Source organism: Canis lupus, chromosome 7 (genome assembly GCF_011100685.1).
Source record: "Canis lupus familiaris isolate Mischka breed German Shepherd chromosome 7, alternate assembly UU_Cfam_GSD_1.0, whole genome shotgun sequence".
Taxonomy (NCBI): domain Eukaryota; kingdom Metazoa; phylum Chordata; class Mammalia; order Carnivora; family Canidae; genus Canis; species Canis lupus.
The window spans coordinates 19,990,479-20,126,573 of record NC_049228.1 but is presented as its reverse complement, the minus strand read 5'-3'; the positions used below and the strand labels follow the sequence as shown (position 1 = coordinate 20,126,573).

General features: G+C 46.1%; 1 protein-coding gene across 10 annotated transcripts; it reads left to right on the top strand.

Annotated features, from left to right (window-relative positions):
• Positions 1 to 15,301: 15,301 nt before the first annotated feature.
• FAM163A (family with sequence similarity 163 member A) lies at positions 15,302 to 93,666 on the top strand. 10 transcript variants are annotated; one of them, XM_038542345.1, is made up of 6 exons: positions 15,302 to 15,550; positions 85,558 to 85,640; positions 87,957 to 87,990; positions 88,816 to 88,837; positions 89,774 to 89,888; positions 90,460 to 93,666. In XM_038542345.1, exons 5-6 carry the CDS (start codon positions 89,796 to 89,798, stop codon positions 90,856 to 90,858), a joined length of 492 nt encoding a protein of 163 aa, XP_038398273.1. In that variant the 5' UTR covers positions 15,302 to 15,550; positions 85,558 to 85,640; positions 87,957 to 87,990; positions 88,816 to 88,837; positions 89,774 to 89,795; the 3' UTR covers positions 90,859 to 93,666. The 10 variants fall into 10 exon arrangements, 8 of the variants coding, with proteins under 8 accessions (XP_038398273.1, XP_038398274.1, XP_038398269.1 ...); XM_038542346.1 differs by having other exon boundaries at positions 15,302 to 15,557; XR_005362028.1 differs by lacking the exon at positions 87,957 to 87,990 and having other exon boundaries at positions 15,303 to 15,550; positions 90,460 to 91,299; positions 93,511 to 93,666.
• The last annotated feature ends 42,429 nt before the right edge of the window (positions 93,667 to 136,095 follow it).

Sequence of the window (136,095 nt, the reverse complement as noted above, 5' to 3'; positions counted from 1 at the left end):
AAAAGAAGAATGACTTGTGACATGAACCCTGTGGAGTACCTCAACTGTTTCCATAATTTACAATTCCTTTATTTCAGTGCTGACTCCCACCATTTGGTCCAAACCTACAGAGTCCATATCTGACAATTTGGCGAAGAGAGGGGCATATACCATCTTGAAGCTATCTTGGGCTCACGAATCACCTTTCTTCCCTGCAAAGTTATCAGCTGCTTAATTATGGATGAGAAGTTGGCATCTGTGGCCAGAAACCCGGGCCAGGTTTAATAAAACCTGAGCTTGGTCCCAGTTTCCAAGGACAGTTGACATCAAGGAATCCCACTGCATGCTTTCCCAGGACTATAGGGTTGATGAAAATTTCAGTCGTCCCAAAGAGAACATTTTCTCAGATACATAAGTGACTACTGACAGTGTCAGTATAACAACTGCTAATACATCTGGATTTGAGTGAGACGGCAAGAAAACAAAATTGACTATCAGGGTGACCATAAAAATTGCGTCCCATATGTCTTTACTTCTCTTCCTCTAAGACAATATATAGGGCAGTTGGGTGGGGCCCTGTAAAAGGCAAGGGAGAGGAATGAAATGAATTACTTCTCCAGATCTTTTAACTTCCCCTACCATAAAATCCAGTGTTTGGGAATTTTGTGCAATTATTTTTATAGTCAATAACATACAGATTGTACAAAACTTAAAAGAACGAATAGGTTCTATGGAAAAATTCCCCCCTCCCCCCGCCCATTCATTTCCCTTAATTTTTTTTTTTTTTTTTAATCCCAGGGGCATGGGACCAGGCATTATTATAGGTCCTGGGGATAGAGCAGTGAATGAAACAGTCTCTGTCCTTATTAAGCTACATTTTAGTGTGGAGAGAGACAAAACAGCTTTGATTACTGATAAATCCTAGAAGAAAAATAAAAATAATCTAAGAAAATCAGCCTTTGAGGCTCTCAATGACAGTATGGTCAGCTCTGTCAAATGTTGCTGAAGTGTAAAGTATGGAGTAGGATGTAGTGATATTTTTTTACTAGACTTTCCAATGTGAAGATGGTTGGTGACCTTGACAGTGGGTGAAAGAATGAATGGGAAATGAGACAGTGGCGACAATGTTAGCTCACTCTGGAGGCTTGCTGGGAGCAGAGAAAATGGCACAGTAGCTGGAACATTGTTGCACCAGTTAAATGAAGCAGTGCCTATGCAGTGCTGAGCCCAGTGCCTGGCACAGATTGGGCACATAGGTATTCTTAGTATATTTCCTATCCCTCATCTTTCCTATGTCTGTTCAAAGTTCATTTTCTCCTAAAAATGTTTTCAATATGTAATTGTCTTATTTGAGTCCTGGGAATATATAGTCACTCAGAGAATTATGAATGATTGTTATCTCTGGCCTCTCTGGATAAAATACATTTCCAGGAATTGTAAATGGAAAGGCTTTGTGTTTTTAATGGCCTGTCAGGGTGCTGGCAGGATGGGGTTCATGACTGCTCATTTCATCCTGAAAGCTTGCAGTCAGTGAGTGATCTTTCTCCTTCTCTCTGTGCCTCTGTCCCACCTTCAACTTGATTGTAGCACAGATGCCAGAGCACCCAGGAATTCATTGTCTCCAGACAGGTTTTCTGATATTTCCATATTTTCTTGTGACAATTTGGGAGAGGTGGTGCTGGCTTGTTTGTGGTTGGTTCGCTTTTGGTCTTTTGTTTGCTAAATGTCTGCCAAACAGACACGTGCCTCCCAGTTGTCACTATTTAGGAGCACTTAAAAGGCCAAAGATTAGCCTAAGGGATCAAAAGACAATGCAATCTGGATAGCCTCCACTCAACACAAACTACCTCAGCAGAAGGAAAAGAGGACTGATGGTGTTCGTCCCTAAATCCCTGGGACCTGGTGCCTTGAGGGACTGAAGCACTAGATCCAAATTGGTTCCCAAACATGGGCCTATGTGTAGCATGTCGGTCCTGCTAAAGAATCAGTTAATTCCATATTTTCAGTAAACGCATCTGTTTTGTACCTAGCTGGGTAGTTGTTGTTCTGGGAGGAGGAGAACATTCCTTCTCCTGTTCAAGATGACGAGAGTCAGACTGGACCCTTCTCCTCCTGCCAGGAAAGACAGCATCCTGAAGCTGCTACTCCTCTTGGCGTTGTAGCTTCTTCATGCCTTCCCCTGTCATCTCTCTAGCATGATCTCCTTGCCCAAGGAAGTCTGATGTATACTAATTGTATAACACCACGTGTTTGTGACGTCACTCAATCATCGCCTTGCATTGACATGGAGTTGCTTTGCATGTGTCTTATTTTTTGGTGAGCTCCTTAAATATTTTTGAATTCCTTGTAGCTGAGTATATAGTATAGACAGTCTGTAAATGCATTTGAATTAGTTTTCATGCATTGCTGCACTCTCAAGGATCTTAGGGTTTCACTGGGAAGGCAAGGGATCTCAGGGTGAAGTAGTTCACCAACCGGGCAAGGCATTGATTCAGTGCCCAAGTGGAAATGTAGCCCCAGGAGGCCGTGCACAGAGGAAGTCAGGGGACAGAAGTCTTGTGGCTGGGCCAGTCTGAAGGCTCCTGCTTGCTTATAGCAGTTGCCATCTCTACTCAGAAAGTAAGTCAGTAGTTGCTTTCCAAGTTGGCCTGGTTTTACAAATGAACCAAGCTAGCCTCATAGCATCGCTGCCACTGTCATTATGTCCTTTGCGCACTGATCCCTCTGCTTCCTCAAAGGAATTCGTTCTGCAGACAAGCCAGCTCCTGGCCTCCAGAAATCTCACAACAAGGTTTACCTCTGTCCTCTTTTCCCACTCACCAAAGTCCTTTTATCAGTGTGCTTTTTTTAAAGCCTCTGTTTCTCTGAAAAGATTTATCTTATGGTTCAGCGCTCTAAAAAAAAAAAAAAAAAAAAAAAAAAAAAAAAAAAAAAAAAAAAAAAAAAAAAAGAGCTGATAGCAGTAGAACCGGCAGAGAGAGGATGCATATGCTTTCCTGCACTGGGTGCTGCACTTGTGCTTTTAATCTGGCTGCTGTCAAGCTCCATTAGGAGATTCGAACATCAGCCTCCTACCTTTGGGGCCTGGCCTCCCATCAGCCCTGGCTGGAATAAGGACGATGGTGTTTGAGGTCGGTAGACAAGGCGAAAAACAGGTTGGATATTGCAAAGAGCCCTCACTCACCATCCTTACAGCCCAGTCACCTTTCGTTCCACACAAGGGGCATTTATTCTCCCATGTGCAAGCCCTGACTGCCATCAGGGAAGCCCTCAGATTGCCATGTGCTGGCATCCTTAAGGCAACTTGAAAACAGTAGAATAGGAAACAAGACTAAGCTTCTATAACCTTCCTGTCTTTGAAAAGAAATGGACTTCCTCTCTCTGGGAACGTAGGACAGTGCTGGAGGAGGATTAGAGCCTCCACTCCCACCAAAATAGTAGAAGTCATTCCAAACGGTCCTGGGGTCACAGGGTGACAGGTATTACAGCCAGACAGCCTTCACAATCTGGCCTCTGATGTGGCTTTAGTGGGTCAGAGCAACTTTTGGACTCTTGCCTCAGGGATCTTGGCAGCAAGTTTCTGGGGAGGAAAAGGCCTCTGGTGACAATATCTTTGCGTTTGATATAAAGTAGAAACCAATACCACAGGAAGAATCTATGGAGGTGTTTGTTTCTCAACCTGAAATGAACACTTTTGTTGTCATTAGCAGAAAATATGAAGTGCCCAACTCTGCAAGTTATTATGCTGGATCTAAAGCCAGAGTCGTGTGTGTGTGTGTGTGTGTGTGTGTGTGTGTAGCTTTAGTGTAAAAAAGCACTAATTTGCATTCAGCAAATCTTAAAAATTGCGTGAAAAAATAGACAGAATATAAAACTCAAATAGTTGTTGGTATGGAAAGATTATGTGTTTATCCTTGTGTTGTTCCCACAGTTAATTATTCAAGTAAATGCTTCTTTGAGGAAAGCTCAAAGTTTACAAAGAAGTTTATTTGCTGAATCAGGTATTTAATTTAGAATTTTAATTTATTTTTTATTTAATTAGAAATTTTCATTTATTTTTTATGCCATTTGGCATTAAAATGAATTTGCAAAAGAAGTTGTATCTTGGAGATCCCTGGGTGGCTCAGCGGTTTGGCGCCTGCCTTTGGCCCGGGGCGCGATCCTGGAGTCCCGGGATCGAGTCCCACGTCGGGCTCCTGGCATGGGGCCCGCTTCTCCCTCTGCCTGTGTCTCTGCCTCTCTCTCCTCTCTCTATGACTATCATGAATAAATAATAAAAAATTTTTTTTAAAAAAAGAAGTTGTATCTTAATGCCTATGATTAGTTTTAGTACTACAAATCCAACACGCTCATTTTTTGAAATGGGTAGTTGTGCTTCCTTCATTTAAGTTGAAGTAAAACTTCTCCCAGTATTGTATGGGCAGTCAGTGGACAGATCCACGTGGCATTGGAGGGTTGAAACAAGTTCAGACAGAATGGCCTGGGAAGAGAGAGGGGATACAGACTTAGGTGGTAAATACACCAGCCAGGAAAAGCTACACATGTAAGTAAGCTTGGATGTGAAGTAGCAAAGGAGGGGCTGAAGTCGCAGTAAATGTCCAGATGACAACGAGCAAATCACATCTGATGTGAAAGCCTCAGAGAGCAATACTGAGCTAAGTACAGAGGTTTAGGGCTCTTCCTGGGACAGCAATGATAACAGCAGGAGAGCAGTCTCAAATTTCCAGAGGAACTAGGGCAGTTTGCTCATAAGGCAAGATATATGAGACAACAGTAGATTTATATGGTAGATTTTAAACTATAACTTCTGGTAAATGAAGAAAACATTGACTAGTGGTGCCCACCTTGGGCCAAATAAACAATGCTCTGGACTTGGGCCACCACAGCAAGAGTAAGCATTGCCCCCACTGCGGTATTTAGAAGGGCCATCATGATTCCCTTTGTCCTCATGCAGTTCCCTCATTCCCTTTGTCCTCATGTTCTAGCTGATTGCTAGAACACCATCTCCTCCCTTCTGCCCATCCACCTGCTTACAAATATGCTATAAAAAGTCTCTTCAGAGGGCAAATACTGTATCCTTTTTTTTGTTGTTGTTGCTCTGAAGTTGCTGTCCTTTATTTTTTTTCCAGCTTCATGGAGGTATAAATGACAAATACACATGTATATATTTTTAAATGTACCAGATGATGGTTTGATGTACTTTGTGAAATGATTACCACAATCAGGTTAATGAACATATCCATCACTTCACAGAGTTATCTGTGTGTGTGTGTGTGTTAGAGAGAGAATGTTTCAGATCTACTTTCTTAGTCAATTTAAGTATACAATACAGTACTATTCATTAGAGTGACCATGCTATCTATACCTTAGATCCCTCAACTTAGTTTTCTTATAACTGAAGACTTGTACTCCTTTGACTAGCATCTCCTCATTTCCACTACCCCTCAGCCATGGTAACCACCATTCTACTCTGAGTTCAGCATTTTTAGATTTCACTATAAGTGATATCATGCAGTATTTGTCTTTCTTTGGCTTATTAGCAGAATATCTTCCAAGGCCCACCTATGTTTTTATTTTTTATTTTTTTTAAGATTATTTATTTATTTATTTATTTATTTATTTATTTATTTATTTATTTATTTATTTATTTATGAGAGACACACAGAGAGAGAGGCAGAGACACAGGCAGAGGGAGAAGCAGGCTCCATGCAGGGAGCCTGACATGAGACTAAATCCTGGGTCCCCAGGATCACACCCTGGGCTGAAGGTGGTGCTAAACCACTGAACCACCCGAGCTGCCCCCATCTATGTTTTAACAAATGGCAGGATTTCCTTCTTTCTCATGGCTGAATAATATTCATATATTATATATGAATATATACGAACATATGAATTATATATGAATATAATATATAATATATGAATATGAATATATAATTATAATATATCACATCTCCTTTATCCACTCATCTGTTGAGAGATACTTAGTTGTTTCCATAACTTGGATATTGTGAATAATGCTGCTGTGAACATGGGAGTATAGAAACTTTTGAAAGAATTATTTTGTTTCCTTTGAATATATACTCAGAAGTGGAATTGCTGATTGTATGGTAGTTCTATCTTTAATTTTTTGAGGAAACTCCATACTATTTTCCAGAGTGCTGCACCAATTTACATTCCCACCAATACTGCACAAGGGCTCCCTTTTTTTCCACATCTTCACCAGCACTTATTATTTCCTGTCTTTTTGATAAAAGCTATCCTAACAGATATGAGATGATACCCCAGTGTAGTTTTGATTTATACTTCCCTGATGACTAGTGATGTTTAGCACATTTTCATGTACCTGCTGTCCATTTCTATGTCTTCTTTGGAAAAGTGTCTGTTCAAGTTTTTTGCCCATATTTAATGGGATTTTGTTTTGTTTTATTTGTTTTTTTGTGATTGAGTTATATAAGTTCCTTTTATATTTTGGTTATTAACCCCTTCTCAGATACATGGTTTGTAAATTTAGTTTGCTGTTTTGCAGGCTGCCTTCTCATTTTGTTGATGGTTTCCATTGCAGTTCAGAGACTTTAATTTCATGCAGTTCCACTTATTTTTTGCTTTTGCTGCTCATGCTTTTGGTGACATATCCAATAAATTACTGCCAAGACCAATGTCAGGAAGCTTTTTTCCTATTTTCTTCTAGAAGTTTCACAATTTCAAGTCTTACCTTTTAGACTTTAATCCATTTCTGGTTAATTTTTGTGAGTAGTATAAGACAGGGCCTGGATATCATTCTTTTGCGTGTGGATTTACAGTTTTACCAACACCATATATTAATTTTTAAATATTTTATTTATTTATTCATGAGAGACACAGAGAGAGGCAGAGACACAGGCAGAGGGAGAAGCCAGCTCCTCTCAGGGAGCCCGATGTGGGACTCCATCCCAGACCCCAGGATCATGCCCTGAACCCAAGGCAGATGCTCAACCATTGAGCCAACCAGGCATCCTCCCAACATCATTTATTAAAGAGACTGTCCTTTCCCCCTATAGCATATTCTTGGAGCTGTTGTCAAAGATTATATATGCATGGATTTATTTCTGGGCTCTAAAATTTGTTCTTTTAGTCTAGGTCTTTGTTTTTATGCCAGTACCATGTTGTTTTGATTACTATAGTTTGTATGATACTTCCAGGTTTGTTCTTTTTCCAGATTTCTTGAGCTATTGTTTTTTTTTTTTTTTTTTTGTGGTTCCATATGAATTTTGGAATTTAGTATTTTTTTCTATTTCTGAGGAAAATGCTATTCAAATTTTTATAGATCTTGCATTGAATCTGTAGATCACTTTGGGTAGTATAGACATCTTAATAATATTAATCCTTCCAATTGGTAAACATGGGATATCTTTCCATTTATTTGCATCTTCTTCAATTTCTTTCTTCAGTATCTTGTGGATTCCATTGTGTGAACCTTTTGCCTCCTTGTTAAATTTAATTCTAAATATTTTTTTTTTGTTTTTGATGATGTTGCTGTTGTAACTGGGACTGTATTCTTCACTTCTCTTTCTGATGGTTTGTTGTTGTATACAGAAATGCTACTGATTTTTGCATGTTGATTTTGTGTCTTGCAACTTCACTAAATTTATTAGTTCTATCAATTTTCTGATGTAGTCTTTAGGTTTTTCTATATAATATCATGTCATCGCAAATGGAGACAGTTTTACTTCTTCCTTTCCAATTTGGATGTCTTTATCTCTTTTTGTAGTCTACTTGTTCTGGCTAGAACTTCCAGGACTGTGTTGAATAGAAGAGGGGAGAATGGACATCCTTGTCTTGTTCCTGAGGCTGGCATTATTCTGATAGCAAAGCCAGACGAGGACACTACAAGAAAAGAAAACTATAGGCCATTATGCCTGATGAATATACTTGCAGAAATCTTCAACAAAATACTAGAAGCAGAATTCAACAGCATGTTAAAAGCATCATACACCATGATTTTATTTATTTTTTCATGAGAGACACAGAGAGAGAGAGGCAGAGACACAGGCAGAGGCAGAAGCAGGCCCCATGCAGGGAGCCTGATGTGGGACTTGATCCCGGGACTCCAGGATCACACCCTGGGCTAAAGGTGGCGCTAAACCTCTGAGCAACCAGGGCTGCCCATCATACACCATGATTAAGTTGTATTGGTCCATGGGATGTAAGGATGGCTCAACATACATAAGGCAATAAATGCGAACATCACGTTAACAAAATGAAAGACAAAAATCATGTGATCATTTTAATAGAAATCATTTGACAAAATCAGCATCCTTTCATGATAGAAACTCTCAACAAATAAGTTATAGAAGGAATGTACCTCAAATAAAGGACGTATATGACAAGCTCACAGCTAACTTCATACTCGAAGGTGAAAAGCTCTAAGTTACTCTAAGATCAGGAACAAGACCAGTAACTATCACATATTTGATGGCAAAGAGAGACTTTAGTGCCAACAGTGAGTTCCTAGGTCTATTGAGATCTTTTGTATAATTTGAGTAAGTGACTTACATACTCTATTCCCATGTGTTTAAATGGCTAACAATCCCAGTTCTCATGGGCCATAGAGAAGCTCCCAAAGATGTGAATAATTGCTAAACGTATAATTGTGTTGGGAAAGATAAATAAGTTAGTATCTTGCCAATGTTTTAGGTGACTAAAAACAGACCAAAAGCCAATGAATTCCATTTCTTTAAATGAGTCTCCTATAGTTTAATATTTTACAGAAGTTGCAGGAACCACTTACAGAGGTTATAAATCTGAATAAGAAATTGCTCCTTGCTCATTTACTGAATTTTCTCATAGCTCTTTTGTGAATTTCTAGTCAAAAACTGATTCACCCATATCTACTGGTGGCCCATGCCAGAATGGAAATTCAATGTCAAGTTTGCTTTATATGGAAACAGGTGCCCTACAACTCGGTGGTGCTGATGGAAATTTAGGGTGTGGGCATTGGTACTGTCTTCATACAGCCACATGTACTTTAATTCTCATTTTGCTGTTCCAATTATTTAATTCAATCATGAGAAAGTACTTCACTATGCTTATAGTGCTTTTCAGCACATTGTTTTAATGAGTAATATTTGTATCCTCCTAAGAGAAGAGGCTGACCACGGCCAATCTTGAAAACAGCTGCACTAGCTGTAAAGTGGTTGTGTGATCTCATGCATCAGCCAGGCCACTGGGGCAGGTGAGAGGAATTCAATAATTTCTGATTCCCATGAAATGACTATAAAAGACTTTGTCTCGGGATCCCTGGGTGGTGCAGCGGTTTGGGCACCTGCCTTTGGCCCAGGGCGCGATCCTGGAGACCCGGGATCGAATCCCACGTCGGGCTCCCGGTGCATGGAGCCTGCTTCTCCCTCTGCCTCTCTTTCTCTCTCTCTCTCTCTCTCTATGTGACTATCAAAAAAAAAAAAAAAATAAAAAAAAAAAAATAAAAGACTTTGTCTCAAAAGAGGATAGATGTTTCACTTGTATAAGGGAGACCAGGAAACAGATACAGGAGAAAATGCAAAGCTGAGTAAATGTAAATGCAAGATAAAATTCAGATCTTCACAGAAGTAGCATGTCCTCTTTCCTTAGGTAATTAATTATACCTTACTACAATCCCAATTCCAAGGCCTTGTGAAAGGAGACCCCTCCTTCTATCCCCCATAACTTCTGAGAGTGCTCAGAATTGTCCACATTTCTCTGAGCTCATATATCCACATGTGCTGCCTCTTTTCTGACCTACATTGAAACAGGCACAAAGCCAACCATCTTCACCTGTTTCCATACACTTGTAAATTCACTCACAAAAACATATATTGTCAGTTTAGAAACTTTGCTGAAGATTTTGGGGGAGAAGGTCACAGAAAGGAATGATGTGGGAAAGTGCAAAGTCTTTGCCACAAGTGTGTGTCTATTTTCCTCCTTGTTCCTTACATCCTAGGAGCAATGAAGTCTTCCCCTTTCCTTATAGAGAACAGTTTTTGAAAATCAACCCCCCTCCCAATTTATTTTATTTTATTTTTTTCCCCCTCCCAATTTAGAAAGGTAATTTGGTGCATTTCCTGTCTATTAGCATCACATACCCCTAATAGGGAGTGGAGCAGCAAACACCAATGTTTTTACAGCAAAATGAATAAATATTGGCACCAATGAGCTAATGACTTTAAATAACCTCACTAGAGCTTAAGTTTTGCCCCCATATCAGATCAGGTCAGATCTGGTTTTGTTCTCAAATGAGATCTTTTCTAAACTGACTTTCAGAAATTTGTGAATTTCAAATTGTAGGTTAGGGATTGTAGATCTATGTAAGAGAAAAGCACTGAGCTGGGCTTTATAATGCAGCCCTCTCTAGAGAAGGCTGTGATCTTAATTACTGATTAAATAGTCCTTGACATCTCTAAAAAGAAAAACTTGAACCCTAGCTCTGATTTACTATGTGGTTTGAATGTCAGTCAGATGGTGGAGTTGGTCATATAGAAGAAATTAAGCTAATAATCCTTTTTGATATCTCAGGAAGCTTCCACCAGAAGAATCTGGTTTAGATAAAAAGTAGTTTTTTCCCAATTATACTGACAACGCTAAAACTCCTTTGGAAAGACAGGAATAGCTGCTTCAGATAAGGAGGACATGCTTCCAGTGGCCTGGGAGACTAGGGAGAGGACTGGATTTTATCTTATTCCTATTAAATGATGTGGTCCCTGTCTGAATGGTCCTTTGATTTTATAGTGAAAGTCAATAGAAAAATATTACTTTACTAGAATGCATCTAAGAGTGCAAAAGTATGGGTATTTACTTTTTTCTTATTGATAGTCTTATTGATGTTTAGCAAAAAGGCAGCATTTTCACCCAAAACAAATCCTTCCAGGTTAAAACAACAAATGCACACTGGAGAATTTCTGCTTCTGACAAGGGCAGGGTAAGCTGAAGTAATTAAAAGATTTGAGAAAATGTTTAAAACCGTCTTAAAAGCATCAAAGAGCCAATAAGTTCGTAAGGAACTACTAGCTTTAAGCCTCAAGAGAAGATAGAAATTCAAACTGATGACCCTTACATATGGGGCCATTGGGGGGCATTTGGTAATTCTGATTAGAGGTCAAAAGTTGGAGCCCATGGTTCACCCAAGGTATGGATGCTGGGAAACCAACTCTTGCCTTGAGAGACTGATACTCCAGGGTAGAGTGAATGGGAGGTGGAGGAGCACTTGTACTTGACTGTAGGCTGGATTTGGTAATTCACTTCCAATGCCTAGTGTGTGGCCAAAGTGATGCTCTTTTGCCACGTGAATTTTCATCCAGGGTTTTTTTACACCATGGTGGTCTCAGGACTCTATATCATACTTAGTGATGAAAATCCAAAAGCTTTGCCTACACTTTCATATGTGAAAAATGTCATAGCTCAAATATACGTGAAGCAAAAAGTGATAGAATCAAAGGAAAAAATAGTCTACAACAAAAGTTGGAGACTTTAATTTCTTTTTATTTTTTTAAAGATTTTATTTATTTATTCATGAGAGACACAGAGACACAGGCAGAAGGAGAAGCAGGCTCCATGCAGGCAGCCCGAAATGGGACTCAATCCAGGGTCTTCAGCCCTGGGCTGAAGGCAGCGCTAAACTGCTGAGCCACCTGGGCTGCCCTAATTTCTTTTTAAATTACTTTTAAGTAAGCTCTACACTCACCATGGGACTTGAACTCAGGACCTGAGATCAAGAGTCACATGCTTTACTGATTAAGCCAGCCAGGCACCCCAAAAGTTGGAAACTTTAATATCCTACTTTTGATAATGAATAGGACTACTAGATGGAAGATCTCCAAGGATATAGCAGACTTGAATAGCTATAAAGCAAGTAGATAAAAAACACATCTATAGAGACTCCACCACCAACAGCCCTTTTCTCTAGTGCATATGCAACATTCTCTAAGATAGACTATATATTAGGCCATAAAATAAGCCTCAAAAAAATAAAGGTTTGATATCATAGAGAACATGTTCTCTTATCAGAATGGAATAAAATTAGATAATAAAAGAAAGACATTTGAGAAATTTATTCACAAATATGAAGAAATTAGACAGCAAAGCCATTCCCACATAACCATTGGTTCCAGGAAGAAATCACATGGAAAATTAGAAAATATGAGACAGATGAAAATGAGAACAGAAAGTACCTAAATTCATGGAATGCAGTGAAAGAGTGAAAGCAGTGTTTTGGGAGAAATTGATACCTGGAAACATTTATATGAAAAAGCAAACAGGATCTCAAATCAATTGCCTAAACTCCCGCCTTTGGAAGGATGTAGAGAAACTGGATAACTCCTACACTGCAGGTATGAATGCAAAAAGGCACAGCAACTCTGGAAAACAGGTTGTCAATCTCTTTTAAAAATGAAGTGTGCAACTATCGCACAACCAACAATTGTACTTCTGAGCATTTATCCCAGAGATATATGAAAACTTACATTCACATAAAAACCCTCACACGAACGTTTATAGCAGCTTTATTCATAATAGCTCAAAACTGGAAAAAAAAAAAAACCCAGATGTCTTTCAGTGAGTGAATGAATGGTTAAACAAGTCATGGTACATCCATACCATCCAATGAATAAACCTGGATAAATCCCCCACCCAAATTACACTGAGCGGGGAAAAAAATCCAAAAGATTACATACTGTATTATTTCATTTATATAATAATCTTGAAATCACACAGTTTTAGAAATGACAGACAAGTGGTTTCTAGTGTTTAGGGATCGGGAGGAAAGTAGATGTAGCTATTAAAAGGAAATCTAAGAGATTCTTGTGCTAATAGAAATGTTCTGTATTTTGACTGTGGCAATGTCAATCTTCTGGTTGTGATACAGTTTTGCATTGGGGAGACCTGGGTGAAGGGTCCCTGGGGTCCCTGCATTATGTCTTAAAATTGCATTTGAATCTACAATTATCTCAAAATGAAAATTCTGTTTTAAAAAATAATTTCTGATCAAAAGATGAAGATTAGTGAGGAGGAGAAGATACCGGCAGTATATAATTGACAAAGGCAGACAGCTAAAATATACAAAGAACCTTTATGGATCAACAAGAAAAAAACCCTGATAACTCTGTAGAAAAATGGGTAAAGATTTGCATAGGCACTTCACAAAACAGAAAATTCAAATAGGCTCTAAACACATGTAAGGTGCACCATCTTATTGCTAATTGGGGATATGAAATGAAGATCACAATTTTGATATAATTACGCATCCACCAGATTGAGAAGAATTAGTAAGTCTAACAATATGGAATGCCTGAATGGCTCTGTGATTGTCTGCCTTCGGTTCAGGGTGTGATCCCAGGGTCCTGGGATCAAGTCCCACATGGGGGTCCCCACAAGGAGCCTGCTTCTCCCTCTGCCTAGGTTTCTGCCTCTCTGTGTCTCTCATGAATAAATAAAATCTTAAAAAAAAAGTCTAACAATACTATGCCTTGGCAAGGATGTGGAGCAATGGGGAGGAGTGTAAATTTTACGATCACTTTGGTAAACAAATTGGTATTATCTAATAAAGTTAAATATAGGCATGCCCTATGGCCCAGCAATTCTCCTGCAAGGTACATACTCTAAAGAAAAGTTTTCGTTTGGACACTGGGAGATATATACAAGAATGTGGTTAGAGTATGATTTGTAATAGCCCCAACTACAACTATATGCAACAAAAATAGATGACCTCACAAACACGACCAAGTGAAAGAGGCCAGATACATGCAAAAAAAATCCATGCCATTTAGAGAAAGTACATAACAAGCAAACTAAACAACAGTGTTTAGGCATGCATACATAAGGAAGCGATTACTGTGAAGCCAGGATGGCTGTTGCTTTAGGGCAGAAGGGAAGGGCTCAGGAAAAGGAATGGGGGCAAGTTATGGGGTGATGTCAATGACCTGGCTGAGTACACAGGTTTGGTTTATGATGATCGGTCAGGCTGTACCTGCCTTCACTTCTCTGTGTAATTGTGTATAACAAAATAACACATCTCTCCCCATTTCAGTTTTGCCTTTGAGAAGAAGTAATAGGAGGAAGGAATGTAGGTGTGAGGTTTGTGTGAGAAAAGGCAGCACATGAAGATCTGAGGTCAAAATTTAAAATCCACAGAGGGAAAACGTGAAGTATGGGAAGCAACAGTAAACCTGCTGGACGGATCAGGTGGGTACCTTGCCTTTGGATACATTCCTATTTTTTAAATAGTGCTTTAGGATTAATAAAGGTTGCTCCATCCAGGTGCTAAGTCTCTTACTCCTCTCCTTTACAAGCGGGACCTGGGCTGAGGGACCAATGTTTTGCTTTCTCTCATCTTGAAACACTGATACAGTGTTCACATTTGCTTTGAGTCCTCCAGACTGTCCAGAGTATGAGGAGGAAAACATATCTGATGTGGAGAACAACCTCCCCACCTCCCCGTGAGCATTCATTTGGGTGACCCTATTATCCCCCCCACCCCACGTCCCCTGTCTTCAGCCCAAGCCTGGAGGGCAGGGTCGGGGAAAAAAATGAACAGACCTGGAACAGGCAAAAGTTCCATACAGAGATGCTTTGGAGATGCCAAAAAGTGAGTTTCCTTCCATCTCGCCCTACCTTGTTCTCCAAGCAGATTCATGTCAGGACTTATCGGCGTTTGGGAGTACAGCACAGAAGCAACTTGTCGTTTGAAAACATCAAAGGGCGGTCATTTCAGAGAAGAAATAGCACGGTTAACGGGTTCTCCTCGCGTTGGGGGAGGAGACATTGCGTCTCCTTTCCTGCTAGATCTCGCCGTCACAATTCTAATTACTCATTTACTCCCTCCCTGCCCCGCTGCAGGACGGTGGCCCTCGACGGCGGGGCCATGCAGGTGTGCCGGGACTGCCAGGGACCGGGACCGGCCGGAAACAGGGAGCCCGCTGGGCCTTGCAGGAGGCTCTCCAGGCCAAGTCAGGGGCAGCGACACACCCTGGTCCTTCAAACTATCATTCTCGCAGGGTTTTCCGTGCTGGCCTTGGGGCTCTCGAAGTTCCCTGTGTGAGGCATTCCTAGGACTCGACTCCTGGGTTTACCTTTTTTTCTTTTTAGATTTTATTTATTTATTCATTCATGAGAACAGAGAGAGAGAGAGAGGCAGAGGGAGAAGCAGGCTCCACGCAGGGAGCCCGACGTGGGACTCGATCCCGGGTCCCCAGGATCACGCCCTGGGCTGCAGGCGGCGCTAAACCGCTGCGCCACCCGGGCTGCCCTGAGCTCACATTTCTAAGGCGAAAAGGCAGCGGAGCCAGGTCTGCGCCAGGCAGCGGCGCGCGCTGTGTGCCTTGGCTTCGCCCTCGGTCGAGCAGCCTGTCTGGCGGGGATTCTCCCGGACTGGGGCGGCGCCAATCAGGTGGCTCGGTACCTGCCCCCGCCCGGGCCACCTGGCGGGGCCATGAGGCTCTCGGCTCGGTGCGGGGCCAGTGCTCGGAGCGCCGGGGGACGCCGAGGAGCCTCGCGCGGGCAGCCCCGGGCCGGGGCGCTCGGAAGGACGCGGGAGTAGCCGCCGGCGCGGAGCTGCTCGGCCGCGGTAACGGGTCAGGGCGCTCCCCGAGCCCCGGTTCCGGGAAGGAGGACACGGAGGGGGGCGGGGGGCGGAGGGGGCGGGCCGAGGTCCCGGGGCGCCGGGCTCCGCGCGGCGAGTGCCGGCCCGGGGCGCACTTCCGAGGGCGCCTTAGCCCGGGGGCCGTGCGGGGCTGCGCGTGGCTCGGCGCTCGGCCCTCCCGCTCCGCGCCGGGAGCCGCGCGCCCCGAGGGGGTGGGGGGCGTCCCCGCCTCGGGGCCGGACTTGCCGGGTCCCTGTCTCCGCCCGCGGCTGCTGGGCGAGCGCCTTCCCCTGGCCGGAGCGCACACGGCTGCTGCGCCCCGGCGCCCGCGCCCGCCCCCGCCCGGAGCATGAGGCGGCCCGGGCCCGCGACGCTGCCCCCTCGGCCGGACCGCCCGGCGCGCGTGAGTGAGCGGGGCCGGGCTGAGCTCCGCGGGGGGGCGGGGGCGCGGGCGCGGGGCGCGGGCGGGGGCGCGGGGGGGCGGTGCGTCCGGGTTCCCCCGAGCGCCCCTGCACCTGCCGTGCAGCCTGGGCGCGGTGTGGCGCGGTTGGGCCGAAGTTTGACCGCGGGGGGGGGTGGGGGGCGAGGTGCGCTCGCGGCGCGGGGCGTCCGGGTCCCCGGCAGCCGGGGCCGCCCGTCACGCGGAAGCTCCGCTCGGCGGCGGGAGGAGGGCAGAGCGGGGCCTCGGGGGGCGCGAGCGGGGCGGGGGCGGGGGCGCGGGCGCGGGCGCGGATCTGGCTTCTCCGCCGGTGCCCTTGGGCTACAGTCACCTCCCGCGCGTTCCCATCACACCTGGGCGTTCCTTTTCTCTGGGTGAATTGTGGGGCCCGGGAAGTTTGCTCTTTCTAGCAAGTTGGGCCGGGCGGGAGGGCGTGGGGGCAGGCATCCAACCGCCGGCGGCCCCCGCCCCGCCCCGCCCCGCCCTCGCGCCCTGCCCGGGCCGCAGACCCCGGACCCTCCCCCAGCCCGGCCGCCTGGGTGGTCCCGGGTTGGAGCTGGGGATTCTCACCCGCAGGGCTGGGGGGGGCGGGGGCGGGCTGTCCAGTGTCACTGGCAGGAGTTGGCGTCTACGCAGTCGGATCTGTGCCCTGTCCTGTCCTCCAGTGGCCGAGCCAGGCCCACGTTTTATACAGTGTGAGGGACAAGTCATGATGGGGGCGGCGGGCTTCAGGTCTCACAAGTGCACTCCGCCTGAGATTCGCTGGGATTTGGAGTCTTCCCGGGGGTGGGGTGGGGGGAGGGTGGGCAGCAGCTTCCTTTCGGTTCTAATGAAGTACTTGGAATTACATTCAGCTCCTGCGCCTCTCCGGTTAAGCTGACAGAGGTGGATCAAGGGGAAGAAAGAGCAAAGGTGTATTCTCTGAGAGCAATGATAAGTTCTCAGACCTCTCTCCAGAGGTCCCAGCTCCAGTGCCTGCGAGGATCTAGACCAGCATATAGATCGGGGGGCGTGTTGGCACCCAGGGTGGATCAGGTGTGATGTTGGGCAAATCAGCTGCACCCTCCTCAGAGTAACACCCCCCCCCCCCGCCCACCCCCTACAGAGGAGCATGGCCATAATTTTTGCCACCTGGGGGATGAAATGAGAGAGGACCATGTGTGAATGAGAAAAGCATCTGAAATCCTTTGGGGGTGGGGGCAGGGCCTCTGTGTCACATGCATAGATGTGTGCATCTGTAGTTGTGGGCATCACGGGCATTCTTGCCAGAACTTGAAATTTGCATTGACTGACCTTATCCAAAATTGCTCTGGAAAAGCAGAATGGGCTCCAGTACTGGTGAGAGCAAGTCTCTCATACTTTGCTTGAGGATCTCTGTTTTGTCTCCAGTGGGCCCATCTGTAATTGGAAATGAGCTCTAGTTAGTCCAGAGAAGCTTCAGGCTGAGTGCAAACATCATCTGGCAATAGAGGAGCCCACCCTCACCCAGAGGCCCAGGCTGGGATTTTAGTGATGTCTCCCGATAACTTTGGAAGGAGGCTGGGGGTGGATCAGAGCAGAACCTGGGAATCCCCTAGCTGGCCTCTTAACAGACTGGCCCTGGCTGGGCCATTCCAGGTTTCATCAATTGTGAAAAGTGCCCTGAGGTTTAGAATCTGACCTGATGATCATTAACACTAATGAAAACTGCTACCACTTATTAAGTCCCTTCTCTGTGCCAGACACAAGGCCTTGCAAAATCAATATTATTATCCCCATATTTCATGTGAGGAGACTTGAGTTTGGGAGACGTTAAATAATTTGCTAAGAGCATAAAGCTAGTGAGTGACAGAGCCGTTCTGTGAAGCCAGGACGCCCAGTTCCAAAGTCCCTGCTCCTTCCACAGTGCCACTCTCCTCCTGTTAAGAACAGACACACATGTGGTAGCAGAAAATCCAGAGCCGTTGTGAATAAACATGTTATTTGTAGGTCCAAGAGATGATGTGGCCCTGTTAGGCCTTAGGGAAAGTGCTGGCCTGGTAAAACTGCATGCGCTCCATTCCTGTTCCCTTGAGGACTCGGGTTTAATCACAAAGGATTGATTCTTTAATATGTAAAGTGCAAACTGCAATGGCATTCTTATTTACCTTTCAGTTAGCAAACATCAAAAAAATTGGCAAGCTGCTGATGAAGTCCTGGAGAAACAGTCCCTTTCATATGTTGCTGTTGGAAGAGTAAAAGGGTACAACTTCTTTGCAGGGTGTTTTAGAAACATCTACCCAAATTAGAAGTGCCCATAGCATCCGGCTCAGTGGTTCCATCTTTAGGAATTGAGCTTGCCCTTATACTCACCCATGGGCACAAAGGCAGATGTACAGTATAGCATCATTTGAGCTACGAAAGAACAGTTTATGTGCTCATCCAAGAGGGACTTGTTAAATATCTTGTGGTACCTCCAGGTAGTTGAATATTGTCCTATTCATTCATTAAAAAAAAAAAAAAAAAAAAAAAGACTTAGGAAATTTTTCTATAACTGATAGGGAATGGTTTCCAAGATACATGGCTAAGTGGAAAATGTTCACAGAGGGTTTATATTATACTACTGTTTATGTTATGAAGGAGGAGGCAGAGAATTCCAAGATATTTGCTCCTATGTACATAACTAGATACAAAAAAATCTAGTGAGATCTGTTGCCTTCAGAGAGAGTAGACCTGTAAACCCTTCTGTACCCTTTTGGTTTTGAAATGTGTGAAAACGTTAACTATTTTAAAAAATCCTTTTTTCTTGCCCTGTGCCTGATAGGTTCCCTCAAACTCTTCTCCAGCTGAAGAGTGTGGGGTGATGCCCCCACCCTCAGGTTGCTTGAGAGGTTCCATTAGGTGGTGTAAAAGCCAAAGGGCCCTGAGAACACACAGGGCCCATAGGCTCTGGGCCATCCACAATTCCTTACCCAGATCGTGCTTGGAAAGCTGGAGGGAGAGGTGCCTTTAGACAGCTGGGAAGGCAAGATATGACCCTTGAGGCTTGAAAACAATATGAAGAAATAGAAACTATCCTTTTTATTGCCCTGATACTCCCCTACACAGGAGACACTGTCAGTGCCTGGACAGCCTTAAGAAAGGGAGCGGGAGGAGAGGTGTGGCTGCACATCAGTGAGGGCAGTAGGTCTGTTTCTGGTGTTACATTTGGACTTCAGAAAGGAGAGGAAGAGAGATACACTTGAAAGAAAAGTTTTGAAAATTGTGCTGGGGTCTAGGGCTGTATTGTCCCAGAGGAGGAAGGAAGGTTATTGATGCGGCTGTGGTGGCATCAATCAACGTGTCCCAGAACGTCCCTTTAGGTGCCTCCCGTCAGCACAGATGGCCTGGCTCAGCAACCCCCCCCCCCCCCCCACAGCCCCACCAGAAATCCCTTCTGCCCGTGATCAGATGATCACCCACCCTGGAAGCTGCCGGGGGTGCATGAAGGGCGTGGGGGCAAGTGTCAGGTCCTGCCTTCCCTCCTCCAGGTAAGACAGGCTGTTGAATGGCAGAGCAGGAGAAGAAAGACTTCGTGCCAGCCCCATGGCAAGGGGTCTTCCAGCACTGTTAGGTGGGAAGCCTTCAGAGGAGCACGAGGTACTCTGCTAAGCACTCTGCCTATATCATCTCACTTAATCTCCTGATCAGGTATGTGTGAGAGCCCAGGCTCTTTGCCATCAAGCAGCACCTTTCTGCTCGTCCTCCAGTGATTCTCCTTCTGGGCATAGCGGCCCTGCAGCGGGGGCACCTGAGCATTCCAGGTGCTCAGAGACTCAGTTTGGGTTATAACAGCATGTGGCTGAGGGTTACACACTTTGATGGATGAGCTGGAATATTTGCAGTCTGGATGGGTTTGTACAAGGCACAGTTCAGGGACAAAGCAGTCAGCATTCTTTGTTTGATTTCCATCTTTCCTGCTTCTGTCTCTGCGTGCACGTTAGGGCTGGACTCCGTGGACTGTGAGTGTGATCTTCCACGGAGACAGAGCGGGGGGAAAGGGAGGGGTTGTCTCTGCTTTGGCCCAGATACTAGTGGCAAGGAGACGCTTGGGAGGCGCTGTGTCTGTACCCAAGGAAGAAGGTGGGCAGGGTGGCTCCCCAAGCCCCAGGTCTGTGCAGGGAGTCTCTCTGCTGTTTGGCAAAAAGCAGTCTGAGAGCCAAGGGCCTGGCTCACTGTGAACCTTTCTCCTCCCACACAGCTCACTGGCTAGGGCTCACCTCTGACTCCCATTCCACTTCAAAAAGTAACCGCTTGAATTTTTCCCCAAATGAATTCTCGAGCAAGGGCAGCTGCTGCTTCTCTGTTCAGCTCTTGCCCACGGGGGTGAGAGCAAGAAGCTGGACTGGCCTTTCTGCTAAGGCTGCTAGAACCTAGTAGCCATGAGAGGGAAAGCCAGGTACCCCCCGCCCCCGAACTATTAAAAAAAAAAGTCACCTTATGACACAAAAATGTGGTGTTTATTAGCATAGCAAAATATTAGTGCAAGTGAGTATTGTTGAAGGTCCTGGGAAGACAGGAAGATGAGCAAGGCATGGTCACCGGCCTTGAGTTGTGCACAAGGCAGTGTGGGAGAGGACCACTCACTTCAGCAGCAGGACCCTGCAGGCCAAAGTAGTAACTGCTAAGTAGAGCTACAGATGACATTGCGTCACGTGGAGGGGGGCTAAAGTGAACCCCGGGCTGGCCCCTGTAATTCCAGGAGACTGTTAAGGACTTTTGAGGGGGAAGTGAGTTTTGAGCTGGGCTTTGAAGGTTAAGTACAATTTTGATGGACAAGCTCCGGAGAAAGGGCAGAAGAGGCCAAGAGAATGGGTTTTGGTAGGATATGGGGTGTTTAAAGATACATTAATATCATATTATTTACTCAGGTTCTGCCGCAGACACAATACATGGCATTTTCAGGTGTTTACAGAGTAGAACTGTTTATATCCCCATAAAATAGGTAATCACTATGGTTTTTTTTTTTTTTTGGTGGTAAAATCGACAGGGCCTGATGATGGATAGATATTAGAAGTGATTCCCACAAGTGCAAGAATATAAAGCTATATTGTGTTTATATCAGGTTCATTTCACTTGCTAAAATAACAATGGATGGTAGCTTCCGTATATGCAGTTGACATTTCTGTTGCATCAGAGCACCGCAGGACCATGAGCTTCCCAGCGGAGAGGCAGCAGAGCACTAGGAAGGGGATTCAAGTTGTGTCCCAGCATTTTGTTCTTTTGTTTATTCACTCATGTATTCACTCGTTCATTTATTCCTACATGCAACAAAGATGATCCACGTGCCTGGGCCAAGTGCTGGGCTGGCTAGGGAGAGAGAGAGAGAGAGAGAGAGAGAGAAAAGAGAAAGCCATGGTCCCTGTAGTCCCTAGGAGCTTGCAGTACGTGGAGAGATCACAGGAGAAGGTGACAAATGCCATCATAAAAATAGCAATGAAGGGCTGTGGGAAGACATAATATGTGCTCAATAAATGCTGGTTGCCAAAACGAATAAACAACTTGATAACCACTACCAGATACCACCAAGAGAACAAATTAGACGGCTAAAAATATTTCTTTGGCTTTGGCCAGTGGGTCTCAAACACTTGTTCATGTTGTGAAGCCTATGGCAACCACGGTGCTTTCTGGAGAATACCACACAATTTTAAAATGGCTGAATACGTAGTTTTGAACTAAGTCAGAGAGCTGCTTCTGCTAGAATCTACCACAGGCATAGAGTAGCAGAAACCAAGTTTTGAGAAAGAAAACTTTACAAAAGACAAGCTTTAAATTGAGGATATCCTGTCAGCGAACTTTTTTTCTCTATGAATCAAGGAACGACTGCCAAGATTCTCCCAGTCCAGGAACCCCTCAGTCCAGCTGGTAGACACCAGGGATCCATGGGCACACAGTTTTGGCAGTGTGAAGGTTGTTGATGACTCTAGCAAGGGCAATTTCAGAAGAGTAATGAGGGCAGGAGCTAGATAGGATTACGTTGCATTTTCATGATGTCAGCCAAGTATTTACTGAATATCACAGGGGATACAGTGTGGAGGGGGAAAAACCCAGAACAGTCAAAGCCCAGCTCATGGAGCTTGAAGTCATTTGGGGAAACAAATCTGTCACAAAGTAAATGTAAAGTGACACTTATAAAAGCAATAAAGTAGAGGTCCATGGCATAATAAGGGTGCTTAATAGGAGGTCCGGGCTGCTCAGGAAGGACCTGGGAAGTCATCCTGGGGAAAATGATGGTTCAGCTGGAACCTGAAGAATGAGTAGGAGCACAGGAGGTGAGGGCAGTTTGGGAGCTGAGAAAGGGTATTCCAGGAATGGGGGAGGGGCATGGCTACAGCAGGCGTGGCATTTTGAGGTGTCCAAGGCCAGTGGACTGGGATGCAGAGAAAGAGAGGGAGAAATATATGAGGCGAGCAAGAGAGGCAGGAGGTAGCAAAAAAAAAAAAAAAAGAGAGAGAGAGAGAGAGAGAGAGAGGCAAGAGGGAGTCTTATCAGCCACAGTAGGGACTCTGGTGTTGATTCTAAAGCAACAGGTAATCACTGAAGTCCTTAAGCAGGATAGTGACACAGCCAGATTTCCCATTTCAGAAAGATCTCCATGACTGTAGAGTATGGATGGTATTTTGAGGTGGCCAAGGGAAGATCTAGGGAGACCAATCAGGAGATATTTGTTTGTACTGGGACATTAGTTGTGGGGATAGATAGAAGTAGATAGATTTGAGAACTTTAGAAGGTAGAATGGACAAGAAGTGATGGTTTGGATGTGAGAGGTGAGAGGGAAATATTGGGGATGAGCCCTAGGCTGCCAGCTTTGTCAGAGTGGATGGAGGCACCATTCCCTGAGACAGGAAACATGAGTTCAATCTCAGCACGTTGTACTTGAGGAGCCTTTGAACCATCTAAGTGGAGAGGTCAAGAAGCCAGGGGGAAATAGAGGCAGGAGTTTGGAGGAGAAGTCTGGGCAGGAGATGTACCTCCATAAGTTATCAACTTCCAGGGGTAAATGAAACCATGGTGTAGATGGGGCTGCCTAGGGAGGAAGGATAGGCATGGAAGAGAAAGGCCTGGGGATAGCTTTGAGTTAGGATGAGCCTAGAAAGTAAGCAGAGAAGGTGATCTAGAGAGACAGGAGAAGAGCCAGGAGGGAGAAATGTCATGAAACCCAAGGGCAGAGTGTTTCCTGCATAAGAGAAGAGGAAGCATAGGGGCTGCTGAGAAGTCCATTACAGTGAGGACCAGTAAAAGTCCATTGGCTTCAGAAACATAGAGATCACGGGTGATTTAAACAAGAGCTTCAGGGATGTGACGGGTAAGAGTCAGACTAGTTGGTGGAGGAGGAAGTGGACACTGAATGTATAAGTAAGTCTTTCCGAAGGTTTGGCTGTGATAGTTGGAGAGATGGGGTGATTTCGTTCTGTTTTAATGGGAGATGGTTGAGCACCTTTAAACATCAATGGGAAGGTTCCATTTGAATGGAGAAATAATTGGTTCAAGGAAGGGTAATTCATAATGGGAAGTTCCTAGGAGAATGGGTGGACAGCCTCAAACATGCAGGTGGAGGGAAGAAGAGGGGCCATTCTTTGGGATAACTGGACAGAAGAAGGGTAGGATGAGGGCAGATGAGGGTAGGTGGTGGAAGATGAGGATGTTGCTGTCTGATGGAGAGAAAGAAGGGCAGCTAGAGGAGAGGCAGGGTGGAGGAAGAAGTTTATTTCAGAATGGGGGTACTGAGGACGGTGAAGAGATAGGGTGAAGAAACTAGTGAGAGATGATACTATTGGAGCATTTATTAGCTGTAGGACATTGAACTCATTTTCTTATCTGTAAAACGGAAATAATCACCATGATGCTGACTCCATGGAGTTGTGCCTGGCACATAGAAAGTCATCAACAAATGTATGCTGCTGTTTTAACTTTTATTCTCACCATCAGTGGCTAGCACAGTGCTGAACACATAACTGGTTTTGGTATGGAATAGTCATCAATGCTCCCAGGTATTTGGTACATAAAAATTAGATGGACATCTCTCTATATACCACTTGTCTCTCTTCCCATCTGTGAAGCACCAGTTTCTTTAGTCTCTAGACAGTTGGAAGCTCTTTTGCTTCTTAATGCTGAGGGATTTATTTGTATGTGGTGCTGAGCCAGGGCAGATTCTATTAGGGGAGTTAAGCATATGGACAGGGCACTGGGCCAGGGTGAAAAGAGAAGAGGTTCAATTAATTCAGGAGCCCAGTCTCCTCTGACCTCATTGATATACAGAGGACAGGACTTCTGTGGACCTCACTCTTTCATTTCTTTTATAACATCCAGTAAAGCCAACTTTGAGCCAGACCTGCACCTGGGGCTGAGATACAAAGATGAATAAGAATCGTTCCTGTCCTTGTGATACTAATTTGATCAGATAAATGTTGTAATGACTATATCACATGCTGGGGAGCACAGGAGAAAGAGCCCCTAGCAGTGCCCAGACTAGGCAGGGAAGGCTTCCTGGTGAGGTAGTGTTTGAGCTGGAATGTCAAGATTAACATCTTTGTAGACCAGAATGGAAATAGATAAGGAACATCTTTGCAGACAAGAAGGGAAATCTTCTGGGCCTTCAAGGCACAGTTAGGCCCAAGAAGCTCAGGAAATGGTTTGGAGCAGGCAGGGGGCGGGTAGTGGAATGGAAACTGCATTTGGTCCCAGTAATGTCAGAACAGAAAATGCCAGGTGATGATGACAAGGTGAGACACTGGGCAGCAGGCTGGCTGTGGGATCTGGACTTGAACCTATAGGAGATATAGAGCCACTGTAGATTTTTGGACAGTGGCAGAGGGATTGGTCAGGAGACAGTGGTGATGGTCTAGATGAAACTGACCTGAGGACAATATCAGTGATATGATTCCAAGGTAGGGTCATGCTAGTGGGTGAGTGAAATGAAACTAAAAGCTGCTGACATTATGGAAGTCATGGAAATAAGAGGCGAAGGTGTTAGAGAGGCCATCCTTTTGCATATGGAGACTTTTAGGATGATAGAAGAACCTCAAATGAAAGGGAGACAGTTCCTAAAGTCCTCAGTGAGTGAAGGAGAGACAGTGATGGGGTTAAGGATAGACCAGAAGAATAATCAAATATCATGGACCTCAAAGGAATAAGGATTCTTGCAAAATAACAGAAATGAAACACTCTAGACTCTAATTCTAGAAGATGGAATAAACTCATGAAAAGATTGAACTGTTGCTTATTTCCAAGGTGAGATGGCCACCACAAAACAGGTGGAATCTATTTCCAAGCTGTTGGGCCACTGAGTACCACTTGAGGACACCATACAACATTACAAATGAGTGCCCACAGGTTTAAGACCTCAGAAATTGGCTGAGTCCTCATGATGACTCCACAATCCATGGTGGTGGTGTCTTTGGTGGAATCTCTTTCCCAGGCCTCCCAGAGAATCATTTCCAACCTCTTTCCTGAGGTTTGCTGATACCAAGAATGTCTTTCACTGTGTGGCAAAGGAGTTAGACACACATAACACCATTCACCTCAGGGGGCTGACGGTTTAGCACCAGGCTTCTCTTGGCAGATGGGTTTCATTTTTGACTTTTCTCTGCTGGCCATACTCTAGCCAGTGCTGTGCTGGGCACATTGGAGGAATCAGAAATATACCACACATGGTTCATGCCTTCAAAGATCTCATAGTCTAAATAGAAACGCCAGACTGATACACTGGGAACAGTAAGAGGCAATAAATACTATGTCTGGCTCAAGGGGTAGGTGGTTGGGCACACACGGGGGAATGCAACTGTCTAGTCAAGAGTTGGGAGGGATGGAAGAGAGAGTAAGGAATCTAAAATGACCTTCAGAGTTTGGAATGGGGGGTGGGTAGGCCTGGGGAGTGGTGGCGCCATTCTGAGAGACTGGGAAGTACAATGAAGGAGAGGCTCAGAGGGGCAGTAAAGAGCTCTGACTTGAAAATGGAGAGTTTGCAGGCTTATTTAGGTGGAGGCAGATGTGGAACTCAGTTGCCTTTGTTGATTTGAGTGTACGAAGTGTCAATGTTTAACAAACAGTTGATGAGGCAAATGAAGTCAATGGTAATAGAAAGATAGAGAAGGGATATACCCTAGAAACATTAAAGGGATGAGGTGGATAAGATTTGGTGGTTGAATGGATTTGAGGGGAGAGATGGAGGGAGGAGACTGGAGTGACTCACAAGTTACTGGGCTTAGGGACTGGGTGGATGATGGTACCACTGATTAGGAGGAGGAAAAGCACTTTTCCCCACCACAGTGCTGGGGAAAGAGCAGGTAAAATGATGAAGTCTGTTTGAGACCATTCGAATTAAGGATTCCTGTGGGATAGCCAAGTATGCAATGTCTAGGAGCCACTTAGTGGTACAAGTCTGAAACCTAGATTTCAGTCTAGTGACATAGCTGTGGGCATCGTCCACGGACAGGTGAGGGCCTAAGGCAGGCATGGGGTGGGGAGACAGCGAAGGAATCTCGGCAAAGGCTCATGTTTATGAGGGGAGTGGTCTGGAGGGGACAGTCTCTGAGGGAATGGTCCGGCTGAGTTGAACCAGATGAGGTAGTACTACAAGTGGTTAAGATGGAAAGTTAAGGGATAAAGAGTTTCAAGTAGGTGTCGGTAGCCCTTGGTAGATTCTTCGGGAGGGGCAACACGGAGGTCATTGAAGACCTTTGTCAGAAGTGATTTCAGAGTAGTGGTTGGGAGTTTCAGTCAATTCACAATGAATGAGTTACGAGAAAATAGAGACGCAAGTATACACAGACATTCGAGGAGTTTTGCTGTGAAGGGCAGAGAAATGCAGCAATATTTGGGTGATTATTGTGAGGATGTGGAGACATCAAGTGTAGATTTATATTCCTAGCTTTGTTGGGAAAGAGAAAAGAGACAGTTGGGACAACAGGTGGAGGGGGATGTGAGGAGAAGCAATGGGTTGTTTTTTGGAGTGGAAGAAACTCGACCATGTTCATGGGCTGAGGGGATAGAGCCAAAAGGCGAAGTGAGAAAGTACACTCAGGGAGAATATTCAATGGAGCCTAGACTGGAAAGAGAGGGAAGAGGTAGGATATGGACCACAGGTAGGAGGATGGACTGACCAGGACGGAAGAAGTTTTCAGCATTTAGATACAGAGGAAAGAGGATGAGCATTGGTGTAATCCTGGATAAGACTTTGGGTTGGGCTAGGGATGGGGCCAAGAAGACCAAGGTTCACCCTTGGTGGGTGTCAGTACCCTCCATGATGTCGACAAGGTTGTATGAAGAGGATGGGGGTCCGATGGGGAGCATGAGAAGAAGGGCGAAGGTATGGAACAGTCTCTGGGGGGACCGGAAATGTTGTATATTAAAGGCTTAATGTTTTTGAGCCAAGACAACTGAACAGTGGTGATTGTGTGGACAGTGGTTTGGGGGAGAATTTGGAGGAGCACCCTCAGGGTGTTTCTGAGCATGTTAAATTTGAGACAGTGGCATGAAATCCATACCAAGTCCTACGGGTGATGAGTGTATCTCAGGGGTATGTGGGTGTTTAAAGCCAGCGTCCTCTCGAGCCTCCAGACTGTGAACAGAGCTGTTTCACCCAGCTGCTGGGCAGCATCTCTCCTCAGACCGGGTGGTAGAACCAACGAGAAGTGCTGGAACATGCTGTAGGCATCTCTGAACCCCGGCCGATATGGGCTCCTAGGTGTTGCTACTGTTACTGGATTCTTGATACCTTGGTAACTGGAAGGGCATGGGGAAAGGTAGGCTAGCTGAGGACTCTTCTTGTAGCTGCCCCCCGCACTCCCCCCCCCCCCCCCCCCCGCCATGTCTCTATTAACAAAGCAGTGCTCAGAGAACATGCTGATCTGCTCCGGGCAGAATTCTTATTTGGATTTCAGAGCTTTCCTCAATCAGATTGTCTCTCCCAATGTTTCCCTACTGGCAGGCACATGCTAACTCCATCTTCTGGATCCTTTAGAATCTAGATGAAGGTATTTTACTACAATGTTTGGGGAGAACAAGCTGCAGTTTCTTGGAAACAGGCTTTTAGTGGGTTAGGAGAAGACCAACAGAAGGAAGAAGCAAGCTAACGCTCCACTCCCACCCCGTCAGCCTTTCCCTCCACGCTATCTGCGTGTGTGCTCAGGCTTCCACCCTACCTCTCACCTCCCCTTACTCAGCAAGTTTGAGCGCATGTGAGGGGCACAGAGATTCTCTGTCTCCAGAGACACCGCAAATATTTCCTTCTCCCTTTCCTCTCCTTACCTCATTCGCCACCTCATCGGAGTTCCTGGCCTTATGTACATCCATCCATCTGTCTGGGACCAATTTTAAAGAGGTATGAGTTGGTAGGGCCATGGAGGTGGCCTCAGTTATGTGCTTTCTTCTCAGATGGCGAATGGCCACTTGTTGGAGTTCCTTGAGTTCCCCACCTCTGGGGCTGCTCCAGCCCCTCCCTTAAGACATCCAGACTGCCCCACAGTCTAATGACTAAAGGGGAGGATGCCTGGCACAGCAGGGACCCCTTCCTGCCAGCTCCACTGCTAGGGTGGGCATCAGTTCTGATTGGTCGCAATGTGCTCCACTGGTTGTTAAACAGTTTTCATGACACTCCTCATCGCCTCTGTTTTTTTCCACCCAGCTCTATCTGGAGGCTCACTGTGTGTCAGACACTGAGCTGGGTGCTGGAGATTAAATGGTGAACAAAGCAGGTGAGGTCCCTGGCTTTGTGGGACCCACAGTCTTGAGCAGTATTTCTCAGTCTAATCACTGTCGACAGTTCTTTGCTGTGGGGGGCTGTCCTGTGTGTTGTGGGGCCCTGAGAAGCATCCCTGGCTTCTACACACTAGATGCCAGCAGCACCCTCCCCTGTTGCGACCGCAGGAAAAATATATCTAGACATTGCTGAATGTCCCTTTGGGGGACAAAATGCCCCCTCCCCCACTGAGAGGATAAAAAGTATTCTCAAACAATGGATCACTAAGTATAAAGATGCTCTGGAAAAAAAAAAAATGAGCAAGTACCATCATAGAGAATGAAAGGAGACTTATTTTAGGTTCATTTATGAAGCCAGGCCTCCTGAGTGAAGTAGGCCTGAAGCCGAAGCCTTTGGGATAAAGAGGAGCCTGTCATGTGAGGTGTGACAGACTGAACAGGCCTGACAAGAGAAGATTCCCAACACCAGAAAGGGCTTTGGCCATTTGAAGAACAGAAGGAAGGCTCGTTGGCCGAGGCCTGCAGATCAAAGGGAAGAGCGGTGCAAGGGGAACCTGGACAGGTAGGGAGGGGCTAGGTTATGTAGGGCCTCGTCAACAGTGCTGGTTTCAGAGTATCCAGATATCTGTGCCGTGTTGTAAGTAGGAAAGAGATAGGCACAGATTGATGTTTGAAGCAGATCACCCATCTGCTGAGTGGCAGCCAGGCAGGAGACGGAGGGTAGCCTGGAGCCCATTAGTAGGGACAGAGGGCCCTAGATCAATTTGAGATTTGCCCCCCTGGCTTGAGATGTCTCACAGATTTTGGTCATATCCACAGGTTGGCAGTACTAGTACCCGGACCACCTTGACTTTCTTCGGTAGCATTTATTGATTGCCTGCCTCCCACCCACCTTGTAAGACACTGACCGGGGCAGCTCCAAGTCAAGTAGGGACAGCAGACACAGTGCAGAGTGCAGAGGTGCATGACCCTCTAGGCCTGAGGAGCTGTGGCAGCTGTGGAGGGAGAGCTAATCCGGCCTGGGAGAGGGCGAAGGGCAGGGAGACCTGGACGAGGTGACACCTAAAGCAATTAAAAAAAAAAAAGATTTTCTTTATTTATTCATGAGAGACACAGAGGTAGAGGCAGAGACATAGGTAGAGGGAGAAGCAGGCTCCCTGGAGGGAGCCTGATGTGGGACTTGATCCCAGGATCATGGACCTGAGCCAAAGGCAGATGCTCAATCACTGTGCCACCCAGGCACCCTAAACTGATTGATAAAAAAAATCAAGTAATCAAGTGAAGTGGAGGAGAAGGAACATGCCAGGCCTACCACCACCCAGCAGAGGCCCAAAGAGTGCGAACAGCACGACAGGGCAGAAGCAGAAGACCCAGGGCAGAGACAGGTGGGAGAAGAGGCTGGAGGGGCTCGCAGGGGCCAGACCGTGACAGCAAGAGCAACCTTTGGGTCTCCGGGGGCAACTGACCATATGGTGACCACAGGAGCGAATGGAGGTGTGGGCTCTCTGGTCTCCTCTCCTGCAGGGCAGCCCCCACTCCACGGGCTACCAGAGGGTCCTTGCAAAGTCGAGAAGCACTGAAGGCCTCTGCGTGTTCCCTTTGTCTCGTGTCACCCCCCCTACCCCCCGCCCCCAGTTTTCCCACAGCAGCTCCCAGGTGTTCTCCTCCCACTCCACCTCCGGCGCATCAAGCGGCGGGTACTTTTACAGACGGCCACACTCTACCTGCCTTGCTCACGCTGCTCCCTAAGTCCTGAAAGAAAATCCGAAAGAGAGGAAACAGTTAAAGTAATGAATATCAACTGAACCGTATAAAAGAAGAAGGAATTTCTCCAGCAAACCAGCAGCCGCATCAAACGATGGAGAAACATTGTACATGAGAAAATATTCATCAACTGTTTTTAAATTATACAACGGCATGTGCACGAGATCCAGGGAGTACAGGTGTGTGCGGCCGTGCGTAGGGGAGGATGACGGAGTGTTAGCACACTTACCTCCAAGTAGGCAGAGTCACAGGGGATTTTAATCGCTTGTGTTTGATGTACCTATTCTTAAAATTTCCTAATACGCAATCATGACTTTTATGATAAGAAGCAAACTGTGTACAAAGCTGCTCCCAAGGTCTGGTCGGCCGTGTTCCCAAGAGTCCCCGACCTCTGGCTGGTTCCCCTGACTGCTCTTCGTAGATGCAGCAGGATCTTTCTCCAGGAGGACTGCAAGCAGGACAAATTCATTAAGTGCATTCAGTTCTGAAGATGACAGGAGCCAGGAAGGCATAAAGTCTTGTTACTACGACAGCCAGCAGACAGCCTTGATGTCTGTGTGTTTATTTATTAACAGGACTTTCTGTATCCGTCCTCCGCGGGCTCCAGGAGCTTCCCAGCTGACTTTGATACAGATCATGTTCTCAAAGTGGTGCGGCCCATCCGTCAGAATAAAGACAGGGCTGGCTCACCGGAGGATTAAAGCCCAAACCACACTGTCCCAGGAAGCAAAATAAACATGAAAGAATATTGACTGGGGTCGGTGAGGTGTTCAGAGAATAGAGTGTGGAGGAGCATGCTCGGGTCTTGGGTCACTTTCTTTAACCTAGCAATTGTCAAATACTCTTTCCATGCCAAGCATGGAGTCTGTTACTGTATATTGCTTCTCCCCTTTAAACTTCAGGACAGTTCTTCCAACAGTCCCCTGTTTGGAACTGTTGAAACAGGCCCAGAGGAGATAAATCACTAGTTAACAACAGCTTAGGTGTTAACATAGCTGTTTTTTCACTGAATACCACCCCTGCCTGCACCTCCCTGCTTGACAGATACTGCTTAAAGGCAGGGAATTTTAAAGCTCTGAAAATGTCCCATTGGTTTTGGCTTAGAAGTTCCTCAGCATGGAGTAGATGCCAAAGGCTCTTGTTGGATGGATGGATGGATGGATGGATGGACGAACAAGAGAGAATGATTTCTGAAAGGCCATATAATCACATACAAGCAAAGAGAGATAATCACATTAGAAACCCATCACATAGACAGTTGCTACAAATGAATGTGGCCAGTATTTAGTAGTACTTTCTGTTGCTTACCCAAGAGTTATGAGCAATGGCTGTAATGGGAGTAAACCTCAGGAGAGTCATTTTTGGAGTGCTGGAGAGAACTGGGATCATGCTGGGTATGTGGGTCAGGCAGTGCTGTCACAGGGGAGGAGAGGGGCTAGCCTGGTGGAGTTCCATGCACAGAGCCAGATGTCTGCCCTGCTCATTTGCACATTGGTTACCAAGGCCCTACTGTGTCCTAGCAGTTTGCCTGCACTTGCTCTATTCTCGTGGACAGAGGAGCAAGGGGGCCAGACAGCGAGCCTTCCCGGGCCGCTTGTGAGAGAGTTGCTTTATTTATTTATTTTTTCAAGGTGGTCAAATGAAGAGCTGTTTTCCTCCACGTGTGCTGCTCAGGGATTGGTTATTGGCTCAGCAAGTAGAGACTGAGGAGGAAAGCTTTGGGTCACCTCTCTTATCTCCTTATTCATCTTCCTTGCTGTGCAGAGAAAAACCTCACAGATTCCACGCTCCATCTCTGTTGCATTAGGCATCTGGCAGCAGGAATGAAGGCCACTGTGTCCAGGCTACTGTGGGGGCCAAGAAGAGAAATGCTTCGGGCAATATGTTGGGCTCCTGGGCTTCCAGGAGTTCCGTTTCCTTGGAAAGAGAATGCACAGCGCCTGTGGGATTACAGAGCAATGCCACTGAGTTAGGAAAGTCCTGGGAGCCAAGGGGCTCCAGAACACATGACTGGCTAGTTTCTTCTTCTGAGAAATGAGGCAATTGGACGGATTCTGCTTTTTCCTCTCCTCCCCCTGCTCTATGAACATGTGATTCTCCAGTCCAAGACTAACAAGGTTAATCAGTAAAGATCTGTAGGAGAAGATGTCTTAGAAAGGGCAGAGCACTTGGGAGACCTGCATCTCGGCCCCAGATGGAGGCCGAGAGGAGGCTCGTGATCTCTGGTGGGAGGCTGTGGCCGGTTCCATTTTACAGCTGTGGAAACTGAGAGCCAGACCAATCCCTCCCCACCACCCCTTCCCCAAAAGGCAGGGAAATCCCAATGTGTGGACTTCTGCAAAGGCCTCAAGACAGCTGCCGTCCTTGTCTGAGAAGAGATGCTTTCCCAGAGGCCTCAGGCAGGTGTGCGGAGGAGTCCGCCTTCCTCTCTCGAGCCTCCCTCAGACTTTGCCCCTGGTGCTTCCTCACCAGCCCCATCCAGTTTGGATTGGGGAACCACTTTGAAAAATTATTTCTAAAAGATCTCTCTCTCTCTCACACACACACAAACACCCACACATACTGAGCGAGCGCTTTGTATTCTATAATGGAAATCATAAATGGCTCTCAGGCTAAATGAAACCTGAACCAATCAAACAACTTTCCCAGGGGCTCAAAAGAAACAAGATTCACAGAACTGGCTGGCAGTACTGCAGAAAATAGAGCTGATGGAGAGACACCCATGCGGGTGTGGGGTGACCTTGACAAGGGAAACACAAGGCAGTATTTTTATCTGCCTTTCTTTTCCCAGGACATTGATGCTGTCCCACGCACCCGCAACAGGCTGCTGTTTCATCTCCTGACACCTGGGCCGCAGGGATGGGGGAGTGAGCAAAGCAGATAGGAGTATACCCACTGGAGGAGTAGGGAGACCAAGCCATAGATGCAGATCGTGCCTTGTTTAGAGTCCTGTGGACAGGCTGTGGGGTTCCCCACATAGAAACAGCCTGCCCAGACTTGGATTCACAGCTCCAGTGCTTGAATTCTCCAATCTCGAGGATTTCCTATTACATTTCCTTTCCTTTCCTTTTCTCTCCCTTCTGTCGTTCCTCTCTGGGAGGTGAGGTATTGGTCTTGGGGACTTGAAGATAACCAACTCACCCAAGACTGTCCTAGTTTTAGTGCTGAAGGTCTCATGTCCAAGAAACCCTCTCAGTCCTGGGCAAACCAAGACAGGGAATTACCCTGAAAGCATGTCACTGCTTCAAAGGAAGCTCCTAGGGCTGAGGAGAGTGTTTCCCCAAGCTCCATTCTGGAGGTGGTCTCACATGGCAATCGTCCGTGTCTATTCCATGTGTGAAGCAAATCAGTCGGTGCCTCAGTGGCCTTACCTGGGAAATGGGCATAATCATAGTGTATGCCTCAAGAGGTTGCTGTGTGAAATTATAGAAATCAGCACATGTAGAATGCCTTGATTTTTAAAGCAGTGCCTGTCTCCTAATAAGGGCTCAGTAAATGTTAGCTGTTGTCATCGCTGTGTCAGGGTCTGCCTGTTAACAAACCGGAGATCACAGGACCTCAGAATTGAGGACCACAGTGCCTCAAGGCACCACAGGTGCCTTGTTAGAGTTCATCTCAGTGTCCCCAATTTAAATGTAGCAACTCCTCCTCACTCCACTTCCCCTCTCCCCCAACCCCCACCCCACAACGGGAATGGGTGCAGCTGGTGGAGGTTGTTTTGATCGGATATCTGCTGCCAGAGGTATGGGCTGTGATATCTAAGTGCAGTACCTCTCAGAGTTGAACATGCATGTGAATCACCTGGGGATCTTGTTTAGTCTCCTTCAGGGTGGATTCTGATTCATCAGGCCCAAGATCCTGCATTTACAACTTTATAAGCTCCCTGGTGAAGCTGTTGGCTCCCGGGACCACGCTGGGAGAGCATGGTCACACTGTGTGTCAGCCTGTGTGAGTGTGAGCAAAAGCCTGTGAAGTTCATGGCCATGTGAAGTTCCTAAGATGAGAGCATTAGTCCAGGGTGGGCGTAGGGAGAGATGGTTGCCTAGATATGCTCAAAGCGTTTGAGGAGAGCAGCTCAGTGAGTGGGGAAGCCAACAGGGCATCAAAACCCTAAGCGGGTGTGGATAGCTGTAGTGAGCAATGGTTGCAGGTAGTTAATAAGAATGATTAAGGAAATGAGGATTGGGAATCTCTTTTTGCTTGTTTTAAATATCAGAGCTGCTTCAAGATTTCCAGCTTCAATCGTTATCTTTCTCACTTGTGTCCACGGATCTGCTCTCTTGACTGGTAGACGAAGGGGTGTAATGCCCCACCAGTGCCCAGTCACACGTGGAGAGGGTGATGGGCCCTGAGTGTGACTGTAGAAAGGTTCAGAACAGCTGCCTGAAGAGACCCAAGCCCCCCGCACCTGCCCAGGGTGGCTGGGCCTCCAGCCCCCACCAACACTACCCCAGAGTGACAATGCCTGAGAGGGAGGGATCCAGTACTTCCTCAGCCACCCAGAGCCTGACCTCTACGAGCCACCTGGCACTTACACCTCCAGTTGTGATGGAGGGACCCAACTCTCCCAAATAATCTGAGGACCCCAGTGAGCATAACCAGTGACCCTTCACATTTGAGGCACCTTTATTCCTTTTCCAAGGCCTTGCATGGCAGCTCTTGCTGCCAGCCCTCTCTCTCCCAGCTCTCTTGCTGCAGACACCATGTTAGGCACCAAGATGGTATTAGCATCCGGTGGGGTGAATCTGTCCTCTGCTCTCTGGCCTAGTCCAGAGGAGCCTTCCCGGCGAGGGAGGAGAGACGGAGCTGGACACCAGTTCAGCCTGCTGCCTGCTGCCTGGATTCCCTTAGGCCCGGCTTGTGCTAATCTGAAAAATAGCTTTATGATAATGTGCACTAAAAGCACTCTGCAGACCCCGGTGCCCTGGGAAGAGTCGGGACTCGGTAGTGCCAGCTCCCCCCGCCACCCCCACGCCCGCTGTCAGCCTCTGCGCACTTTTAATCTCCCCCATGTCTGCCCAGTGTACTACACATTTGTACCTGTCACTTCGGATCCCCCCGCATGGCTGCTCCCGGCCAACTGGGCTTTCTCCTTTCTTCCCAGAATGTTCCCCGGGGACGGCCCAGCCCTGGGTAAAGGCTTCCGTTTTCCTTTGTTTCCCCAACTTGGAGAAACCCCACCCCTTGTCCCCCAACAAGTGCCTTACAGAGCCTGCCAAGCCCTCCTGTGCCCCTCCCTGCAGCTGCTGGGGAGCAGCCTTCTGTTTGGGGGGGGATTAGGCAAAAGTAGAGGATGTTCCAGACACGGCTTCTCTCCCACCCCCCTCTCTGAGGAAGCGTAAAGGTGTTCTGAGGCACCTCCAATACGGATCAGAGTGGGGTCTCATAATTTATGATGTCCCCCCAATTCCTACAGATTTTTTTTTGTGTTTTTTTTTTTATTGTGGTGAAAAGCATAAAGTGAACTTTATTCTCCTAACCATTGTTGCATGTAACAGTTCAGTGGGGTTCAATATCTTTACACCAGTGTGCAACACACCTCTAGACCTTTCTCACCCAGCAGCACTTGAATTCTATACCCGCCAAACACTAATTCACCTCCTCCCTTCCCCCAGCCCTTGGCAACCACCTTTCTACTTTCTGTGATTTTGGACTTCTTTAGATACTTGACGTGAATGAGTCATGCGGCATCCGCCCTTTTGCAGCTGGCTGATTTTGCTTTGCATCATGCCCCTGAGGTCCATCCACGTTGTGGCAGGTGAAGGATTTCCCTTCATAAGGCTGCATGAGATTCCAGTGTGTGTGTACATTTTCTTTATTCACTCATCTGTCCATGGACATTTGGGCTGCTTCCTCAGTTTTTTAAATCCCTTTCTATGCAGCTAGTCGCTCACAGAAAGCGACTTGCCCAAGACCACACAGCCAATCAGATGGGTGTTTGCTCAGGATTTTATGTTGTTTTTTGGATTCTGGCATCAGCACGTGGGGGGCTCTGTTCCAACCTGCGTGTACCAGGGAAGGCCCTCCCTGAGTTCTACTGGCTGCAGAGGCACACGATGACATCCATCCAGGTCCTCGTGCCTGCGTGCCTAGGAGAACGTCTAGTGTCGGCTTTGGTGTGGTCAAATGCTCTATGTGTATGGACACTGGATTTTTTAAAAATCAAATTACACGACTGTATTAATTTGTCTAGGTATGCTAATGATATTGTTTTAAAAAGAACTACTTTTAAAAATGTGTACTACAGTGTTTATGAAATTAAACGTATGGTATCTAGGATATACTTCAAAATAACCAGTAGAAGGTTTGGGTGAAACAAGCCTGGGGCTCATTATACCATTCTCTCTACTTTTGTATATGTTTTCAGTTTTCTTTCTTTTTTTTTTTTTTAAAGATTTTATTTATTTATTCATGAGAGACACACACAGAGAGGGGGGGGAGAGGGGTGGGGGAGGCAAAGACACAGAGGGAGGGGATCCCTGGGTGGCGCAGCGGTTTGGCGCCTGCCTTTGGCCCAGGGCGCGATCCTGGAGACCCGGGATCGAATCCCACATCGGGCTCCCGGTGCATGGAGCCTGCTTCTCCCTCTGCCTATGTCTCTGCCTCTCTCTCTTTCTCTCTCTGTGACTATCATAAATAAAAAAAAAAAAAAAAAAAAAAAAAAAAAGAGTCTCTCGTGATTTAAAAAAAAAAAAAAAAAAAAGACACAGAGGGAGAAGCAGGCTCCATGTAGGGAGCCCGATGTGGGACTCGATCTCCAGGATGATGTCCTGGGCCAAAGGCAGGCGCTAAACTGCTGAGCCACCCAGGGATCCCCTGTTTTCAGTTTTCTATAATAAAAAGTCTGTAATCATAAACATTAAAAGAAAATCTTACATGTGGAGAGGGCCACACTTGTCCACTTCCCAGGAACTTAGCAGATTATTGCTGAAATAGGCACAGTTTGGGCCATGATCAAATTGTATGTTATAGAGAATAAAATCCCACCACCACTGGGCAACATAAAAATGAGCACACGAAAAGCCCTGCAGGCTGTGGGGGTGGCATCTGTGTGCAGCCCTCTGGTAAGGCTGTGGGGCCTTCCTGCTTGGACCTAGGGAGCTTCTCCATCAGCCCGTCCTGTTCCCAGTCCCCAGCATCATAAGTTGCATATGTTTGGCCACCGTGGGAAGTCAAATGTCCGTTCATTTACGTCCATTTGCCCATCCCCAATTGCTTCGCCTAGATGGTATCACTGAGCCCTGCTCCAGAAAAACCCAAAAGCCCTCCCTCTGGACTCAGAGGTAGTCCTAACGTCAGTGGTGCCTCCCTGAGACATTGGGGACCTGACTCTAGCTGCCCTTCCGGTCTGTCCCCCCGTAGCCCTGTCTCTCGGTGCCCCGCCACCCTGCAGTTCTTTCAGGTCCTCACGACACCACGCTGTCTCCAGGCCTTTGCACGTGCTGTTCCCGATGCCCTGGTGCTCTCCCTCCTGCCTGCAGCCTCCTTCGGGGAACTCACCGAGGGCACGTCTCAGCTCATCCCCTAACTACCCCCCTCTCCGTGCACTTACCCCCACGGACCATAGCTGCTCTGCAAATATATTTTTTTGAATTTACAGAATACATTTGATTTGAAAACTAGGAGAAACAAAGCAGTGTAGCCTGCACCAAGCAGGCCGGGCCCCCGGGTGCTCTGGCGGGCATCCCACCGACACCCCGGGCTGATTACCAGCCGCTGATCCGGGGCTGCTGGCTCTCCATGTGATCTCAGCCCCCTCTGCACTCACGCGGCATCCCCTCGGCCCGGCTCCTGCCCTGCCCTTCCATGGGGCTGGTCACCCACCTCCCCCCGCCCTGCGGGGGCTCCAGTCCCAGTAGAGGTTCCTGCCCAGGGGCGCGTCCCCTGATTGCAGCCCCCTCACTTCTGTCCACCACCCCCAGCCTCGCCCGACACCGGGGTCCCCGCCTGCCCCTTAAGCTGCTCAAAATCCAGCGGCCTTCATTCCTGCTGTCTGGGCCTGGCGGTGGTACTTCTGCGAGGGCGCTGTCCCTGTCATCAGAGCCTCTGCGAGGGCGCTGTCCCTGTCATCAGAGCCTCCTGTCTTCTCTCATCCTCTTGTCTCGTCTCTGAAGCGTCCCTCTGGACGGCGAGGCCACCTCATCCTCTCCTACCTCCCTGGGGACCCTGTGCCGTCACTGCCCCCATCGTTCTAGGATCTTTGCTCAGCCCCCTCTTCCCTCCGGTGCTTGGGTGTCACGTCTGGTAAAGCCGCCCGGCCCTGTGACCCTCTCAGCTCACATCCTGGCTCTCCCTGCCTTTCCTTGCCCGTATCATCAGCTCTCCATCCACCCAGCCCCCACAGTCTCCCACTGCCCCCCCGCCCACCCCCGTGCATGCCACTGAGTCCTAGATCCTCGGGGGCGTCCTTGGCCTCCGTGCCGCCTGGATGCCGATCACGTCCTCTCCCCTGGATGCTCTCTTCAGGCTCCCTGGCTCCGCGTCAACCTGCCTTCCGTCCCGGTCCACAGGACTTTCTGACTCCTGTCCTGGCACGTCCCCGCCTTCCCAGCCTTGGAAAGTAAGTTGTGCTGAGACTCTGTTCTCCACCATCTCTGCAGCTGCTCCGGAAGACCCCTCTTGGCTCCCGGGTCACGGTCTCCAGGCCAACCCCTCTCCTACTCTTATGCAGTATTTCAGCTCTGCCAAAGAAGGCCGAGCCCCACCTCTCCCCTCTGGATGGCGACCCTCCAGAGCTGCTCTTTCTGATAGCAATACCGCCCTTCTCCGGTCCCTCCCACCGGTGGCACCTTCCTTGGCTCACAGCTGTCAGCCTGTCCCTCCCGTCACTTCCGCTGTCCCTGAGGTTCCCCCATCCCTCTTCTCTGGGCTCCTCTTCTCCATCCTTGGCGTAGGAGAAGCCCTTTGTTCCCCTCTCTCCTGCCCTTGATCCTATTTCCAGTCTTTATGCTTCCAGCCCACTGTTCACCCTCGAGGTTCTCACGGCGTGGTCCCCGGACCAGCAGCTTCAGCATCACCTGGGAATGTGTACTCTCGGGCCTCATTCCAGACGTGCTGGGTAGATCTGTGTGGGGAGATTCTGTTGTATACTAAAACTGGAAGACTGCTGCCCTAAAACACACCACTTAACAAGTTTCTCCTCTGCTTAAAAGCCTAAAACACTTAGTTTACTTGGGATTGGTTTTGGCTGGGTGTAACAACTGAGAAAGTGGCTTAACAAGATAGAAATCTATTTCTCACCTAAAAGAAGTTTGTCCATGGGCAGTGCAGGGCTGCTGTAGCAGCTCCGTGGTGTCCTCAGGCACCTAGGGTCCTCGCTGTCTGTTTCAGCTCCCCTAACATGACCCTCTCGTCATCAGGTTTCCTCATGAATCAAGATGGCTGCTAGTGCTCCAGCCATCACATCTTCCCACAGATGGTATCAGATCCTGCAGGTTAAGGGCTTAATCCTGCAAGACTGTCTTCCCTGCAACTTCAGATGCCAGTTGCAAGTCCACGTTATCACCTATGCTTTTGTAGATTGGAGGTTGTGTCAACCCCCTCCTTGGGTTCAATCAATTTTTTAGAGCAGCTCACAGAATTCAGAAAAATGTTTTACTCACCAGCCTACTGATTTATTACAAAGGATATTAAAGGATATGAATCGCCAGCCAGATGAAGAGATATATAGGGCAAGGTGTGGGGGGAAGTGCACAGAGCTTCCAGGGCTCCTCTGAACCCATCCCTCTCCCCAACCCCCACAGGCTCCTCTGAACCCACCACTCTCCCCAACCCCCACATGTTCGTCTGTCTGGAACCCCTCTCCCAGGAAGTTGGACAGAAAGTTCAAGTCCTCTAATCCCAGGGTTAGTTCTCCTGGCAGTCAGCCTCCATCCTTTGGCTACCTAGAGGCTTTCCAGAAGTTGCCCTATTAACATAACAAAAGTCACCTTTACTGCTTTCAGGAATTAGGAAATCCTAAAGGTTTAGGAGCTCAGTGCCAGGAACTGGATGAAGACCAAATTTACATTTCTTGTAAATCACAATATCACACATCCTAACACAGACCAGGAGGAACAGCAGAGGAGCCAGAAAGGAGGACTCTTCCAGTCGAGTGGCTTCCAAGCTTTAAGGCAACCTTCCCAAGAGACCCAAGTAACACTTGCACTGAAGTCTGGCTGGTCAGACTGTGGTCACAGAGCCACATGAGACTGGAGGGAAGCTGGGAAGTGCAGGTTTGGTTCTGGGTGCCAGAATGCCCAGCTGCACGTTGAGGTCCCTCAAAAGGTTACATCCCGTATGACTCCGTTTCTATGACATCCTCGAGGTGGCAGGCTTGCAGAAATGAGTAACAGATGCACAGTCACCAGGAGTTGGAGCATGGGGAGACCAGGAGGTGATGAGAGTGCCAAAGGGTAGCTCCAGGGGATCCCTGGTGGCTCAGCGGTTTAGCGCCTGCCTTCCACCCAGGGCCTGATCCTGGAGACCTGAGATCGAGTCCCACGTTGGGCTCCCTGCATGGAGCCTGCTTCTCCCTCTGCCTGTCTGTGTCTGTGCCTCTCTCTCTCTCTCTCTCTCTGTCTCTCATGAATAAATAAATAAAATCTTAAAAACAGCAACAACAACAACAACAAAAAACCCCAAAGGGTAGCTCCAGGGATGCTGGTCATGGAACTGTTCTGTATCCTGACTGTGGTGGTGGTCACGCGTATCTGTGCATGTGCTAACGTTGCAGAGAACTAACCACACGGAGGCAAACACACATGTATTCAGATAAAACTGGTGAGCTCTGCATGTCCCCAGATTGTGTCAATGTCGGTTTCCTGGTGTGATGGTGCGCTGTAGTTTTGCCAGATGTTACCATTAGGGAGAACTGGGTAAAGCGTATATGTGATCTCTATTATTTCCTTGCAAACTAACTGCATGAAAATCTACATTAAAAAAAAAAAAAGTTGAAGGAACAAAGACAAAATTGAGGTTCTGCTACTAATAAGGAAGGGGGATGTTATAAACAGCTAGTGGTCTCCACCATAAACCTAATCCAGTGTCCTACTGTAAACAGTACCAGTTTATTAGCAAATTAAGACTTTAAGATCCTGCAGTAAGGTACCTCCTGAGCAGCCCACACCTTGCCAGTGAAGGGGAGGAAAGACTTTTTTTTTTTTTTATTCCAGTCTTTTTGTTGTTGTTGTTCATTTTTTTGTTAGGTCTTTTATTTATTTCTCCAAGTTTTTTTTTTTTCCTTTAATTTTATTTATTTATTCATGAGAGACACAGAGAGGGGCAGAGACACAGGCAGAGGGAGAAGCAGGCTCCCTGCGGGGAGCCTGATGCGGGACTTGATCCCAGGACCCTGGCATCCCATCCTCAGCCAAAGGCAGATGTTCAACCACTGAGCCACTCAGGCGTCCCTCTCCAAGTGCTTATTTAAATTCTAGTTAGTTGACATAAAGTGTAATACTGGTTTCAGGAGTAGAATTTAGTGATTCATCACTTATATACAATACCCAGAGGTCATCATAACAAGTGTCCTACTTTTTTTTTTTTTAAGATTTTATTTAGTTATTTGAGAGAAAGAAAGCACGAGTGTGATGGGGGTGAGGGGACACAGAGAGAAGCAGACTCCCTGCTGAGCAGGGAGCCTGATGCAAGATTCAATCCCAGGACCCTGGGATCATGATCTGAGCCAAAGGCAGACTCTTGACTGAGCCACCCAGGTGCCCCAACAAGTACCCTCCTTAATACCTATCTGTTTAGCCCATTCCCCACCCACCTCCCTTCATCGACCCTCAGTTTGTTCTGTATCATTAGAGTCTCTTGTGGTTTGCTTCCCTCTTTCTTTTTCTTTTCTTTTTTCCCCTCATATGCTCCTCTGTCTTGTTTCCTAAATTCCACATGAGTGAAATCATAAGGTATTTGTCTTTCTCTGATTTGTTTCATTTAGCATAATACAGTCTAGCTCCATCCATGTCATTGCAAATGGCAAGATCTCATTCTTTTTGGTGGCTGAGTAATATTCCATTGTATATATACCACATCTTCTTCATCCATTCATCAGTCAATGGACACTCAGGCTGTTTCCGTAGCTTGGCTATTGTTGATCATGCTGCTATAAACATCAGGGTGTATATACTCCTTCCAATCAGTATTTTTGTATCCTTTGGATAAATACCTAGTAGTGCAATTGCTAGGTCATAGGGTAGCTCTGTTTTTAACTTTTTAAGGAACCTCCATACCTCCATACTGTTTTCCAGAGTGGCTGCACGAGTTTGCATTCCCACCAGTAGTGTAAGAGGGTTCCCCTTTCTCCGCATCCTTGCCAACATCTGTTGTTCCCTGACTTGTTAATTTTAGCAATTCTGACAGGTGGTATCTCATCGTGGTTTTGATTTGTGTTTCCCTGATGGTGAGTGATGTTGAGCATTGGAAAGACTCTCCTTCTGTAGTCCTTGGTTCAATAACTGGGTTTATGAAATAAATTGACAAGGGGCAGAATTATAAGAGAAAAGTCATACAAATTTATTAATTTTTAATATTCTGTGTATGGGGGCATCACAAAGGGAAAAAGTGAATACCCCAGAAGGCAGTGAGATTATACGGTCTTAATAGTGAAGCAGAAGGAGAATGGGGAACCTAAGGGAGAGGAAATGATTTTTAGGAAAGATGAACGGACCCTTAGAAGAATAGATGGAAGATATGAGAGTTTGTGACAGAGTTCATCTGCATGTGGTATGGACTTCTAATTTCCTCTCCTGTGATAAGTCCATCCTTTCTGGTTGAGGAAACTCTCTGGAAGAGGATTTAGATAGTTGAGGTCCTGTGGAATGATCTGTCTTGAGGCAGTTAAGAGGAGTTCAGAGAAAGCCCCTCCATGCACTTGCTGATTTCCAAGTGCCTTTGGCTCAAAGTAATCAATATACCAGAGTGGCCTATTTTGGGCTGGCTTACCCTGAACGCCTTCAGCAGGTCAGTGTTTGTTGTTAAAACAGTAGCCTCCGGAGGGCAGGCCCTGAAGGTGTAAACAGTGTTTATGGAGCATTTACTTCTTCACCTACAGGGTCCTGAATAGAGCCAATCAAACAGATTTTTCTACCCTCCAGAAGTTTCCATACTGAGAAAGCACCAAGATTCCTGGGTGTGGCGCCCCATGAAAATGCAATGAGTGTGATAGAAGAGAATGAGAATGGCCCTTTCTCAAAGGAAAGGCACCTTGAGCAGACAGGGGCTGTTTCTGTCCATATGTTGCTGTAGTGACTGCGGTGAGGGGAAGATGCACTGAAGCACATTTTAAAATAACTTTAAAGATTTTTGTCCTGTCATCTTCCTCCGTGTTCCAGTGCTCCTTCCTTAAGGCATCGCCCAGCACCAGCTGCTTCCTCACCCCGGGCAGCTCTGCTGAACTTGACCGTGGCCCCATGGGAAGGAATTCAGCTGCCTGTCAAGAGCTTCTGCTCAACCAGAATCCTGCCCAGAGGCATCTCCTAGCAGCTTTCTGAGCTGTCCTACCAGGGGCTCAGGGAGGCACTGAGGGGGGCGGGTGAAGGAGGCCCTGGGGCCCCAAGGGCCACCCCCCTACCAGGGAGGGGTGCTTAGTGGCAGAAAGATGTACGCACGGACCTGGAGGGCGGGTGGAGAGTCAGGTAGGGGCAGCCTCACAGAGCCAGCGTGGAAGGAGGGCAGGGAAGCTTGCCTGGCACCCTGGCACAGAGGTCAGCCCCAGGGATAAGCACGTTGTGGGGCCCGGGGGGTCAGCCCCAGGGATAAGCACGTTGTGGGGCCTGGGGCTGCCAGGCCTCCTGGGCCTGTTGAACCCATGAACTCACAGAGGGGTTCAGCTGTGGCCTTGGGGGCTCCATGAATTCTCTGAACTTGTAGGTACCATTCTGTATGTGCTTTTCTCTTCAGGAAGAGTGTCCATGGCTTACGTCAGAGTCTCAAAGGGATCCATAAACCCCTAAAAGCTGAGAATGGTACCCAATGACATAAAGGGAGGTTTGGAAGAGTGATAGGGAGGTGTAGGCAAGGACCAGGTGGAGCAGAGAAGTTGCCAGAGTGGAAAAGCCTGTGAGAAAGCACTTAGCTGTGACTTGTAGGCTGAGCCCGTAGAGGCATTACTGATTTCCCGCCCCCTCAGGAACTCTGTGGGGTTAGATGGCCTGACCTGTACTCAGTCTGGGCCGAAGTCGTGGTCAGGGCGGCTAGGGCAGCCTGTTTCCACTCCCAGGTCCTGGAGGAGCCCTTCTGCTCACTGACTCCTACCCTCAAGTTTGGGGATACCTTCCCTGAACCCCTAGACCTGTCTGTTCCCGTAACACCCTGCATTTCCCCGTCAGAGCCCCAGCACCCTGTAATTGTGGCTGGTGTCTAGTTCCCTGTCAGCGGAGTCCTGCCTGTCCGTCCTCACTGTGGCCCCACTGCTTCCCTGGCCGAGTGCCGGGCATGTGACAGACGCTCACTATTCAATCAATACTATTTCAGTGGATGGATGGATAAAAATATAAAAGAATGTGTTGTCTTCTGGGTGAGGACATGACACCCAGGGAATAGTTTGAGGGCCCTGAGAAAAATAGCTGAAGCTGACCTATAAATCCAGCGGGAAAGAATAGCCTGACTTTGTGAAGTAACCCTCTGGAGGTTAATCCTAATTCTACCAGTATATATATATACACCCCATGGGGTCCTGGAGAGGAAAGATTTATTCTCATAATTCTTTGCTATAAATTCAGAAGTGGATGAGGCTGAATGACTTGATGGGGTTGGGGGGCAGGGGCATTAGGGAAATAGTCACGTACGAGGTTATGTGAGTCATGGATTCAAAGTCCAGAGGCCGACACTTACTTGTGGTCTAGTCAACCAGTCCACATTTTAGAAACACTCACTGTGGGCTGAAGAGATCAAGGCAGTATAAACCTGAGGCAGGAATCACGGGGAAAAGAAGCGACCTGTAATGACCCCATCGTTCGCTTATGGCCCTGGGCCCCTCAGCTCTGCTCTGGGAGGGAGTATATGTGTGTGGCCCCCACGAAGCTCTTCTACTGCCATGAGAACGTCAGCTCCACCCTCTGCTCCCTCCACTGCCGGATGGCAAGATGACCCTTCATGGACAACATTGGTGAGCTCACTTCTCCAAGGGTTTCTGTTTTATTTATTGAAATGAAATTCACGTAACATAAAATAACCACTTTGAAGTGTGAGATTCAATGGGATTTTGTAAATTTACAGTGCTGTGCCATCACTCCTGTTTAGTTTTCATAACTCTATACCCGTTATGCAGGTTGTCCCCCAGTCGGCGTCCTGTATCTCTGGATTTGCCTGTTCTGGAAATTTCATATAGGTGGAATCATGCGGTTTGTGAACTTTTGTGTCTGGCTATTTTTCACTTGTCATAATGTTTTTGAGGTTTATCCATGTTGTAGCATGTGTGTAATTCCTTTTTATGGCAGAATGGTATTCCACTACACTTATACGCACCATAATTTTTTTATCCGTTCGTCCACTGATGAACATTTGGGCTGCCTTCACCTTTTGGCTACTGTGAACAGTGATTCTGAGGACATGTGTGCACATGTATTTGTGTACCTACTTTTCATTCTGCTGAGTGTATACCTAGTAACGGAAACCCTTTTAACTTTTTGCCCCAAAATTTAACTGTGAATTTAGATTCTGCTGGCAAATGCTCATCAGAAGCTCAGTGAGGAGAAATATTACTCATGACAGGTTTTTAAATGTCAGTTTTTTGATGCAAAGCCCTTTTGTCAAACAGCTGACCCCAAACTCTAAGATAGAACACAGAGAAGCAGAAGTGCTCTGGGTGAGGCAGATGAGAAGGCCAGAAATGCCATGAGATCAGCCTCCACCCCCACCCCATCCATGCCCCCCCCCAAAGATCTGAGGCGGCTCCCCAAACCCCCTGGGCTTGGAGCAGCAGCCATCAGAACCCCTGCTCCACGTGCCCTAAGCTCCAGGCCAGGCTCACCTGTCAGGCTGAAGATTTGAATGCTGCCACTTTTGGGTATACTTTCTTTCAGAGATTTTTCTTGGGTCTTAGGTCCTCAGACGGCCCGGGGAGATCAATGAGAAGCTGTTTTTTAAAATATATGTGATGGTGTAGTGACAACTTTCTCCTGTAGATCTTGGCCTCCCCCTTTAAGGATATTCCTCTCAAGACTTAGTGGAGCAAAAAACTGAGCTCCTCTTACACTGGGATTCGTTTTAACTGATCCTATTTCCCTTTTTGCTTTGGTTGCTAAGAAGCTCAGAGTTAAAGTTGCAGCCCACATCCAGCAATTCTGAATACCACCTATGGCTGGCCACATGTTGCTATGTGATACCCCTTGCTGTCTTTATCTACTTAATTTTTATTCTACTGAATGATACGTATTTCTGAAGCACCTAAAATTCTCTTTGGGTGGAGGTAAAATATAAACAATCATTTTCTCTTCTTGGCAGTCTTGAATATACATGCCCTCCCACCGTTAACTTTGAGTACAGAATCCCAATTGGCCCACATAAGACCACAAGTTGGCCAGAGCAACCTCCTCACACACTGATGGCCCTGGTCTCAGAAAGGAGATACTGCCCAGGACAGATCAGGTGAAGGTGTGTGGTCCCAAGGCCTTATACATTCATTTTCAGTTTTGGTTCAACCTACCCTCCACACTTACTGTGAACAGCATTTTCAGAATAAAAGACAACCTAAGGAAGATCTTAGGCCACTTGGAATTCCAGAGGGTGAGGAAGACAGCATGCACATAAAAAATGGTGGTTGGGACTATAAGTGGAGTGGAATATCACATGCCTTAGGAGCAAATGGGAGGAAGAGATTTTTCTGACCATGAGATCTGAAAAAAATGAAGATATGATCTGGGTTTTCAGACAAGGTGGTAGGAAGGATAATACCATTCCAGGCACAGGAAACCTCTTGGGCAAAGGCTTATAGGCCAATGTAGGGGAAGGTACATAGATCAGTGTACCCACAAGCTGTAAACTCAAAGGTTTGCAGGCGTATGCGGTTAACATATGTATATAAGGCTGTATACATGTGTAAGTGTATGTGTTAGGTTCTCGGTGTCAAGCAGTTTGTGGTGGGGCCAGGTACCACCAGCCCTACCTAGTGACACTGTCCTTTCAAATGCTGTGGGGCATAACAGACCAGCCAGCCACGCACATGCTTGATGGCTGTGCATCTCAGGCTCAGAGCTAGAGTCCCAGGGCTTGGGAAAGAGGCTCAAAAGGAGATATAAGCCTGACCCAGGAGGGCAGCAAATGTTTACCAGAGGTGGAAAGAGCCTTTACAAGGTTTAGGCAGAAGAGCAACATAGTCATATTTTAAAAAGTAGCTTTCAAAACTGAATGCTGTCAATATACACTCACATATTGAAAAATGATATAAAAAATTAACAGTGATTATCCTAGGTATTAGGAATCCTGGTGATTTTTATTTTCCTTGTATTTTTTAATCTTTACTAATGTTTGTATTAGGAAAGGAGTCAATAAAGGTTATATCCAAATAAGCAATTAAAAGTATTTTTTAAAGATTTTATTTTTTTATTCATGAGAGAGAGAGAGAGAGAGAGAGGGAGGGAGGGAGGCAGAGACACAGGCAGAGGGAGAAGCAGGCTCCATGCAGGGAGCCTGACATGGGACTCGATCCCGGGTCTCCAGGATCACACCCTGGGCTGAAGGTGGTGCTAAACTGCTGAGCTACCCGGGCTGCCTGGCATTTAAAATATTTTACATTGGCAGTAGTCTTTAAGGGGTTACAAGAGTTCTGAACCAGGGTATTGGTAGCAGGAATAGAAAGAAGGGCTTGGATTTGGACATTTTGAAGAGAGAGTTGGCCTAGGGGCAGAGGGAGAGAGAAAGAGAGAGAGCAAGAGGGAATGAGGAAGGGAGAGAGAGAGAGGATGGGTGGATGGATGGATGGATGGATGGGTGGATGGATGGATAGGCTGGATGGCTGGCTGACTGGCTGAGTGAGTAGGTGGATGGATGGATGGATGGGCTTGAGTGGTCAGGGTCAGGGTCACACCTTTACTTTGTAGCAAAGCAGCCCCTGAAGAGCCCAAGTGCCTCTCTGGTCCATCAGTGTTCCTGAGTCTCTGGTACTTTAATGAGAACTAATGAGATTGGGGACTGTAAGTGGCTCTTAGCTAAGACAGAGGTTGCTTCCTCCCAAAGGCCTTAAAAGCCCCAATGGGACTTGGTTAGTGGGTCTCAGAGACGGAACCCAGGCGGTGACGAGATGATATTTCAGCTAAATGAATAGACTGAGATGTTCCAGGGAACACGGTCTTGCATTCGTTGCATTTGAGACTAAAAACTGAATACTAATATTCATTCACATTTTCTACTTATTTGCACCCATTAGTTTTTACTATTCTATTATAAATAGATTTATGTTGTTTTTGAGTGGAGGTCCCAAGACCTCCATATTGACAGATGGGGTTTTAACTCTGGGAATCCATGTGAATGATAAAGTGCTGATATGTGGCCATGGCCTTGGTTAGAGGCCTGGCTTTACCAGTGGCTGGGGGATCTTGAGAAAATCACCCCAGTAGACTGAGTCTCAGTTTATTTATGGGTTAAATAGAATAATAATGCCATCCCATCTTATGTCATAGGATCTCTTTGAGCTTTATATTAGGTGATGTAAAAATGCTATATAAACTGTATAGAGCCATATGTGTGTGTGTGTGTGTGTGTGTGTGTGTGTGTGTGTTCTGATGAGCATTACTATTATGGAAGAGGTATAGTTGTTTTTGCAAAGACTACATGCCCTGAAGGATGCCTGGGCATAACTCAAAGTCTGGTCTTGGCCCCATCCCTGGAGCAAAGCACATGGTGAGCTAGCTCCAAGCAGGTTTGTGTGAATATTGTGATACAGGCCATGACACACATGTTCAAAGGAGAACCCTATAGATGATAAACCTAAAAGGCCCAGGACTATGTGAATATGTGTTGATGCTATGGGTAAATTATTTACTATTTGATGATGCCCTTTGCAAGCACATTAAGCACATTAAGGACTTCTGATCTGGGCTCCCTAGTGTGAAATGGAAAATTCTGAACATAAAAGATACTTAAGAAAGTACAAGCAGTGTTATTTACCAATGACTATGATCAAGACAAGACTTCAATTTAATCAGCTTGAAGAAGTGATGTATAAACAAAGCCGAATGTGTGGGACTGGTGATCAGTCTTCCTTGCTGTGGCCATTAGTCAACACAGGGGTGGTAACCATGCATGTACTCTGTCAGTGGTTCTTCAGGTGTGGTCTTGGACCAGCAGCTTCAGCATCACCTGGGAACTTGTTAGAAATGCACATTCTCAATCCCCACCCAGACCTGCTGAATCAGAAACTCTGGGGCAGGGGCCAGCAATACATTTTAAGAAGCCCTCCATGGGATTCTGATGCACGCTAAAGGTTGTGTGACTCCTACAGAGGCACCTGTGCCCCACACGGCTGGCATTCACTGGCTTTGTTTGGTTTCTGGTGTTTGCTTAAAATGCTTTATTCTTCATGCCAATGTAAGCTATCAACATCAACACTAGTTAAGTGTTTAACACTACCTGATTATATAGGTTAAACCAAAGCTGTATTCCAGACTTAACCCAAAGAACCAGGAGTGTTCTCAGCATCTGGATGATACAGGGACAGAGAGCACTCGACAGTCACAGCGCATGGCAGATACAGGGACAGAGGGCACTCGACAGTCACAGCGCATGGCAAGAACCCAGGAACCTGTAGCATTTAAGTCCTGTGAGATCTCAGAAGTAAAAGCCCCCTATGTGCTCCATGCCAAGGCCCCTTGGTACCTAGCCACGACAAAATGCAGAGATGGGAAGCGGGGAAAGCAGGTATGCATGATGAGTCTTAGACCCAGTGAGTTAATTGGGATAGAAAGTAGATTAGTGGTTGTCCAGGGCCTTGGGGAGAGGGAGGGTGGGCAGTGACTGTCTGATGGGTATAGGGTTTCTTTTGGGGATGATGAAAGTGTTCTGGAGTCAGTAGTGATGGTTGCACAACACCGTGGGTATTCTAAAACACCGATGAACCGCGCACTTGAAAATGGTTAAAATTTGAATCTTATGTGATGTGAATTTTATCTCAAAAAACATTTTTCAAGGCCAATGATTTAATGGGGAGACGCAGTTACACCTCTCTTCATTTTCCCTCCTCCCACGTGGAGCTGCAGCACAGCATGGGCACCTAACAGATGCTCCAAATGCTCTCAGTTCTGACCCCTGAGGAGGGGGTTCCCTGGAGCAGGGCCCCTGGGAATCCAGGAGGCTGGGCTGTGGGCCCTCGGGATGGCTCCCTGAGGCAAGTGTACCCTTTCCCTGGAGTAAATCCTCACCTGCCATCTGATCCTAAGGTTCCTCTGGGATGGGGGAGGGGAAAAGTGAATGCGGGGTAGAGAAAAATGACTTTTTGCTCGGAGAGCGAGTCGTTTCCAGTTCACTGTGATGACACACATTTGTTTATGCCGGCAGAGCAGAGCTGGGGAGGCCAGCTGCTCTCCTGGCAGTGGAGGAGGCGCCTCTCCCGGGCTGACTCCTGCCAGACAGCCCCAGGGACCCGCGGGATGAGCTCACGGGCCTGGGTGGGGCGCGCAGCCCCGACAGCGACCAGGCCCCTCTGCTCCCAGATGTAATCAGCTTTGATGCGCAGAGGCCGGGGCTGTTTTTCCAATTAGGGTTGTTAGAAGATCTGGCGAGGGCAGCAGTGGGCTTAATTCGACAGACCCGGACTCATTGAATTAGCAACCATGCAGGGGAGAAGGAGGGCCCTCTTGCGGGGGCTGGGGGGACAGAGGTGAGAAGGGGGCAAAGGGGTCCAGGAGGCTGCGTCCTGGGTCAGCAGGGACACAGTGAGACCTGTCTCCTCCCCTTTCTAGAACTGGCAGTTCTAGGCCTAGCCCGTGAGGCAGGGGAGTGAAGAACACTCTCACGGAACCATCCTGAAGGGTCCCGAACCCACACCTTCCTTTTGCAGAGGAGCAAACTGTTCTCTAGAGAAGTTGAGAAACTTGTTTGAAACCACCAGGCTGTTTAGAGGCAGTGACAGGGTTGTGATCCACGCCTCCTTCTATCTTTCCCATCCCCAAACATTCCACTGAAATAATAGAAGATGTAGGAAAAGATAATCCAATTTTATATATGAGGAAACAGGGCATGGAAAGGTTTCAAAATTTGCGGAAGGTCCCGTAGATATTAAGTAGCAAATCTAGAATCTGATCCTCAGTCTCAACCAGTATGTGGGATGGTGCTTTGCAGTTTTTTGTACTTTCCATTTATTTTTTTCCCTACAGTTGAGCACAACATAAACCGAATTGTACTTTCTGATGGGCAAGTCTGGGTGGCTGTAAGGAACGTTTTCCTGATTATACCTCCTGGCTCTGGAGTTTGCTCAAACAGTAGCTGTCTTCACTCTTGGAGAGGTATTTGGTTGGAATAGAAGTCCCTAAGGAGAAATGTGCAAGTGAGCTTCCTGCCTCCTCTGGCCCGTCTGCGTAGGAGCTAGAGGCTGGCTCTGCTCTGCACTGACCTGGCTGGAGGGTTGCTGGAAGGTCAGTTCAGTGTTGGTGCTGTTTGCAGACAAGCCTGTCCTATACCAGAACCCCAGGCCTTCTAGAGCCTCCGGTGCTCTCCAAGAATGTCCTGGCCACACATAGCTACACTTGTCCCTGTCCTCGCCTTGGGCCAGGAAAGCCATCCTCCTTACTCATGTCTCAGCTGTCTGTTGCTTCCTAGTGGGGTGACTTAACTGTAATCTCTCAGAAACTTTTGTCTCCTCTGAGAATAAAGACAATTCTACATTATAGAATTTGTTGTGAGGATGAGCTAAACTTGCAGTTCACCCAGTGCCTGACACATCAAAGATGTCCCTGTGGTGTAACCATTGGCAGTTCCCTTCCTGCTCTGTGTCTGGCATTGCCAAAATCCCTGTATCCTCAGACCCAAAGAAAACATGACCTGGGGTCATCCTTTGAGAGGCTTATCATCTTGTAAAGGCAAAAAAACCCTGCATATATGAAACACAAAATTAGAAAAAATAGACTAACATTTGCTGAATTCCTGTTCTGTGCCAGAGAAAGAAAAAAGATCCTGCATCTCATTTCTTGCACGTAGAAGATAGCCCAGAATTGAGACTCATCGCAGTGCATACAAGCTAGATGCTGGGGCTTCAGGGCCTTCCTTCCAGGCCCTTCCTTGTGATTATTTCATTTACTGACTTGACAAGTGATTTGAACCCTCCCCATTCCTGTCCCTTCAGTTCTGTGAGGTAAGCTGGACTCTTCTGTTGCCTGGCTACCAGGCAGGTGGTCCCAAATGTGGAAAAAAAAAAAAAAAAGCTGCCCATCCTTAGAAATTGGCCACAGACGTCACTGCGGGAGGACAAATAAATATAGAACATCAAGAGATTATTCACTTAGAGTCCAGCTTCTCCAACATCTCCTCGCTGTGATGCACCAGATCAATTAAAGGCACCGTAATTCAGTGTGTCAGGCAGGCTGTGGAAAACAACAGGTCCAGCCTCTCCCACTGCCCCTCATCCACATCCCCTCCTCCTCCTCCTCCTCCCCCCACCCATCCCCCCCATCTTCCCCATCCCCCCACCCCCCTCCACACGCTCCCCTCACCCTGGCCTCTGATGGGATTTGTTCCTCCCTTGCCAGGGATATAACTTACCCCTGCTTGTTTCAAGAAAACCAATTAAGGAACCATAAATTGTGGTCGGCTAGAAAGGTCACTGCACAGGCTATAAATACAGGCGTTTCTAAACTGTGAGTGGAAGTCTGAGGCACATTCTCTCCGCCACACCCACGTCTTCCAGCAGAGGTTTTCCTGTGAGAAAATGAGAGGACATCCAGCCAGGGCTCGAAAAGGCATTCCCTGGGTTTTCATCCTGCAGCCTGCCATATGGAATGTACTAGGGAATTCTAAGCTTTGGGTGGGACTGTATGCCTTACGGCCCCCAAGGCAGACTCCAGGTTTGGTTTTGGTTTTCCTCATGACAATGATTTCTTCCGGATGTCTAAAAGGTATATGTATGAGTTCAGGGTATAAACCTTGGAAGACACTGAAAAGCACATGGGGGAAATAATAACCTCAAATCCCATTCTTTAAAAAAAAAAAAATCTATCATTTTCGTATAGATTATTTCAGGCGTTTCCCACCCAGGCTGTATGGATACATATTTGTTTGTCTTTACAAAAACATATTTAAGAGGTGTCCTTCAGCAATCCTGGTGTGTAGCCTCCTAGCTCAGCAGTATTTATGTAATTTTTTTATGGTATTCTGTATGTACCATGATGTATGTAACTTTCCCCTGCTGTTGAGCGTTTCAGTTGCTTCCACATTGTCTAGGAGACTTCTAGACTCCTATAGGATGTTGCAGTGAACATTATTGACTTGAAGTTTCCATATAGCCATAGCCACTTCTTTGGGGTAAATATGTGAAGTGGAATCGCTGGACTTTTGATTTTTAAGACTGGTACGTGTTGCCAAATTATCTTCTGAAAAGGTTAAAACCTACTTACACATCCCTAGTATATACTTGTGGACATTCCCCTACACACTTGGCAGAAATGGACTCATTAATACATGTGTTTCAATATTGACTGGTTTGTTGGATTAAAAAGAAAAAGACATCATGTTGTTTTAGTGTGCATGGCCACTTCGTGCCTCCTCCTGTGTCACAGAAGGCTCCCGGAACCACCAGGAGCTTACCCTGAAGTAGGCTCACCCCTGCCCCCACTATGGATAGGCCCCTCTGATCTCCTTACCCTCAGGAGGGTGGCAGTGACAGCACTGGGGTCCCAGTTTCCCTTGGGGGGGGGGTTGTCCAGAGCCAGGCACAAGGTGGTTGAAGGGTCCCTGTCCTGATTAGCCTGAAAGAGGAGGGAGCCTCCAGGGCTCACCACTATGCTCAGCCACAGGCCCGAGAAGTCATGGGCAGAGGGCAGTGCATATCTGAACAGGAGCCTGAGCTAGAATGTGGGCTCGGGTGCAGGGCTAGGTTCTTGTGCTCCCCACCGAAGCCTTTGGCTGAATGAGGGAGCCCAGTCTCACCAGCCACATGCATGTAGCACCTCACTGCTGATTAAGCCCTTTGACATAATTGGGTCTCTTAATCCTCAAGACAATCCAGTAAGAGAGATACAAGTATTACCCCTATTTACAAAGGAAAATATCCAGGTTCAGAGACTGAGCAGCTTTCTCAAAGCCACAAGGAGAACCAGGATTTACGTTCAGACTTCAGACCCCAAATACTGAGCATTTCCAAGTGTGACCTATGACCTATCTGGCTCCTGGCATTTCTGAGCCTGGCATCTCTGTCCTTGTTCGTGTCCTTATGCATCTGTGTGAGTTTCAGGACTCAGGTTCAGGGTGCTTTCTCAAGGGTCCCGGGGTGGAATGGGCTGGCTGGCTGGGGCCACAGGGCGCCTGGGCTCTACGCCAGCCCAGCCGCCAGCTCTGCCCGCATCTTGGCCATGCCAGGCATGCTGCCAGGCAAAGGGGGCAAGACCTCCCCAACCCTTGGGGATGCAGGAGCACGAATTAGATAAAGTCCATTAGGCGAACCGTGACATCCTTTGACTTACAAAGCAGTATTATTAATAATGTTTGAAATGAGATTATTTAAAAAACATTAAGTGGTCATGGAGCAAGTGATGTCAAGTCCAAAGCTGCCTTCCAGTTCCTAAACAATCTCTTTAGGCCAAGGCTCCTCTTCATTTATAGTAAATACATTCAGCTATTTGGCTGCGCTATTAGCCCTTTGAGCAAGGAGAGCTCACCCTAAACACATCTATTCTTGAAACTTGCTTGATGTAAAGTGAACAATGGACAGCCGAGGTACCTGCCTGTGTGCGTGCGTTCACTCACTCACTCACTCGTTCAGTTGCTGTGTGTATAGCCCGTACCTTGTGCTGGTCCCTGACCAGGCAGGCGGGGTACAGCAATGGACGAGACACAGACCCTGCCCTGAAGTTCCCTCCCTCACATTCTTGTGTGGTTAAATGGGTCTGTAACCAAAAACCAGATAACCCCGGGAGTGGTGCTAATAGAAGATACTTGGCACCTGCCACAGGCCTGGGGTGAAATCAGGAAAGCCTCCTCCACAGAGGAGGTTTTTTTTTAAAGATTCATTCATTCATTCATTTATAATAGACATAGAGAGAGAGAGAGAGGCAGAGACACAGGAGGAGGGAGAAGCAGGCTCCATGCGGGGAGCCCGATGCAGGACTCGATCCCGGGACTCCAGGATCGTGCCCTGGGCCAAAGCAGGCGCCAAACCGCTGAGCCACCAAGGGATCTCCACACACACAGGAGTTTTGCATGAGGAGTTGGGTGGGGGATGAGGGCAAGACCTAGACATGCCACTCAACAGTTAGCCCCAAAGTGCCAGGCGGCAGCCCGAGTGAGTTAGGGAGCAACCTGATCAGGTGTGTTTCAGGGAACTCAGTCTGGTGGCAGAGTGGAGAAGGGACTGAGAGGGAAGGGACCCAGGGCCATGACGGGGCCGAGTTGACAGGCCATGGGAGGTGGTGGCAGGTGGCCAGGCTGAGAGCAGTGGTCCCCAAATCCAGCTCCCCATGGGAAGCCTCGTGGGGACATCTAAGCAGACAGCTTCCCACCTGCAGGGATTCTGATTTGAAGGTCTGGGTGGAATCTGGGGCCCCTGCATGGTAGCGAAACTCCCCGAAACTCTCCAGAGGGGCTGCTGCCAGCTTGGGAACTGCGGTTGGTGTGTCCTCCAGAGAGTCTGGGAGACAGTGAGTTAATACGTAGGCTTTGTAAGCTGTAAGACGCTACACAAATATGAGTGATATGTTCCTCAGGATTTTCTCTGCAAAGGTAATTTTGCCAAACACCACCTGACTACTTCTCTCAGCGTGTAATCAGCAGCAGCTTTGACCTTCAGGCTCTGACACTTCTGTGTCTGTTTCCTTGGTCCTCCAGCAGCCAACCAGTCAAGGCAAAAAAGGATTCTCCTCCAGTCAAGAGAAACAGAAAGGAAACCATTTTGAAAGTTAATAATCCTCCTCCTTTCCCACTCACCGGTTTCTGTACTTGGTAAATGCAAATGATATTCCTCTGGTTTTCAGTAAGACTGTTATTGCCAGACTGCACTTGTTAATCATTCAGAGCCCATTTGCCTTCTCTGGGGGTGGGGGTGGGGGCTTCTTTGATATGAGGCCCATGAAGAAAGCCTATTCTTGCCCAGACCCGCTCTTCCACTGACCCTACTGCCTTCTTGGATATGCCAAAGCCTGTGATGATCAGTACAGAACTCTAATGGGCTGAATCCAGAGAAATTTAATGTGGTGTGGGGACTTTGGTGCACACACACTTGGGTGGAGATGCTGGCCCTGCCTGCTACTGGTTGTATGGGTTTGGGCAAGTAAGTTAAATTTCTGAGCCTCAGTTTCACCATCTCTAGAAAGGGAAAAATAAGACCAACATTCTATTGATCTTGTGAGATTGGAAGGAACTGCTGCATACTATGCATTGGGTATGACACTGTGCAAGAATACTGAATTGCAGAGTTGCAGCTTTTGGGAGGAACATGTCACCCAAAGTGAAGAGGCTCAAGAAGTCTGCAAACAAGCACCTTCTGGCTCTGTGATTGTTCTCCAAATAAGGTTTGAGCCTCTAGCTCCCTTCACTCATCAGGTGGTGTACACACCTGGCCCAAGGAACCGCCCCTCTCTCAGCATAGTAAGCAGGGCACGGCCCTTCCTATCTTCCCCTGTTCCCTAAAATAGCCTCCTCACTTAGCACACATCAGCCTCCATCTGCTAGCCCCTTGCTGACACAGAGGGCATGGTCTCCTGGAGGACATAACTGTCCCAGCCCCCTTCTACAAGCCCTTCTTGGCTCTAGTTGGTCATCAAATCCATTTGAAATAATTAAAAATTTCTGAGTACTTCATCCCAAAATCTTCAAATGCGTCCACAGGAGAGGAGATCAGGTTTTTCCCTCTTTTCTTCTGTAGTCCTCTTTTGTTTTTCTTTTCCTTTTTCTCATTTTAGCACATTGGTAAGTCCTGAATCTGATCATCCAACCAGGAGTAAGTTTGCCTTGATGTGTCTCTTAAAAGAGAATGACAAACAGCATCCTGGATGAGGCCTTCAGCACAGAAAATTTAATGTTGGCAGAGTGACTTAAGGTTACAAAGTGCTGTCACATTATTTTAGTTGGTCCACACAACCACCCTAGGAGAGAGGTAAAGTCCCTCAGTAGTAAAGTCATATCATAATGCCCATTTTGCAAGGTGTAAACACAGGCTCAGAAGTGGTGAAGGGTCCAGGATCACACACTAATAAGTGACACATACTGGATCTGGACCCAGCACATCTGACTGCTAGGATCCACACATAGACCAATCTGGCTCGAAATGAAGACTCATAGTTTGGATGGTGGAGAATAATGGTAGAACAATAGGACTGGGACTCCATTCTGGAGGGCTGAGCTGACCAGACTATGTTTTATGCAGTGAGTGATAGTGAATCCCAGAGTATTTTAGAGAAAAGGAACATGTCCAAAGAATGATTTAGGAAGGTAAATACAGCAGCAGACAGAAAAGATGGAAAGGAGAAGAGATTGGCAGGAAGGAAACAAACCATTTGAAATATGACCCTTAACTCACTGGTAGCAGTAGGCATAGAAGGGAAGAGACAAATGATTAAGAAAATGCAGGAGACAAGGAAAGAATACCAAGTTTCCAATCCTTTGGGTGGAAGGAATACTGCCAACAGAAGTAGGAAGTGTGAATTATAACAGCTGACTTTTTTTTTTTTTTTTTTTTGAGCAGCTGTTACGTGCTGGCTACTGCAAAATTAAGAGCATTTTGTGAATTTTCTAAGTTTTCCTTAATGGCCCTATAACATAGTTACTATTATTATCTTCTTTTTGGAGATTTTAGAAATGGAAAACTGAGGCCCAAAGTGATTTACATGATTTATTCATGATTACAAAAGTTACAAGCAATGGAGCCAGTATTTCAACTGAGGTCTGGTGCTCAGACTCTTACCGCAGCACTGAGAACCCTTCCAACCCAATTGCAGATGTAAGCTGGGATAAAGGAAGAGTTACTTTGGTGAGCAAGGCAGACCTGGCCTCTGTAGCTCTTGTAACCTGTAAGAGACCAAATTCATCCTTCCAGTGATCTGGGCAGGTAGCAGTCAGTCCTCACTGAGACTGGGATTTCTGGTTTAAGACATATGCTACAGAGAAGGCCCACTGCAGGGATGGGAGAAAGCAACTCCCACCTTTCTAGACTATACAGCCCCGAGCTGCTCCCAGGTCCTGTGTAGGCCTCTTCCTGATTTATTCTTCCGTGAGTATGCATATTTCTGTGTGGGGTGGCCAACAGGCAGAAATCTGGGGACAGTGGATGGTGGCCTTTGGAACATCAGAGAATGAAGAGAGACAAGAGGGGAAGAAGGTTGTGGGATAAAGGACAAAAAAAAAAAAAAATCCCCAAATCCCAGAACATTCTTAAATAAACGACATTGTATAGGCAGCTGGCCAGGAAGATGAGCAGAAAACACAAGGAAATAGGTTAGAGTCTCCATCAGTTATCTTGTCTAGGTTTCTGCAGCAATATTGTTTTTTAGGCCACTGCACCCAAAGTCTAAGAGCCTGGCAAAACTGCCCGGAGCTCAGCTCGGAATCATCCAGCCTAGATATCTTTGTCCCACATGGAAGATTTTGTTCTTAAACTCAGATAATGGAAACATTCAAAAGAAGGAAAAACCCAAGGAACTTACCATCATAGAACTTCCATGTTGGAAGTAGCTCTTCAACCCAGGCAAGAGAGGCCCCTGCCCTGCTCTTCTCAGGCCATGCCAGCCATATGTGAGGATAGGTATGTGGGGTCAAGAGGATGCACCTGTGCCCACCTTTCTAGACTATACAGCCCCGAGCTGCTCCCAGGTCCTGTGTAGGCCTCTTCCTGATTTATTCTTCCGTGAGTATGCATATTTCTGTGTGGGGTGGCCAACAGGCAGAAATCTGGGGACAGTGGATGGAACCTGGACATTCAGACCAGAGTGTCCACACTCCATGCACTTGAGACCCTTCATGGGTACAGGACCAAGTCTGCGGTAGAAAGAGGAGGAGGGTGGGCAGCAGACTGGCAACTGGGCCAGCCATCACCATGCTGCCAGATTTCAACGTGGAGCTCCAAAGGGTCTTGAAATTCTAAAATGGAACCTGGCTGACCATCTAGGTGTCGTAAAAGTATATTTATCAAGGTAGGAAGGTAGAACATTTTTTAAATTTCACAGATGCTAGCTTGATTTTTAACTTTTAAATATTTAGACATATGGTCTTCAGCCTTCATTTTTCATCTTGCCCTGGGACCCACAAACATTAGGAACAAGACTTTGGATATATGGAAGTCATCTCCATCCATCCCACCAAATGCTTAAACACCTCCATTTGTGATGGGCACTGGCCTCACTGCCTCCTCTTCAATCCTCCCCTTTTTCTCTGCAGTTTCTCACTGTTAACATGTCCTCTTTTATTTTGAGTCAAAGTTGGTCTTCCTGTTCCCAAAACAATATTTAGAAGTAATAATTGAATATTGAATTGAGCAATAGAATGGAGAGGTTAATTCACTTTGGCCTTCTGGAGACCAAGATCCAAGTCCTGACTCTCCCACTTACTAGATGTGTGACTTTGGCCAAGTTTCTTAATCTCTCTGACCTTCAGTTTCTTCACCTGTAAAATGGAAATAATAAGTTCCACTTCAAACCATTGTTGTGAGTAATAGATAGTTATGGGCAGCCCAGGTGGCTCAGTGGTTTAGAGCCGCCTTCAGCCCAGGGCATGATTCTGGAGACCTGGGATCGAGTCCCACGTTGGCTTCCTGCATGGAGCCTGCTTCTCCCTCTGCCTGTGTCTCTGCCTCTTTCTCTCTCTCTCTGTTTCTCTCATGAATGAAGAAATAAAATCTTTAAAAAATAAAAAAGTAGTGATGGCAGACAATATTCACTCTCTTTTTAACTGAGCTATAATTAACATCTAACATTATATTAGTTTCAGGTATACAACATAATGATCTGATATTTGTAAATATCATGAAATGATATATACAGTCACCATAACAAACCTAGTTAACACCTATCACTACACATGGTTAGAAAATTTTAAAAAATAACAGTGACTTTAATGTTATTGTTTAGAGTTTAAAGTTTTTAAATTTTTTACTTATTTTTTTAGGGAGAGTGAGAGTATTGTGGGGGAGGGGGTGCAAAGGGAAAAGGAGAGAGAGAATCTTAAGCAGGGTCCATGCCTAGCACAGAGCCCAATGTGGGGCTTGATTTCACAACCCTGAGATCATGACCTGAGCCAAAATTAAAAGTTGGACAGTTAACCACCTAAGCACCCCTAGGTGGGGTTTTTAAAATAGAATTCCATCAAGGCCTGGCCATGATTCTGCTGAAAACATTCCTGCAGGAAAATTTTTTCTTGTGATGAGGACTTTTAAAATCTACTCTCTTAGCAATTTTCAAACCTGCAATATAACATTATTAACTATAGTCACCATGCTGTACATTATACCCCTGTGACTTATTTATTATATAACTGGACGTTTGAACCTTTTGACCCCTTTACCCATTTTGTCCATTCCCTATCACTCTGCTGGCAACCACCAATCTTCGTATCTCTGAGAAGAGGTTGCTCATAACTGATGTCATAAATAGAAGGCCCAGTCCCAGTAAGGAGGGATGCAATTAGTGCCAATAAATTGCTTGCCTATTGTTTCTTGCATGCTTTCGCACTTTTTTCTCATGGCAGAAAGAGGTTAGCATTTCACACAGGAAGACTTGAGAACCAGTCTGCAACACCACTTCCAAGTTGTATGACCTTAGATGAGTCACCTATTCTCTTGGAGCCTCAGTTACCTCCTCAGTAAAATGGAGGTGATGATGATCCTCACCACCTCACAGAGCTCTTATGTGAAAAAACTTCTCCCCAAGAATCATTTATTCCTATAATTTATTCATGTAAACATGCATGAAAGATCTACTCTGTATTAGGTTCTGAAATTTAAAAAAATATATATTCCACCTCCTGCCCTCAAGGGCCTCAAACTCTAGTGGATGAAACAAATAATACTATTTTTAAAAAAGAATACAATGTGATAGGTGCTGGCAGCCTGAAGGAGGGGACAACTGGCTGTGCCTCGGGAAGGTTTTATAGAGGAAGTAGAATTTGAGAGAGGTGGAGGCAGTGGGGAAGGGAATATCATGAAAAAGAAAGATGGAGTCACAGAGTTTTATGAAACAGAAATATAGGATAAAACAAATCCTTTCAAGTGACAGGTCTTCAGATATTAGACAGAAGCTATCATAGCCTCTCTTCCCAGTCTTTATCTAACATCTTCTCTGGGCAGAACTCAACAAGATTGAGTTCTCCAACCATTGCTCACCTGATTGGCTGTGAGTCTCACCAGCCTCTCTCTGGGCATGATCCATTCTCTATATACCCCAATGATAGGAGATATTCAAAGGTCTACATATGTCATGTACATTACCATAACCACTTTGTTAGTGGTAGCATAATTAAAAGCTTATTTTAAAGCTGTTTATGCTTTCTTTGCAAAATTCCAAGAGTCTATAAACTACACTACAAATTGGAAGGCTCATCATGCACTCACATAGTAATGTATGGGCTTGTCTCATGGACACAGAAGTATGTGTGTGAAGAAAGTGTGGGGCATAGAAAAGAGAAGTACACGTACATCCTCATGCAGAGATTCTGTGGGGTCCTGGCTTAGTTTTATTAGAAGACAATGAAAACATCAGCTCTGGATGATGTCTTATTAAATCTCAAGGGATTCTGGTGAGCTAGGTCAGAGACTAGTATCTCGGGTGCAATTTCATAGCTCTCTTTGGCTCAAGGTCCTCAGAACTGGCTTTGATGGAACTGGGTATTTTCCTATGATTGTAAATTAAAAGGAAAGGCAAAATGAACATAAGGAAATTTCCTCAGGAAAGAAACAACAGCCTAGCCACAGGAGCTGGAGGCCAGATGCCACAATGGACATCCGGCAAATAGCAGAGTCCCATCACACTAGGTGGCTAGTATTGGCCCTGGGCTGTCTGACTTAACACAGGTGTTCTTCTCACTGTTTTATGTGGGGCATAATTTGTGTGACTGCAGTCATCTTTAAGCCCTATCTTGGTGAAAAGAGCCTGGTGCTTTAAGAGGGGAGCAGGACTAGTCCTGTCAGCTTCATTTGTGGTGACCACAGTCAGCATTCTTCAAGGTAGGAGGAGGCCATTGTGGACTAGGATGTACCTAGGACATCAGCTGTCCTTGCTCTCACATTCATGGCCACCTTCTGCTTCTGCTCAGCCTAATGGCAGTACCTTAGCTGCTGATCCATCCCATCAGCTCAGGACCTTTTCCTTGTTGTGGCTTATGAGAGAATTGAAGGAGGGAAGACACCTAGTTCCCATGGGATGCCTGGGTGGTTCAACGGTTAAGTGCCTGCCTTCAGCCCAGGGTATGATCCTGGAGTCCTGGGATCTAGTCCCACATTGGGATCCCTGCATGGAGCCTGCTTCTCCCTCTGTGTGTGTCTCTGTCTCTGTCTCTCTCTCTCTCATTGTGTCTCTCATGAATAAATAAAATCTTTTTAAAAAAGACACCTAGTTCCCACCATGAAAGGATTAGAACCTTGGTCAGTGGTTCTCACACTTCATGGCAAAATAAAGTACTTGAAATGAAGGTGACTGTCCTGGTTTATGACAACTATTACAACATAATTATTAACAATGTACTAAAAAAATGTCACAACTTGGGCAATAAATTGTATAACTATCCTACTTAAAATTTATATTACCAGGAGCTAGTCACAGAGTCTGGTTTATTAGCTTTAGGGGTTCTTAGGGATCTGGATTTTAAACTAGCATACTGGGCATTTCTGTTGCAGATGGTGGATAGGCATGCTTTAAGAAGTTCTAATGGTGAGGTAAAACCTAGTAGACCAAAAATCATTAATGATAATTCTAATTTTAAAAAAATGAAGAGGAACTACAAAAACAGCAGAAGGCAATTAACAGCATGCCAATAAATACGTATCTATCAATAATTACTTTACATGTAAATGGACTAAATTCTCCAATCAAAAGACATAGAGAGGCTGAATATATTTTAAAAACAAGACCCATATATATGCTGTATATAAAAGACCTAGTTTAGATTAAAATAAGGGCACACACAATGAAACTGAAAGGATGGAAAAAGATATTCCATGTAACTGGAAACCAAAAGAAAGCAGGAATAGCTATACTTATATCAAATAAACTAGACTTTAAAATAAAGATTGTAATAAGAGACAGAGAAGGGCATGACATAATGATAAAATGTCAACCAGTAAGAGAATGTAACATTTGTAAATATATATGGATCCAACATAGAAGCACCTAAATGTATTAAGAAATATTAACAGATCTAAAGAGAGAAGGGTGCCTAGGTGACTCAGTCAGTTAAGTGTCTGGGGATCCAGGTCCTGGGATCAAGCCCTGCATCAGGCTCCGTGCTCAGTAGGGAGTCTGCTTCTCTTCTCCCGCTGCCCCTCCCCTGTCTTGTGCCCTCACTCTCTCAAATAAATACATCTTTTAAAAAAAAGGAGGGAAATAGGCAGCAATACAATAATAGTAGGGGACTTTAATATCCCACTTATATCCATGGATAGATTATCTGGACAGAAAATCAATAAGGAAACATTGGCCTTAAATGATACATTAAAGTAGATGGACTTAGTACATAAATACAGAACATTCCATCTGAAAGCAATAGAATATACATTTTTCTCTAGTGCAAATGAAACATTTTCTCAGGTCATATTTTAGGTAAAAAACAAGTCTTAATAAATTTAGGAGGATTGAAATCATAGCAAGCATCTTTTCCAATCATAAGGGTATAAAACTAGAAGTTAATTGCACAAATAAAACTGGAAAATCCACAAATATTTAGAGATTAAACAACATGCTATTGAACGGTCAACACATCAAAATAGAAATCAAAGAGAAATAAAAAATACCTTGATACAAATGAAAATTGAAACGTATCAAAATCTTTAGTATGCAGCAAAAGCAGTTGTAAGGGAAAAATTCATAGTGATAAATGCCTACCTCAAGAAACAAGAAAAGTCTCAAATAAACAACCTAACTTTATACCACAAGGATCTAGAAAAAGAACAAATGAAGCTCAAAATTAGTAGAAGGAACAAAGATTACAGGAGAAATAAATGAGACAGAGACTAAAAAGACATAGAAAAGATCAATGAAATTAAGAACTAATTCTTTGAGAAAATAAGTGAAACTGACAAACTTTTAGCTAGATGCACCAAGAAAAAAGGAGACTCAAATTTAAAAATCAGAAATGAAAGAGAGATTACAACTGATACCACAGAAATACAAAGGATGATAAGAGACTACTATGAGCAATTCTATACCAACAAATTGGACAACCAACAAGAAATCAGTAAATTCCTGGAAACCTATTATCTGCCAAGACCAAATCATGATAGAATTGAAAATCTGGACAGACTGATTACTAGTAAGGAGATTGAACCAGTAATCAAAAGTCCCCTCCCCCCCAAAAAAAGTATAGGGCCAGACAACTTCATTGATAAATTCTACCAATTGTAGAATAAATTTACCAATGAATTCACTGGTCAATTCATTATTTGAATGAAAACATTCAACGAAGACTTAAGACCAATTCCTTTCAACCTTCCAAAAAATAGGAGAGGAGGGAGCTCTTCCCAACTCATTTTATGGGACAGACTACCTTGATAACAAAACCAGACAAAGATGCCATGAGAAGAAAATTACAGGCTGGTATCCCCTGATGAACATAGTTGTAAAAATTCCCAACAAAATATTAGCAACCAAATTCAATAAAACATTAAAAGGATCATATACAATGATTGAGTGGGATTTATTCTAGGGATGCAAGGATTGTTCAACAATTTCTGGATATCAGTCAATTTTTTACATCCATTAGCAAAATAAAGGATAAAAATCATAGGATCATCTCAATAAATGCCAAAAAAGCATTTGACAAAATTCAACGTTTATTTGTGATAAAAAACCATCTACGATGCAGGAATAGAGGGAATATATCTCAACATAATAAAGACCATATATGAAAAGCACACACCTAACTTCATACTCAATGGTGAAAAGCTGAAGGCTGTTTCTCAAAGATTAGGAACAAGACACGGGTGTTCACTCTTGCTACTTTGGTTCAACATTGTATTGGAAGTCCTAGCCAGAGCATTTAGGCACGAAAAAGAAATAAAAGTCCTACAAATTGGAAAGGAAGGAGTAAAACTGTCCCCGTTTGCAGATAACATGATATTATATATATATATATATATATATATATATATATATATATAAAACCCTAAGGAATTCATCAAAAAACTGTTACAACTAATAAATAAATTCAGCAAATTTGCAGAATTTATATAAAATCAATACATACATTTATATTTGCAGAATTTGATATAAAATCAATACATAAAAATCAATATGCTAATAGTGAACTGTTAGAGAACTTAAGAAAACAATCCCACTTGCAATAGCATTAAAAAGAATAAAATACCTAGGAACAAGTTTAACCAAGGAGATGGTACATTTAAAATCACCAGACATTAATGAAAGAAATTGAAGACAGAAACAAATGGAAAGATAGTCCATGAATTCATGCTCATGAATTGGAGGAATTAGTATTGTTAAAATATTCATACTACCCAAAACAATAGAGATTCAATGCAATATCTATCAAAATATCAATGGCATTTTTCATAGAAATAGAACAAATGATCCTAGAACTTGTATGAAACAAAGGCCTTAAACAATTAAAGCAATCTTGAGAAAGAAAACAAAGCTGGAGGCATTATACTCCCTGATTTCAAATTAGATTATAAAACTATAGTAATTAAAACACTATGCCATTGGTATAAAACCAGACACACTGATTAATGGAACAGAATAGAGATCACAGAAATAAACCCATTCATATGGCCAATTAATATATGACAAAGCAGCCAAGAATACACAATAGGGACTCTTCAATAAATGGTTTTGGGAGAACTGGATAGCCATACACAAAAGTATGAAACTGGACCACTATCTTATACCATACACAAAAAATAACGCAGAAGGGATTAAAGACTTGAACTTAAGACCTGAAACCATCAAACTCCTAGAAGAAAGCATAGACAGTAAGATCTTTGACGTAGGTCTTGGAAATGATTTTTTTTTAATATGACACCAAAAGCACAAATAACAAAAGCAAAACACACGGGACTATATCAAATTAAAAAGCTTATTGACAGCAGAGAAAACCATCAACAAAATGAGAAGGCAATCTACTGAATGGGAGAAAACATTTAAAATCATATATCTGATCAGGGGCTAATATCCAAAATATATAAAGAACTCATACAACTCAATAGCAAAAAGACGATCCAATGGGCAGAGCATCCAAAAGGACATTTTTCTAAAGAAAAATATATACATATGGCCAATAGGTATATGAAAAGATGCGCGATACCATTAATCATCAGGGAAATGCAGATCAAAAACACAATGAGATATCATCTCACACTTATTAGAATGGCTGTTACAAATAAGACAAGAAATAGCAAGTGTTGGTGAAGATGTGGAGAAAAGGGAACCTTTGTGCACTGTTGGTGGGAATGTAAACTGGTGCAGCCACTATGAAGAGAGTACAGTGGATCCTCAAAAGGTTAAAAATAGAACTATTATGTTCTATTTTTGTGTGATCCAGCAATTCCACTTCTAGGTGTTAATCTGATGAAATTTCAAGTTAGTTAATTTTCAACTAACTTGAAAAGATATCAGCACCCCCATGTACACTCCACCTATTTACAATAGCCAAGATATGGAAACCACCTAAATGTCCATTTATGGATGAATGTGTGAAGAAATCATGTATATATTTAAGGAAATATTATTTAGCCATATAAAGAATGAAATCTTGTCATTTGCAACAACATGGACCTTGAGTGTATGATGCTAAGTGAAACAAGACAGAGAAAGACAAATATTGTCTCATATGTGAAACCTTAACAAGCAAACTCTCTAAAACAAGCATTTAGATAATGGAAAACAGATTATAGTTGCCAGAGATGAGTGATGAGGAGTGGGAGAAATGGGTGAAAAAAAATTTTAATTTAAATAAATTGAATAATTTTTAAAAAAGATTTTATTTATTCATGAGAGATACAGAAAGAGAGAGAGAGAGAGAGAGGCAGAGACATAAGCAGAGGGGGAAGCAGGCTCCATGCAGGGACCCGATGTGGGACTCGATCCCGGGACTCCAGGATCATGGCCTGGGCCAAATGCAGGCACTAAACCGCTGAGCCACCCAGGTATCCCTAAATTGAATAATTTGTAATAAAAAGCATATTCTGCAAAAATTTTAATTAAAGAACAGTAATCCCTTGCTTTTGGGAAGGGCTTATCCATGGTTCTTTTATATGTGAGACTTTGATTTATGAGTGCCCATGATGCACAGAGCCCTTTGCGAGATGCTGCGGGAGAAACAAGATAAATAAGACAGGTCCCTGCATCAAAGGAGTTTATATCTGGAAAGGAATTCAGACAGATATTACATGAAGGTGAACTCAGGGTAACAAAGAAATGCCAAAGAGGGATATTTACAAAATGGTGTAACCATGTAAGTAGGAAAAGCTTTACCTAAGGAAATGGAAAATGGGAATTCAAGAACTTCAGTAATTTATCTAAAGTTCCACTGACCAGGAACCTAACCTGAGCCCTCTAGCTCCAAGGCCTGGGCTTCTTCCTCCCATACCCAGTATGGAAATGTGTAACCATAGACATCATCCTGCAATTTCCAAGAGAAGCATGCACATGAGAAGAGGTAGGAAGGGGGTAAGGAAGAGGGTCATCAGAATGACTAGAATTACTGAGAAACAAATAAGAATTAATCTAAAGAGGATTTATAGAACAAAAAAAGAATTCATAAGGCTTTATTATAAAATGGCATTACAGAAAGTAATGAAAAATAAACAGAAAAAATAATCTACAATACTTACACATCACTTCTGCCCCCAGCCCAATACTGTATAGTCCATTCTTTTCTTCATTTATGTTCTATGTTTTGCCTGGTTGTGATCATATTTTACATGAATTTATGTCCAAGTTTGTCCTCTTAAATGCTTTTCCATGTTAGGATAAAGTGTTCATAATTATAACTCAATTAACTACACAAGGTTTCCTTGAGTGTTATGCATAAATAAGTAACTTCCTTGTCACTATTTAGCATATTTCCAATTTTTTCCTCAATTATAAATTACACTACAGTTAACTTTTCCTCTGATTCTAGCTTTTTTTTTTTATTTTGGATCATTTCCTTCTGGATATATTTCCAGAAATTGGAATGTTGTGTCAAACAATATGAACATTTTTAGGTGTTAATCTTAAACACCAACTTTTTTTTAAAAAGGATTTTGTTTTTTTATTTGAAAGAGAGTGAGCAAGAGAGAGAGCACGAGCTGGAGGAAGGACAGAGGGAGAAGCAGACTCCCCATTGAGCAGAGAGCCCAACATGGGGCTCCATCCCAGGACCCTGGGATCAGGACCTGAGCCAAAGGCAGATGCTTAACCGACTGAGCCACCCAGATGCCCTCATACACCAACTTTTAATGCAAATAGAATCTTACTCTCCCTAATTCTCTTTAACAACTCCATGGGAAAACTTTAATCCATTTCACTTTTCCTCTACTGATAGCTATTTATCAAATTTTTGCAGTTACAAAGTATACTACAGGGAATGTACTTGTACCTGTATTTGTGCACATATGCATTTTCATGGGATGGGCTCCTTAGAAGTAGAATTGGTTGGGACAAAGTGTATGTAGCTTTCAAATTTTGGCACATATTCCCAAATTGCCCTCAAATTGGCTCTGCTGGTTTATATCCTACCAACGAGAGCATGTAAGGGCCAATACCCTCCAACCCCTTCAACAACATGGGGCCTTTCACATTTTAGCCAATCAGATGGGCAAATAGTGCTACCTCATTATTGTTTCAACTTACATTCCTTGATTACTAGGAAGATGAACAATAAGTTCATTGACTTTTGGGTTTGGGAGCTGTCCATCTCTCCTGATCACTGACGTACTGCTTTGTTTAACTTTAGTGTCCATTCTAGGAGTTTCTTGTGGTGAAATAACTCCTTCAGAAAGCCTTAAACTTGAGCTTTATCCCACAGGTGAATGCCCGAGTTCATCAGCTCAGGCAGTAGGGGGAGAGGTCGGCTCAGCTAGTTTGTCTGAAGACTCAACTTTGAGGTCTAAGGCCATCTTCTTTCCCAAGGTCCAGTGCCTCTGATATTGGGATTATGTCCAGAGCTTTGGTAGGAAAACCACTTGGTTTGGATGTCCTTTTTGCCATCTGTTAGGGGGTCATGGGTTATTGGGGTTCACTATCAATCTGCTCCCATCAGCTTTATCTCATCCAGAAATTCCCAATTGGAGGCACACCGTCCTGGTTTCCCAGTGCTGCTGCTAAGGTTATTTTATTTTTTAAAAAAGATTTATTTATTCATGAGACACACAGAGAGAGGCAGAGACATAGGCAGAGGGAGAAGCAGGCTCTTCACAGGAGCCCACTGCGGGACTAGATCCCGGATCCTGGGATCACAACCTGAGCCAAAGGCAGCTGCCCAACCGCTGAGCTACCCAGGTGTCCCAAGGTTATTTTTTCATATGCCTTCTATTATTTCAATGAGATGTTGGGAGGTAGGAAAGATAAATATAGATTTTGCTCAGCTGTTTAGAGCTAGAAGCCTTTGTTATGTACATTTCTAAAATAAATACTGCCACATATTTTCCCATGGAGTTTTATAAATTTTCATCCAGCAATATAGAGTATTAAACTCCAATCTAATCAGCACTAGGTATTAAAATGTCCCCCAATTTAGTAAAAGGAAGAAATAAGTCACAATTTGCACTCTTTGACTATTAGTGAGATTGGACTAATTCACTTCATCCTTTTACTACATATGCCTATTAATTCACTTCATCCTTTGTAAACTGTCCATTTCTGTGCTTTGGTCATTTACCCATTTGATCTTAATATATTCCTTTATCATCAAAGTATGCTTTCACATTATCATAGTTACTTTTCCAACTTATTATTTACCTTCCATTAATATTCTGAGTTCTTTCATACATAAGTTTGAATTTGGAATGTAGTTAGGTTTTTCTTCTGTGCCTATAACGTGAATGATCCACCCTTTTCTCTAATTAATTGCTCAACCCTTAAATGTTCTTATTGGCTGAAAGTTCCATATCTGCCTCTTGAGTACTCTCTTACCTTCTTCCTCCAAACCTTAAGGGTCTTACTCAACCCAGAGGAAGGCTACTCCTGTTTGTAGGTACAAGACCAAGAAAGAAACTAGAAATTCTGGTGAGTCTACTTGCATTGATTGATGCTACATAATGTACTACTTAATGCTAGTTCTGGATTGTCTAGTGGACATATGTGTCCACTACTTGGTGGTCCCTGAACAGGCCATGGTCCCAAGTTAAGTATTTCTTGGGTCCCATCCAGCCATGGTTCCTCAAGGCCCCATATTATGCTAAGGCAACTGGATAAGGAAAGGCTTCTGGCCTGAGCCAGGTGACATGTTAGAACCAGCAATCCCCCCCAACTGTTAAGCCTGAATCCTCCACAGATGCCTACTGCCACCCCATCCCCCCACCCCACCCCTGCAGTTCTTTATTTCCAGCATATCTTGATCAGGGCCATTCTACAGGATTCCCTAACTTTAAATCTTGGGGAGAAGGAGTTAAAGTCTTGGCTTTTGCTCTTTCAGAAGAGTCTTGGGACCCTTATACAAATTCATTCCCTAAGTTTTCAGCTCTGATCTCAAGAAGAGAGGTACAGTTTTCATCAAGCCACAAATGGTTTGGGTTACCTTTCTTGGTGGTCAGTGGATGTCTGCTCGTTGTTTGGGTTGCAAAAAACAGAAGTAACTCTACCTGTTTTTTTAAATTATTTTTCTTCTTCTAGTTGTCTTTATTTTTGTTTATTTAATTTCAGCAATTTCAAGACAGGTGTATTTAATTCAGGGTATTAAATGCTTATAAGTCATTGGAAGATCTCAGGTGCAGGATCTAGGCTGAGTCCCTACAGGTGACTCTTGAAACAATAGCACCATGTCAGGAAGCTGAGGGATCATGAAGCTGAGACTGTAGTTGCTGGCTATAGCTGCACACAGCCTTAGCTGTAATCCAGAGATCCAGAAGCTGCCACCACAGCTGTTGGCTCCAGAGCCACACAGATCCAGCATTACAAAGAATGGATGCCACTAGCGCTGCCTGTCGAGAGACACTGAGACCTCTGACAACTCTGCTCCAGAAAACTCCATGTCAAAAACCCCATTTGCCAGCAGAGCAGCAGAAAAGCAGCTTCTGCTTTACATCCACTTCCCAATCTCATGCCAGTGCATCTGACTGGCCACACTTAAATCATGTCCAGAACCCTAGATATAAGGGAGTCTGGAAAGTGTCACTTTTAGCATTCCAGCCTTGGGCTTTCAATGAGACAAGCAAGAAGGAGGATGGAATAGATGTTGTGCTCCATCCATCACACCAGTCATTTGTATTTATGTGACAAAAAGAGTCTACTCGAGTGATTCCCCTACTAAGAAAGAAAATCTGCTTCAAAGTGATTGTCCCTATCTGTGGACATAGAAGCATCTGGCATAATTTTCAGAGTCCCATATAACCCAGCAATACCTTACACATCCAAACTTAACATCCCTCCTCTAAGGTCTTGAAAATGTTGTTAGAATGGATGATTCCTGGGTGAATAGTAGATGTGCGTGGCTGCAGGGAAGTATTCCAAGAGGAAAGAAGTGTCTATGACCATAGCTGGGGCCCTACCCCCCAATCTGCTGTGGATTTTACTATCAAGCAAAGGGGCAAAGTCAGCTCAGTGAATCAGCCCCAATCAGTTCAAACCCAGAGTGCCCTGCTCAGATCTGTGGCTCCACATCTTCTGATGGATGTAGACAAATTGGAGCTCATTCTAAAGATGGAGACAAGGATGATGAAAAACTGGAAGCCATGCTGCTTGGGGAAACGTAGAAGGAAATGAGAACATTTAGCCTGAAGAAAAAGAAAAGCAGGAAGAGAGATTCTTCTGTTCATTCAATCACTGGGTGTTTACCGAGTCCTCTTTGTTCTAGGCACTCTGCTAAGCAGGTACAGAGATAGAAACATTATTCCAGCTTGCACTGGGCTGGCAGTTTAGCAAAGGAGGCAGGTTTTTTGATAATTAAAAATAATGATAAATTATGAATTATAAATCATGCCAGTGCTACAAAGGAGCTTTCTATAATGTAGGGAAGAGGAAGTGCTTACATCTGCCTAGAGGAGTCAAGGAATGCCTAAGAGGGGTGGGAGGGGCTTCTTGAGCTGATCCCTAAAGGGGTAATAGAAATTTGCCATATAGAGCAGAGAATGTCTTACCTAGGAAATGACACGTAGCATTATTGGAGCAAAAATACAAAGAGATAATGCCAAGAAATAAGGATGGACTGGAAGTTAGGGACTGTGCTCCTCCTTCCTCCTGGGCACATAGCCCCTTTATGCCTCCCAGCCTACCATGTGGTTTGGCATGGCCTGATGATGGGATGTGAGTAGGAGTGATGTGCACCACTTCCCCGTCTGGCCCACCAAACCCTTCCTGCAGTGATCCCCCACTCTTCCTCTGTCTGGACGGCTACAGACAGAGTCACTAAATGGGAGGACCCCGAGTCCCTATGTTACCATGTGGAAGGCCAGGTCCCAGATTTGGAGATTTCTCTGTCCCAGCAGCTAACTGAGCATGAAGGGCCTTGTATGCCATTGCTGTCTTGAGATGTTGAGAAAGCCGTCTTTTGAAGAGAGACAAATCTATCATAAATGACCTTTGGGGGCCAACCAGCTTGAACGGGTGACAGTTACAGACAGGCAGCTTTCAGCTCATCTTCTTTTATCTGTTAGCCAGATGTTGTCTTTCTCCCTCTCCCTTCTTCCCCCACCCCCACAACTGCTCCAGAAAATTTAAGAAAATAAGAAAGTTGGCCACATCCAGCCACAAGGCAGCCACAAGCATCAGCATCTCCTCATGGTATGCTCCTTCTCTTCCTCTCGCTGCCATTCTCAGCTGCTCCACTTCGGTGGCTCTTCCCCCCAGGACTCTGGGGTCGCTGGCCTTCTCACACTGTGCTGCCTCTGCTACATTAGCTTCCGTGAAACTGCGGTGGAGAAGAAGGCACCCTCGCCGTTAGTGGCTCATCCCTCTGAACTTCCCCAAGGCTTGAGTGTGTAACAGATTTGATTGGCAAGTTGGGAATAATTAGCAGTGAGGCTTCTGCAAGGAGGAGGAAATAGAAATGGCCAGTCTGATACTGTTATCTAAATGGACAGAAAGTACATTCTTTCCCACTTTTTCCTCCTCTGTCTCTCTTTCTGAGACGGGACCATTCTTCAGTCCATGACTCACAGGCTGTGATCTTAGGGTCTGTCCCCCTGTCCCTCCGTGGCAATGCAAGGACACAGTATTCCAGCAGTTTGCTTCACAGAGTCTGAGCTAGTCAGTGTAATTCCATTGGGCACTTGGGGCGGGGCAGTCAGAGTTGGGCTTTGGCCCTCCCTGTCTGTCCACTCTCTGTCTGTCTCTCCTCAGGTGGTGCGGTGGGTAGAGATGCCTACTGCAGTTCTCCGGAGGGTTAGTGTTGATTCGAACTGGGATGCACACACACACTCATAGCAAATACCTTCCGACGTCAAATCGTTCTCAGAGACGGTTCAGTCTAAACTCCAAATTAAGAAGGAAAAATGTTTTTCTAAACATGGCATCACCCATAAAGATTCCCTTGTCCACAAGAGAGAACTCATTTTACATTGTTACCCAGAGCAGCTCTGCTTTGGGGCTGGCTGTGTTCCCCTGGCAGCTCTCTGTAAGGGCGAAGGGGGCAGCAGCCCCTGCCCTCGCCCGCGGCCCATAGCCCTCTCAAGGGGACTGTGTCCAGATCCTCCCCATTGCACTAGTCTGGATAGCAGAGTCTGAAAGGGGAATGGGCTAGCTCTTCCTGCTGTTGATAAGACATGGTGAGGGTACAGGTTCCAGGAGCTTTTCCCTTTTGCTCACTTACAGATGACATGGTTTAGTGCCCTTCTGGTGGAAAAGCCCCAGAACTAGAGCCCACATTTCTTTTCTCATCATAGTCCCACCACAACAATTTTCCCCACCTTGGCTTCCTATTATGAGGCTTTGAGTCATCAAGTAAGAAGCTGTAGCCCAAGAGCTAACAGAAGAGGAGCTAGTGGCCATGGAAAAGTCTGTACTCACGTGCCATCCAGCAGAGCTCTGCTGGGGTTTAAGCAGATCCATAAGCCAAAGCTCCAGGGGAGCCTTCTAGGATGCAGGGTACAATGGGTGTGTTCAACGTGGGAAGATTCATCAAGATGCTTGTTTATTATTAGTATACTTTCTGTATATTGCATTCCTTTTTTTAAGATTATTTTTTAAAATATTTATTTATTTATTCATGAGAGACACAGAGAGAGAGAGGCAGAGACATAGGCAGAAGAAGCAGGCTCCCCACAGGAAGCCTGATGTGGGACTCGATCCCAGATCCCGGGATCACACCCTGAGTCAAAGGCAGATGCCCAACTGCTGAGCCACCCAGGCATCCTGTGTATATTGCATTTCAGTAAAAAGTTGAAATATAGTCTTACCAGCTATTAAAATTTATTATGAGACAACTTAATAAAGACAGTAGGGTTTATTAATAATTGTAGGTAAATAGGTAAGTAGAACTGAAAAGCAGATTCACAGATCTATATATAAATAAATCTGGGATCCCTGGGTGGCGCAGCGGTTTGGCGCCTGCCTTTGGCTCAGGGCCGGATCCTGGAGACCCGGGATCGAATCCCACGTCGGGCTCCCGGTGCATGGAGCCTGCTTCTCCCTCTGCCTGTGTCTCTGCCTCTCTCTCTCTCTCTCTCTCTCTCTCTGTGACTATCATAAATAAATAAATAAATTTAAAAAAAATAAATCTGAAATTAATATGTATATAATATGTGTGGAAAGATGATAATTTAATTCTAAGAAAATTAGGCTCAATAGCAAATTGATTCTCTATCTAAAAAAAAAATACTGAAACTGAAACCGTTTGAGTATAAAACCAGATCCATGCTGGATGAAGAATTAGATTTAAAAAATGAGAAACCCCTTACATAAACTTGTGTGCAAGAAAACTTTCTAAGCAAAGTAGGAAAGAAAAAGTGATAAAAGATTTAGCTCCCTAAAAATTTTAAACTTTTGCATGGAGATGGAGTCCATACTAGGAAAAATATTTATAGTATTTATGACACTGTCAGCATTAACTTGCCTAATAGGTAATTTTCAAAGAAATTGATTTTAAAAAGCACAAAATAACAAGTAGGAAAATGTATGAAATTAAGGAGTGATCATTCACATAGGAGGAGGTCTTTTTAAAATGTCCCCTTTGGGGGTTAAAGAGAGTCAGAGAGCCAGATGTGTGCTGGTGCCTTGGCCATGGGTCAGTGGGCTTGTCCCAGAGGGGTTACCTGCTGGGAACATTTTGAGGAGTTGTTTGTCATCCATGTTTCCTACCAAATTCCTGACTTCTTTGTGTCTTTTTATTTTCTCCTCCATTTGGCTTATATTTGCTTGTGGAAAGGACTTCTGTCTTGACCGCACATAGCTGATTTAAATTTAATGATTCTTCTTCCTCTACCTGCAGGTCCCCAGACACGAGTCTCCCTCCCTTCCTCCCTCTTTCCCTTCCAACCTCCCTCTTTCCCTCCCTCTCTTCTCTTCCCTTCCCTCCCTCCCTCCCTCCCTCCCTCCCTCCCTCCCTTCCTTCCTTCCTTCCTTCCTTCCTTTCTATTTTTGTTTTTATTTTTAGAACTGCCATCTTCTTAGCCATGCCGTTCCTCTTTTACATCCTTTCTATACATCATCTCACTCAGTGGTCCTTAACCTCTCTGAAGTCACAGAGCTCTCTGATATCTGAGGAAGGCTACATTCTGCCTCTACAGAAACAAGCATGTGCACACACGTGCATGTGCAAGCTTACAATTTTTTTTAAAAGATTTTATTTATTTCTTCCTGAGAGACACACAGACAGAGAGAGGCAGAGACACAGGCAGAGGGAGGGAGAAGCAGGCTTCATGCAGGGAGCCCGATGCAGGAGTCGATCCAGGTCTCCAGGATCATGCCCTGGGCCGAAGGCAGGTGCTAAACTGCTGAGCCACCCAGGGATCCCCATAATTTTGGGTTTATAAATGCTTTCTGACTTTACCTAAAGTGGCACTCATTTAACTAAATTGCTACTGATTATTTTTGTTTAGACAAGTTATATTCCTTTATGATGATAACCCACAACAGAAAAGAAAAAGTTACCCCATTGTATCAGTCTCTTCAAGGAGTCTCATTCCAGGAAATTCAAATCCAGTATGGAAAAAAAAAAAAAAAAGCATATTTGGAAAGCAATTTAAATCTTGATTGCACATTTTGGGAAGATCCCAGTGGGAGAAATTGTATTCATAATATATAAAAAACCTCAAAATATCTTCTTTCCCCATCTCCATCTCTCCCAGTATCTCAAGCACATGGCGGCCACCTTGAGCCTCCTCTTCTCTCCATCCTTCCAGAATGCCTTTCAAATGCTTTTCATCCTGGCTCTTGGGTTTCTCCTCCTCTCCTCTCATTGTCCAAGTGTATTTAGTCAGTATTCTGAGCTTTCTAGCTCACATAAATGCCAACAGCATGGGACCTCCCAGCCTCTCTTTTACCCCAAATCTGCGCACTCCAGGAGATGAGCTGGTAGACAGGTTAGCAGCAAGCAGAGGAGGAGAGAGCCCATAAACATCCTACGTTAACATATTTTCCTATTACACAGAAGAAGTGTAAAGTTGCTCTTCCTAATTTTCTTAACCTGTTTCCTGGCTTCTCTGGATCAGCCTGTTCTAGAGGCTTCCCCGATGGGTAAGCTGACCACGTACAGTCCCCACCCCACCCCTGCCTCAGCCCTTGGGTGCCAGTGGATGAAACGTCCTTAATCTCTGCCTCTGGGGGAAGAGTTAGAAGCTGCAGTAGAGCATCTGTAAAAGCCTCCCCAGTCCCATCTACAAGGTGCAAAGGGATAAAGATTTAGCTGAAAGAACCATCACAAGAAAAATCAGAGTATGTCAATCAGATGGAAATATGATTCATCCAGATACAGATGCTGTTTCCTTCGTTTACCTCCTTTTACGTGGACTCCCATAGTTAAGCAGGTCAGTTTTTAGAAGAGCTTAACTTGGTCCTTCACAAAGACACCCCCAAATTAGTTCAGAAATGCTAGACCCAGAACATAGAGCCATGGTGTGCCGTGGCCTTGAGGATGAGACACGTCTGGATGAGAGCGGCTTATTCCTGCTCACCGAGTCAGGGTGGGGACGGTTCTGTTCCCAGCTAGTCGCAGGCCTTCCTTGCGGGTTCCGCCGCCCTCTCGCAGGCGCAGGCCCTGCCGTGTCTGTGCTGGGCCTGCCCCTGCCGAAGCCCTCGGTTTTCGGCTCCCGGGGCCTCCATGGGGCACTGTACCCCCAGCACCCCAGCAAAGGCCTGCCGCCTCCCGCACCTGATCAGCTGCTCCTGGATGCCTCTGACAGTCCTCCTCCTGCCTCTCTTGCCCGTTTTAGAATGTTTTCTCAGAAATGATTAAAGATACTGAATAAATTCTGCTGCATGTCTTAAGGTCTACAAGCCCACAGGCTGCCTCGTTGTCCACCCCCCACCCCCCCGGGATGTCCCAGCCTCCTCCTGCCCTCAGTCCGGCCCAGTCGGACTCCACTGGTGCAGCCCTGGAATGCTCCCAGGCCAGTTTCACTGTTATACTTGCTTATGTCCTGTGCGCTTTATCTTGGATTCGGTCTAAATTTCCCTCAGTATAATTTTATCCCTCCTTCAACTCCTGGCACCCTAGGAAAGCTCGAGCCAGCCTCCCGCCCTCTTCCCCGGCTTTGACACCTGGGTCCCTGACCAGGTCCCTTCACAGGCTAGCTCCCTCTGGCTGCCTTTTCAGCTCCAAGGCCGGGCCCTCCTTGTTGCCATCTGGCCTCAAAAAACCAGCTCTCCCTCCATTGCATGGCCTGGGTTGTCATGTGGCTCTCTTCCAGCCCACTGACATCTTGCTAGAGAGGAGAAATAAGCCCCACGGACACCTCTGCCTTCCCTAACAAGCCTGCTTAGCAGTCATCGGGCTGGAAGCCTGCTGCCTGGGGATCTCAGAACACCTTCCAAACAACAGTAGACATCAAATACAGATGGAGAGAAATCCGAGCCCGTGGTACAGAATGACGCACCTCATGGAAAGGAAAAGCCAGTCCCTTCCCACGACACAGGCCATGGTGCTGCCTTCCCTCCTGCAAATGGTCAGGCTGGGAAAGAGTGTGGAATGTGGGGGTCCCAGAAGAGCTGGGGTGGAACAGGGATGGGCCAATCTGCATCTCCCTGCAGAGCAGCCCCCCTCCCCCGCCCCACCAACTTTGCTATTTATCTGCAGCAAACATTTACTGATAACCCCAAACCCTGAACAAGCAGGGCTCCCTGCTCCGGGGGATTTGCAGGCTCAAGCCTGTAGTAGTCTGACAGGGACTGCAGAGTGAGCCCCTCTGAGGGTCCTGGGACCTGCTTCTCCCCCACTCCCTGAGCTGCTGCTGCTGCTGCTGCTTCTTCTTCTTCTTCTTCTTCTTCTTCTTCTTCTTCTTTCTTCTTCTTCTTCTCCTTCTCCTCCTCCCCCTCCTCCTCCTCCTCCTCCTCCTCCTCCTCCTCCTCCTCCTCCTCCTCCTCCTCCTCCTTCTTCTTCTTCTTCTTCTTCTTCTTCTTCTTCTTCTTCTTCTTCTTCTCTTCTTCTTTTCTTCTTCTGCAGATTTTGTTTATTTATTCATGAGAGACACAGGCAGAGACATAGGAAGAGGGGAACCCGAAGCAGGACTCTATCCCAGGACCTTGGGATCACCCCCTGAGCTGAAGGCAGATGCTCAACCACTGAGCCACCCAGGCGTCCCCCCCTGTGAGCTTCATGAGGTGCTCTGCCTCACTTTTATATTCCCAAAGTGGAGCTCAATGCCAGCCACTGTGCTCAACAACTATCAGCTGAAGAATAAATGAGGGGAATGACATAGGTTTTTCCATGAGTATCATGTTGAGACACAAAGGTCTCAGCCAGAATGCTAGTCGAGGTCATGATCAGGAACCTTAGGACACATTTTATCTGAGAGGCAGGTCAGGGCCAGAATGGAAGAGGAATGATAAAGTATTTTCACATGAGTTACCTGATGCGTAACTCCTATCTGAGCTGGGGTCTTGTGTTCTAGGGATCTAGGTAGGACCTGCTCAAACCCCCGTCTGCAGAATTAGTTCTTGTGTCATTTGTGTTCCACCAATACAAACCCAGGCCTGAGTTCAGCCCCTTCATCCGCTTGCCACAAATGAGAAAAATATCACATTTGTGAATTACCAACAGTTTGAGAGGACCACACAAAAAATTTAGAGACCTCCCAGGTCTTAAAAGCCCTTTTTGCTAACTTCTGGGATTTTTAACTGGCCAAGACCCCCCCAGCCTCAGCCAATTTTTCTAGATCCCCTTTCTTTCTCATCCCACCTTCTCTGGTCCACCTGCTACCATACACCTCATTAAACTCTTCTCATTCTGTTGTGTCGAGTGGTCCAGCTCTTACCAGGTCTAGTCCCAAATCTTGGCATGACCATATCATCAAGGGACAAGTGAGAAGAAAGGGCCATCTCTTTTTGCTGGTGGCACAGAAGGATGTGGGGACCCTGAGCCCTTGGAACAACACCCATTCTCCCCAAAAGGCAGCATAATTCAAAATTACATCCCCCTTCCCATAATCCTTACCATGTAAAGAAAGGTGTGTCATTTACCTTCATTTTGCAGATGAACCTCAAGAAGATTATTAATTGTCCAAAGTCACCCAAGGGAGCATAGAAGATAGAACGTAAGCCCAGAGTGGTACTCCTAGCCTAGTGCTCCTCCCTCTATCTCAGCAGATGAGCCCAGAGTGCAAGGCTGTGTGGTGGGATCGCATTCTGCACACAAAGCAACTTCCCCCTGAGAGCTGGTCATTCCTGTGTCTAGAACGCGCGGAACACCTGGCAGCTGGAGTGGAGCTTTATGAAGACACAGGAGTCCCAGTCTGTGCCCTCAGATGGTCTGTAATCTAACAAAGGAGGCAGAGTACATCCACGGGACAGCAGTGTATGAACAGTAGTTACCTGGGGACAGAAAGGAAGGCTAAACAAAAATGTGCAACATCAGATGCATCATGGAAGGCTTCCTGGAGGTGGTGAAAGCCCCTTGCTTTATTTTCTCTTTGTTCAAATTGGACCTCGGGTGCAGAAGGGGAAGTTAATCATACTCCGCAGATCGTAGCCCATTATTGCTTACCGTGGGTCTGTGCTAGGCCTCTCTCTGGCTTTCTATGCTTTTCTCTGCGCTGCTCCCCATCCCGTTCTCCTCCTCCCATAGGGCAGCCATTCTAACCTACAATGTGACCCATTTTTCTGGTATGTATTCTTGAAAATGTGAATTGGTGATCTGTATGCTTGCATTTTAAATCTATGTAGGCAGTATTATACAGCTCGCTCTGTTTTGCCTTTTTGTTTGTTTTTCACTTAGCGCTGTGCTAAGATTTCCCGCTGTTTCTCTGGTCTCTCCTGTCCCGTGCTTTCAACAGTTGCATTACCCTGTGAGGTGGCATCTAGCTGACTTGACCTCTCCTGTCCCCAGTGATGATCACTGGGCTCGCTTCCAGTTCCCCGCCACTGTGAACAAACAGCAATGAACATCTTTCACGCATGACCCCTTATGGACGCGTTGAGAAGTTTGGGGGATGTAGACTCAGGAGCAGACCTTGTGGGCTGTGTGCGGACTTGATATGACGTGGTGGCCCTGGGTCTCTCCCTTGGTGGCTGCTCCGACCCTGGGCACGAGCCAGCTTTCCGATTCTTGCCGGTGCCACCAGGGTGAAATAAGAGCTTGCCACGGGGACAGTTCGTATTCCTCAGTTAAATCGCGACTTTGGGTGATCGCTTCACTCTCCTGGTAGGACATCAAGTTTCCCTTTTTTCCCTTGACGATTTGCAAGGATTTCTCGTACCCCGAGGAGACCTCTTCTCAAGCAGCACATGCGTCTCTTATAGTCTCAGCACAGAGGCGCCGATCTGGCCGCCTTCCTCCCACCCTCCCCCTGGGGATCTGGGCCTGGTGACAGCCACCAGCACAATGGAAGCCTAGGACTCAGTCTAGGAAGACCCGCAATGGGGAAGAGAACCCGTTCCCTTTCTCCGGGGCCACCAACCTGCTGTGTCAATTTCATGAGTTAATGATTGGAGAAGGCTTTTTAAAAAAAATATTTTATTTATTTATTCATTAGAGAGAGAGAGGCAGAAGCAGGCCCCATGTAGGGAGCCTGATGTGGGACTCGATCCTGGGACTCCAGGATCATGCCCTGGGCTGAAGGCAGGAGGAGCTAAACAGCTGAGCCACCCAGGGCTCCCCTGATTGGAGAAGGCTTAATTGCCTCGGAAGAAATTGAGATCAGCGGTGCTTAGGCCCCACTCAATTAACCTGTGCTCCTAAGGGGCCGAGCGGGGAGCAGGGGGCAGCCGGGCGTTGATTACATGTACTGCTGCCAGCTGTGGCTGCCTTGCTGTGGCCGCCGGGGCTCAGGCAGCCAGGAGGGGACCCCACCTCTAGGAGCTGAAGTCACTGAGGTCAGGGGCCCCTCGGGGACGGCACAGACCCCTGGCCTTGTGCGGAGCCGGGACCCTCACTTCCCAAGACATCCTATCAGGGTGGCCTTTCATTCCCCCACCAGCCTCCACGGGCCCAATGGCCTTTGAGATCCCCCCTCACTGACCCTTTGTTGGCTCCGGGGTTGCCACGAACCTGTGGTCCCCTGCACTCCCCTCTTCCCCCTGCCTTCTGGCCCACTTGCCACAAGGACACCGAATCCAGAGCCTGTCTTATGGGCTGCGGATGATGCCACCGGCTCTGCAAGGTCACCTACCTCCCCTGCTGCCTGCAGCCTGAAATCCTCCCAAAGACTTTCATTCCTACGTCATCTCCTAAAAGGGGCCAGATGGGAAGACTCAAACCTGTTAGAAACGCAGATTCCTGGGCCCCTCCTCTGGAGATGCTGCCTTGGTGGGTCTGGAGTCTCTTTTTTATTATTATTATTTTTTATTTTCTGTATTTATCTGAGAGAGAGAGAGAGAGAGAGAGAGAGAGAGAGATAGCAAGAGAGTATAAATGGGGAGGAGAGGAAGAAACAGGCTACCTGCTTAGGGCTCGATCCCAGGACCCCTGGATCTTGATCTGAGCTGAAGGTAGACACTTAACCGACTGAGCCACCCAGGCGCCCCTGGGGTCTGTTTTTTTTTTTAAAAAACAAAAACAAAAACATGGGACTCAGGTGATTGTTACTGTCAAGATAATTTGAAAGGCTCTACTTCAGGAGACACCTTGGCTCTCTCCTGTGCGGGAGAGACAGCAGCCTGATGGCAGGGGCCTGGCCCGAGGCCAGCAGGCTCCCCACCCGGTGCCTCTGCCGCTCTGTCTCTCTGTCTCTATCTTGCTGTGTGTGTGGTTAAGCCAGTCACTTGTCCTCTCTGAACTTGGTTTCTTTATCTAGAAAATAAATACTGGGCCAGATCTCTTAGAGTCCTTCCATTTCCACGGATCATTTTTTTAAATAAGTAACCAGTAGGTCAAATAAGCATATTGCATGATTTGTGCTCAACAGACAAGTTTCTTTTTTTTTTTTTCTTTTGAGCATCCCTTTAAAGTGTATTCAGTGGAAGAAATCTCCCCTGCCCCTAGACAAAGACTTGGGCCAGTCCCATTTCCTGTCACCCACTCTCAGGTGATAGTCTGTGGTACCTCTCACCTATAGCTGCAGTCTCAATTTGGAAATTGGAATAATTGAATAATCGACCGTGTTATTGCGCTGTTTGGGATCTGCTTCGGCCTGGAAGCACCTTTGGCAGTGGGCCAAGTCCCTTTGCTGTCTGTACTTCCCCAACTCTCACCTTCCTCCCACCACCCCCAAGAGCTGCTGTTTCACTAGCTGCCAGATTGAACTGGGGAATTCTTACTGGTTAGGGAGCAGGGGAAGCTTCAAAGGGGCTTTTGCTTTTGTGGATGTAATTTTGTGAGCTCTTTTGAGGTTCCCTGCTGGCCCCCTCTCTCCACCAGCTCCTGGACCCCAGGCAAACACACTGGCTCTGTCCCAGGCAGCTCTTGTGACTCCTTGCTCAGCCTTTGGGTGTCTGAATGTCCAGCTCCAGCCTAGGGGACGAGGCTCTTCTCATGCCTCCAGGTAGGCCTACTGGACAGGACACAGGACAGCCGGCCCCTGCCAGTCCCTCCGCCCTCCTCCTGGGGGCGGGAGTAAGGGGTTCATGGCTCAGCAACGACTCTTGCCAAGGAAATCCTCCGCACCAAACCTTCACCAAGTTTATGACCCATCTGTATTTTTCAAAGTGGAGGAAAGTTCCCTAGATCCTGAAACAGACTTTTTGACGTTCCCCCGTATATTCCCCTGCACAGGGCTGGGGAAGAGGGATCTGTCCCAAACTCCCTTCGCTCCTCTGGTTTCTATCAGTTGGCATCTCAGTCAAGACTTGAGCAGAGTCCCACACTGACACTAGCCACTAATGACTTCCATTTTTTTTTGTATATTTTTTTTATTGGAGTTCAATGTGCCAACATATAGTATAACACCCAGTGCTCATCCCATCAAGTGCTCCCCTCAGTGCCCGTCACCCAGTCTCCCTAACCCCCTGCCCGCCCCCCCTTTCTACCACTCCTTGTTCGTTTCCCAGAGTTAGGAGTCTCTCATGTTCTGTATGACTTCCATTTTAATGAGAGTGAGAGCATCTTTGAGAGAAGAAGGCCCGAGTGCCCAGAACACCCTGGGCATGAAGGCCTAGATCTGGAGGGAGGTGAAGGCGGGGCTGTGCTGACTCTGTAGGTGAACATCTGCCTTCTCAACTTGTCTCAGAGGTCTGCTCCTGAGACCTGCTGAACTCAGATGAGCATCAGGCCTTGAGGTACACTAATGTCTGCCCTTTGACCTCTAGCTTCTGGCTGTGCAGAGAGCCCAGAGGCCTCCGCGCCATCGTGTGGAAGCTGGCTCCTTGCATCCAGTTATTGGTTGCGTTCCCTCCCCCATACAAAGACACCCAGTGGGGCCTTCCCCCCCTCAGGACAATGAGCAGAACTAAGCATCACCAGAGAGCATCCTTCCTCTCCCCATTCTCTTCTTCCCAGTTTAGAGTCCAGACTCTCCTGGGAATAATGCTGAGTGGATATTTAATGAATTTCATTTTCGCCCTCAGTAATTAGCGTACACTGGATTCTTAAATATCCCGGGAAGATCCTGCCTCCCCCTCCTCCCTCACCACATGGGTGTGAACTCGCTCACACGACTGTCCTGTGGGCACACTGTCCTGAGGGAAGTCGGGATTTTGGCATAAGGGAAAGGAATGTGGGCTCTGGGTACTGGGAATATGGACAGGCCCAGGGAAGAATGGGGAAGGGAATGGGGAGGAGGTGTGTGATGCCATAGAAAAAAGGATCAACCAGGCAGGCAACAGGAACACGTTTGCCAGGGAACTGGCCAGAACTCTCCAGAGGAGTGGGAGAGAGGGAGCTGGGCTCCTGTGTCCACACTGAGCCCCACTTCCCAGAATCGGCAGAGGCTCTTGCCCACTGTCCTGCTACCACGTTGGGCAGCGGGTTCTGGCCACTGGCACCAAGGGAAGGAAACAAAGACGGGATAGGATGTGGCCTTACAGGGCTGTCCCCAGGTTCCTGTCAACAAACAGGCCCTGTGGGGGACATCCCCTCATAGTCTTGGGGGTCTGTCTGGCCTCTTGGCCTCCCCTTCAAGCTCTCACTAACCTTCCCCTCTCTTCTCTGGCAGGAATTGATGCCCTTGGCCATGACGCACCCCCAACCTCTGTCTGCTCAGGCACAGCCTGCGTGACCGAGCCTTCGCTATCTCACGTAAGTGTGAGGTGTAGGCTGACCCTCTCCCCGCAGGAGAAGGTGTCTGGTCCCTGGGTGGGGATGCGTGTTGGTGGGGAGTGAGGTCCAAAAAGTTCTGGTCACAGAGGGCAGGCCTGGGAGTCTTTAGTTGGCAATAGGTTTGACTTCTTTGGCTGCCCTTGATCCCTGACTTGGCTGCCACTGAACCCATCTGCTAGGCCCTGGGAGGGAACCTCTTTCTCCTGTCCTTAGGAAGCTCATCAGAAGGCAGTTGGATGATGGAAACTCCATGGCACTGGCCCTTGGGTCCTGACTCAGACACTTGCTATAAGAGTCTGTCATCAGGCTGCATTCAAGGTGCCTTGGGGCTTCTTCATCTCGAAGCTCAATTGGGGAAGGACTCACTTCCAATTTCACTTCTGTGATTGTCCAGTTCCATTTAGATCATTGGACTGGGGGGCAGGGGCCACCCCCCTGTTCCTTGCCACATGGATTTTCCAACATGGCAACTTGCTGCATCCAAACCAGCAAGGGAAGGAGTTGGCTAGCCAGCAAGTAGTCAGAATGTTATCTAATCTATTCACAGAGGTGACATCCCATCATCTCTGCTGTGTTCTGTTGATTAGAAGTAAGTCACAGATGGCATCCACCCTCGAGGGAAGGGGAGCATGCAAGGCGGGGCTCGTGGGGCCATCTTTGAGCCTGCCCATCACAGGAGGGGATGTAAATGGAAGCACGTTGTAGAAGGTAGAGTGCTGTTTAGATTCAGGCAGTCATTGTGATCGTTTGCATCTGGTTGCAAAGAGAAAAATGAACCCACCTGCAATAATCAGAGCCGCTGGATATAGTTTAAATGCTAAATTGTACCATTAGTATGGGGTCTCTTTTAGGGAAAGCAGCTAGGACCTGGCTGGCCTCTTGCACGCCCTTTACACGTGCCTTCTCAGTTTATGATTATAAGGTCAGACTGAAGCCCACAAACAGAATGTCTGGGCCTTCCTTTTCCCCTCGAATGACTGTGTTTAAAGGATCTTTTAGGAGTTTCTAAGGGGCCCTTGCATATATGAGCCTCACTTTTTCCTCACAAGTGTACTTGTAAGCTGAGTTTTTTGTTAATCTTTTCCAAGTGCAAAAGGAGGTCAGTTTCCAAGATGGGGTGGCTGCTAAATGGCACAGTTGGGCCTCAGCTGGGCCTTCAGATCTGTGCCTCTGCCTGCACTGCCCTGCTCCCCCATTTCCAGGCCACCTCTGCTGCACGGTTTCATAGTACTCAAAGAGGGGAGGCCAGGCAGGGAGGTCAGGAGGAGGGAGGGTTCTGTTCCTATATAGCTTCATAATTCCCTGTATCCTAAAACAGGCTAACATCTCAGGGGGCGAGGCCAAGACTTGGAGGTAGTGAGTCACTGCTGCCTTCAACTTGAGGTCACTCCACAGGCCTCTCTGTCTCTCAAACAACCCTCCGTGGTGAGCAGGCCAGGCAGGCAGGGGAGAGTGGAGTCAGGTTGTAATGAGGGCACATAAATTCTCCCTCCCAAGGCTGAGGTTCAGCTCCACCCTCCTCCCCAGCCAGACCCAGCGAATCTCGAAGCAAGGCCCGCCCTACATCTGGGCAAAGTCCGTCAAATTGGACTTGAGCCGGGATGCTCTCTGGTCGCCCCGACCGGATGGGAGCTGAGCGATGCAGCTTGCTGCCCCCTGGTGGTAGGTCCGAGTCCTAAGCGTGAGGCCCGCGAAGGCCCCGCGGGATCACTGCCCCGTCCTCCAGCACCCCTTGCTAGCAGCGCTCTGTATGACGCCGCAGGGTAGGAAGCCCTGCAGGACCCAACGCCTGATCCCAGAGGACTTCTCATGTACTGGAGGAGTCAAGGTGTTCCCACGTCAAAGTTGACAAGCATCCTGCAAAGATAAGGTCTGGAAAGTGGCCCACGGAAAGGCCTTGCAGTGGGAATCCAGAGAGAGAGCGCTCCATGACGGGGGAGTCAGGGAGGTCTCTCTGAGCACTGGAGGGTGAGCAGGATCTAAACAGGTGGAGAGAGCGGGCTCATGCACTCTGCTAGCAGCAGCCCCTCAGGAACCCCTGTGGCCTCCAAGAGAGTTAAATGCCAGTCCTTACCTGGCTTACAGCCTCCCCACTTGGTGCCTACCCTACCCGGCCTTTCCAGATTCCTTACAGTTCCTGGATGCCTCATGGTCTTTCACACATCTGGCCTCTCCACTTGCCTACTTGCCTACAGGGCACACCCCCACTCAGCTTCTAGGACCCAGCTCAAGCATAACATCTTCCAGGGAACCTTCCCCAACTAGTTAGTTACTTCTTCCTCTGTGTCCCCACAGCCCCTGGTCTGTGTGTCTTACGCCATATCATAAGGTATGTTAAGTGTCTTTTCATCACTAGACTCTAAGCTTCTTAAGAACTGGTCCTGCCTGGGTGCCTGGGTGGCTCAGTCGATTAAGTGTCTGCCTTTGGCTCAGGGTCATGATCCCGGGGTCTGGGGATCGAGCCCTCCATCGGGCTCCCTGCTCAGTGGGGAGTCTGCCTCTCCCTCTCCTTAAGCCACTGCCCTCGCTTGTGCTCTCTCTCTGTCAAATACATAAATAAAATTAAAAAAAAAAAAAAGAACTGGGCCTGCCTGATGGACAGAGGATTCATGTGGGGGGCAGTGCCAGGTGAGGAGGGAAGAAAAATTGGTGGGGAGCATGCAGGCAAGTGGGGCAAGGCAAAGCATGCTGGGTGGGGGCACGATGATGGTGAGGGGCAGATGGTATGTGGGTGAAGGTGCCCCTTCCACCGGGTGAACACAGGGTGCACAACTTCCAAAGTGGACAGAGGCTGTGGTCCAGTCACACTTGCCCTTCGAGTAATGAATAGCCGGCTGGACCTCTCAGCGGCTCTGGGGGAAGCAATTACAGAGAGGTGGGGGGTGCCCATTTGGAAAGAGAGTGATGCCTTAAACTGTCATACCAGAGTCTGACACCCCAGAGGGACACTCAGGTGCAATGTCTGTCGGCCACAGCACAAGGCACAGCTGGAGACCCTCTCGAGGGTATGTGTGGGCTTATCAGCGGCAGCTACAGAGCTCACAGTGGGGAAGGCAAACTGGGGGTGGTAAGGTGGGGCTTAGGGAGTAATCCAACCCTTTCTCAGGGGTAACACTCTTCTTCCCACATCCTTGTCCCCTTTTTTGTCTTTCAGGTCACCGTTCCCTTTCCTGAACGTAAGTGCTTATGGTCGTGCTTCCTTCCTCAAGAAGCCAAGTCCCCCCACCCACCCTGCTGCCCTGGCCCATCCAGCCTTGGTCCCCATGTGCCCGGGGGGCTGGGAAGTCCCGATTCAGTGCCTGGAAGGGAACCTGCCCGGGGCCACACGGCCTCATGTCCAGAACCTTACCCCCGTGAGCAGGACCCATCCTCCAGTCTTGCCACCACCTTCCAGGAGCCAGGACGCTGCCTGTCACCCACTCCCTGCGGCCTCACCTTGCTCTAGTTTTCCACAAGAGCTGGAAAGAGAGCAGGGATGCCCCCAGTAGGAGTGTGGGTTTAAGCCAGGATAGAACCAGGTGGAACTTTTAAGATTCAAACCCCGTCCCCACCCCCTGATCAAGGGCTGTTTGTGCCCTGGCGGGCAGCCAAGAGCATGGCCTTTGGGGTGAACCAGGCTTCGTAGGATCTCAGCCCAGCCGATCAAAGCCTGAGTTCATCATGTGTGAGACAGAGATAATTAATGACTCTCCCAAAAGGTGTTTTGAGGAGTAACCCACAAGCCAGGAGAGCTTAGAGCTATGCCACAGACGAAGCCCCTGGGAAAAGAAGCTGCTGTCTTTGTGTCTTGGAGCCTCGGGGTGAGGGCGGGGGGGCCGAGAGGAGAGTTCGAGAAAGACAGCAAGAACCTTCCAAACCCAACAGAAGCCTAGAACAGAGTTCCGCCTTCTGTTAGGGCTCTGCTTCCTCTTTTCCCTCCGGGGTAGGCTGGCCCAGGCCTCAGCCACCCTCTGTCTTCAGGAAGCCCCTGTGTCTCAGGGCCCCTGGCCCTGCTCTTCCAGCTGCCTTTAGGTCCTCCCTGCCTCCGAGCATGTAGAAAGTTCCAGGAGGCCTCCCTGCCCCAGGCCTGCCCGGTGTGGCTGCCCCTCACCTCTCTGCACGCATCTTTGCAGAGTTTGATGGGGCATCGGGCGGATGACAGCGGGAACAGTTGTCATCACTGGCGGAATCCTAGCTACGGTCATCCTCCTCTGCATCATCGCGGTCCTGTGCTACTGTAGGCTCCAGGTCAGTCCCCAGAGGCCACCAGCAAACCACCCTCCCTTCTAGGGGCAGAACCTGGAGGCCCACTTCGAGGGGGACAACACTCGAAGCCTTGGAATGTGAGGGAGTTGGGGGTGACCAGAAAGGAGCTGTGCATCTCCCACACTCTGCACACTTTGGGGTACCCCAAGAGGGTATGCTGGGAAGACATCGGGTCATCGTGTTGTGTCTCTGGCATATCTGAGATTTCAGGAGTGGTGGGAAGGGCACCTCCTCTGGGGAGGCTAGGAAAGCTGCTCCCAGCGGCCCCACACCTGTCCTCAATAGGACTGTGTGTCCCTCCTCTCTGCTGCCCTGCTGCTGTCAACCACAGCCCGGAGACGATGCACTAGGAAGTGAGGCGAGGGAAAGGGGAAGGTATTGGTCTGGGAGGGCTGGGAATACCGGTGGAATAGTGGTGGGACATGGGTGTCTGGTGTGAAGGTGTAGTCCTGACCCGAAATAGCTCTCTGCAGCGGGTCAGGGGCGCGGGTGCCTTTGCGCACTCAAAGGGGAGCATCCAGCCCTCAGGCATCCCTCCGCACTCTCCCCTCAGTATTACTGCTGCAAGAAGAGCAGAGCCGAAGATGCAGACGAGGAGGAGGAGGAGCACGACCTGCCCGCACACCCCACCTGTAATGCCTGCAGCTCCCGAGCCCCGGACGGCCGCGTTGGCCTGGCGCCTCTCACCAGCGAGCCCTGCGGCCAGCCGTGCGGGGTGGCGGCCGCCCACTGCACCACCTGCTCCCCGTACAGCTCCCCCTTTTACATACGGACGGCTGACATGGTACCCAACGGGGGTGGAGGCGAGAGGCTCCCCTTCGCTCCTGCCTACTACAAGGAAGGGGGACCGCCACCCTTCAAGTTGGCAGCGCCCCAGAGTTACCCGGTGACGTGGCCGGGCTCTGGGCGCGAGGCCTTCACCAATCCAAGGGCTATTAGTACAGACGTGTGACCCCCTCCCCGGCCCCTCCACAGACCGACAGGAGCAGTGCGGGCAGCAGGTGACCCGTCCAACAGCCCACGAGGACTGCCAGGATTTGGGGTTTTGCGTTTGTTTGTTTGTTTTGGCTTTTCTTGCCCCACAGGGGAATTCAAGCTGCCGAGTGCGAGTGCGTGGAGAACCAGAGCAGGGCCCGGCCCCGTGGCCCGAGTGCCGGGGCGCTGGCAGGATGCCCGGGCAGCGGCACCTGTTTCTGGGCTGGGACGTTCGTTCCTCCGCAGGCTCCAGCCCCGCCACCGCAAGTCCTCTTGGTTCCCTTGCCCCCCACCCCAGCGCCCCAGCGTCGCCGGCCTGTGAGAGGAGGGACATCAGGGAAAGCTAAGCAAAGGCGCTGGAGGCCCCCAGACTCCGTGGGGGATGGAAGAAGGATAGAGACCTAGGGCGAGGGGAGAGGTGAGAAGCAAGGCACTGCAGAGCCTGAGAAGGGAGAGGAAGGTGTCAAGGGGACCTCTTCGGGACCTGCTTGCTAGAACGAATCCCAGTTCACAATCCAGCTTGGTATTTGGTTATCATGGGGACAGCAGTCCCTGTAGCTGCTCCCATGGGGATGTTGATTCTGGAACACACTACATTCCCCTTCCTCGTGGGACACAGTGAGTGGACTTGGGAGGCAGTGACATAAGGTTATTTGTGGGGAATGCACTGAAAAGTGATGCCCAGCCTTGTCTCCCCCTGCCCCCCCGCCCCAAATCCTCTTTCTCTGCTTCTGGGACCAGCTGCCTCTGCTAGAGAACCTGGTTCAAGTTATGTTACTGAGTTTGAGCAGCTCAGCAAACAAGATCTTCTTGCTGATGGTCTCTGGGGCCCCGGTCTGCCACCCTGAGCGGCGCGTGTGGGAGCAGTGCTGTGAGGGGGTGTGTGTTCTCAGGGGTGCACACACCTGTCACCACCCACACGCATCACACACCAGGGGCTTTGCCAGCTTTGGGAGCTGCAGAGTGGAAGAGTCTCTGATGTATCAACTAGAAAGGAAAACCCGACCTTCAGACAGCATGAGTGAAAGGTGATTAAGGTGGCTCATCCCATGGCAACCAGCCGGCTGGTACGGGAAAGCCTGCAGAGTCTCCCAGGGGTCGATGCTATAGCACTGAAGCCATGTACGCCCCTTTAGAGGCCCAGCGTCCCACTCGGGCAGCCAGCCATGTCCTCACAGAGCTGGACAACTTCATTCCACCAGGGTCAGCAGCCCCCACTCCTGGATTCCATGCTTGCTGCCCTCCCTCCGCTGCACCCCCCAAAACCCCAGGCTCCAGCGAGGGCCTGTTAATTGCCCGAGCCCAGCCCTCACTTCCCACTTAGAACTCCGCTGTGGCCTGATGCCATTTGAGGGAATGCACCTGATGAATTTTCCAGTTGCTTCTACAGTAAGGGGTGGCTGCTCCCCTTTCTGACGGCATGCCCAACCCCCACCACTTCTGGGTCACAGCCTCTGCAGATGGCGGGCAGGGAAAGAGCTAGCCCCTGCGCTGAAATCATGACTTCGCGTTGGAGAAGGGCCAGGTGCAGCCGGCAGAGAGGGGAGGAGGGAGAGAATTCACCACACCTTGTTTCATTGGGCACTTGTCACCTTGCATCTCATCTGTGATCAGGGCACACCGGGTTAAGAATCAGAGGACCTGGGCTCTGGTCACACTGAGGTCACTCATTAGCTCTAGGACTGGTCATTTAACTTCTCTGAGACCCCATTTTCTCCAGGCAAATGAGACCTGCCACCTGCCCAGACAGACCCTAGGAGACCATTAGTGCTCCACACAGCCAGGACTTCCTGAAAATATTTGCCAGCCGTGCTCCTTTCCCTTGCCCCGATCCTGGCAGGGGCTAGATGCACTTGCCAATTGCCTGATCCAGCGTGCAGGAATGTGTGTTGAGGGCTGAATGACCACCGTGAAATACAGGGTTAGCAGGCAAAATGATTTTTATTGTCAGTGAAAAGCAAACACTGGTTCTCCTCCTGGGTGATCTCAAATGGTAGCATTTCCTCGTACCAGGAGGCAGCTCCAGGCAGGGGGTAATGAGATCTGTCTCCTGATCCAGGGAGACCAGTTTAGGACAGCAACTTTAACATCCCCCATCCCATCATCAGTCCTTATTGGGCCAAGCGCACCCCCTAGACATGAGCTGCTGGGTCTGGCAGCCACGGTGGCCTCCTGATGAACAGCCCCAGTGCCTTGCTGCCCGGGAATTCCACAGCAAAGGCTGTTGTTCCTCACCAAGACATAATGTCCTTGTTCCTCCTGCCTTTGCAGAAATCAAGACGGCCCAGTCAACTATCACCTGCTTCTTTCTTGCTCTGATCTATTGGGGTCCCTTAGCGAAAGGCATCTTAGTCCCCTCTCCTCCTGTAGCTTTCCTAGCCTAGATCTTGTCAATCTACACATCGAGATCTGGGTTTGGGGCACTGGAGAGATGATGGGCCATGGCTCTCCCCTACACACCCCCATGGTGTGTAGGGCACAGTCTCCAGATTGCCTGTCCGCCTCCCTGTCGCTGTGAGGGCCTTACCTACGGAAGAGGGAGCTCACCCATTCAACTGCGCTGCACTTTTTAGCTGTGGAGTCTGTACTGTGGGACACCCTGGACACTTTTCAAATTGCACCCTCACAGGAGGAAGAGGAGAGGCTGGGAACACCCTGTCCTCCGCCAATTCGTCTCCACCTCCACTTCACTGCTCCTGCTAACCGATGTCCTGTCCTGCATCTTTGATAACTGGGAGTCACAACCAAGTGAATGTCAAAATAAATGAGGAATTTGAAATAGAAATCCCACTGAATCCTCTGTTATTCACCCAAAGAGGGGGCAGTAGGGCATGGATTGAGGAGCGAATGCTCCTTTTTATTTCCCAGAATGTCTGTTTTCAACACCAACACCTACCAGCTTCTCCCCTCCTGCTTCCAACTAACAGGTCCGTCTGCCGTGTTGCCTGCTGCCCCACCTGTTGCCTCACCCCCAGGGAGGACGTGTTGTTTGTTGGGAAGGGGGATGTGAAGTGTAGTGGCTGCGGCCTCCGCTGGAAGTGGCCCAGCCCACCACGGGGAGCCTCACCGGAGAGCAGCCCAGGCGTCAGCCCTGCTCCCAACCCCCACTTTCCAGGCCTGTGGGGTCCCCACCTATAGTTCTGGGTTAACTCACCAATCCTCTGAAGCCTGGGGAGCCCCGAGCAGAATGTGACACCACCAGCACTTACATGCTGGGAGGGGACAGAAGAGGAGACAGTTCGGACCCTGGCAGAGACTGCCAAACCAGGAGAGGAATGGAATGTGTGTGAAAGGGAGCATCTGGGGAGGATGAAGATGAGGGAGGATCTGGGGGGGGGCCATGGGCGTGTCTGAGAGAGAGGGAGACCCCCCTTGGTCCATCTCAGGGCCTCGGTGAGCCCTGACTGCAACTGGGTGGGCGGTGGGCAGCCTTCGCCCCGGACCTCAGACGCTCTGCCCCTGCAGGCCCTCTGGTAGCACCATAGGGCCCAACTGCACCCTTAGCCCTGGTGGCCGCTGGCCACAGCTCTGTCCCTCGATGTCCTCTGGGAAAGAAACCCTGAGGCGAATCTCTGTCATCAGCACACTCACCCAGCTTCAAGCCAAGTCCTCCCCAGTTTCTGTACTCAAGTTTACAAGTGCTGCTCAGAGGTCCCGATCATTTCCAGGAAAAGAGGACCAAACCGTAAGTATCTAAGGCCCGGGTCTGCTGGCGGCACAGCAGCAAGAAAAAGCATAACCAGAAGCTGCCCCCAGCCCTGTACTGTGAGTGGAAATGGCCTGTACCCCTGAACCTCGGGCACCGGCCTAGGCATGTCGCAGACGACAGTGACAACGACAGCCAGCACCTCCTCCTCCTTCCCCAGCCTGGTCCGGGCTGCTCCTCTCTCCTCCCTGTTTGGCCACCTCCACCTGAGTCCCCCAGCCCCACTGGCCCTCCCTCCCCTGCCTACTGTCTCCCTCTGTGGAGAAACCAGTAGCACCCTAGCTTCTAATACATGCTCCTGCACCTCAGGCTTCTGGGCCTTCCTTCCCAGGTGTCTCAGGGTACCCATGCCACAGCACCCTCCAGACCACCCCCAGTCACGGCTGTGTCATTCTGGGTAAGCAGCTATGAGGAAGGAAGAGCTCCTTTCTCCCTGTGATCTATCATCCCAGCAGGTGTGCCAATCACATAATGGTGGTTAGAGGGGGGAGTTTGGTATCAGACTTGACGCTGAGCCCCAGCTTGGCCACTAACTGTGTGGCTTTAGGCAAGTTTCTGGTCTTCATCTATAAAGCTGAAATCATAACACTGACCTTATTCCCTTGCTATGAAAACTAAGTGAGCACACAGGGTCACCATTGTCATTAGTTGGGTCTGTAGGTGGACCCAAATCTGAATTCCGGAGGCAGCAGGGCCCTGAGCTGGGATTGCTCAGGCCTCAGGGTGCAAGGCTCCTCTGGGCTCCTTTATCTTATCTCTCCTCTCCCCTGAGCCTTTCTGAAGCCCCTCCTCCCTTGCCAGGCCCCCTTCTGTTCCAGGCATCGTCGAGACCGCAAGCAATTGGCAGCCTGCAGAGGTTCATATCATATAATTTTTTTGCAGTTTTTTTTTGTGGTGGTAAAATATATATGACATAACATTTACAATTTTAACCATTTTGAGGTATACCATTCAGTGGCATTAATCACCTTCACAAGCTTGTGCCACTATCTCTAAAGCTTTCTGTCTCCTCAAACAGAAACTCCGTGACCACCCATGTTTGAATTATTTCTAACAGCTATGTTTTATCTTTGAACGAAAACAAAGCTTTCAGGGAGGGGCCCCTGCTTGTCCTGCCAACAGTTTGGGGCTGAGCAAACCAGTAGCTGGGCAGGGTGATGAGGGATCCTCACTCCCCTTCTTCCACGATGGACTCTTCTAAGCAAGACTCATCTTCAAGGAAGCTCCAAAGATAAGTGTGTTGGAGTGTAGCTTTGTGGGCTGTCTTGGGGGAATGGTTGGGGAGGCCTGTGCAGGGAGCACATTTTAGGATGAAAAGGAAGAGGATTTGGACAGTGGAGAGAATGAAGCAGCCGGAAGGTGCAGGGCTAGGTGAGTGGAGCCCTGCGGTGGCCGTGGGAAGATTGGAGGCCTGGCCTCCTTCCTTGGCTGCCAGCATGCTCAGGGCCTGGGCTGTGCCAGCCAACTGGATGGATGGCAGAGGCCTCGGGCAGACGACTCCCAGCTCCCTGGGTGGAAGCCGTGCACTAGGGCAGCCCTGGTAGCCCTCTGGGCAGCAGACTTGGCTGTGCAGGGCCTGCTCCGCTGAGCAGCCACCTGTCCCTCCGTGCTTCTCACACGGCCACAGCAGGGGCGCCGCGAGCCAGAGAGAGGGGAGGGAAGGGGGCAGGGAAGGAGGGCAAACCCGGTGCACACTAGCATCGCCACACTCCCCCTAGGGACTCAGCCAGCCTGATCTGTTTGAATGCACATGGGGGTTATGAGCTCCCTGGGATTCAACATAAATGCCTGTGCATCAGGATCGGAAAAGGGTTCCCACGGGGGGTGCCGGGGGGCTCAGTTGGTTAAACATCAAATTCTTGATTTTGGCTTAAGTCGTAATTTCAGGGTCATGAGATGGAGCTGCTCGGTGGCGGGCTCCCGCTCAGCGAGGAGCCTGCTTGGGATCCTCTCCCTCTCCCTCTGCGTGCACACCTCCCCTAGCACGGGTGCTCTCTGTCTCCAGCACAAGGAAAGGTAAAACGACAACAAAAACACCAGGAATGGGATCCCTGGGTGGTGCAGCGGTTTAGCGCCTGCCTTTGGCCCAGGGCACAGTCCTGGAGACCCGGGATTGAGTCCCACGTCGGGCTCCCGGTGCATGGAGCCTGCTTCTCCCTCTGCCTGTGACAACCTCTGCCCGCACATGCACCTCCACCAGTGCAAATTTCACCTGCCCTTCAAACCTTTTCCACGAAATATTTCCACAACATTTTTGAACCCTTGCAGTGATCTCTGCCAACCCTGGCAGGAATGTGTCCCTTTTTCTGGATAACCAAAACGGCCTGTCTCTACCCCTCCGTGGCATTCCAGGCTGGAGCACTGATATTTGGCATGCCCTTTATCTCCTCAGGAGCAGAATGTTCGTGGAGGGCTAGATTCACCACTGCGTGAGCCTCGGCACCCGGCACGGTGCTGGGCGCATGGCTGGTGGCCAGCCAAAGTCTGCTGATGGAAGGAGGATGCATTTCACCCTTTCCTAGACCATTCTTAATATTTTTTTTTTTTAAAGACAGTTGTATTCAGGGGGAGAGAATGAAATAGAACAATACCATAAATCTACGAGGACTTAGAAAAATTTGAGCTCAGGGAGGAAAGAGTGGCCCTTTCTTCCTTGCAACATTTGAGAAGATGGAATACTGGGCTTTATATATATGGAAGCACATGGCGATGGCAGGGATTTAGGGAGGTTGTGGTCTGGATCTTGGGTCTGGCCTCAGTTTTGCAGTGACAACCACATGGCCTTTGATGGATGGTCACTGAGTGCCTTAGATCCCCCATCTGTAAAATGAGGGGTTTTGATGATGTGACCACTTCATTTTATTTTAGTATTTCATGTCGTCTTTTCTCTGCAGTTTCTTTACTTAGCAGCTTCTAGGCAAAGAAATTTGAAGCCAAAGTATAAAGAACTTAGTGGTTATTCAAGCATTGAGGAGGTCATTGAGAGACTATGACTGCGTGTTGACCCATGAGCTGACCGTGGCACTCAGAGGCTCCTCACCCCCTTCCCTGTTCTTGGAATGTGGGTTACCGCTTTTCCAGCTCTCAGAGGCTGCCCCAAGGACAGAGCCTTGAGATGGCAATGTGGTGTTGAGACCCTCTGGATAGTATGCGTGACTGGACTCAGTTAAGGGCTCTCTATACACCCTACACCCCACCCCATGGTAAGCCTTAAATGTAAGTTCTCTGCTTATTACACCTGCCACCTGCTGACCTGCAGTGACTGCCTCCTCCTTCCATCTCTCCCTGCCCTCTGAGTCCAGGGGCTGGTTTCCAATTACACTCGGAAAGCTCCCAAAGAGCTTGAGAACTGACACCAAGTCCAACCCAACGAAGTCAGAACATTTCAGTAAAGACAAAATAATTTGATTGCCAGAAATTTGACTCAGGTGTGACTTTCAGGGATCTGTATATTGTGTTAAGTTACATATATCCAGTTAAGTGGCTCAAACCCATCCTTCTGTGGTTCCCTCTGTGGCTGAGCCCAGAGCTTCAACCATGCAACCCAACTCCTACTCCAGGGGTGAACTGAAGTGCTTGTGAGCTGAAATATGTGGGAAGGCCAAAAGCGGACAGATTTTGAAAAAAAAAAAAAAAACTGTGGGTAGGGCTAATGTAGGCAGAACTGTTCATTCAACTAACATTTGTTGGGAAACTACACCGGGTGCTAAACATTGTTCTAGGTGTTAGAGGACTATAAATGAAAAGTGCACCACTGCCCGCAAGGGGTTTATACCCTAGGACAGATAATAGACACACATTTCTAAAGATAGAATCCTTCCAGGTATTTGCTTGCCTTGGACCAAGACACATGGCAGGAGAGTCTGGTGTCCTCAGAGCAGCAGGAGCAGAGACACTGGGTTCGTCAGCCTGCCAGGTATGGCATAATTATATTAGGATGTTGATTCTAGCCCCAGGGCTTCTTCCTGCCAGATTCGGTCCTTGGCTTAGAGAGAGGAAGAGATGGCCAAGCAGGGTGTCTAAATCAATTCAGACGGCTATAACTAATTACCACAGGCCGTGTGGCTTCAATAACAACATTTATTTTTCACAGTTCTAGAGGCCGGGAAGTCCAAGGTCAATACACCAGGAGATTTGGTGTCTGGCGAGAAGCCTGCTTCCCAATTCATAGACAGCCATCCCCTCACTGTGTGCTCACATGGTGGGAAGGAACAAGAGGGCTCTCCAGAGTCTCTTTATAAAGAAACTATCCCATTTACGAAGCCTCCACTCTCATGACCTATGAGACCTATGTCCTATGACCTATGTCCTAAAGGCCCCATGCTCTAAAACCATCACATAGGGGGTTTGAATTTCAACATATGGATTTCAGGGGGACTTGGGCATTTGGTCCATACCAGATGAGTTCTAGGTTACTAGGGGCAAGAAACTATTAATACAAAGGTGAATTGTAGGCAGTGAAGACAGATGGAAATTCAACCAGAGATGGGGGCAGATATGAGAGGGTGTGCTAGGTGAAAGGCTAGAGCCTTGAGAAAGCAGACATAGATAATAATTAAAGAGACAAGAAAAGAAAGAAGAGAGGCTCTCAGACTTGATCTGGCTATTAGGCTCATGGAGTCCTAGGCCTAGAAATCTGTCAGAAGCCATCACATCTATTCCCACCTCAATGCACTCCATAGAAACTGCCTGAGAGGAAACAAAAATGCCCAGCTTTTTCTTTCTTTCTTTCTTTCTTTCTTTCTTTCTTTCTTTCTTTCTTTCTTTCTTTCTTTCTTTCTTTCTTTCTTTCTTCTTTCTTTCTTTCTTTCTTTCTTCTTTCTTTCTTTTTCTTTTTTTTTTTTAAGATTCTATTTATTTATTCATGAGAGACACACACAGAGAGAGAGAGAGAGAGAGAGAGAGGCAGAGACACAGGCAGAGGGAGAATCAGGCTCCATGCAGGGAGCCCGATGCGGGACTCGATCTTGGGACTCCAGGATCATGTCCTGGGCCAAAGGCAGACACTCCACCACTGAGCCACCTAGGCATCTCAATAAATAAAATCTAAACCCCCCCCCCCCAAACTCTATAGTGTAACTTGGAATAAAAATCATCTTATGTGATAGATTTAAAAATCTATCATTTAATCATTTAATTTAGTAAACAATTAGTATCATGAGTAAAATGTTACAATAACTTGTCATTATGAAAGCTGCTAATTTAATGTACAGAAAATTTCTATGTACTCGAAAAAACTTATTAGGGAAATAAATTGACAGTTGATACGAGTCTTAAATTTTTGTGAAAATAATATTATCTTCTTTTTGAGATGAACACCACTTATTAAAATATAAATAATAATAAAGATATGTTGGTCAAAGGACACACACTTGCAGTTATAAGATGAATAAGTTCTGGGGATTTAATGTACAGCATGGTGACTGGAGTTAATAACACTGTATTGTGTACTTGAAATTTGCTGAGAGTAGACCTTAAGCATTCTCATAAAAAGAAGGTAACTAGGAAAGGTGATGAATATGTTAATTAACTTAGGTGTGGTAATCATTTCACGGTATACATACATCAAATCATCACCTTATGCACCTAAAATATATACAATTTTGTTAATTATCTCAAAGCTGAAGAAATATAAATAAAGCAGGTAAGAGATTAGATATCCTAATTCTAATCTTCCTATGATTATTTGGGATACTATTATTTAAAACCACATTTAATTTTTAGATATTTATTTCTATTTAGGCCATGTATTTTTTAAAAGTCCTATTAGAAATTCTTCACAGCTTGCAAGGATGCATTAAAAATAGGATGTCAAAATTTCATGGGAAGGGAATAATTCCAAAATTATGTATAAGCACATCTATGAATCAGATATAATAAAGAACACAGTCTGAAGAAAAGAAGTGCAATATAAATGCTAACTTCCATGATCAAATAATATTCAGCATCATGTACAAAGGGACATTTGAAAACAACCATTAATGGTTTTCACGGCGTGGTAGATTCATGAATTCATCTATGCTTCTGTCTTTCCTGCTTTCTGAGAAATCTCTGGATCTCAGTCAGGAAGCAATATGGTGAAAATCTGATTGAAGAAAAATAGAGAATGGAAAAGTGATAAAGTGGCATGCAATTATCCCTGATGATGGAACCACCATGGGGATTCAGTAACCAGAAGCACATGACGTGTGTTCACACTGTTGAGTAATGTGTCTGGTGAGTCATTTCAGTCCCACATCATGTAACAAAATTACGATCTAGAAGCAGAAAGATGGTGGCGCAGGTTCACAATCACCTTGTTCATCCAAAGATAAGCTACATGACATATAAGAGATTATGAAACTGGCTTGTAGCATGCTTACGGGAGGCTTTCACACCAGATTTTTTTAAAAAGGCTGCTGGAAACAAAATAATAACTGAATATTTTTGCAGGTAGCAATACCACTTCGACAGGGCTTGCCAACAAGCTGTCTTGCTTATGTAACCACACTCGCCTGCCTCACTGGGGGCTCTCTTGTTCCAAGCACCAGCAGCCCCTGCCTGACTGGATGCAGCATCCATGTGGCTTTGGCCCCCCTCACCGCTTTGTTTTTATTCTGTTTCTGATCCTCAAAGATACTTCTTTAAAAAAAAAAAAGATTTATTTATTTATTTGAGAGAGAGAGTGAGCATGAGGGGGGTGTGGAGGGGCAGGAGGAGAGGGAGAGAATCTCAAGCAAACTCCCTGTTGAGCACAGAGCCCCACGTTATGACCCTGAGACCATGACCTGAGGCAAAACCAGGGTGGGATGCTTAACCAACTGAGCCACCCAGGTGCCCCAAAGATGCTTCTTTTGTTTTTGAGCCTGGCCCTGTGTTTTCACTTGTTCATAATTTTTTTTAAAAAGTATTTATATATTTATTCATGAGAGACACAGAGACGCAGGCAGAGGGAGAAGCAGATTCCCTGCAGGGAGCCCGATGCAGGACTGGATCCCAGCACCCCAGGATCATGACCTGAGCCAAAGGTAGATGTTCAACCATCCAGTGGCCCTGGCTCGTGTTTTTAAAGTTCCCTTGAAATATTTTGTCTGTTTTTGTTACATGCTCAGAGTGACAGAGGGTTAGAGGGATGTGAACTCAAAGTGAGAACCTAAAATGGCACCTCAGGTAGCATGGTAATGAAAGACATTACTACATGAATGCTTCATCCCAAATATTGATTTGCATTGATATAGAAAACTAGGGATCCTAGGAAGTGTTGGGTTACCGGTCAAAAAAGATACTGTACAAGTGTCTTGTTTTTAGTGTTTGTGGGTATGGGGGCCTCAGCAGGTCCTAAAATCGTATACGTGTGGCTGGATTTCTCGGTAAGGAGTGTCCACCACCAATACAAAACAGGATCTGCCCACTGTTTCCTTTTCACAAAGGAGTTAAGGGTCACTCAGTAGCTAATATCCTTTTTTTTAGCATAGTATGATGAAACTCCTTTGTTAAAGAATAAAATGTTGGGGCACCTGGGTGGCTCAGTGGTTGAGCACCTGCCTTTGGCTCAGGTTGTGACCTCGGGGGCTTGGGATCGAGTCCTGCTTTGGGATCCCCGCAGGAAGCCTGCCTCTCCCTCTGCCTGTGTCTCTGCCTCTCTCTCTCTGTGTCTCTCATGAATAAATAAATAAAATCTTAAAAGGAAAAGAATAAAATGTTCAGTGAGGCTCATTAAGGATGCTAAAGCAGACCTTGTTCAGGACCCTCGTGCTAGGCATAGGGACCAACTGCGGTGGGATTTTACAGCGCAGGAGGGAGGTAGGCCTCAACTGACTACAAATGGGGTGGAGAGGACTCTATAGAAAGGTGCAGGGTGGAGGGCAGTGGATACAAAACACATCGGGGATGAGGGGGTTCTGGTTGAACCCACTCACTGGGATTTTTGCTGAAGACAGGCTGAGGTGATGGGACATCCTCTGGGGGATGCTGGAGGTTTGGTCAAGAGTCTTTGTCCAAAAAAAAAAAAAAAAGTCTTTGTCAGCTTCTGTATCACCCATTCCATGACCTTATTTGCAACTTCAGACTTGACATCATCTGTATTATATACTATTTAAAATTACAATTTCCACCTTAGGTGCATCACATCTCTTCCTCCTCATTCAGTTTTCACAATATGGAGGTCTCCTTCTGTTCCAGTGTTTTCGGAGAAGTTATGTGGCATCCTCTAGTGGTGAGTTTAGGTATTAAAAAATCACACACACACACAAAATAAATAAAAAATAAATAAATAAAAATCACGTTGCCGCAAACCTACCGCAGAGGTTGGGAACGACCATCAGCACGTCCCAGGTGCTCTGCCTCCGGGCTCGTTCATCTCATCCTTCGTAGCCCATTTCAACGAAAGCTCCCGTTTTAAGACACGCCGACTCCTGAGAGTTCCTGTTTTTCTAAACTGCAGGAGTGAATCTTTGAGATTAAAAGTTTTTTTTAAATAAATTTATTTTTTATTGTTCAATTTGCCAACATATAGCATAACACCCAGTGCTCATCCCATCAAGTGTCCCCCTCAGTGCCTGTCACCCAGTCACCCCCACCCCCTGCCCTCCTCCCCTTCTACCACCCCTAGTTCGTCTCCCAGAGTTAGGAGTCTCTTATGTTCTGTTTCCCTTTCTGATATTTCCCACTCATTTTTTCTCCTTTCCCCTTTATTCCCTGTCACTATTCTTTATATTCTTTGAGATTTTTGAAATTGAATTCAGATTTGGTAGAAGACTATTCTACAAATTATGTCAACAGATCTGTTGTTTTTAGTTGGGTAGAGATGGTGCGGCCAGAAAGCTGGGAGAAGGGTGGGTGAGGGGCAGAGATGGCTATTCTGCTCGTTAATTCTGGTTTGACAACATTCTAAGGCAGTCTTCTTTTTTTAAAATTGAAGTTCAATTTGCCAAAGTATAGTGTAACACCCAGTGCTCATCCCATCAAGTGCCCTCCTCAGTGCCCATCACCCAGTCACCCCATCCCCCCCTTCCACTACCCTTTGTTCATTTAAGGCAGACATTCTTAACACACTCTGGCCTCTCCTCCTCTGGACACACAACTGAATGGTATCCACACTTAAGATGAACACATTCCCAGCCAGCACACCCCAGGTCAGGAGCAATCCCTGGGGCCCCATTTATAACCTCTGTGTCTCTCCTACCCAAGAAAGCCCCGTGAATGAGGAGTAGTACCCGAAGAATGATGGATGAGGAGCCCAGCAGATTCTAGGCATGTGGCTGTGCTGTGGCACCTCCCTGGTGGCCACAAGGGCCACCTGAGCCTCACAGGATTCTTTGACTCCTGGACTTAGTGCTGAAGGAGGGCATTTTCCTGTCCTATCATTTTCTTCCAAGATTTTATTTATTCATGACAGACACAGAGAGAGAGGCAGAGAGACACAGGCAGAGGGAGAAGTGGGATCCATGCGGGGAGCCTGATGTGGGACTTGATCCCAGGACCCCGGCCGGGATCACTCCCTGAGCTGAAGGCAGACACCCAACCACTGAGGCACCCAGGCGCCCCTTCCTGTCCTACCATTAATGACATGTGCCACTTCTAGAAAGCTTGCTCTTTTTGGAACTAATCAAGAATCAGTCGACTGAGAAAAAAAGATTTCTTTTTGGTAAAACAAGACAACCCATGGAATAAGGCACCTTCTTCAACATCCATAAGAAACAGATGTGATTTACTGGTTTTCTTAAATAATGCCCACCTGTCCTGTGGTCCTGGTAATTGGGTGCAGTAGCCAAAGTATATGTATGCGTATGTGAATGCAGGTGTTCGTTTATTTCATAGGTCAGTTTAAATAATAGTCAAAAGTCATTAGAATATTTAAATGATAGTCAAAGCTCATGTGGAGCAGACATTATTATAAATCGTTAGTTTATACTGTAAATATAATGCTGCAAAATAAACCACCAGAAAATCTAAAAAAAGAAAAAGAAAGAAAGAAAGAAATGCAAAAGCAATCACGGTTGCATAAGGCAGAAGGGGGAATGCCAAGAAATTTGACATTAATATTGGCAAAGTCCATTTCTACTTTAAGCAGAAAAAAAAGCAAACTGCACTTGTGTTTGGAAGTCAGTGTGTTGCTTCTTTCTTTTATGACAGGGGGATGGGAAATAAATTTAAATCGCTTCTAATCTGATCAACTGTGAGCAGCTGCCTGGAGCTTTGTGTTGATAGTGTTGGGGCAGTTTGGGGGCAGGGAGAAGGAGGGCTGCAAGTGCTGTGGGCCAATGGCGGCAAGCCTTACATCTTCTCGGTAACTCTGCCCTGTTGTGATGTGACTCAGGCCACTGCTTCTTAAATGCAAAATGTGCTTTTTAGTTCAGTTAAGTGTTCCTTAGCTGTGGATAAATTTTGTTTCTGAGCAACGATGAGAAAAAGTGGGAGATCATTTCCCAGCACAGGAACTGATCTATGGATTTTTAAAGAAACCCAAACAAGCTAAAATAGACACTGCAGGTAATACTGGGAGGAAGGGCACTGACGAGCTTATATTTTTATGGATTAAAGATTAGAGGATACTGGTTGGTTTACAGATTGGGCTAAACTGGGCAAGCTGGTTGTGGTATCCTCCAGTAAGAAACCCCTGGGAGCCTCGGTTGTACCAGAAGCCGAGGACCCCATCTGGTAGCTGATCCACTGGGGACTGTTGCCCATTTCTTTTTTTAATTTAAGATTTTATTTATTTATTCATGAGAGATACAGAGAGAGGCAGAGAATGCAGGTGTTCTGCAGACTAGGCAGAGGGAGAAGCAGGCTCCCTGTGGAGCCAAAGGCAGACGCTCAACCACTGAGCCACCTAGGTGTCCCCTGTTGTCCATTTCTAATGACTCAGAGCAATCATCAGTGGATGGGCTCACCCCCATTCTGTAGGCAGTGCCTGTGGTGGGGCTAGGCCCTACCTCCACAGTCCTGGAGGGCCCCCAACTGCTCAAAGGCAGGTGATGGGGTACATACTGTCATGCAGCTCAGGGGAGCCAGGGGGCCGAAACAGGGCAAGTGTCTGGGGAGGTGAGCTCCCAGGAGTGAATTCCAAGCCCTCACCTACACAAATGTGCATATTCCTGTGGAAGGCAGAGAGGAAGAATCTGGAGTGCCTCATCAGGGCTCAATGGAAGGGCTGGCCAGGGTAGCCTTCCATAGGACACACCTGAGAGCCTTGACTGTGGCAGAGGTCCAGCAGGTGTTCTCTCATGGGGGCTGATTGCCACTCTTTGCAGCTGCTGTCTCAGAGCAGTTTTCAGAAGGTGGGATCCCTAGATGCCAAAGGCTACACAGGGTGCCCAGCCTGTCATGTGGGTTTGCAGGACTGGGTCTGCCCAAGGCCAGCTTACTGGTGCATATTGCACATCAGCAGGCTGTATAGCTCAGGCTATCCGGACCTGGGACAGGGCAATGTTGGGCGAGGTCAGTTCACAAAAGCCAGGACTCCAGGGGTACCTGGTACCTGCCTAGTTGCAGGCCTTTCCTATATAAATGAGACTATTCGCCTGAAGATAGAGCTGTAGAAAACTTGGCTACGTTACTAGTGTGGGATGCATGGCATGGTCAAAATGATGCCAGCAGGCTGAGTCCAAAGACACAGAGTGGCAAGGAAGGGGTGGGGGCGGTGTTCCATGGGAGGGAAGTCAAATGTGAGCCAGTGGAGGGTGAAAGCAGAGTTTACTGAAGATATGAAGAGAGCCAATACAGAAAGTCCAGGAGACTCAGAAAGGAAAGAAGCATGAATTTCATCTTTGGGGTCAGCTGTGCATGTCCTCTCAGGCATCCGGGAACTGGTTTGGACCAGGACAAAGTCCAGGTGTCTATCGTAAGTCACTTATCCCTTGAAGCCAGGGGTCCTGGCGTCAAGATGTCTAGGGCCAGTGGTTTAGAAATTATCTGTTGTGCTGGAAGACTCCAAAGATATGATTAACTCTTAGTGCCATACAAGGAAGACATGCACTGAAGCATGTGTAGGGTGGGGGTGCAGGTCCCAGTAAGAAGAGAAGCGGGGGGGAAAAAAAGCAAAGGGAGGAAAAACAGTTTTTTCTTTCGTGGGGTCCCTTTTTCCCTGTCTCAAAAGTACCCTTTGTAACAGACACCTGGGAGTCTTGCTTGCTGGAGAAGCTTGGGGTCTCACCAGGGAGCCTGTCCACTGGGGATTGAAATCAGAAAGATTTTCGGGGGGAGTGGGCAATCTCTACCTTGGAGGCTCTGCAGGTTTTGGGGACCAGCCTGAGCCCCAAAGTCCTGAAATGCATCAGCAGCCAAAGGCTGGCTGACAGAGTATAGACTGCTCATGTGCCAACAAGTGCAGGTCAAAGGAGCCAGGAACTTGGGAAAAGGCAGCTGTAGAAACAGGCGATTGGAAGGCCCCGCATCTGCCTCATTTCAAGCCCAATCCCACGCAAATGTGCATATTCTCCCAAGGCTGAGCTGGGAGTAATTGCAGAGGCCCCTTACCAACGTGTGATCCGGAGGACTGGCTGGGCCAAGCCAATAAGACACACCTGGGAGTCTTGATTTCTGGAGATGCTGAGCACCCCAAAATGTAACCAGTGCAAATGTAGACTGTTGCCAGTTTAAAGCTGCCACCTCAGAAAGATTTTCGGAAATTTGATCCCTCCAGCCAGAAGGCTATGCAGGTGGTTCCGAACCCACTTCAGCTCCACAGGCCTGGAGGACCCCAGCAGCCCTGGGTGGGCTGACAGTGTGCATACTGCACGTGTCCAAGCCGGCAGGTAAGGGTCACGGGGGACCTGGGACAGGACAGGTGTCTGGATAGGCGGGCTCAGGGGAGTGGGCTCTGCGGTACAGAGCGTCTGCCTAGCCCAAGACCTTACCTACACAAATGTCCATATTCCCCGAAGGCGGAGCTGGAGGGTGCTGGACTGCTTTGGTACCTACCTGCAAGAGGCCCTGGGAGCCCTGATGGCTGGAGAACCTCGGGATCCCCTCGGGCAGCCTGTCCACATGGGGACTGACTATCACCAGTTAAATTTGCCACCTCAGAAGTATTTTGCCAAGGTGTGGGCTTCCTTCACCCCGAGGCCATTCTGGGGGTGGGGGCCTTCCATAGCTCCACGGGCCTGGAGTGCTCCCGCAAACCACGGGGGCTGACGAGGTGTGGGCTGCACGCGCGCAAGGTGCATAGGGAGGTGCATGAGACCGGGAACAGGGCAGGGTAGAGAGAGGCCCGGTCACAGGAGTGGGTGCTTTGGGGTCTCAAGTGCTACAGATGCCCATCTTCACCCCTAAGACAGAGTAGGAGGAAATTACAGGGCCTTGCCAGCATCCATGCAGCCTGGCAGACTGACCAGGGGTCCTTCAGTCAGAGATACTTGGGAGCCTCAGTGGCTAGAGAAGCCAAAGGCCAGCAGGCAGCCAGTCCTCATGTGGACTGTCACCTGTTTAAAGCTGCCACCTCAGAAAGATTTTCAGGAGTAGGATCCCTCCACCCAGGAGGCTGTGTGGGAGGTCCAGTCCGGGCCCCAGCTATACTTAGTGGAAGACATGGTACGTACTCTGCATGCATGAGCTGCGCAGCTCAGCATAGTCAGGGACCTGCAGTAGGGCACACGTCCAGAGAAGCCAGGGCCCCAGGGGGTGGGCTGTTGGTGGCACAGGGCACCTGGCTAATTTCTGAGCACTAACCTACACAAATGTGCATGTTCTCCCCCAGGGCAGAGCTGGAGGGAACCCAGAACTGTCTAGTCAGGGTGGGCCACACAGGATGGTCAGGGGACCCTTTGATAAGAGACATTTGGAAGCCTTGATTGCTGGCGAAGCCTGGGACACCACCAGGCACCCAATCCAATGAGGGATTGGCAATCCCCAGTTTCAAGTAGAGATGCAGAAATATTTTCATGGTGTGGGCTCTCAACACCCTGAGGCCGTTCTGGTGATTGGGGTCCCGCCACATTCCACATTTCAATGGTTCCGAAGTGCTCCTGGCAGCCCACACCCTGCTAACAGGATTTGGACTGTGTATGCACAGGTTGGGGTGGGGGAAAGGCAGGTCAAGGCAGCCAGGATCCTGAGAAAGGATGATGTCAGCTGAGGCTGGTCACAGGAGGGAGCTCCTGGGGCTACCTGGCATCTTTTTAATTCTAAGCCTTAACCTACACATACACACATATTCGCCCTGAAGGCAGAGCCAGAGGAATCTGATCTGCCTTGCCGGGGCAGTGCTGGGTGAGATTGCTGGGCTATCATCTCTTAAGCAAACCTTGGGAGCATGGGCTACTGGAAAAGCTTGGGATTCTCTCAGGCAGTCAGTCCAAATGGAAACTGAAAATGGCCAATTTAAGAAGCCTTGGAAGATTTTGGGTGTGTGGGCTATCTCTACCCTGAAGGCTGTAAAACCCAAAGTGTTTATTTGGGGCCTTACGGTTTGCAGTCTTGAGAGATACAGAGTTGACCAACATGTGGATTATAAACTGTGAGCCCAGGAGTGCAGGCTTATAAAGGCAGAAACCATGAGGTTTCATAACTTGTTTTGAAAGAATTATGATTGGTGCTGGTGGAGTTAAACTGACTAATACAGGATTAGCTATTGAGCTAGCAGATGTTACATTATCTCTGTTTCAGCCCAAAGTAGAAGGGCACATTCCCGGAAGTGGTCCAGTTGCAATTGACAAAAGTCAAAAGTTCATGGTGTTCTTAGAATTGAATAGGAGATGGGCATAGGCTCTCCTTTTTAGTGACTCTCTTAATGCTTACTTCATGTTGGATTTCTTTTTCCACATTTCCCCCTTTTGATCGAGATCTTTCTGGCAGGAAAGCATCAGTGATCCATTTCATGATGGTGGAGTTCCCGTTCATTGCTTAAGTGGTTGATAGTCTGCTCTTGGTCTATCATATCTCTTGGGAGGGGACACATTTCACGGGTGGCTGATATTTAGTATTCAATAAGGTGCTAGGTAAGAGTCTTATGGCCACATTTGAGTAACGAGGAGTTTTGAAGAAATGAGGTCTAGACATCAATTAGGTTCTCATTTCTCTTAGTCAAAGGGTAGATCTGATGAATGGTTTTGAGTCTTTGAGCAACTATCATTGACACTTTGAGTAGCAGTGCAGCAATAGGAAATATGCAGGATAAGCAATTTGAAAATTGTAGGGCACAAATTTAAATAATCCAGCTAAAAATATCAGAAAACTTAAACCTCCTGGGGTGAAGCTCAAAGGCCTTTAAAAGTTTGGCTAGTTTGAGCGACTGATGGTTTCTAATACTACTTATTGTGAGGTGTTTACCCAAGTACAGCAAGAGGTATTAGGTGTGGTGCAGTCTCCTTCTCAGGCTGCAAATAAATAATCCAAAGCCATCCTATTGTGAAGGACTACCCAAGCTAGGGAATCTAAGAATCTTTTCTGGGCTGTGATGGCTCTGGCAGTGGTTTGAGCTACTCTGGTAAGAATTCTGGTAAGACTTTTCATCATAACTTCCAAGTCTGCTCTTCCTACTCCAAACCATGAACCTATGACTCTAAGGTTTCTGATCTGAAATATCTGGCAAGAAGGTCACAGCCTTGGCTGTGGCCACACCTGTTGTCTTCTAATTTGGAAGGGCCCTTATCAGGACAATCATCTATTACAGATGAGACCCTTTTTTCTTCCTGAGTGAGATTAAGGAAATCATTTTAAGAGTAGTTAAAAGGGGATGTTAAATGGTCCCCAAAAACATGTGCCACCAAGGTCTCCCCAGATGTTAGAACATTCATAGGCCCAAGATTAGTGATCATATCCACAAAAATGTAGGCTTTATGAACAAAGCAAGCCAGCATTTCTGGATTCAATGACAGGCAATGAAGAGGAGTGAGTTCAAGCTTGGGATCAGTGGTAGGAAGTTCCCCACAAGTTTCATTAAGTTGGCGAGCTTGGGGAGGGCTGGCCAAGGGAAGATGGTTGGATGAGAAAGTGTCACAAAGTGGCAAGTTCTTTTCAGGAAAGATAGATCTCTGCATTTGTATTTCAGATAAAAGTAAGAGCCTGAAAACACACCTTCCAGGAGTTGAATGGTCTTTTCAGAGGAAAAAAAGTGGGTAGTTTGTTGTATAGTACTTCTTTCAAGGGAAAGCATAGAATGGGAGTTTGGGACTGAAAACTTGGGCTCAGTAGCTAGAGCACAAAGCTTTGTGTCTAAAGTTACAGTAAAGTTGGGAACATTGGAAAAGTTAGAGACTGGCATCACTATTAGTTCATTATTTATTGCAAATTTTTTTTAACAAAAACTGGGTTATGATGGCAGATCCAACAGTTGAATAGATCCCCATATAAAGCTAGGGACTGAGACATTTGAACAATCACATTTTCCTTCCATGTGTGGGAGAAGATAGAGCAGGGAGAAAAACTACTAGGATCAAAAAATTCAGTGTTGATAAATGTAAAGACAGGGAACAATAGTAGGTATAGGGGAACCTTTGAGATCTGGCTACCGCCGGTGAAGAAATCCTACTGAGTATAAAACAGCAAAAAATCCATAAGGATTCCTACACAAAAGAACAGTAGTCCAAAGATCTGAGTTTTGTAGTTTTCACTAAGTGTTTGGCAGTTATGTAAAAATTATTGTATTGGCCTCCTCCTGACTCCCGGGAAAGCAGACTCATCTGCTTTTTTTCTGGGATATAGTCAGTTTGAAGTCTCTGGTTGGTTTAATAGTCCAGTTGGATGTTGGAGCCTTCCTAAAATAAGAAATGAATCCATGAGCTAATGGCTTCTAAGTTAGCAGTGTAGAGATTAGTTAGCAATATCTGGTATGGTCCTTCCAATGAAGCTGAAAGGAGTCTTTGAGGAGCTATCTTTTCCAATAAACCATGTCTCTGGGTTGAACGCTGTAATGGTTGATGTCTTTGTCTCCTACGAACATGGCTATTCTACTACAGTATGATTATTCTCTGTGGTTGTGAGTTAGGCTCTTGAAAATTTGAAGTATGTCTCCGTTTATCAGCAGTGGACCAAAGGAAGCAGCGGCCAGGTGCATTGGGCATCCTGCTACAAGGAGAACAGATTTTCATTGAACTTATATCAGAATTATAGGAATGTCCTACAATTTTTGGAACACCTACATTAACCTATGCCTATGTAAATACAACATAAAGTTTAGTATTACTTCTTATTTAACAATTCTTCCCATGTAATTTATCGTATCAAGTAAGCCTAATTAGTTTTATAGATCCTTTGGAATGTTTCAGGGACCCTCTGGGGAAAAAAAATCCATGATTTCTTTCAGGTCAAAAAGACTTTATTTAGAATTTGATTTGGGGAAGTGTGTTAAAAAAAATCAATGTTTCAAACGCTTGGCTAAATAGGATTGCAGAAAATTATGAAAATACCTAATTGTCTACTTAAAGTGACAAAAAAGATTTCACGTATAAACACAGAAGATTACATAGATTGAATAGAGAAGATGCAGTTTTGCTAAGTAATAAAAGATATGATAAAGACAAAAAGACAAAAACCCACAGTCATTGTTTCCCAGGCAGATTACACTAACGGTAATGGAATTTTGTTTGCAATTTTTATTTTTTTAAGAGAGAGAGAGGGAGGAAGTGGGGAGTGGGGCAGAGATAGAAGGAAGGGGAAAGAATCTAAAGCAGATTCCCTTATGAGCGTAGAGCCCAACACGGGGCTCCATATCCTGAGCCTGAGACCATGACTTAAGCCCAAATCAAGAGTCAGACACTTAACTTAATGAGCCACTCAGGTGCTCCTGTTTACAACTTTTTAAAAATCAAGAACAGGCCAATTTCTAAGAAAATTTTAACAGAGAGAAAACCAGGTTCTAGTTGGGAATCAGTACACTATTGAGCTCAGTTTTTAAAAAAGATTTTATTTATTTATTTATTTTTTTGAGAGCGAGCGAGCAAGAGCAGGAATGAGGGGCAGAGAGAAAGGGAGAAGAGAGAAGGAGAAGGCTGAAGGCTGAGCAGGGAGCCTGACATGGGGCTTGATCCCAGGACCTCTGGGATCATGACCTGAGCCAAAGGCAGATGCTTAAGCAGTTGAACCACCTAGGTGCCCTATTGAGTTCATGTTTAAAAACCTATAAATACATTCAATCTCAGCCACCTTGACCATGCAACATAAAATTCCTTTTCTACAAATTTTCTACAACATTCTGTATCTACTTTTGTGTGTTCCTTGTTCTTTCCCTTTCTGAAATAACCAGATTTACTACAGAACAGAAAGCACACATCCTATTTCTTTGCATACTTTTCATATACAGTTGTTTTCTCTCATCCTAATTGCTTTTAGTAGTTTTATGTTTACTTATATTAATTAGAATTCTAAGTCTTTAGAATCCTTAATTTCCAGTGAAAACTAAGAAGTAAACAATTGTGGACTGGCAAATTTATAAATACATTTCATAATTTCTAGAAACACGTTTTCTCATGTGGCATAAAACATGCTTACTAAGAGACCCACATATCTTTAGTTTCTCTATAATAAGAAACCAGAAGTGGCTAAACCTACATTTGGTAATAAATTTTCTGCTCTTTTGCCCTGTTTAGAAAATACAATAGTATTACTTGCCCTGAGATCCAGAAGAAATCTCCATCTCCTTCCATGTGACCTGTGGACTGGGAGGATGAGAGTATTACAGTGACTAGTACAGGGAACAATTAATTTTTCGTGTGTGAATAATCTTCAATTTTAGGTTAAATTCCTTGGATTGCCTCAGAACTTAAGGGGAATCTTTTGACGTTGGGCAGAAGCTTTCTTTTGTCAATCTGGATTTTAATGGGCCGTACAGAATAAACGCATGGATGGGTGGCATTTTTTGACCAAATCATCCTGGGAATCCAGGATGAGTTCTAGTTAGGGATAGATATTAGGGTGTCTAGATTCTCGTAAAGGTTGGTATTTGGTGATTCTGGATTTTAAAATATTTCCCACTTTTGGGAAAAAGAGATGTGTGCCTGATGGGCTTCAAGAAAATCTTGACCCAATAAATGCATTGGAGCTGAAGAAACCAAGAAGGAACGAGTGAACAAAGAGGACCCAAATTGTGTACTCTGAGGATGGAGATAGAAGAGGCATAGGCTGATTTTTATTTATTTATTTGTTTGTTTGTTTATTTATTTATTTATGATAGTCACACAGAGAGAGGGGCAGAGACACAGGCAGAGGGAGAAGCAGGCTCCATGCACCAGGAGCCCAACGTGGGACTCGATCCCAGGTCTCCAGGATCGCACCCTGGGCCAAAGGCAGTGCTAAACCGCTGCGCCACCCAGGGATCCCCTAGGCTGATTTTTCTAATTTTGAGAGCTTCTCAGAAAGATCCAGATTAGATCCAAAAGTTTGGAATTAATTTCCTGAAGAGAAATAAACTTTCAGTGTTTCTTTTTGAGGCCTCCGATGCCAATCAAAGTAAGCTTCCCACTCATTTTGTTTGGTTTTACAACCCTTTTCCAGACATGCATGTAAGTAAATTAATGTTGGGATACCAGAAGTGACCCATTTGGGCCAATGAAGTCTTAGATCATCTCAGGAAATGCGAGTAATATAAATAATAGGAGTAATGGGGCAAATATCTATAGTAAGAAGGGCTGTATTATTCCATAAGCACAAATCCTGCAGGAGTTCCCGTGGGGGTGCTAATTATGACACTTGAGCACTCGCCAAGAATCTGAAACTTGAATTTTCCACTTGAAGTGAGTAAAGGTGGAATTCCCGCCTCAGAAATGAGTGAGGACAGAAGCCAGCAACAGAGGACCCCAAATAAAGGCCTGAACCTCAGCCAAGGTTGGAACCAAGAGGAACTACCACTATGACCCAACACTAGTTCCAACCATGACCTTCCATGCCAGAGATTAGGCATATGTTGGAGGGTGACTCGAGTTCCTTAGGCTTGGAGGGCTGGGACTTCCCAAGGCTGGCTTATGGGTCTGTACCTGACACATGCAAACCATGTAAGTCTGGGTAGCCAGGAACCTGTAATAGGGCAATGTTGGGTGCGGCTGGGTCACAGGATGTGGGGCTCTTGGGAATATTTGGCATCTAATTCCAAGCATTAACCTCCACAAATGCACATATTCCCCGTGAAAGCAGAGCTGAAAGAATCTGGGCTGCCTTGCCAGGGCTGGTTTTGGTGGATTGGCTGATATAGCTTTCATTAACAGACCCCTGGGAACCTTGATTACTGGTTAACCCCATACCTCATCAGGCAGTGAGTCCAAATGGGAACTGAGTGTGGCCAGTTTAAAGCCTCACAACGGTTTTGGGGGGTTGGGCTCCCTCCATGCTGGAGACTGTGCATTTGGTTGGGGATGCATAGGTACTGCACACTTGTGGGTCTCTGAAGATCTCGAAAATCAGGAACCCAAACTGAGCCATATCTGGAGAATCCAGTTCTCACAGTGATCTCTTGGGGGTTCATGGTATCTGCTTTTACCAAGCCTTAACCTACACAAATGTGCATGTGGGGGCCAATGGCAATCTGCCCCCAAATATGTCATTTTGGCATATTCAGTATTTCGAATTAAAGTTACCTAAGGAAAAAAAATGGGATCCCTGGGTGGCTCAGCAGTTGGGTGTCTGCCTTCGGCCCAGGATGTGATCCTGGAGACCTGGGATCGAGTCCCATATCAGGCTCCCTGCATGGAGCCTGCTTCTCTGTCTATGTCTCTGCCTCTCTCTCTCTGTGTCTCTCATGAATAAATAAATAAAATCTTTAAAAAAAAAGTTACCTAAGAAACAGCCAGTGCAAGGAGAACATACAGACCCCCATGTTATCTCCTGAAAACAGGAAATAAATTGCCCATATGAAGGGTTGGGATACCTTTCCCGGCACCAGGATATGAAGAAACACTCTTATCACCAGAGATAGGGAACTCAGAGCCGACAAGGCTGTGCAAACAAACTTTGTTACTTTTAATGATCTATTGCCTCAGATCAAATTCTTTTTAGGATTCCTTACTGACTGAAGCCACCAAACATAAGTTTTCTTTTTTACTATTACCCACTGGCTTATTGTTTCTTTGCCTAAAAAGCATAAAAGCTGGCTGCCTTGGTCATTCTTTTTGGGTTTCAGTTCTGACGTTGGGCCTCTATGCAGAGTTAAACTTTTTTTTTTCCCCCATTACTCTCATGTCAATTTAGTTCTTAGATCAGCTGGAAGAATCGTGAAGGATGGAAGAGTATTTTTCCTCCCCAGCAGCTGGCAGAGTCAGCAGGATGAACTTCCCTGGCTGGACACTGCTGCGGCTGAGATCCTGGGACAGATGGTGAAGAGCTGACATAATTTGAGAGTCCACACCTGGCTCTCTAACCGCAGGGTCTAATGGAATGAGAATGAAGGGCGTCCTTTTTATCTCTTTCTAAAGGTAGATTAGCAGGAGAAAATATTTGTGGAACTAGTTACTTAGGCTTAGCATCTCTGGTAAATTTGGTAAATTTCTCTTTGACCCATTTCCTCCAAGAGATGGTCACTGTTTGCCTTTGTCTTCTGTGTCATTTGCCATTAAAGGAATTATCGTAGAGAAGGAACACAGGCATTGGCCTTATCAGCCTGTTGTTCGAACCAGCCTCACAGACTGGTACGTACACAGTTCTCATCACATCAGTGTCCGGTTAGACAAACTTCGCAGTGGGCCCCTATGTAAAAGCCAGAAGAGGTTTTTCCTTTCATCTTGTTTAATGTCCTAAAACCTTTACTTCGTGACCAGTGATAATAGTCTCTCTGGTCTCTGCCATATGGAGGGTGGCTTCCCTGGCCTCCTGGTACAACTTGGTGGCCAGTTGAATTGACTGGGGGTTCAGAGACACACAGTTACAAGCAATACTCTCTTTGGCCCTGCCAGCCCTCGGAGGAGTTTGAAGTCACTGCCAATTAGGGACCTTTGTCATCTTAACCTTTATTGCTCATTAGTGTTGGAAAAGTCTCACTGCAGTAGTGCCCGCCTGGTGTCCTAGATTAGCATGACTGCCTGGAGGCATCTCACATTTTGTGAGAGACTAGAGACATGGTTTTCACTACATCATTTTTACTACCTGTACAACAAAGACTTTTGTTTTCTTAGGCTATTTTGGAGAGTACATTTGTGGGCCATGGGGACTGTCTCATCTAGGTCCTCTCGAGGGATGCCTCTTGTAGCCAAAGGCTAAGCCTGGAAAGTTGCCTCTGGGCCATTCCATAGAAAGGCTTATTGGCTTGAGTCACTATTGAGATCAATATGATCCTACTCATCACAGCCAGATGATGGCTCCTTTAGGTTGGCTGTATTTGAGAGAAAAAAATCTCACTCTTTATGAGCATTCTCAAATGTCTTATTAGTGTAACAGCTGGCCTTGGACTCCCTTGACAAAATGAAAGAACAGAAATTAGACTTCAGACAAAAATTATTGTCCACATCCAATATAAGTCTCCCTTCTCAAAAGTCTGCCTATTTTAACTTCCCTTTCCCTATCCTGACTTATAAAGAGCGCTCTGACCCAGTCTCTGGGTTCAAAGTATATGTATTACTCATGTAAATATTGAAAGCCAAGAAATGAATCTAACAAAAGTTCTCTCTCTCTCATAAATAAAACAAATCTTAAAAAAAAAAAAAAAGGGCAATCCCTTAATATTCAAGCTGTAGTCCAGTTCTATGGGGAATTAGAACAACCAGTTCTGTCTTAAAGATCTCTATAAAACCAGACATGTAACTCTAGAAACAAGTTAAAACTATCTATCTTTACCAACTCCCCAAACCTTGCCTATTCCTCTCAAAATGTAGGGCAGCCTGGGTGGCTCAGCGGTTTAGCGCCGCCTTCAGCCCAGGATGTGATCCTGGAGACCTGGGATCCAGTCCCATGTCAGGCTCCCTGCATGGAGCCTGCTTTGTCCTCTGTGTCTGTCTGTCTGTCTCTCTCTCTGTATCTCATGAATAAAAAAAAAATCTTAAAAAAAATCAAAATATTTGTAGATATTAGGAAACAGCAGGATATTAGAACAAATTGCCTGTACTTTAAAAAGGTAAATAATAATTACACCTAAACTAAAGACAACCCTTTCATTCTCTCTCTGTCTCTTAAAGTTATAAATGTTATCACACCTTTGAGATGTAAACACAGCCCACAACCACCTGTGACTGAAGAACACAAAAAGGGAAAGCAGCTTTTAAAAATAAAAACAGCTAAAAGGGCTCTTGTGCCCAAACTCTAGCACAGCCTCCTTAAGATTACTTCCAGAGACAAATAAAATTTCTTAAAACTCTTCTCTAGAAATAATAAAATACTTTAGCCATCTGAGCCAGTAAACTTAATTTATTCCAACTGTTATTTATTGACTAGTGTATTGTATATTGTTTTATTTTTTAATTTTTTTAAAGATTTTATTTATTTGTTCATGACAAACAGAGAGAGAGAGAGAGACAGACACAGGCAGAGGGAGAAGCAGGCTCCTTGCAGGGAGCCGGACGTGGGACTCCATCCTGGGACTCCAGGATCACACCCCGGGCTGAAGGCGGCGCTAAACCGCTGAGCCACCAGGGCTGCCCGTATATTATTTTAAAACAGAAACTATAAGATCTCTGTCATTATTTATATGTATTTGTATCTATGTATACTAGAGATATGGTATTTTTGTACTTCCAAATGGTATTGCCATAATTAATTTATAAAAGGAGCTCTATTTCATTGGCTTAAAGAAAATTAAGTGCTTATATAATTACATATTCATAAAAGTTCTCCAAAATAAAAAAAGAAACCTAATCCAAACATATTTCAGGTTCACAGGATCTGGGAAAAATAATCTATTAGCTAATTTAAGGTTATTTGTTTAAAATACATCTTTAGAGTTATAGGCATTAAATATAACACTATTTTCCTAAAATTAAATAACTTCAGGCTAACCCTCTTACAAAATTTGTCAACAAAACTGACTTAGAATGTAACTAATTTTGTTTAATGTCTCATGAAGTTTTTGTGGGTGATTTAAACTTAATTGTTGGGAGCAAATGTTTTAGATATAAGTAGAATAAGAGTTTGTAGATAACCTTTTGAGCAACAGTTATATTTTATAGTATATGTACTTAAAAGCTCCAAAAATTTTTTTGATGTCCTAAACTTTAAAGTTTTGCTAAGTGATGACTTAAGTTAAATTCATTGACTATCTAGATCATTTCCAAATAAAATAATGAAATACTAATTACTAAACATATAGCTTTATCCACTTTTGGTTTCTCTATTACAGAGAAACTTAGGATAAAATTTGTGTCTGTTGGTAAACACGCTGGTGCCTTATTGAAAGATTGTATTCTGAAGACATTACTAGATTAAGAGTCCATTGCTGGATGTGCAGAAAGCCAAACATTGATACCAGTTTTGTGGCAGTAAAAAGGTTTAATTCAAGAGCACCAAATAAGAAGATGGCAGGAAATTTCTCAAATCCACCTCCTCAAAGGGTTGGGGTTGGGTGTATTTAAGCATAAAGGGTCAGGGATATCACAAGGTATGTAGGTTGAATGGAATACACTGATTGGATGTAGGGAAAAGGGAAGGCATCCTTTCTGAGCTTCCGCATTCAGGAGCCCTGTCTCTTCATGGAACACACGATCATAAAATGGGAGTGTATCCCCCCTAAGGTGGGGGGAGATCTCGGGATGATCTCAGGGATCACTTTCCTTCATTCTTGATCCCTTCTGTACAACTACAAGAATTCTTTCTGGAATGCTCTAGTCTCTGCTCTTGGTGGTCAGTCAACTTCAACAAAACGATCTCATAAATCAACTAGGTTAGGCTGAGTTTTCTTAGGTAAAACTACTAAGCATTTGTTAACTTGGCATGGTGGTTTCAGTCCCTATCATTTGATCATTTCTCAATTTTGAGGGATGGGGGTGACAAGTGCTCTGGCTACTTCTTGCTGGAAAGGAGCTTGAGGAATGAAACAATTTTGCATTTTGTTGGAAATACTTTCTGGTACTTACCTTAACCTGTATGTTCTGTATGACCAAAATATTCTATGTTTGATTGTTTAGGAGCAACATCAGAAGGCACATTTGATTATTAGGTCCCCAGTTAATGAAATGCAAAGCATAGATAACCCAAATCTTAGTAAACAAGTGAATTTCTTTTGCCCATTTGCAAATTAATTTTATAAATTCATTATATATTTATAATTAATTATATAAATTATATTAATATTATATATTTATAATTAACTAATAAGATTATAACTCTTTTTGCCTTTACATTATTCCCCAGCATATAGCATAGGTGTTTTTTTTTTTTGGTTGGGGGGGGTTGGGTGTTCCGGACATATATCAAGGTGAAGTTGGGAAAATTAAAAAATTTGGTCACCGGCATTAACATGAAGTCTCTATGATAATGAACCAAATAAGGTTTTAGGTGACAAGCCCAAAATCTTTAGAGATTTCTTGAATTAGCTAAAATCTGGGCAATCCTAATCATAGAATTATCTTCCCAGCCTTGGTGGGGGGAGGGTCAGAATCAACCGGGAAATATGACAAAGAAGGAAAAGAGCTGTATGTTTGTACTTTATTTTTTTTAATTTTTATTTTTGATAGTCACACAGAGAGAGCGAGAGAGGCAGAGACACAGGCAGAGGGAGAAGCAGCCTCCATGCACCGGGAGCCCAACGTGGGATTCGATCCCGAGTCTCCAGGATCTCGCCCTGGGCCAAAGGCAGGCGCCAAACCGCTGCGCCACCCAGGGATCCGTGTTTGTACTTTAATGTGAGCACCCAAAGTAATTAAATCAAAGTAATGAGAATAGCATGCAAATTATTCATTACTTATATTTCTGTTCCTTTGGGACCTGCCTTCTAAACAGTATTTGGAGGTCTATCAAAGTCTCAGTGATCTACTTGGAGAAATTAGTATCTGAGGTATGAAACCAGGTAAGATTTGGATCATCTGGATTGGTAGGTTTTTCATTCATTCATTCATTCATTCATTCATTCATTCATTTATTTATTTATTTATTTATTTATTTATTTATTTATTTATGATAGTCAGAGAGAGAGAGAGAGAGAGAGAGAGAGAGAGAGAAAGGGGCAGAGACATAGGCAGAGGGAGAAGCAGGCTCCATGCACCAGGAGCCCAACGTGGGATTCGATCCCCGGCCTCCAGGATCGCGCCCTGGGCCAAAGGCAGGCGCCAAACCACTGCGCCACCCAGGGATCCCTGTAGGTTTTTCTATGGCATTGTTTCCACTCCCTGTGGCATACCAACAGATAGGATACGGTGGGTCTGATGACCCTCAGGGACCTACCTTTATTTGAGAGTGATAGATCCATGGCTTGACATCTTTTAACAGAATAGTTCATTAACAGTAAGACTTTGTACGGTCCCACCCGGTGGGGATGGAGTTAATCTCCCAGGTGCTTGTTTCTTTAGGACTTTAATAGGACCCAATTTCCAGGTAATGAGTGGTAGAGAGAAACATCTGTAGGATACAATAACCTGCTAGAAGCAAACTCATATAATAGAGCTCTCAAAGATTATATACCTTATGGTGTTCAGTTGCTTAATGTGAGTTTCTTCTGGTGAGCTCATATCATGCTCAAATTACAGGAAGGGTCTCTCTCTCTCTTTTTTAAGGGTCTCTTATATAATATTTCATAGGGATTCCGTTGGAGCCTCCTTCTAGGGGCCATCCTTACTCAGAGCAGGGCAATTAGGAAGGTCTTATCTCAAGTTAAATTAGTTTCCTGACAAATTTTACCTGAGGTATTTTTAATGATTCATTTTTCTCTGTCTTGCCAGTAGGTTGTAGTCACCAAGGAGTGTGTAGTTTCCAATGAATATTCAAGGCATCTGACATTTTTGGGTTATTTTTGCTGTAAAACCTCTTCCATTGTCACTTTGAATAAATATGGGTAGCCCAAACCTGGGAAATATTTCCTTTAAGAGGGCTTTAACAACCTCAGAAGCTTTTTGAGATCAGCAAGGAAAGGTTTCTACCCAGTCAGTAAAAGTGCCTATAAACACTAATAAATACTGGAAGTTTCCAGTTGCTCTTGGCATCATAGTGAACTCAGTCTGCCAATCTGCCAGTCTTCTCCTGGTCCAGTGCCTTTAGATCAGACCCCTTATATTATTTAAGGTGGTTCCATCTTTGGTTTGTTTTTAGCACATATATATTTTTAATTATTTTTGAATAGTTCTCTGTGTGTTTGGTCCTATGATGAATTTTTGAATCCACTGGAGTTTTAGCATCTCTCCTGTAATAGGCCATCTGATAAATGTGACTTTTGACATCTTCCATAAGATGTTCAGGGATGAGGACTTTCCCCTGCTTATTATAAATCCACCCTTTTGGGGTGTATTTATAATTAACATCTTGAGAACAATCGGGACTCTAACAAAATTCCCATTCATTAGCTCTTCCTAAATCATCAAGGGAAATATTTTGGGTGACATTTTGTCAAGTTTATGTGTGAGATTAAAGCCATCATTGAAAATTTAGGCAACTTTGTTCTAGCTGCCAATTTGTGGCTTGATCTATTCGATTGTTTCCTCAGGCAGTCAGGCAAAATGATGACTGGAACAATGGACAATGGCCACTTTTGGTTCCATAACAGCTTCTAACAAATCTAGGATTTCGTTGGCATGTTTAATCTCCTTTTTCCCTGCGGTTAATAGTCCTCTTTATTTCCTGATGGCTCCATGAGCATGGACCACTGAAAAAGCATATTTGGAGTCAGTAAAAATAGTCACTTTTATTCTTACTTAGATGAAGAGCACTTGTTAAGTTTTGCTTTCTCTGCAGAGGTACCTGGTGGAAGGGCGTCTGCTTCCAGTATCTCTTGGTGAGTCACTATGGCATAATCAGACTTACATTGTCCTTGATCCATGAAGCTGCTCTCATCAATGACCACCCTTGAGGTCTGGCTGTTCTAATAGCACATCCATCAGGTCAGGGCAACTGGAATAAACGTGTTCAATTATTTGTATACAGTCATGTATAGGTTCCTCTGTACTGGCTGGAAGCAGTGTGGTATGATTTAAAGTTGAAACTGCCTTTAATGTAACATTTGGGTTGTCTAATAGGATGGCCTGATACTTGCCCAGTCTTCTTGATGTGAGCAGGTAACCCCTTTTCTGTTCTCAGAAGGGTGCCCATGGTTGGGTGTGCACACTCTGGTAGACTGCCCCAGTGTGAACTTCTCTTTTTTCTTGCAGTAGATCAAAGGTGACAGCCACAGCTCTCAAGTAGATAGCCATCCCTTAATCACTGCATTCAATTGTTTTGAGAAGTAGGTAGCTGGTCTCCTGATGTTGCCCAGATTCTGGGTTAGAACCCCAGAACTAATTCCTTGTCTCTCATGCAGAAACAAATCAAATGTTTTTCTAATATCTAGAAGAACTGGAGCAGGAGCTATGAGTAACTTTTCTTTGATTACTTGGAAAGTCTTATGGCATTTACCAATCCAGTTGAGGGATTCCCCCCATCTCCTCTTTTGAGAGCCTCATGAAGGGGTTCAGCTATTAATCCAGAACTGGAGATCTGGATATGGGCAGATGCCCAAGAATCTATGTAACTGTCTTCTAGTGGTGGACACTGCTGCCTTCACTAGTGTTTTCCTCTTGTGAGGAAAGTCTCCTTTGTCCCTGTGACAGTTCAAAACCCAGCTATCTGATGGATGGCTGGAAATTTGGGCTTTTTTTTTTTTCTCTTAGACCTGTAGCCTTGCTTGGCTAGGAGGTTTAGAGTCAAGATTGTGTTTTGATCTGAAGTTTCTTTAGGCTTAGTACCTATCAGAATATCATCTACATATTGGAGAAAAGCTCCTTCTTCCAACTGAAGGTCTCTCAAATTCTTGGTCAAGCTTTTATTAAAGATGGTAGGAGACTTCTTGAAGTCCCAGGGGAAGAACACTTGAGCAATATTGTTCCTTGACTCTGGTATTGGCATCTTCCCATTCAAAAGTGAACAAATCTTAGGGATCGGGGCTCATAGGATTGCAAAAAAAATGCATCTTGAAGGTCTGAAACTGAACCAACTAAGATCTCTGGAGAGAGTGGTAAGCAGGGACTGGGCACTACTAGATGGATGTCTTCTACAGTCTGCTTACTTGCCCTTAAGTCTTGGACAAAGCAGTATTCTCGTGTGTCTGGCTTTCATATTGGCAAAACTGGAGGTATTATATGGAGAACAGCAAGGGCAGAAGAGGTCAATATTCAAGGAACACAGCCAACAAGGGTTGAAGACCTTGTCTAGACGCTTCTTCAATGGGTACTCTTTTAAGTCTGAGACATTTGACTGGGAACAGACTTTAATATGTATAAGTACTGCCATCTTTGCTCATCTCAGCCTCCCATTTGCCCAATCTCTTCTGGGATCTCAGCCAGAGTCTTCATAGTCTGTTGCAACAGTACTGCTTGGAGGGGGTAAATCTGATCAGGTAAAACTTAGATTACCATTTGGCTGGGTGCAAGAGTTACTCTAGTATTTAATCTGGTCAATAAATAGTCCTCTTTATTTCCAGATGGCTCCATGAGCATAGACCAGCAGTGGAACGGGACTTTCAGACAAATACAGAAAAAGCTGTGTTTCAGATGTATTTTTCCCATTTGACAATATAGGGGTTGGAAAAATTACTTTTCCAAGGTTTTCCCCCAAACTCCAGTCACTAACACTGTTTAGACAATTTTTTTTTCTTTTTTTTTTTTTTTTATTTATGATAGTCACACAGAGAGAGAGAGAGAGAGGCAGAGACATAGGCAGAGGGAGAAGCAGGCCCCATGCACCGGGAGCCCGATGTGGGATTCGATCCCGGGTCTCCAGGATCGCGCCCTGGGCCAAAGGCAGGCGCCAAACCGCTGCGCCACCCAGGGATCCCTGTTTAGACAATTTGGAAAGCCAAATGTTTAGTACCAAATAGCTAGCCCCACAATCAATCAAAAAGTCCAGGAGTTTGGGGCACCTGGATGGTTCAGTCAGTTAAGCAACTGACTCTTGATTTTTGGCTCAGGTCATGATCTCAGGGTTATGAGATTGAACCCTGCTTTGTGCTCTGCTCTGGGCATGGAGCCTGCTTAAGATTCCCTCTCTTCCCTTTTACCCCCCTCTCTACCTCTCTCTAAAAAAAAGAAAAAAAAAAAAAGATCCATAAGTTTGATTCCCACTGACATGGTCACATGGGGCTCCATGTGGGAAATCTTGACTGGTTAGTGAGCTCCAAAGGAGCGCCAAGGCTCACTCCTGGTCACTATCAGTGATCTCTGGCATCTGTTGAACTTCTGGCTGCTCACCTTTTTCTGTGGCTTGGTTTAGGCGAGGGTGTTCTTTTTTTTCCAGTGTCTGTCCTGCTTGCAATAGGCACATTGGTGAGGTCCACTGTGGGGTGTCCCCTAAGAGTTAGATGGAACTCTTCCTTGTGGCTGAGAGTGAGGTGATCCTGAGGCTGGAGCAGCCGCCAGCCAAAGTAGCCTGTTGTTTCATCTTCTGTTCTTTTCTTTCTTGAACTTGATCTCTGCCCTTGAAAACTTTTTTTTTTTAGATTTTATTTATTTATTCATGAGAGACACACAGAGAAAGAGAGAGAGAGAGAGAGAGAGAGAGGCAGGCAGAGACACAGGCAGAGGGAAGCCGACTCCATGCAGGGAGCCCAATGTGGGACTCAATCCAGGGACTCCAGGATCACGCCCTGGGCCGAAGGCAGGTGCTAAACCACTGAGCCACCCAGGGATCCCCTGCCCTTGAAAACTTTTAAGGCAATTTCAACCAAATGAGACACAGACATGCCCAGGGCTCCCTCTACTTTTTGCAATTTCTTTTGAATATCTGGAGCACTTTGACCAATAAAGATCATATTTATCATTTCTAAATCCTTGGGGACCTCTAGGTCTACGTCCATGTATTGTCTATAGGCCTTAAAAACAACTTCCAAAAATTTTGAAAGACCTTCATTAGGTTTTTACTTTACCTCTTGAACCTTGCTTCTTTGTTTTGGGATTCCCTCCTTTAGTCATTTAAATATGCAGTCTATTATGTTCTATCTCCCACGTCTTTAGGGCTCCATCTAGAGTCGGTTGTTGGTATGGCCAAGGCGGCAATGGCTCTCAGTGGATTATTAGGGGCTTCCTCAAGTATCAGCTTCAGCATGAGTCTTTTCTGAGATCACCCCACTTTCCTCCGATGTGAGGAGGGTGGGAGGGTTTGAATATTTGCCCAAGTGAGATTATGGATAGTAAAAATAGAGGCCAAAAAATTCTCCGCTCTTATAGGGTCATCTCATATTTTTCCAGTTAAACAAGTCCAGGGATGAAACAGAGATTAGATACAAATCAAACCTGGTTGATTGCCCCAAAATGTCCACACCTCCAATAAGGACGTGCCTTAAAGCAAATTGCCCTACCTGAGATGGGATGACTTCCTTGTTTATTGAGTACACTGCTGGGTGTGGGAGGGAGAGACAATTCTTATTTTTGACCCTAGAAAATGTGAGGAGCTGGATCCTGAGACGGAGGCTGGGGCTAAGGCAGTGGAGGAGCAGCAGGACCCCCTGTATGGAGTTGGAGGAACAGTAAGAGTGTGTGCATGTGTCAACAATAAATTCTCCTTTTCATTAGAGTCAGTAAAACAGTTGAACTAAATTGTTGAACTAAAATGTCACTTCTTGATGAACTGAAATTTCGTATTTCTTTTGCACAGCCTTATTTTAGTATAGCAACACACAAAAAACAAAACAAGAGTATTTCATTCCATTTCTCTTCTTGTTTTCTCTACAAAACAAATGTAGTTGCAAGATGACATTATAACTCAAGGATCCATTCATACGCCATTTTTTTCCCTGAGTTTAAAGAGTACTGTGGTCAAGCAGTATTACAGAAAAATATCATCTTCTTCTCTTTCATGGGGTCACAATTAAAAATTGCCCAGTTTTTAGGTATACATCCCATGTTGCTGCATGAAGGGATCAAATTAGTATTCCCTGTGCCTAGGCTTTAATTTACTTCCTTTATCTTAACCAAGATATTACTCTATACAACATTAGCAGAAGTAGATACATATGACCAAGAATCCAAGAAGCAAGAGAACTTCTATGAGCAGAGACCCTAAGTCTTCCCTGATTCTTGGGTTCTGACCAAAACTTCCTTTTGAAGTTAACCATGGCCCCCAAGGGAAGGGCACAAATAAAGAGGGGGAAAACCCATCACAGACACAGCACAGCTCACCGAAAGATTTACTCCTAGTCAGGTTCAGTACTGTTTCTCCATCACAAAAATGAAACTGAAGTGCCAAAGGTTGGCACCGCCAGAGGGAGTGGGGTGCAGGGGATCTCTGGACCCATCCGGGAATTCCTCTGGTCCAGTGAAGGGGTGACAAGCCAATGGGCAAACATCCAGAGAGGACTTAAAGCCTCTTCCTGGTCACCAATTTTGTCCCTGGAGAAGGGTCTTTTGCCATCGCAGCACCAGTTTTGCAGTTTTGCGACTGAGAAAAGTTTTGTTGCAGGTACCAAGCAAAGAGATGGAACAAAACTTCTCAAATCTGCTTCCTCGAAGCGTTGGTGTTGGGTGTATTTAAGAATAATGGGTCAGGACGTCAGAAGAGACTCCATTTGAATGGAGTAGGCTGATGGGATGTAGGGAAAAAGGGAGGGGGCCTCCTTTCAAAGCATGCGCATTCGCATTCGGGAGTCCTGGCTCTTCATGGGACACATGTTCACTAAATGACCGTGTAAGCATGATGAGTAGGTCAGAGGAGATCTCAGAATGTGTAGTCGTGGAGGTTACTTTTGTTCAGTCTTGATCCCTTCTGTGCAATTGTGAGAATTCTTGCTGGTTTGCTCCAGTCCCTGCTTATTGGTGATTGGTCAACTTCTACAAAATAATCTCACAAATCAATCAAATTAACCAGATTTTATTAGGGTAGATAGTTAAGCATTTGTTAACTGAACATTTTAGTTTCAAAGAGGCGTAAGTTAGAATGCCTGGGAGGGGTTGAGCATCTGCCTTTGGCTCAGGGCATGGTCCTGGGATTGAGTCCCACATCAGGCTCCCTGCCTGGAGCCTGCTTCTCCCTCTGCCTATGTCTCTGCCTCTCTCTGTGTCTCTCATGAACAAATAAATAATATATTTAAAAACAAAACAAAAACAAAGACGCATACGTTTTTAGAAATTACAAAACGTATTCCTAAGTTCATTTTAAAAATGCTGGTGTAACAGGCCAATGGTAGTGGCTCACCATTGCTTTTTTTTTTTTTTAATTTTTTATTTATGAGAGAGAGAGACACATACACACACACACAGGCAGAGGAAGAAGCAGGCTCCATGCAGGGAGCACGACGTGGGACTCAATCCCAGAACTCCAGGATCATGCCTTGGGCAGAAGGCGGTGCTAAACTGCTGAGCCACCCGGACTGCCCACCGTTGCTTATTAGATTTCACTAGAAATTAAAATTTCTGTGGCTTAAGAATTCTAATTATGTGGTTAAAGCCATTCAATAACATAATTCCATCAAGTAAATTTGAAGATATACCTGGCTTTATTAAATGATTTATGAATTGGGTAACAGCCCATCCAGTAGGTAGAGTGATACCCCAAGGTGTTGTACAAAATGGAAAGTTTTTATAGAGTGAGGGTGGGGGCAAGAAAATTATTTATATATGGAAAGGATTGTTCCAGGTAAGGCTGCTTTCCAAAGGGAGAAGCAAGGTATCTTATGGAGATTACCTCATTTTTTCTCTGGGGGATGGAGAGGACTCAGGTGGTGGACCCATTCTTACTGAAAGACTCCTGACTGCCATGTTAAGACTACATTTCTGGGGAAGGCTCCTTCTGCAATTAGATTATGTATTAAGCCCTGGTTTGGGGATCCCTGGGTGGCCAGTGGTTTAGCGCCTGCCTTTGGCCCAGGGCGCGATCCTGGAGACCCGGAATCGAATCCCACGTCGGGCTCCCGGTGCATGGAGCCTGCTTCTCCCTCTGCCTATGTCTCTGCCTCTCTCTCTCTCTCTCTCTCTCTCTCTCTCTCTCTGTGTGACTATCATAAATAAATAAAAAATTTTAAAAAATTCCTTAAGCCCTGGTTTGGAAACTTTGTCTAAGTGACACCATTCTGGGCCTATGTTTCGTGTGTGTGTGTGTGTGTGTGTGTGTGTGTGTGTGTGAATGTGTACATATATATAAATGTGATATATATATATATTTACACACACACACACATATTTCATTATCAATTCACCCATCAATGGACATCTTGGTTCTTGCCACAGTTTGGCTATTGTGGACTTTGCTGCTATAAACATTGGGGCGCAGGTGCCCTCTTTGGATCACTACATTTGTATCTTTGGGGTAAATACTTAGTATTTATTTATTTATTTATTTATTTATTTATTTATTTATTTAAGAAAGAGAGTGCAAGAGCATGCCCACAGGAGTGGGGAGGAGGGGCAGAGGGAGAAGAAGAAGCAGACTCCCTGCTGAGCTGAGCAGGATGTGGGGGAGCCCCATGTGGGGCTCCATCCCAGGACCCTGAGATCGTGACCTGAGCCAAAAGCAGAAGCTTAACTAAGCCACCCAGTGCCCCCCAGTCATCTTAATATTAAGAGACTTAAGTATTGCTCACAGCTATATAACCTCCTGTACTTGCTTTTCAAATGATTTATTGTCACTTTGTCTAAATAGATAATGAAATATTGTTTCATAATGATCTGTGATCTGATTTAATCAAAAGTTCAAACCTTTTGATATTTTCTGATACACTTTCCCAAATCAGATTCTAAAATGAAGGCTTAAAAAAAAGAAATAAATAAAATGATGTCTTTTGACCACACACTTTGGGGTCTTCCAGAGGATCCCATTTGAAAGAATTTTTTCTCCTCATAAAAGAGAGATACTAAACTAATTAGGCTTATTGGATACGTTAATTCAAATAGGAAGCATTGTCAAAGAAGTCATGTTAAACCTCCTTTGATTATATTTGTGTAGATGTATGTTGTTGAAATAAATGCTCTAGAAATTGTATGAAATTCTTAAAAGTCTGATATGTCCTGCTATGTTATCACCTGTAAATCTACTTAATATCTTGAAGAGTTTGTGGAACAGAAATAACCAAATTTCCTTGTCAACTGCATTGTAATGAACTTGAATCAGATTTTTAACCATGGTCATTTAAAAATCTTACATCATCCACAGACTTTTACTCAGGTGATTTTGCAAAAGGGTTCCTGTAGAAATGTTTCATCTTCAAGGAGATTCATGAAAAAGACTCAAGAATACAGGTTTCTTATAACTTGAAGGTCACAAAACTGAAGTGGGTAAAAATTTCCAGAAGTAATGGAAAAACGGGATGAAGCAAAATAAGAATGAATTACTTGGGACTGAATGAACTGAGGAGGATAATTATAATTTTTATGACTTTTTGTTTGAACTATTGCTGACTTTTGTTTATTTTTTTAAGACTGAAGGAAACTTCTTAAGCTAACTGATTTATAGCGATTTGGTGAGCAATTTGATACCCCTTTGTGAGCAAAATTGAAACATCAATTTCTTTTCTCCCTGCCAGAATTTGGAAATCCTCATAACTATTCTTATATTTTCATGGCGGTATATTTATTTGCATAAGTTTGGTAAGAGTCTGTTGTCCTTGTAACAGGACACAGCTGGAAATTTTGGTTATATTATCAAGACTTGGACTAGAATATATGAATGAAACACACATGGACTCAAATATGACCGGACAAATTTAGGAAACTAAAGTTGACTCTATGGAGCCAAAAAAGTCCTTGAGAAAGTAGTTGTTATTTTGCTTATAGCAGCCTTACCAGGAAGGTAAAGAAGATCATTTCCTGGCAGGTACAAGAAAGGGAGGATATTTTGGAGACTTTGAGAAGAGAGGAAGCAACCAAAATGTGTAGTTATTAAAGGGAGACTCTGGCAACTATTTATTTGGCTCTTTAGCCTCAAGGTGCTGTTACAAGTTCAATCTGAAGTATCCTTATGAAAAGTTCCAGTTACAGAAGCTTTTAAAAAACCTATATGATCAATTGCTACTCTTGCTGCACTATGTAAATAATCAGACCAAGTTCACTAAGACTAAACTTATTTTATTTATTATTTATTATTTTTAAAAGATTTTATTTATTCATAAGAGACACAAAGAGGGAGGCAGAGACATAGGCAGAGGGAGAAGCAGGCTCCCCTCTGGGAGCCCAATGTGGGACTCATTCCCAGGACCCTGGGATCATGACCTGAGCTGAAGGCAGACGCTCAGCCACTGAGCCACCCAGGTGCCCTAAAACTATTTTATTTTAGTTGCCTGGTTTACTAAACTAAACTTATTTGGTGCCTATGACCCTATGTGCCGCTCGTGAAATTAGCAGAGATGTTCAATCTGCAAATCAAGAAAATCTCTCCTACACTAGTGCCTGCCCTCGCTTATATGAAGGTGCTTCAAGCGTGACATTTGTGCAGGTGCATGTAGACAGGCCTGAGGTCCACAGGCTTTGAGGGCCCCCGGCTGCTGCAAACTGGCAAACCAGATGCCTATGTGCACGCGTAGGCCACGCAGGTCAGGCTTAAGCAGACACTTAGAAAAAGAAGTGACAGGATAGGGTGGGTCCCAGGAATGGGCTCTTGGTGGTTCACCATAGCTGCTGAATTCCAACCCCAGTCCATACAAATACACATATTCCCCAAAGGTAAAGCTGGAGGATTCTGGATTGCTTTACCAGGACAGGGCCAAAGGGGCTGGCCACCAATAACGGACACCTGACTTGGATTGCTGAGTTCTGGACTCCATCAGGCAGCCAGCACAAAAGGGGGTAACTGTAGCTAGTGTAAGGCAGCTCCTTAGATTTTCAGAGGGTGGGCTCTCCTGAGGCCATTGAGAAGGTCGGGGTTCAGCCAGAGCTCCGAGATCTTGGGTGGCCCTGCACCCCAGGACCAGCTGACAGGGGCAGAGTGCACAGTGCTTTTAAAACGCCTACATGATCAATTGCTACTCTTGCTGCACTTATGTAAATAATCAGGCCACATTTACTTCACAGGTTAGGGTAGCTAGGGACCTGGAGCAGGACAATGTTGGATGAGGCTGGGTTACAGGAGCATTCTGTAGGGAGAACTGGGTGTCCTTCTACTTCCAAGCATTAATTTGCACAAGTGCACGTGTTCCTGTGGAAGCAGAGTTGGAGAAATCCAATGGCCTTGGAGGGGAAGAGCGTGGAATGTTGGCCAGGGTATCCTCCAATAAGAGACTCTTGGGAGCCCAGATCCCATCAGGCAGCCAGTCCCAATGGGGCCCGAGAGTTGCCCTTATAAAGCTGCTGCCTCAGGGGCCCCTGGGTGGCTCAGTCAGTTAAGCCTCTGCCTTTGGCTCAGGTCATGATCTCAGGGTCCTGGGATCAAGCCCCACATCGAGCTCCCTGCTCAGCTGGGAGCTCCCTTCTCCCTCTCCCTCTGCCACTTCCCCTGCCTGTGCTCTCTTACTTTCACTCACTCTCAAATAAATAAATAAAATATTTAAAAAAAAGAAAAGAAAAGAAAAGAAAAGAAAGTGGCTGCCTCAAAGATACTTGGCAGGGGTGAGGGTGGTGGTGGTCTCTTTAACCTGGAGGTTCAGCAGGTAGTTGGGAATGGCCTTAACCTCCACAGGCCTGCGGGGCTCCTGCAGCCAAAGACCAGCTGACAAAGTACAGACTAGACATGCATGAGACTTGTAGGTCAGGGTGGCCAGGGACCTGGAGCAGGGTCATGTCCAGGGAGGCCAGTCATGGTGGGGCACCATTGGAGGTGCCTGGCATCTGCCTGATTCCAAGGCCTGACCATACAAATATGCATATTCTCTTTGAAGGCAGAGCTGGAGAAGTCTGGATTAATTTACCGGATTTGGATTGGGTAGGCTGGCTTTGGTACCCTCCAATAAGAGACACCTGGGAGCCCAAGCAAATGGTGAATCCACATGGGGACTGGCTAATACTCATTTTTTTAAAAAAGATTTGATTTATTTATTCATGAGAGACACAGAGAGTGAGGCAGAGACATAGGCAGAGGGAGAGGCAGGCTCCCCACGGGGAGCCCGATGTGGGACTCGATCCCTGGACCCCAGGATCACACCCTGAGCTGAAGGCAGACACTCAACCCCTGAGCCATCCAGGCATCCCTGGCTAATACCCATTTATTGGCTGCATTACAGTGATGTTCAGGGGTGGGCTCCCTCTACCCTTGAAGCAAATGCCGGGGGTTAGGGATGGGCCCTTGGTCCATAAGCCTCTGGCTAAGGGTGACTGACAGGGTATGGATTGTTCATGTCAGGTGGTACAGCTTAGGGACCTAACACAGGGCAAATGTTGGGCAAGGCCAGGTCACAGGAGCAGGCTAGTGGGGGTTCCTGAAATCTGCCTCTTAGCTTCCAATCCTAACCTGTACAAGTGCACATATTTGTCCGAAGGCTGTTGTGTTTCGCAAGGAAATAATGTTCATAGACTGATTTGTCTTTGCCAACGATGTATTGACAGTGGCTCACTATGAGAATTTCACAAGCCAATAGCATACAGGATAATGTCTTTTAATTAGCCAATAAAGAAACAACATACTTCCAAAACAATGTTAGATTAGTCACACTATTGTCCAGGCAAGGGAAGAGAGAAGGAGTAAACCCCAAATGTAATTGATGTGTACTTCTATAGGAGTTGGTGTTTGGGAGACATGGTTTAGCCAACTGAGAACTGAAGTGTGGCTGCAAAAGTAAGAGTCCTGTGTTCTAGAGCACACTGGGAGGGAACGATGGTGCTGGTGTTTATGCCAGAAGATGTTATTAGAGGGCTGGTTGGATAGCTTTCTCCACTAGCTGTAAAAGAGTCCCTGTTAGCACTGTAGGAGCTAATTGCTGCCGGGACTCAGAGAGCTTAGATCAGCAAAATGTCGCCTTACCCAGACCCAGCACTCTTGGATCATAGGGGTAGTCTCAGCACTGTCACTCTATATAGACTAAACGGCCCCTTGCTATAGATGCCTCTTCATATGGTTTTGTTGGTAAACCCTGATGATGTCCTGACTCAACTTGGTTCATTCTTTTGTTTTTACTTATTTATTTATTTATTTTTGTTCATTCTTTTATTAAAACAACTTTTTAATTGTTTTATTTTTAAAATTAAAAAAATTGTAATTGCTTAATTTAAACATTTTTTAATTCTAAAAACAACAGTTTTGTTTTTGTTTTTGAGGTTATTTGAAATCATGTCAAATCAGTATAAATCAATCAACTCTGTAATCTCAAATCACTCCCAAGCTATTAGGTCCTTAGACCTAATGCCCAGTACAGATCTAAGTTCACAAAAATTGCAATCCACTCCTTGATTCTATATTGCTTTTAATCTTAATCATAAACATTTGGTCAATTTTGGGGAGTGTTTTCCCTTTGGTTCTTTTACACCATAGTTTGATGTCTAGTTTAAAGCACTGTGTTCCTGATATTACTTATATATAAGCATCACAAAGAACTCATTAACATGGTACCATATCCAATCACCAAATGACCAAAACTTAACCTTCTTAAACCTCTCAATTTAACTTTCTTGACAAATATATTTCTAAATAGAGATAGTTTTTATAAAGCTGCAAGGGAACATCGCATAGCACTATCAAGCGTGTGTTGGACTGCTATAGCATCAGAATTCAAGGCTGTCTTATCTTAGGGATGCATGTTTTTGTTCTCTTTAATTCCTTCAGCACCTGACTGACCTCAGGGTGGAGAGAACCCTTCCTAGGAAAGTCCTTCTAGAATGCCGACCTTTAACTGGCTGCTGTCCGTGCTCATGTACACTTACCATTGGCTAGGATCCCAGGTATCAGTGGGCAGGCTAGTGAGGCTTCAGCATGTCCCTTATTGGCCGGAGGCTGCCACAGTCAGCTTGCTTAACCCAGCCCTGGAGAGGCAGCTTAGAGGACTCCAATCTGGACCTCAGTAGGAGAAATATGCCCTATTCTCAGTAGGAATATGCCCTTTTGTGTAAGTTAAGGCTTGGGATCAAGCAGATCCCATGGGTCAAGAAGCCATTCCTGTGACCCAGCCTCTCTACACCCTTTCCCTGGCCAGGTCCTTGGCTACCTTGATCTGCACTGCTGGTGCGGGCACAGTAACAGGCAATATACTGGAAAGCTAGTAAACTGCAGTCCCATCCCTTCGAGCCTGTGGAGCTCTGACCCTGCCCCAATCAACTGCAGATCTGAAGATGTGGAGGGAGACCTCTTTCCCCAAATCATTTTGAGAGGCCAGCTCCAGATTAAAGACAGTCAGAGTCCATGTGGATCTGCAGCCTGATGGCTCCCAGGTTGAACAGGCAACCAGGACTCCAAGATGTCTCCTAATGGACTGATTGATACTCTGTCCTGCATGACTGGCTGTCCCTCAAGTGGGAGTTGAAAAGTCAGTTTTGGTCTCCTCCAGAAATTAGGTCACCCAGGTGTCCCTGATTATATGGTACCCTCACCAGCCCTCTCAACACAGCCCTGTGAAGGCATTACCCCAATCTTGAGCCCTGCCTTTGGAAGACATATGCCCATTCTGTAAGTTAGGGTTTTGAACAAGACAAATGCCTTGGGTCCCTGTAATCCTGCTCCTGTGACCGGCCTTCCCTGGTCTGTTCCTTTGCCTGTTTCTGATCCCTAGCTATTACTGATCTGCTCTGAACACCCATGTGCAGTATGCACCCCTTTGGCTGCGGTTAAGCAGTGCAGCCCTCTAGTTCTTCAGGCCTGGGGTGGCTCACAACCACCTATGTAACTGCCAACAATGCAATTGTACTGTAATAGCTGGTCCCCATCCCTTAGAAATCACCTTGAGGCAGCTTCTGCTAAGTTGCTATAGTCAGTGCCCATTTGAACTTGCAGCTTGACAGAGTCTCAGTCTTCTCCAGAAACCAGGGCTCCCTGGTATCTCTTTTTAGATAATATCCTGGTCAGCCTTTGGGGCCCCATCTTAGGAAGGATCCAACCTGTACTGATCAGTGCCCTGTTCCTGATCCTAAGCTTCCCTGAACTGCAGGGCATGCACCCACACAGCATATAACCTTTCATCCTGCCTTAGGCAGCAGGGCTTTCTCCAGAGTCTCCAGAATGGCAGGGCCCATCCCCTGAAAATCACCGTGAGGTGCAGCTATAAATTGATGACAGTCTGTCCCCATTTGGACTACTGCCTGATGTAGAGTCAGGCTTCTCCAGCAACCAGGGCTTCCAGTGGTCTCTTACTGGGTGATATTCTGATCAGCCCACCTTACCCAGCCCTGGCAAGTCAGCTGAGTTCCTTCTAGATCAGTTGTCAGGGGAATGGAAGATATTGGGTAGGTTAGTGCTTGGAATTGTTTTCTGATTTATTTTCTCTTTTGTAGTAATATTATATTTTAGATTATAATTATCTGTTTGAAAACAGTTTTTTATAGTATAGGATGATATCCTAAAAATTGACTATAATGAGGCAGAAATTTATATATTTTTCCAAAGAGGAGAAATCATTATGTTTCAGAGTAAACTGGGCCCTAAATAAAAGGTGGCTCAAAGCATACTGAATATGTAAATACTAAAAATTTGTTTTAACCTTTGTACTAGATATTAAGATATTATGTG

What these genes read in the sequence shown, in the direction of transcription:
- FAM163A (XM_038542345.1), top strand. Translation starts at nt 89,796, where the DNA reads ATGACAGCGGGAACAGTTGTCATCACTGGCGGAATCCTAGCTACGGTC. An exon ending in TGTGCTACTGTAGGCTCCAG is followed by an intron (nt 89,889 to 90,459) that starts GTCAGTCCCCAG and finishes CTCTCCCCTCAG; the next exon opens with TATTACTGCTGCAAGAAGAG.